General features: G+C 43.0%; 6 protein-coding genes and 1 long non-coding RNA gene across 16 annotated transcripts in view; 3 read left to right on the plus strand and 4 right to left on the minus strand.

Annotated features, from left to right (window-relative positions):
- Window positions 1-1,258: 1,258 nt before the first annotated feature.
- Window positions 1,259-3,549, minus strand: LOC143114550 (uncharacterized). Of its 2 annotated transcripts, XR_012984951.1 has the most exons (5): window positions 3,208-3,549; window positions 2,407-2,492; window positions 2,051-2,138; window positions 1,724-1,947; window positions 1,259-1,543 (listed from the first exon to the last, which is right to left on the minus strand). It is a non-coding gene; the product is annotated as an uncharacterized LOC143114550 (long non-coding RNA). The 2 variants fall into 2 exon arrangements; XR_012984950.1 differs by having other exon boundaries at window positions 1,259-1,947; window positions 3,208-3,540.
- A 30,637-nt stretch (window positions 3,550-34,186) lies between these two features.
- On the minus strand, window positions 34,187-69,586 carry ttc14 (tetratricopeptide repeat domain 14). 5 transcript variants are annotated; one of them, XM_076277930.1, is made up of 13 exons: window positions 69,496-69,586; window positions 41,338-41,509; window positions 41,104-41,231; window positions 40,800-40,999; window positions 40,613-40,697; window positions 39,643-39,772; window positions 39,369-39,530; window positions 39,203-39,274; window positions 38,956-39,075; window positions 38,392-38,514; window positions 36,527-36,644; window positions 35,817-35,923; window positions 34,187-35,509 (listed from the first exon to the last, which is right to left on the minus strand). In XM_076277930.1, exons 2-13 carry the CDS (start codon window positions 41,469-41,471, stop codon window positions 34,633-34,635), a joined length of 2,256 nt encoding a protein of 751 aa, XP_076134045.1. In that variant the 5' UTR covers window positions 41,472-41,509; window positions 69,496-69,586; the 3' UTR covers window positions 34,187-34,632. The 5 variants fall into 5 exon arrangements, 3 of the variants coding, with proteins under 3 accessions (XP_076134045.1, XP_076134044.1, XP_076134047.1); XM_076277929.1 differs by lacking the exon at window positions 69,496-69,586 and adding an exon at window positions 41,956-42,058; XM_076277932.1 differs by lacking the exon at window positions 69,496-69,586 and adding an exon at window positions 41,608-41,749.
- Window positions 46,572-57,299, plus strand: LOC143116664 (uncharacterized). Its single transcript, XM_076277928.1, has 4 exons — window positions 46,572-46,722; window positions 52,517-56,002; window positions 56,094-56,176; window positions 56,556-57,299. Exons 1-4 carry the CDS (start codon window positions 46,671-46,673, stop codon window positions 56,634-56,636), a joined length of 3,702 nt encoding a protein of 1,233 aa, XP_076134043.1. The 5' UTR covers window positions 46,572-46,670; the 3' UTR covers window positions 56,637-57,299.
- On the plus strand, window positions 69,068-71,251 carry LOC143116666 (uncharacterized). Of its 2 annotated transcripts, none has more exons than XM_076277934.1 (3): window positions 69,068-70,129; window positions 70,439-70,513; window positions 70,636-71,251. In XM_076277934.1, the coding sequence occupies exons 1-3, from the start codon at window positions 69,397-69,399 to the stop codon at window positions 70,722-70,724; spliced, it is 897 nt and encodes a 298-aa protein (XP_076134049.1). In that variant the 5' UTR covers window positions 69,068-69,396; the 3' UTR covers window positions 70,725-71,251. The 2 variants fall into 2 exon arrangements, with proteins under 2 accessions (XP_076134049.1, XP_076134048.1); XM_076277933.1 differs by having other exon boundaries at window positions 69,073-70,129; window positions 70,439-70,528.
- Window positions 71,252-71,704: 453 nt separating this feature from the next.
- psmd1 (proteasome 26S subunit, non-ATPase 1) lies at window positions 71,705-116,397 on the plus strand. Of its 2 annotated transcripts, none has more exons than XM_076277936.1 (25): window positions 71,705-71,863; window positions 72,785-72,828; window positions 72,936-73,009; window positions 73,114-73,283; window positions 73,368-73,576; window positions 73,774-73,917; window positions 74,110-74,336; window positions 74,455-74,512; window positions 75,042-75,173; window positions 75,696-75,784; window positions 75,899-75,977; window positions 76,067-76,240; window positions 76,331-76,442; window positions 77,180-77,376; window positions 77,958-78,053; window positions 78,807-78,871; window positions 99,669-99,783; window positions 103,097-103,213; window positions 104,972-105,074; window positions 107,634-107,803; window positions 108,938-109,030; window positions 110,501-110,593; window positions 112,076-112,246; window positions 114,927-115,091; window positions 116,198-116,397. In XM_076277936.1, the coding sequence occupies exons 1-24, from the start codon at window positions 71,848-71,850 to the stop codon at window positions 115,071-115,073; spliced, it is 2,895 nt and encodes a 964-aa protein (XP_076134051.1). In that variant the 5' UTR covers window positions 71,705-71,847; the 3' UTR covers window positions 115,074-115,091; window positions 116,198-116,397. The 2 variants fall into 2 exon arrangements, with proteins under 2 accessions (XP_076134051.1, XP_076134052.1); XM_076277937.1 differs by having other exon boundaries at window positions 75,045-75,173.
- htr2b (5-hydroxytryptamine (serotonin) receptor 2B, G protein-coupled) lies at window positions 81,529-87,904 on the minus strand. The gene is made up of 3 exons (XM_076277935.1): window positions 87,821-87,904; window positions 83,955-84,155; window positions 81,529-82,457 (listed from the first exon to the last, which is right to left on the minus strand). The coding sequence occupies exons 1-3, from the start codon at window positions 87,891-87,893 to the stop codon at window positions 81,529-81,531; spliced, it is 1,203 nt and encodes a 400-aa protein (XP_076134050.1). The 5' UTR covers window positions 87,894-87,904.
- An 11,708-nt stretch (window positions 116,398-128,105) lies between the features above and the next one.
- Window positions 128,106-144,179, minus strand: part of LOC143116669 (arf-GAP with coiled-coil, ANK repeat and PH domain-containing protein 2-like) — a 40,153-nt gene continuing 24,079 nt past the window's right edge. Inside the window, exons 10-24 of one of the 3 annotated variants that reach the window (XM_076277939.1) lie at window positions 140,826-140,938; window positions 140,454-140,505; window positions 139,743-139,843; window positions 139,145-139,250; window positions 138,619-138,827; window positions 138,105-138,174; window positions 137,383-137,477; window positions 136,838-137,034; window positions 134,999-135,025; window positions 134,797-134,889; window positions 134,259-134,476; window positions 133,799-133,908; window positions 132,953-133,063; window positions 132,526-132,587; window positions 128,106-129,786 (exon numbers count right to left, since the gene is read on the minus strand). In XM_076277939.1, the coding sequence (XP_076134054.1) occupies window positions 129,683-129,786; window positions 132,526-132,587; window positions 132,953-133,063; window positions 133,799-133,908; window positions 134,259-134,476; window positions 134,797-134,889; window positions 134,999-135,025; window positions 136,838-137,034; window positions 137,383-137,477; window positions 138,105-138,174; window positions 138,619-138,827; window positions 139,145-139,250; window positions 139,743-139,843; window positions 140,454-140,505; window positions 140,826-140,938 (1,668 nt within the window). In that variant the 3' untranslated portion in view covers window positions 128,106-129,682. Of the gene's footprint in view, window positions 129,787-132,525; window positions 132,588-132,952; window positions 133,064-133,798; window positions 133,909-134,258; window positions 134,480-134,796; window positions 134,890-134,998; window positions 135,026-136,837; window positions 137,035-137,382; window positions 137,478-138,104; window positions 138,175-138,618; window positions 138,828-139,144; window positions 139,251-139,742; window positions 139,844-140,453; window positions 140,506-140,825; window positions 140,939-144,179 lie in introns of all 3 variants that reach the window. The other 2 variants (XM_076277938.1, XM_076277940.1) reach the window with 2 other exon arrangements.

Below are 144,179 nucleotides of genomic sequence, written 5' to 3' on the forward strand. Positions count from 1 at the left end.
ATTTAATGAACATTTTGTGTAATAATTCAAGTTAATAAACTGAATATGGTGGTCCAAGAGCAGACCATGCACCGGTCCATGCATCAGGATGGCAGTCAGATACGAAGCACTGCACAATGTTGCTAACGTTAACGTTAACCGCTTTCACACACACGATATAAAATACACGATGGTAAATATAACATTCAATACCAAAACACTATTATTTACACGATTACTCCTGAAATAACTGCTATTAACTATATAAAAATCATTGTTTGGAGGAGAGGGTTCGCTGCTGTCGCCGGTTGGAAATGAATGATTTCGCGCTGGTTCGTGCTGCTTATATATTTTTCAGTGAGGCCCGGTGGTTTATGGGATGAGTAGTTCCTTCGCTCGGAAATGAAAATATGTACACAGTCTTGTACCTTTGACTTTTTTTGGACTTTCTATTCGTTTTTTGACTCGAAATGATATGTTGTATGCTTATGAGTTACGCCGTAGAATGAGAGAATTTGATGAGAGTGAGGCACTAACAGTTAAGAAAGTGGATGAGGGTTGTAAAACAAAGTGGAACTGGTCTTGGTTCCAGCAGGGATGGATTACTACATGGGCCTACCGGGGCCAGGGGGCCCTGAAGCCCAAGCCTTTGCATGGAATCATTGCCCCAATATCAACAAATCAGGATGTAGGCTATGAATCTGATTGAATTTAGTATTGGCCATCCCCAAAATGCACCAGAATACAGGAAATCACATTAGAAAAATTAAAAATGTTCTGGGGGAGGACCCCCAAACCCCCCCTCCCACATATATGGCAATAAGTGGGGGGCCCTTAATACATCTGGGCCCAGGGGCCCAAAAGTTCATAATCCGCCCACACTGAAAAAAAAAGTTCCTTGAATTTACATGATTTTAATGTGTACATCGGTCCCACATAATCAGAATGTGTCCAGCTGACACAATTTTTACACTTTTGTTCTAGTTAATCGTTTCTTGTAAAACCTACACATTGAAATCACATCGTATTACATAAAAAAATCATGTTGAATGAAGATAATACCTTCATATTTATGTAATACCAATGTATTGTGTAATGCAAAAGTAATTTTATCATGTCAATAGTAATAGATTGTAAAAGGTACTTCTAACTTCATTTATTAATGCTAAAGTTTTATGTCCCTATAGTAACAGAACAGTGTGTTTTAACTGTTTTTTTTTTTCTTTCTAGAATTGCAGACATCTGTTATACATCTTTTTACTGAAAAGAGTCAAGTCAGTTTAGTAGTCAATTTTTATTGAAAGCAACATGAAATACACAGTATTGTTTTTTATCCAGCAATTGACAAATGGAAAAAAGTGCAGCAAACATCACAGGGAAAGGAGAAAGATAGAGGAGTGAGAGAGGAAGAGGAGAGAGAGAAGTGAGAGAGGGAGAAGGGGAGAGAGGGAGAGAGAAGGGGGAAGAGAGAGAGGGAGAGAAGAGAAAGAAAGTGAAAGATCAGGCCTGAAGACTGATGGACCAGATTCAAAGATGACTGACCAAAAGGTGACATTTCTAGTTCCTAAAATAAAGATAATGAATAATTAATAATAATAAAAAACATCCACAAAAAGATTTCATGACCCGTGGTCACTCAGCCATTGATAGTCCTTTCAGGTTTCAACATAGTAAAAACAGTATTTCTTTTTCAAAAAATAAAAATGGAAAGTCATTCACTGAAACAGGTTGTTCTTTAACCAACCTTTGGAGTTTGCCTTCATCCAGCTCCATGAAGATTTTTTGCAATGCCTCAAAGGTGTATCTAAGCACGGGCAGGTACATGAGGTTATCAACTCCGACATCATCAGTGACCGCTAACGGCCATGTAGATCTGTCAAAAACTTTATTCCTTGGAGTACGACCCCAATGTCCTCATGTTCTCTCAGGACATAAACCTCAACAGTTGTCTTCAACTTCATCCATGACCTGAATTAGGCAGACAAATGCACATAACAGTAAGAAAATGAGACCCTCTAACAAAGCCCTATTGAGAAATGAATGTGAAAAATAGACATGTTCATGTACATACCACATATTCCTGCACAAAGTTTTCAGGATCTTCCCCCGTGTAGATACAGAGTCCCTTCAGGAGACACTCGGCCAGCATCTATATCACACTGAAATAAAAACATTATTGATTAGCACGTTAATCCAAGTTTCATTTAAGTCAGCCACTGTTGTAAACGACCATATGATAAAAAGAAACAAAAAGTTAGACGAATACAATAGATAGATACTTTATTCTTCCCGAGATCATCACAAATTTTAGGATGTGATGAATAATAGAATAATAATAGAACAATATGTGAAGAAGTATCAATATCAACATGATCAAAAATATTAGCCTCTGTAAGGTTTGCATGATTAAAACTCTGCATTACTCACATCAGTAATTTGCTTAATCATTGCTTGGAGACAGGAACTTGGATTGAAGTGGGACAATTGTGATTCTTTTGAAATTCCGTGTTGATCTGAAATAAGATTAGCAGGAAGAAAATTAGTTTCATACGACAGTGCCAGACAAAACATACGCATACTGCACCACACATCTGGCATAACAGGCATTTATTGGTGTATAAGACATTCATTTTATCAACAGTAAATTCATAAATAAATAAAAGATCAAACTTCAGTGACTTCAAACAGTAACATCACTACATCTTAGACTCAGTAACAAAAAAGTTGTATGCGTACACTGTACTGCCTGTTTTTTTGCCTGCACAAACAAATCAAAATATTTATATTTCATATTTTCATCATATGGGGAGACAACTTCCTAGGGCTAAACGTTTTTGGATGCTATAATGTAACTTTGCAAATGGCTTTTTGTCCACGTGGCTATGCTAGCTTGCTTTTAGGCAGCCATTTGCTGGCAACACACTTGGCGCACACAGGCTAACAGGCTTTTCACTCACATACAACTTATTATGCTTCAAACGTGATCAAATTAATGGACTGTACCAAACCAACCCCAATTTAGCTTTACTATGATTTATGTATTTTTCCAACCGCCCAACAGATGCAGCTAACTGGTTGGTTAGGCTAACGTTAACTTGGTAGAAAGAAACGGACCAAAAAATAATACAAAGACATCAAGGGTCAACTTTGCAACGCTGTAATACTGTAAGAAAACAGCTAGGAGATTTATTGTCTAATATAACATGATCATAAGGTTGATAAACTTACCCTTCAGTAGGCTAATTCGATTTGCCATTCTCTCTTCCACTTCAGTCACTGATGATAGATATCCAAACTTTAACGGTCAAACCATGCTTCAAAAACTTCTTCTTCTACTACTATGTATTTTTTTTAATGACACATTACAGCCACCTGCTGCTCTGGAGTATGTCTGAACTTAAAATTTTCACTTTCGATCAACACAAGAAAAATGTCTACATCCAGCATTCAAAATTATCTCTTGAAATCTACTTAATTAAAACACGTTTGCAAGCGGAATATAAAACAATCATGTTGCATATATCAAATTAATTTGTGTCAAATCAAAGACCCCCTATTTCCATTTTTTTCAGTGCATGGGTTACAGGTTGAAACGGAGATTGAGGTCAAGACAGCCAAACACAAATTCAAAATGTCAGACTTGAAATGAAAAATTTGAAAAAAAGGGACATGCCAAATTTTCCAGCATTGTCTCAGTGCCCTCTGGAAAAAAACAGCCATCACCCCAGTCCCTAAGAAGCCCTGTCCTGCAGAAAATAATGATTTTAGACCGATAGCTTTGACTTCAATAGTCATGAAATGTTTTGAGAAATATATGGTTTGTGTTTTAAAAACTCAGGTAGGCCAAAAACTCGACCCCTGGCAGTTTGCCTACAAATGCCACAGAAGCACAGGTGATGCTATAAGCAGCATCACCCACCTGGTCCTTAAACATCTTGAGGACACAAAGGCCTATGCACGTCTTCTTTTTATCGATTTTAGTTCAGCGTTTAATACAATACAGCCCTTTTTACTGCTAGAAACTCTGAAGGAAATGGGTGTCAGCCCCTTCATTATAAAATGGTACTACTCATTCTTAACAAATAGGATGCAGTATGTAAGAGTCAATAAAGAAGTCTCACAACTTAAGGCTATAAGCACAGGGGCCCCCCAGGGGTGTGTGAGTTCCCCAGTCCTCTTTACCATCTACACAAATGATTGTGTGAGTAAACACCCACATAACTACATTGTTACATTTTCAGATGACACTGCCATCTTGAGCCTATTATATAGGGATCAAGACACAGCATCTTACCATTCAGAAATCAAGCAGTTTGTAGATTGGTGTGATGCTCACCATCTAGTTGTGAATGTAAAGAAGACTGAGGAAATGATCTTTGACCCTAGAGCAGTTTCTGAATCAAGTCCAGTGTGCATCCATAACACTCCCATACGTCAGGTCTCTTCATATAAATACCTTGGTGTTTTTATGGACTGCTCACTCACATGGCATGTCCATATAGAAAGTCTCTGTTCTAAGCTCCAGCAGAGGATGTATTTTCTGAGAAGATTGAGGCTGTATGGTGTCAGTAGCAGGCTCTTGTTGTTATTTTTTCCAGATCATCTTAGAGAGTGTGATACAGCATGGCATGCAGACCTGGTATGGCAATCTGACAGTTCAGTTAAAGTCCAAGTTGGGGCGTCTGGTCAAAACTGCCCTGAAGATTGTAGGTCATCCAGACCAGGGCTACATGCAGGCACTCTATGAAAAGTCAGTCCTCAGGGAGGCACTGAAAATTGTAGAAGACCCCACACACATCCTGTACGAGGAGTTTGCCCTCCTACCCTCAGGTAGACGCTTTAGAGTACCAAACTGCAGATTAAATAAATACAAAAACTCCTTTATCCCAACTGCCATAAAGATGCTCAATGATAGGTAGCTGGCTACCTATATGTTATCCAGTGTGCAGTATTTTTTTGGTGTGGAGCTGTATGTGTAACTGTTGTGGAGCTGTGTGTGTAACTGTTGTGGAGCTGTATGTGTAACTGTTGTGGAGCTGTGTGTGTAACTGTTGTGGAGCTGTGTGTGTAACTGTTGTGGAGCTGTGTGTGTAACTGTTGTGGAGCTGTATGTGTAACTGTTGTTTTTTTTCTTTTTTTTTTCTTCTTTAATTGCCTATGTATGAGCTGTGTATGTGTGATGCAGTGATCGTGAAGCCCAAGACAAATTTCCCCTTGGGGACAATAAAGTATACTTTACTTACTTACTTAGTATTCTTTACTTTTAAGAATTTCCAAGGAACTGGGACAGTGTATTTTCATATAAAGAACATTTTTGTGTGAATAGGGTGAGCCCTGGATGGCAGAGGTGGTGGCAAAATGTAATTATATGATATTTCCTGCGGGGGCGTGGGCTTCGATAATCTCACTCCTTTTTGACCATACCTCTGTTTGCATCCCTGAATGGTGTCCGTAGCAGCACCAACAGCACCAGTGCGGACTTCGGCAGTGACAGTGATCCCTCACGACTGTTTCACTTAGATCAACATCATAATCATCATCATCATCAGTAGAAGAATAGGCTATGTAGTAGACCTAAGCTACAAGAGCTATCCAAATTTCTTTCTTCCGTGGAAGAATTCTTCGACTGGAAGAAGTTGGTTAATTTAGGCAATTTCTTTCTAAATTCTTCCTCCTCGCTTTTTCTTTTTCTTTTATCACTTCCACTCTGGAAACGTTTCATGGCTGCTGTCAATCGCTCAACTCCACACCTCACCAAGACCTCGTTCATAGCTAGTGCGCTATGGTGACAGAAAGCGGACCTGCAGTCATTTGATTTTATGATGAGTTTATGAGCAGTCATGAGGCAAAATATTTTTTCAATCTTTATTATGGATATTACAATATATTGTTTGGATGCGGTGATCATTTATTTAAAAAAAAAAAACGAAATACGATACGGGGATGACGAGGCCCCCTGGTGGCCGAGGCCCCAGGCAATTGCCTGACCATGCCTAATGGCAGGTCCGCCCCTGAATTTAGGCCTACAACGGGGTCACGTTGTATTAATTCGAGGGCTCAATTAAAGGAAAATGTGCTCACAAATTATCACGACCAGAAAAAATATCACTTAAAGTGAGCTCTCCCGGGCTCCGTAGTTACTCAGTCACCGAGTGGCTAAAAAATGTTAGGCCTAAGTTAGGCTACTAATATAATGACTTTCACCATATTTTTATTGCAGATCCCACAATACGAAGAAGCGTAGATGATCATACTATACAACTTGTAAGTTTATTTCCACAATGGAAAATGCACAAGTCTACTAATATACTGTTAGTGTATTGTTGGCTGATTTACCCTATCCAGGGCTGTGGAGGCTAAACGCAAGTAAACACAGTTTATCCACCTCTGAAATTTCAGAAATAGAGTTTATCCACCTCTCAAAAGAGTTTATAAACCAATTGCAACTTTTAACATTCAAAAATCACACTGTATTATCCACATTCATTCAATATGTACACTCACCAACACTCTAGAAGCTATTTAATACCACAGGTATGGTCATACACATTGGACAATTAACATCCACCATCATCAAACATGTTCTGAATGCCTTTTTTTTTAAATCCGATATTGCATGGCGCAGTCCACCTTACTGTGATCACAGAATTTATAGTTTACCCACCTCTTGTTTTACCACTACTTCCCTGACCCTATCTAATTCAACAATAGAATACCCTTTCCTTTTGTTCAAGGGTTTCAGATACGGATAATCATTCTTATGAAAAATGCAAACTGAAGAGTTATTGCAATAATCCAGTGGAGATAGTCTACTACAGAATGTGATAGACAGTCAGGGAGTAAAAAGGAACACGCCACCATTTAGGAAATTGGGTTATTCACTCCCTTAGAGTGAGATTACTGGGCAAAAGCATTTTGCCTACCAGGGCAGCTGCGGCCTATTGGTTATAGGGCTTCAGGCTTGTAGCCGAAGGGTTGCTGGTTCGATCCCCGACCAGTAGGAAAAATGTGGGCAGGGAAAATGGTTGAGCACTGCTCTCCCATGCCCACATCCACGGCTGAAGTGCCCTTGAGCAAGGCACCTAACCCCTCACTGCTCCCCGAGCGCCGCTGTTGCAGGCAGCTCATTGCTCCGGGTTAGTGCATGCTTCACCTCACTGTGTGTTCACTGTGTGCTGTTTGTGTTTCACTAATTCACGGATTGGGATAAATACAGAGACCAAATTTCCCTCACGGGATCAAAAGAGTATTATACTTAGTTAGCTTAGCATAGTGAATGGAATCCAATGTCATCCAGATAGCATGATGAGTAAAAGAAAAAAATAAATCCCTAATTACTTCTTGTGGCCTGTGTATGCACAACAAGTTGTTACAGCAGTGTCTTGCATGCACCGTCTTTGACCAATGTGCACACACACACACACACACACACAAACACTACCTACCTATTATTGCAGAAAAAGAGAGCAGTACTTTGCTAGTCTTTTTGCATTTGATTGCTTAGTCCACACAGTTGCACACATACACACACACACACACACACACACACACACGCACGCCAAAAGCTCTTGTTTCTCTCTCTGATCCTGAATTAATGCATTGATTACTTGATTCATGACACCTTACATTTAAATACTCATTGGGCGGTAAACTGGCCAAACTGACTATATTTGAACATGCATAGGTAAGACTATGCGGTAATACAACAAAACATGAACAAAAATGGCGTACTACTAAATTGGAAGTCTTCCGCCAAGCATGGAAAGATAGCCTTATCACCTACAAAAAAGCACTCAACGAGGCTAAGTCAACCTATTCCTTTGTGATCGAAGAAAACAAAAATAGTACAAAATTTCTCTTTACCACAATTTCCCGCCTGACGAAGAGCCACACTGAAGTAACCAAATCTATCCCTATATGCCTAAACAGTAATGACTTCATGAATTTTTTCAATGACAAAATTTAAACAATTACATATAAGATTAATAACCAATCAGTCTCACTAGATATTCGTACTCCATTGCTGAACGGTAGCGAAAACATAATTGAATCACAGATGAGACGAACAACTTTGAATTCATTTACACCGATCGACATATTAGACCTCATCATCATCAAAATCTACAACTAGTCTACTAGATCCTATCCCTATTCATCTTCTGAAATCTGCTCTCCCTTTCTTGGATAATGCTTTGCTCCAGATCATTAATAACTCACTGCTGTCAGGGCATGTACCACAGTCGTTTAAGTTATCTGTTATTAAGCCATCCCTCAAAAAAACCCTAACGGCCTGGCCAACTATAGGCCTATATCTAATCTTCCTTTTCTGTCAAAAATACTAGAAAAAATAGTGTCCAAACAAATTAGTGCCTTCTTACATATGAATAAAATCGAAGAATTATATCAGTCAGGTTTCAGAGCTCACCACAGTACTGAATAAGCCTTAGTTAAAGTTTTTAATGACCTCCTCATTGCTGCCGATAATGGACATTCTGGACATTTAGTCCTCCTGGACCTCAGTGCTGCCTTCGACACCATAGACCAGTGTTTCCCAAACTTTTTTTCAGGGGACCCATATTTTAAGAGTCATAAGCCATCGCGACCCAAGTCAATATGCATTATTCGTGAATCACAAAATAAAGGTGGAGTTGACCATTATTGAACATTATGATGACATTTTATTGTTATTTCATTTTATATATGATATTTTATTGTTATGAGTGATCATCAGGCCTCTCTGAACAATTAGTACTACTCAAGTTTTAAACAATGAAAAACAATGCAATTGAACCAGCAATATTAAAATAATAAGGTATCCAATAAGTAGCATACTTGGACATTAAAATGTAGGCTATATTTAAAATGTAACGTATGCTAGCCCATTTCTTTTTCTTCTCAATATTCAATTGAACCAGCAATATTGGAACAAAAAGATTACAAATACAAAACATGGCTTTAATAACCTGTCAACCTTGCTAATGGGATAGGTGGGCCTGTCTGCGTATTTGTAGTGCGTTCCAGTCCGGGGTGCAGGAGGAGAGCGCAACACGCATATCAGGCGCAGCATTCAGTCTATTTCTGTGCTTTGTTTTCATTTTTGTGAGCACAGAAAATCCCAATTCGCACATATATGTAGTAGTGAAAGGAATAAGCATAGACATATGGCCCTACTGAGGACAGGATATTCTGACGAAATGCTTATCCAGAATGATGATAAGGTCACAGATCCATAGCGTCTTTGCAGAGTGCGATCGCAGGTGAGCTGCAACAACTCAGTTTCTTCTGCAGGACTAAGCGTCAACTCAAGCAAAGACTCTGGACTCTCAAATTCGAAGGGGTTTTGGATCCACCTTTTATCATTCAGAATGTCATACCTCTCTGTTGGGAAATAGCGATCAAAATTCTCAATAAGCGCAGCGAGATGAGTCTGAATAAGAGCAGAGAGGTGTTTCACGTGTGTGGCCGCAACATCATGTTCTTCTACGTGCTGCAACACCGTGGGAAACATGTATAGACTTGGGTCTGGCCTTCTGAGTCGTGCAAGCCACAACTTCAAGGACTTTTGGAAAGCCTGAAAATTTTTCCAATTAAGGAAAACATTGTCGTGCTGTCCCTGTAATTTCAAGTTTAGTTCGTTGAGCGATGAAAAGATATCGGCCAGATAAGACAATTTGAGCAGCCAATCATCAGTGAATAATTCTGCAAGAGCGGACTTTTTCTGTGTGAGGAACGCATGGATTTCGTTTCTAAGTTCATAGAATCTGGTCAAAACTCGCCCTTTTGACAACCAGCGCACTTCAGTGTGAAACAACAAGTGCGTGTGTTCTGCTCCCATGTCGGTGCACAGTTGATCAAACAACCGGTTGTTAAGTGCGCTGGCCTTAATGAAGTATACAATGCGAATAACTTCGCTAAGTGGTTTGTCAAGGTCGGGGGGTATACCCTTGCATGCCAATGCCTGGCGGTGAAACAATGATTCCATGTCATTTCCTTGCCTGCTGCCTCCTTTATTCGTTTTACAACTCCGCTATTCTTGCCTGTCATATTTGCGGCCCCATCGCTCGTTATGCCCTCACAATTGCCCCAGTCAAGTCCACACTTAACCACATAGTCGTTCAAAACCCGAAATATCTGTTCTCCTGTAGTTCCCGTAGGGATATTCAAGCAACACAACATGTCCTCCATAAATTTATTTTCCCAGGCATACCTAACATAAACCAGCAAGGTTGCGCAATCTGAGACGTCAGTGCTCTCATCCAGCTGTATTGAGAAACACCCTGCTGCCTTTAGTCGGGTAACAAGCTGCTCCTCGAGGTTGTCTGCAATGTCATGTATTCTTTTAGCCTGGCGGGCCATCCTATATCATTGACATGTATAGTCTGGCATCGAATCATTCACCTCGCTTAATCCAAGGGGCGGGCAGAGAATTGTCTTTCAAACTGCCTAGGCATGCAATAGGCCAGCGCTACGACCATATCTGTATCCGGTCGGCAAAACGGTAAATACATCCTTCTTCGAAAGGAATGACTTAAGTGCATTGTGTTGATCTACTTTCAAAGAAAAGCACAAGTCCAACTCCTCCAAAGTTGACGGCAACGCCGATTCAAACAACCGCTCTTCGTTTGCCATAGCCACCTTCCTTGTTGTTCACCGTCGCAGGATGTCGTTATCCTGTTAAGCCCGCCTTAAGACTCTCTAACGAAATAGAGCGCTGTGATTGGCCGTCATCCACGGTGTTAAGCCAATAGAAATTCCTATGGTTCGATACTAGACGTACAAGCTGAGCAAATTAATTTGCCGCCGCTAGGGTGCGTCTAGATTTCTAGGCTAGTATTCTTTGTGAGACAGTGTTATTACTCATGGGGATGCATTTTAATTTTTCAGCAGACTTCTCGTCAATGACCGCGCTAACCATGTCAATTGCGGCAGGCAAAATTAATTTTTCAGCGATAGTGTGTGGCTGTTTCTCAATGGCCACACGGTAAGCAACCTGGTAAGAGGCGAGTTGGGCTTTGTCATTTAATGTGACATTTCTGCGGAGAACGTTTGCAGATGATTTAATCTCCTGTGCCTTTCTTTGAAAGAAATCTAATGGTTTGTCCACAAATTCGGGGTGCAGTGTTTCTAAATGTCTCTTAAGTTTAGTTGGCTTCAAACTCTCGTTCGCCAGTTTTTCACTGCAAATGACACACATTGGCCTTGCATCCTGGCTAGGACCAGCACAATGTACAAAGCCATAATTCAAAAAGTAGTCTTTGTACGGCCTTGCCGTTGTCGCTATTTTTATTTTCTTTGCAGGAGGCCGAGGCTCAGATCCCTGTGCTGCAGCGTTAATGCTAGCCTCATTTTCACATAGGCCTACACCCTCTGTATTTTCAACGCTAACACTAGTTGCAGATTCATTGCGGATTGGCACCTGACTTCCCTCGCTTTCCTGAAGTGCACTGACCTTTGCTGATTTATCATCATTACCCTTCTTTCTCGACAACCAAGCAAGCATTTCTCAACTTTATCTTAAACCTATCTGCAGGTAGCCTACACTCGTTCAGGGCTGGCAGATACGATTGGATTCGCCCAGAGCGGTGTATATATACGACTATGGATTCGCCGACTCACTAGCTCCCTCGTGTCAGAAAGGTATATTGCAGACCTACATCGTGACAAGGCGACCCAAAAAAAATCTCTTGCGACCCAACTGTGGGTCGCGACCCAGTCTTTGGGAAACAATGCCATAGACCATGACATACTACTTCACAGGCTTGAACATTTGATAGGCATTAAAGACTCAGCACTCGCTTGGTTTAGATCATACCTTTCTAACCACAGACAATTCGTACAAGTCCACAATAAACCGTCTATCCAGACTATGGTAAAATATGGGGTGCCTCAAGGCTCAGTACTAGGGCCCCTGTTATTTTCTCTCTATATGCTTCCCCTAGGCTCTGAAATTAGGAAACATGGCATTAAATTTCACTCTTATGCAGACGATACTGAGAGAAAGTGGAATAGAACATTATGTCCAATATTCCAATATGTGGTTTAATGTTCTGCATTTCTCATTAGTAGGTCACTTTGATACTAAAAGTCTGATTCTATGTAATGACTTTATGATATCTGTACTGTCCCTGTGTATATCTCTGTGTGACTGTGTTTAGAGATAAGCAGGAATATTATGACTTTGCAGTGTTTCACTGTTCTGCTAGGCTGCGTCAGTAGCTATCTGCTCCGGATTGCCAGGCTGCCACTAATCAGGGTCTGATTCAGTGTAGTCCACGTGAGATGGGATGACCAACGTCATCTCCCGTCAGCCTGGAAGGATACTTAAACTCTAACTATTTCCTTGTGTAGTTAGAGCAGCTGATGGATCTTTAGGTGAAGTCATGCTGTCTCTCCCTTGATGCGCATCATTGTAAAAAAACTCTATTCCTGATTTTTCATACTAATGGTCTGACTGGGTCTCTATTAAATCTATGGTATCAAATTACCATCAGAGTATGGAGGTCCTACCGAGATTGATAAGGATTATATTGATCAATTGAATTAAGGATTGTTCTTTTACCAAACTTACTGTGTGTGATCCCTCAGCCCGCTGGAAAGACACGCTCTCGGTAAGTAGTATGTTTTGTTCCTTTAAAGTGCTACAGTCCAGGCTGAGTGGTACGCTGCAGCAACGCTGGTCGGTCAGCTGTAAGCTATCAGGCTCGCTGGACAACAAGGGAGAGGGAGTTGAGCAAGATTACTGTTGTATGGGTGGTACGCTGCAGCAACGCTGGTCGTTCAGCTGTAAGCTATCAGGCCCTTGACAGAATTGGGCATTTGGCCCCGAAACAAGGAACAGATTGTGTGCGCACACGAAACCGATCTAAGTCAACGAATCTCCTGAGAGTTACAGATGTTTTGAGTACGGGTCTGGGCGAGAGATCACATTCACTGGGTTTGCCTAAATTGGACCATCTGTCAAATTTTGAGACCAGCAGGGGCGGACCTGGACACTTTAAGGCCCAAGGCAAAAGATCCCGAGGCCCCTCCCAGCCCCCTCCCACACACACACACACACACCACAACCCTAAAACTAAAACACACTTTTTTCTGTAATAATGGGACGCTGAGGCATACTCAAATACAACAAATATTTATTGCCATAGATGACAATCAAAAAACATTAGTAAAAACCTTTGAAAGTATTACAATTATGAATGGTCTATGTGTGTGTGTGTGAGAGAGAGAGAGGGAGAGAGTAGGGGTTTGGCGTCTCTGTGTGTGAATATACTCTATGTAGCTATGTAGCCTACTGTATGAGAGTCTGTCCGTGTAGGCTATGTGTAGAAGAGAGGGAGAGAGAGTGAGTGTGTGCGTGCGAACTAAATGAGGTGTTCGATCTTCCAAAAAGCCGACATCCAAAACAATCAACAGCGTCTGCACTGACCGAATAAACTAGCCATTTTCAGTTTTTTTTCTCCATTTTTCATGGTCATGTAATAATGTTTAACCGTGAATCTTCTGGGTGGTTTATCTGCATTTTTGGGGAATTCAAAGTTCTTAATTTGCACAGGGCCTTTTTTTAACGATTAATGATTTTTTAACGGGCTCTGCATCTCTTACGGTGTCTGGCCATAACGTAGGGTCGTCACTGATAACTGTAGCCTAGTAAGTATTGTGTTAGGGCTACTCACGTACTGGTTTCGTTTGCACCCAAAGCTTTTGCTACTGAAATGGTGTCCGTAGCAGCACCAACAGCACCAGTGCGGACTTCGGCAGTGACAGTGATCCCTCACGACTGTTTCACTTAGATCACTTCACTTCACTTAGATTTCTTTTATCACTTCCACTCTGGAAACGTTTCATGGCTGCTGTCAATTGCTCAACTCCACACCTCACCAAGACCTCGTTCATAGCTAGTTGCTGCTATGGTGACAGAAAGCGGACCTGCATTTGATTTTATGATGAGTTTATGAGCAGTCATGAGGCAAAATATTTTTTCAATCTTTATTATGGATTATTATATTAGAATATATTGTTTGGATGCGGTGATCATTTATTTAAAAAAAAAAACTAAATACGATACGGGGATTACCAGGCCCTACAGGCCCCCTGGTGGCCGAGGCCCCAGGCCCCTGGAGACCAGTCACTTTACGGTAACCAATCAGGAACATGAGTCAGTTTATGTCTCAAACATGTATGTCTATGTATGTTTCTGACCTATGGGTTATGTGTAAGTGTGCTTTGCAATTGTCTGCTACTCTCTGATACTAACATGTCTGAGTGTCAACCTGTCTCTGCTTGTACTACAATTTGGCATAGTTTGTTCGGAGCTGCAAAGCTATTTGAATCTAAGAAAACTTCCGCCTCATCTGCGTTGTTAAGGGAAAGTTAACTTACTTGGCAGCTTTGTCTGTCTGTGGCAGCCACACATGGTCAGCAGCATTAGTTGGGCCAAACTAAGATAAAGGTGGGGACGCCTATTCAAAACATCCCAGTGCTGCTAACATTGTGTGTCAGCCAATCAAATATACCACAAATAATTAGAAGAAAGAATCCGTCTAAAAGTATAGGATACATGTTATGTGTTGCAACTAAAGACTGAGTTCGTTTTGTCTTTGTCTTCTCTCCTGTCAGTCGACACGAGGCCTGAGTGAGTGTGTGTGTGTGTTGGCCAGCTAATATGCATGAAGGTCACATATCTGTTACAGACTGTAACTGAGAATACACATAAGAAAGATGCATCTGACTGTTAACTGTATTGAATTTTTTTTTTTTTTTTCTTCCTCTCAATAAGAGAATTATTTTTGAGTTTTTTGCTTGGGATTCAAACTTGTTTGATTTACTTAACTATACTCAACTAAACTAAAGCCAAGATTTTGTTAAGTGTTTCAAGTCTAATTCCTTCTCTCCTGTTGAGTTGTTCCTTTCCACAAAGGTAAAGGATATTCTGTGGTCACCATTGAGGGCACTCTTGCTGGTACGGTAAACACTAACACACTTAACCATAAGGTACAGATCTTCTCTGACTTAGCTGTGTGTGAGTGGTTGTTATCTCTGCACTTGAAGGTCAGGGAGCCAGTGTAAAGAGAGAGAGAGAGTGAACAAGAGAAAAGACATTTATTACACTTGAATTATGAAGTTAAATATCTAAGTTCGACCAATTTGAAGGTGTTGCTTGTCAGAGGATTTTAAAATGACGCTTTGATGTTGATAGCATACCATATTAATTCAGTCAAGAGTTACTTTTCTTAAGAGTGGCAACATGTTTTGTTTTGGTTTGTATTTGGTCAACATGCCTTAATTATTTTATTTTGTTTGTTTTACTGTCAATGCTAAAAGAGACATGTAATGCCCTTGTTTGATATTCTTGTTAGATTTAGAGTTTTGGAAAATGATGTGCCATTGAATTACAATTGTCATTGAATAATTTCTACAGTCCTAAGTGTTTGTTTTTCCTCTGGAACAAAATGGAGGGGGGTGATCTTTCAGTCCTGGTTCTGGGGATGAGTCTCTGGAAACACCCGTAAGGGAGCTGAACACGCAGCAACGGGTAAACCAGAGACTTACAAGCAGACCAGGGCTGTTGGGTTGCTACAGCCCATCTTATCTTTTTTTTTCCCCTGGTGAAGATATACTCAGAGAAGCCTGAGATTCCAATATATGGGAGATCTGCTCACAACAAGTAAGGTAACAAACCACCAACATTTGATTAAGTGACTACCCATTTGTAGTAGTCACGCTTGAGTTGTATGACTATGGGTGTAGTTACACTTGACTTATGTAGCCACTGAAGTATATAAGCACTCAGAATGCACTCTTAGAATGTAAAACTCTTTGTTTCAACCAGCTATGCTGGGTTGCAAAGATTCAATATAATTGGATGATTTTTGATCACTGGCTCCTGTCTCATCTTCTTGATTCCGAATTGATTTACCTAACAGAATTGCGAGAGGTCCTGGGATCCCAACATCTGGGGTCAGAACGAGCTGAAAAACCGTACACGGTGAGGTCTGGGACCTTGGATTTGGAATCCTGAAAGCCCTTGGTTGTCTGAAACAGCAAGGCAAGATGGCTGATCTTCTGACCCCCGGTGACGGGATCCTACTGAAAGGGAATTCTCCTGAGACGTCGGAGCGAGAACCAGTGATCAAGCAAAAAGGCGAACGTTCGGTGAGTAAAATAAGTAAAAAATAAATAAATAAAAATCTCCTCCGTAGGGAGTCAAGGCTATTTTGTAGAAGTAGTCCTATAATGAAAAGAAACCCAAAGCGAAGAGGCTCAGAGGTGATTCATCCTTAATAGAAAAACCTAGTTTTATTAGAGATCCTTTTGATATTTATAACAACCTCTACATAGTGCTTATTGGTGAGGGAAATAACAGTTTTGCATGTAATTTGTGATGATCTAAGTGTATATTTACATGGTTAGCCTCAAATTACATAGATTTAATCAATGACTAAAATGTCATAGGGTCGCAAACTCCTACATCATCCTCCAGCATTTTATATACATTTTGATATCTGATATCTCCACCTAGGAATATCTGTTTTAACTCAATTTAGTGAAGCTTTGCAGGGAAAATTAAATGCTGTGTGCTGTGCTATAAAGAGTGTTGGATGCCTGGACCAAAGCATCAAGGCCATCCTTGCTCTCCCCAATCCTCTACAAGTCACAGGAGCACATATGCGAGATGATGGGTATGTTAATTATATCAGATTACATATTCCAGTTTTGGTTTAGATTTTCCAGTTGTAAATTTAATGAAGGCCCCATAGAAAGTATCACCATTTTGCTTAAATACAGGCTAATTGTTTCTCCAAGCTTCCTGCTCCCCATGCTAATAGAACCTGACCCAAGTTATCCTGTTCCACGTGTAGGCCGGAAAAACACTGGAAGCCATGCGGACGCTATGTTCCTGCTTCAAGGTAGACACAGATGTGTTTTGACTGTTGATTGGCTAGATGTGTAGGCCTTCAGCCCTGCCAGGTCCTGCTTTGAGGCCACCAAACACTATGGTGAGCGACTGGCTGAATGGGCGACAGTGGAAGACATACAGGTTCTGAGGGCAGAGAAGGTTCTGGATAAAAAGGGGGAGAGGGGCACAAGTGGCAGAACTTTTAGCTTGGACGTATGTATTAAGCATTGCTCCACAATCTCGTGCTTCTGGCAGTGACAACACTGTCAAGAGTTAAAGCATATCAGTTAAATTCATACTTGGGGGCCAGTTTAGCAAAGTTGTAATCTTACCAACAGCAGTGAATTTATCAAATTGTTGATGCTATGACGCACTTAGCTCTAGGACACAGTGTTATAGGCGACAACATTTTAGCTAAGGGAATAATCTTGCAGCCTTGCTGCAGATCATAAGGGGGAGTCTGATTAAGAGTAGTCTGATAACATAGACAGCTAGCTCTTGCAGTGTATCAATTTATGATTAAAGATAGCTTTTCTTTCATGGAGGATGAGAGGTTGTTGATGTTGAGTTCACTACACTGAACTAATATTGAACTAATAGGTTCATATGTTTATTAACAACACACCCACTGCAGTTGTTATATTGGTATTATTATTTTTTTTTCTCATCATTGACATGGAAAAGGTTTTACAACTGTTTTACAGCTATGCAAACCAGTGTCAAGATGATAATATGGTATGATGACATACATACTAGACCATATCGTTTACAATTATTTTGGATACAGCAATACAATAAAATGAAATAAAACACAACTTTTCATTTGTTTCAGACGTTCAGAATATGTTCAGAATAAAGTTCTAATCAAGTTCTTTAAAACACGCCTTTAGGCCTGGTTTAAACAATGTGGAAAAAGATTAAGATAATTTAGTTTTGCTGTATGATAAACAATTCTTGATATGAGGCACACACAAAAAAAAGAGTATCCATGAAGATCATGATCATGTGAATTTATATTTTATTGCTAATTACTAATTTGGTGACTGACCATAGCAGTATTGCAATTGAAGTCTTTTTAATTATGTTAGCTGAAACTTAGGAAGCACTACTGGGGCCTTGGGCCCAGATATGTATATCTATGTGTTTTGTTTCAGGTGCAATCAGTGGTTAAAAAGGGGAGCCTTACAGACTCTATTTTTTTTCTTTTTCTTTTGTCTATTGTTTTTTTTTTTCTTCTTCCCCTTGAGCTGTGTTGTTATTGTATGTGGTATGTAAACTTTTCTTCACACCCTGTAAGAAATCAAGACAGTCAGGGCCACTTTTATACATGCAACCATGTTGTTTCATTTGATTAATTTCCTTTATTGGGTTCTATTTGAGAATTGTTGAGAGACATTTCTGATGTGTTTTGGTTTTATATTCAGCTTTGCCTAAGTATTATACACATGGTAAAGAGACACAATTACTGCATTACTCTCAGTTAATTAGTAGGCTCATTCTGATTCAATCAGAGGTGTGCTATTGTTTGGTGTTAAAGGCTTCAAGTCTTTTAAAGGGGGACTTGAGAGTATTTGATTCAGAACTTATTATTTTTATACATGTGATTTATCTCCTGATGCCTCTAAATCGGTTGATAATCTGAAACGGTGGTACACCAATGGGATTATCCCAACCTGATATAGAAATTATATAGATGAGTTTCTGAATAGTTTGACCAAATATATTCTTTTTGATTTACTGTGGTTGTTATTGTACACCAATCATGTGTAGCTATTTTTCATGACTTATGAAGAAATCAGTTAAATCATATATCTAGTCATGTACCTGCTTATTTGGATCTGACTAACTTTGATGAAACAATTGTTTCAAAAATATAATCATTTATATTTTGTACATTTTCCCAGTGGCAGTATTTGATGAAATGTTCCAGCCATAAAGGCTGAAAAAGGGGGACTGAGAGAAAGTGGAATAGAACATTATGTCCAATATTCCAATATGTGGTTTAATGTCCTGCATTTCTCATTAGTAGGTCACTTTGATACTAAAAGTCTGATTCTATGTAATGACTTTATGATATCTGTACTGTCCCTGTGTATATCTCTGTGTGACTGTGTTTAGAGATAAGCAGGAATATTATGACTTTGCAGTGTTTCACTGTTCTGCATGGCTGCGTCAGTAGCTATCTGCTCCGGATTGCCAGGCTACCACTAATCAGGGTCTGATTCAGTGTAGTCCACGTGAGATGGGATGACCAACGCCATCTCCCGTCAGCCTGGAAGGATACTTAAACTCTAACTATTTCCTTGTGTAGTTAGAGCAGCTGATGGATCTTTAGGTGAAGTCATGCTGTCTCTCCCTTGATGCGCATCATTGTAAATAAACTCTATTCCTGATTTTTCATACTAATGGTCTGACTGGGTCTCTATTAAATCTATGGTATCAAATACACAACTATACCTTTCCGCAAAACCTGACGAATTAACTCCGTTAGCCAAACTTGACACATGTATAAGAGATATAAAGACATGGATGACAAATAATTTCCTGCTTTTGAACTCCGATAAAACAGAAATCATGGTTGTAGGTCCTAAAAAGTTGAGGGATATCCTATCCTCATCACAGGCTACATTTACTGATCTTCGACTATCCTCATCCACAAGTGTTAAAAATGTAGGAGTTACAATTGACCAAGACCTATCACTAAGTAATCACATAAAACAGATTACCAAAACTTCATTCTATCACTTAAGGAACATTTTAAAGATAAGGAAGTCCTTATCCTTACCAGACGCTGAAAAATTAATCCATGCTTTTGTAACCTCAAGGATTGATTATTGCCACGCTCTGTATGCTGGCTGCAATAACACCTGAGCTTACAGCTTATACAAAATGCAGCTGCTCGCACACTCACTAGAACTAAAAAATATGAACATATTTCCCCTATCCTGGCATCTCTACATTGGCTGCCTGTTAAAAGTCGCATTGACTTCAAAGTATTACTTCTAACGTACAAAGCCATTAATGGCCAGGCACCAGAATATATTAAAGATCTCCTAGTCTCATATAACCCGCCCAGACCGTTACGATCACAGAATACTGGCCTTGTAATTCCAAGAATCTCAAAAACGACAGTAGGTGGCAGAGCTTTCAGCTATCGCGCACCCCTCCTCTGGAATAATCTACCCTCCTCAATTCGATCACCCTCCCTATTTTTAAGTCTAGACTTAAAACATACCTCTTTACTGCCTCCCATAGTTAGGTATGGTGCGGTGTGGAACTTCACCCATCTCGGGGATTTTGGAATGGACCACCCTGCTGAGTCCTCGTGTGACTGGCACCCCAGTCGCGCGTGAGATGGTGGTCACTGACCATACCTGCGCTGGTGTTGACTACTCCTCACCATGCCTTAGTTATGCTGCTATAGCATAGTGCTGTCATGGACTTCTCATGTGCCACGCCGTACAACCCCCTCCCCTCTCCTCTCTCCCCTACCCTCTTTCTCTCAACTCTCCCTCTCTTGCCCATTCTCACTATGATTTACTGTAACAATATATAGCACCACTGATCACTTCTTGACATTAACCACATTGATTTCAAGTAATACTAACCCATTCTACATCTCTCTTTCTTCTCCCTTACTGTACCTCACTTGTGAGGTATATCATCACCAGTGATCAACCATCCATGTGCCTGGCCCTCCTCTTACCCATCCCACCTGAAGTCCCATCCTTGACTGCTGTATTACTGTCCCCCTTCCTGGATTCCTGGCCCGTACAGCCCCAGCACCTGCCTATGACAACTCGGATTCTGGCCTGTCTGCTGACCCACCACTGGCCCCCTCACAACTTTCTTTCCTAGACAATTCCGACGCCGGACTTTTGCATTTTCTCTCACCAAATCATGATTATGCTTTATCATACCGGATACGTAATCATCCCACCTTTTGTAACTTTCACCTCAGGTGCTTTAAACACTATGTCCTATTCTCCACACCTGACTGTCATATGCATTTGTCATTGTTTATAGACCTTACTGTCCGTATTGACCCTAGGCAGATGGGTCAGGCCCTTGAGTCGTGGATCTGCTCGAGGTTTCTTCCTATATGTATCTCCAATTCTAGGGAGTTTTTCCTCGCCCCTGTTACCCATGGGCCTTCCTTCTTTCTTTCTTCCTTTTCTTTTCTCCCTCTTTTCTTTTTCTCTGATTGCTTACATTCTGTAAAGCGCCATGATACATAATGTTTTGGCGCTATATAAGCACAATCAATTGAAATTGAATTGAAATTGTAATAGAATTGCACTGGATCTCTTTAAGTCCACATTCTGTGTCTGTCAATAGGGGGTTAGTTTGTAACATTTGACAAGTTCAGTTGTGGCTTTTTGAGTCCGTCTCTGATACAGTATTTAAGCAATGAGATGTAACAGGCAAGTTAGCATAGTTGATTTGTTGACTTTTTTCAAATTTATGGCATGTCTCGTATGCAGAGAAAAGCTGCATGCTCTCAAACACTGTCCAATTCATTAATCAGTGTCAGTGTAGTGATGAAGGAATAGATTAAATAGACCAGAGCTGCCAAATTTGGCCTATACTCTATGTTTTTGGCCCACGGCCTGGTCAGAATTTCAATCTATGTCAACGTTCTACTTACCTCAAAGACTGGTTGCCGTTCACTATCTGGCCTAGCCTGACGAGCCAGACCCACATTAAAATGTAGGGTCTGGGCACTCACCGTTCGCAGTGCTCAGTCCGAGGGGCGGGATAATCAGTTGTCTTTCAAATTCCCTCTGCACGCAATAGGACAGCGGCAGCGCTATGAGTCCCATGCCTTTCCCACCAGCGGAGCTAGTTGGCTAGTTCAAACGTTTGCCAACTTAATAAAAGCTTAACTCGTGTCACACTGTTCGCCAACAGCAACATCCATCTTATTTGTTTTCAAGTAGCAGGGAATTCAAGCCAAACCGTTGCAACTCTGCCATCAATCATTATGTTAAGCCCACCTAACGACTCTATACACAATTTCATTGGCCTGATTGAGTTTCGATTTCTGGAGCTCACAAGCCAACGGAGAGTTGCTAGACTAGCCCTGGCAGCAAATGTAATTTAGGCTAGGGGCGCGTCTAGATTTCTAGGCTATATCTGGCCACAATTTAACATTGTTTTAGATGAGGCAATAGGGGGCGCTATTGAGCTTCTGTCAGTGCAGATCCATAGTCATGATGATGAAAAGAGTGAGGAGAAGCTAGTAGCTATTATTTCTTAATGTGTTCAACTTCAAATGTATTGTGTTGCACAAAAAGTTTTACAAAATATGGTTTCCATTTAAATATGTCTCCATTCCTTCAAAGATTTTGATTGCTTCAGATACACCATATATTTCTACTCCTTAAAACAGTTATGGATGTTTAATCATTTCATGATATGTACTGTAAATACAGTGCAAATTCTTTTCTTAAAAAATAGTCTACCTTTTAAAGAATGATAATTTTGCACAAATATGCAATTCAATTTAATGGTCCACAACTTGAACATTTAGTTTTGGCCCGCGGCCCTCAACCCTGATTAATTTTTGGCCCAGACAGATATGGAAGGTTTGCAAAGTGATTTCATGCTCCCTTTTTTCAAAATACAAAAATAAAATATTTTATTTTGATACATGGCATGTCTATCTTTTGTCGCTTAAAATTAGGGTATTTGATATTTTATTCTAAAATACATTTTGATGTATTTTTTCCCATCCCTGGCCTATACAATTATCAGCTAGCCTCAAGGTAAACCTTCCCTCCCTCAAAAATCATGTTCTCATCTGTCATATATTTGCAAACATTCAGTCACTGAGAGTCTCCCACAATTTCCCAAACATTTCTTGTGGCCAAACATTTCTTGTTGCCATGTTGGGTCCTGATGTCTTTGTTGTAGTAGAGCCTGCCTGATACCTTGCATTCACAGGCTGAATGTTGTGAAGGTTGTGTAGTCGGTAAACGTTGCTAAAGCACCTACATACTCTCCCTCAGCTGAAAAATATCAGTCAGTGTTGAGCTGCACCATAAACATTTCTCACAATAGAGAGGAAATATTTTAAAAAGAAGTGGTACAGGTTAAAATTCGTGTTTTCCCCTTGGGAAAATTATCCTTGTGGTGCTGTTGGTGGTTCAACCACACAGTGCCACCAAGTGGCAGTACAGGTAGTGATTAGTATGCAGTGATGGGTTAATGACCTGTTGGAAAGCTGCTAGGCTCTCTGGTCACTTGTGCATACCAAGGGGACTGTGTGGCATGTGAGGCATGAGATAAAGAGGCCGTATTGCATGGCACATATTTATTAAAAGACAGTTTGTACGTTTCTACATAAGTTTCAGTTTGTAACTTTCCACATGGTATCACAAATTATCCATCGAAAAGAGCAGAACACAAAGATCAGGCATTGAAGTACTGGGTATCGCCCATGTAAAATGTCATGGGCGTGATGCATCTCATACCACCAAGGCTAAAAATCCTTTCCTTTTGTTTAACCAAAATTGTCCTGATGAACAGGGTGTTTTGATAAAGTTTATTAGCTCAAATCAGCTATGGGTATAATAGAATCAACACTCAAAAAACATTCTGACAGTTACCAGCATGTTAACTTGAATGGCTATTTAAAAAAAACTGACATTGCACATTTAGTAGATTATTTTTTAAGTTATGCATGTGGACAAATAGTTGACCCAAAATATTTTTTTTCCAGCCAGATGTCAGTAAAAACTTAAGGTAAGAAGGGAAATACAAATATTAATTTTACTCAGATTCCCTAGCCTGGCGGGCCATTCTATATCATTGAAATGTATAGTCTGGAATCGAGCCATTCACCTCGCTTAATCCAAGGGGCGGGCAGAGAATTGTCTTTCAAACTGCCTAGGCATGCAATAGGCCAGCGCTACGACCATATCCGTATCTGGTCGGCAAAACGGCAAATACATCCTTCTTCGAAAGGAATGACTTAAGTGCATTGTGTTGCTCAACTTTCAAAGAAAAGCACAAGTCCAACTACTCCAAAGTTGACGCCAACGTCAATTCAAACAACCGCTATTCGTTCGCCATAGCCACCTTCCTTGTTGTTCACCGTCGCAGGACTGTCGTTATCCTGTTAAGCCAGCCTTAAGACTCTCTAACAAAATAGAGCGCTGTGATTGGATGACGTCCACGGTGTTAGCCAATAGAAATTCCTATGGTTTGCTACTAGACGTACAGGCTGAGCAAATTAATTTGCCGCCGTTAGGGTGCGTCTAGATTTCTAGGCTACAGATTCCCTGTATCTCAGCCTAAACACGATAATTCAGATGGACAATAGAACAGATAGATGTAAACAACTCTTGTACACATTTTATGAAAGTCAAGATATGGTGCCTCAATGTAAGAAAATGGAACATTTTGCAGTACCTCAATTTACAAGCATGCTTACATTGATGGCCCAGCAAGGGTCAAATAAATAAATCAGTTGACTTTCAAACCGTAAATGAACTATCCAAATTAAGACGCAAATAAGTAGGTCGACTTCTCAGCTATTTGTGAGTGATCCCAACATGCTTTAGGAGAAAATATATGAAGCACAGTACAGAAATGTTTCAAATACTGACAGTTTCAAACTCTTTAGTGACATCTTGTGGCAGGTCATAAATCAATGCAAAGCATTTTTACTGTTTCCCTCTGTGAATTTGTTGTCTCTAACATACCTACAGCATCATCCCAAATCCTCCAATATGAAGTCATTATCATGATCATTAATCCACAGGCCTATCAGTAAACAGACATATCATAAAGCATGCAATAACCTTTTCATTAAGCTGTATTTTCACTGAGAGTTTGTTGAAAGGAAATTCAATGGACTTAAGATACAAGAACATTCACATTAAAGGAGGGTCTTCAGTCCCACTGATCATACACTTAGATAGGATGACGTCTATATTGTGTAAAATCCCCGCAACACAGTGACACTGCAATTAGAGCTTTTTTTGATTGGCTATGAAAAAGGTGGACAATTTAAACAATTAAATATACAATACAATATATTTTATCATATAGACAAGTTTAAATAAAGAAATGTGTGTTTACTTTTTAATGTGCTGTGATGTCCCTGTATGTATGTATGTATGTAATGACTGTGATCATCTCTTACATGAACCTAATAATAATGCACTGGGCAGTGCAGCCAGATGTACAGATATGAGTGTCAGATCACAATGCATTTAATTCATCAATTTATTTATAAGCTGCATAAACAAAAAAACACAGAATGAAGAACATGTACTTGTGCAGACACAAACACATTAAAAGGATAACACTTAAGTACAAGAATTAGGTTTTCAACACATACCCAAGAATGTGTTGACAAACGCTTGTCTACTCTCACCAGGATATAAATAAATAAATAAAAATCCCCTAATCAAATGAATAAGCAGGCAAGCCAGTGAAAATGTTTAACCAGGTTCACGGCCCATTACCATATAAGCAGTTATGGCCTTGCTGATAGTCCAGCTTCACTTTCAGACTTAAACCAGTTTACGAATTCCATTATGCTAAACCCGAGCACCAGTGCCAATGATGAATGATTATGAAATACATAATCTCCCATGGTACCATCATTGCAATGTGACAGGAACATTTCATTCATCCTATCCAATTTTCCCCTTATTTAAGAAAGAAAATTACTGGCTTGGTAATCAGATATATAGCATGGCTGTTCCCTGAGTTAAGCCAACTTCCATTAGGCTTTCATCTTCTGCCATGTTTAGGTAAATATGAAAATATAACGACGCTTATACAAACACACACACACTCACACACTAAGACATTCATTTCAAAGAGTGCCCATAGTTTTGACATCTACTCCATATTTAACCTCCCATGTTCAACATGGTGGGAAATGTCTGATCAGGAAAATGTCCATTTCAAATGGTGCGTTAGGCTCTGATGCTGCTTATCTGTTGCAACCTCAAACTGAGCTCTGGACATCACAGGCAGCAAATATTAAAGCAAAGTGAAAGTATCCTTAACAACAATATGGTGGAAAAGAATGTTATGTGTTTGTATGCTCTAAAATACACTGCCCCTCCATACAGAAAATAATGCATTAGTAGTTTTATAAATTGTCTATTACATCCAATGTTCTAATGCAAAGAACCTTCAAGCAAAAAACTGAATGGAGGAAGAGCATTTTGTGGTAAAGGGACACTCATCCTGATCTGTTCATTCTCGAGTCTGAAAAGTTTTGCTTAAAAATATGTGTTTTTACTCGCTGATGATTTTGATATTGTAGCAGCCAGACACAAGTAGAGCCAAAATCTATTAGTTTGGTCTCCATGCATGTCCAATTTTACTCCAATCTGGGATGCATTTGTAGGTATAATTGAAAATTAGCTGTACATCTTTTTTTTGGAGGGGGAGCATAATTTATCATGCCTCATTGTTCCCGCGTGACACTTTAGCCCTCACTCTAACGAGCTAGCGGAGCTGGGGGTTGAGCTGTGGAGAGCAATTCTGCTGTACTGATGCATTTTCGCTGCTTTGTTGCTAATTGTGGCCTCCTCGCTATTGAACTGGGAGGCGAGTAAAAGAGCGTGCTGGCTCGATGCTGGGCTGCTGCCTGGGCTGCTCCAGCTATTATCAAAGATACTCTTGATCTTTTCAAAAGCAGGAAATAGATTTTTTTCTGCCCTCAACAGAAAAAAAGTAATTTGCAATGCGTCCATTAGTTCTTCATTAAAGCAAGATTAAATTGCACTGCAAATCACATCTGCCTTTCGATGATTAAAGGGTGGCATTTTAGGGGCCAAAACTAATTACTAGTCAAAATGAATGAGAGTGTAAAAACAGGCATGTTTTTACATTAGATAGTGTGGCTTGTAATTAGATTCAAGCTAATTCCACTATTCCCTCTCCTTTAATGAGATGAGACTGTCTTCGTCTTTTCCTTCTTTTTTTAAGGGCTGTTCTAGCAGCACCAAATGTATAATTTTTGATAATAGTCTGAGTTTATTTTAATGAAATTTCAGAGTTACCTGCCACAAGAGACAATCCCATCGAGTGGTGAATTATGGCACAAATGGAAAATAGAGGGAAGTGGTTCTGAGGTGATTGAGGCAGACAGGGTAGGTTTATGTAAAAAAGATCCTGTTGCCTTTCTGTTTTCTTGCCTCTCTGAAGAACTTCTGAGGGTTCTGACAACAGTGAATGGTCATGCACTCATCTCAAGCTTGGAAACTGTCAGGATGTGATGAAACCTCAGCAGTCATCAGCATCTCTACTCCACTGTATTTAGTCATTTGTTCAAAGACAATATCACAATCTTGCTGAAATTACTTAAACCACTGGTTAAACAACAAATAATCTATAATTCAGTGAATGGATAACAAGGTGATTCATAGAAATGTTACATGAAAGACTGCAGTTCCCTATATGTGACTAAAAGTGAACATTTACACTTTGTTTGGACCTCTTAGCGATCTTTAAAAATATTAAGAGGCATTTAAAATCTGTAAGTGTAATGTAGTGTCCTTGTACGTCCAAGTAAACCAATTCCTTAATGCCTCTCGGTATATGATTTAGACTGAAAGTACCCTTCTGATTACTGTGTGGAAAATGGTTGACTCCCCAGAATTTATCACACCATGCATTTCCAACAAGCCTAGAACTCCTCTCCTAGCAGAAAAAAATATATGCAGTAGCACTAATTTTTCAGGTAGAGAATCTTGCCATTTCTGCTGAACCAAGAATTTGAACCACAGACCAGTCGTTCCAGAAATTCAAACCTCATAACATGTCAGCCAAAGCTTATACTAAGCTTGTTAGTAGTTTTGATGTCGTATGTGATATGAATACAGCATTACCATAAATCAGCAGAATTAACTATGATCTTCAACTGCACATTTAAAACTGGACCAGAAGAGCTTGCAATGTGCTGCACTGAATATTATGATAACACACTGTAATAAATGTTTATAATCTACTTATGTTCTGGGTTCAAATACATTTTATACTAATGCTTTCTCCCATTAAAAAGTGTTCAACAGCCCAGTTCCAGTAAGGCTCCGAAACATGTGCATTTAACGGTGAACATGAAAGCATGTTTTTGGTGACTTGTGCAAACATAGTGTACACATGCTCAATGTCCAAAGTAGGTAAACAAAAACAGTGTATATTCATAGTCAGATATTCAGAGTGGAATTGAAATTCCTCTTTACCATGGTTATTGCTCTTTATGATAATTAAAATTAAGTTGATTACAAGGCCTAATATCAGATGAAATAAATCCGGTCTATATCAATACTACAGTTCAACTACTACTATTACTACTATTGAAACCACAATAGCCACCGCAACTAACAATAGTTAATTCATTTCTGTAGTGATAATAGAAACAAATTGTCCAGTGGAATTATTGAAGTCCCTTGGAGGCAGCATTATATTCTTACTGAAGAGAAACGCTTAACTGTCTGACTTCATTGTTGGCATGTGCAGAGGTGCAGTCAAGCAGACCTGAGATTAACAGCCCCTTTGTGATAAACTCCCCATCCAAATCTGCTGGGTGTCTTTCATCTGGGGGGTGTACCATTTAAATAAAATACTTATACCACAATAGCATGCTAAGTTCCGTAGCAGACTTGGATACCCACTCTTCAAAACACATGACAAAATAAAATGCATGTCAAGCATGCTGAATGAGTTGAGTGCTGTATAGAAGGGAGAGATCATCCCAGTTATTGCCTGCGGTGGACAGGACTTGTTTGTGTGTTTGTGAAGTGGTCATAATACTGTCTGAATGGCTACACGTTTGCATCAGATTTTTTTTTTTTGTTGCCTCCAACAATGTGACCGCCCCTGTGATAATCCAGAAAAAGAGTGTATTCTGACAAACCCATGCCCCCAAACACTACCCCACCCTCCACCTAATGAGCTGTTTTTAAATGAAAATGTTAAAATATCTTACGTTTGAAAGGCTGAACATTTGGAGATGGCTGCCTCATGGTTTAACTGTACGCCTCAGATCTCATCTGCAAAAGGAATTGTAATGTCACTTATGTCTGGCTTTAAAACCAAATGAGTCTGTGCCATAATAAGATGCTTCCCAGAATTATGTTCCGTTTGCAGAAAATTACTAGGGCTGGTACTTATCTAGGAATTTTAGTCATGCATAAGCAAATGTCATACATTATTTGGTTACATTCCATCAGTACGAGAAATAACATTGTGCAAATTCTATGCATGTTAATGATAAATAGAAATCCACCTCCTTTAGATAAAATGAGTTTAATTTTCCGTTGCCCAGTGCCTGGTTGCCCTTTCATAAATTACTTATGCACAGCTATTATTAAAATAGGGGGAGAAGCAAATTACAAAGTCTTTATATCTCTCCTCTGGATTTAGCAAGGCAAGACTGTAGCCAACTGTAGTCAGCATTTTTTCCCCCATGGAAATTCTGCTCCCTTGAAAATGTCCCTCCACATCTTGTATTTCTATGACTGCTGTTGTGGAGGCTGTGACCCTGTGTTTACTAAATTAACCCAGATCTTTTGTAGTTTACAAGTGTAATGGAATTTGCAGAGTTTCCATGGGTGCATTCAAAAGCATTTGTTGCTGAATTGGAGTGTTCCTTTGCTTCGCAATTTGTCCCTCCTGCTGTGGCTGCGATTGAGGGAATACAATAACAAAAAAAACTTAGCATATAAATATGAATCTGAAGGTTCTCTGATTATTCTCTCATGTGTGCTGATGAGGGTGGTCTAAGTTTATACACAAACACTTGGAAATGGGAACAAATTTACATATGCTGCACAGGAATAGCAACATGCATAATTATTAAGTCATGTGTGCCAGTCTATCATCTTGACGTGCATCATGTACCTAAGGCTGTAGAAGGTGTCTCACATTAGACCTGATTGATGCAGAACAATCAATTAAGGGCATTTGTTCTGTATATTGCTCTTTGATAATCATATTGTAATTTAAGAGGGAATACATATGACTAAAGCCCACAATCATGCGGTCTCAGGATTGACAAAACAGATGCCGAGGTGTTATTTATGTGGTTAAGATCTTGAGCCGAACAAGCATTCTGATCAATGAACTACAGCTCCCTGAGATATTGCCTTTAACCATTTCTCAAGACAAAAACACACTTTTCACAGGTTGAACTTCTTGAAAGCATGCAACTGACAAATGTCCTCCGTTAGTTTCACAGCAGTTGAGACTAATGTATTCTTTTGACAGAAGGCACAAGGACCCCCCCAGCCTAATTATCCAGGAATTTAAAGGCTCTCGCCCAATTTAACTTTTCATTTCCCCATCCAACATCCACAAAGTCATGGTCCGAGAATCCACTGTTACCCCTCGTATAAGCTCCGAGATGTCGCTTGCGCCAGCGTGAATTCTGAATGTCTCATCTCGGTCAGCACGTTCCTCTCTGATTATTCCACCGAAGAATGACCTCATACAAACCAAATTTCCTCTCTGAAAAGGCCTACTAGTTTTTCCATCACGTGTCCAATGAAAGGGAAGTGATTCCCTTCTCAAGAATCTGCTATTTCATCAAACATAGTTATGTCTAAATCTTTACCCAGAACAGTGAAAGCCCTGAGATCCATTCAAGGACTACAGGTCCTTCATAGCAGTGAAATTATACCATTGAAATAATGGAATTTCAGCTGAATAATAATGTGTAATAATATAATATTTATATATATACACACACACATACAATCACACACACATATACAGACATATAAGATAGAATGAGTAAGGAAAAGGGGGAATTATTCCAAGACAAAAAATCTTGGACAAGATTAAAATAATTCATACAGTCGGCCTATGATAGTGAAAAACTTTAGTGAGAAAAAACATGCTAAGTCTTGGGACATCACAAGGAACCTTTGGGCGGTATCCACTTAGAAACGCAACAGTGTAGGTTGTGTGAGTGCAGAAGGGGCCCTGCATTATGGGCTCCGATGCCTTGCCATGCATTACGGCTCCGTGCAGCACTGAATACGCCTGTTCTGATGTGACTCTCTGAAAGGCTCTTTGTGTTGGCTCGGCGAGGAGATGAACCCGAGTTCATTGCCATGTGTACACATCTCCCGCAGCTGAAGTGGCCCTGGGGAGAGAAGGCTTTTACCATCCCATCCGCTCAGGGTCGGGACAATGTGGACGCTAGATGAAATTCCATTTTAATTTGTGCCAATCCCTTCACTCGGAACAATGACCTCTCATAAGCGCCATGCATTCTCTCCCGCTATACAGACACTCGGCATAGCCATGGCTTTGTGAGTTCAAGGAAAGTAGATTTGATCCCCAACAAATGCTTATGGGCTGCTATGATTTACACTTAATTAAAGTACGCTGTATGTGTGTTTACATTAAAACTGTAGCTGACTGGAATGTGTGTCAAGTTGGACTGAGAAGAATCAGCCACAGCATGCTTAATTATAATAGCATTTACAACTAGATTTTAAAATATTTCTGTTTATTGACTACAACATGACAACAACACAATGTTTGTCTGTTTTAGTGTTCAATAGTTCAACAGTTGCATGTCCAAAGAAGACAAAAGAGCAGGAATAGCCTACTGATACATGACCAAAAACACAAATTGGAATCATATTTAGGCCAGTGTTTGTTTGTTTGCTTAGGGGCCACAATGTCTGATGTGTGGCTTGACATATCGCCTTAATGCAGCACTGCCCTCTAATGGATGACATGCCAAGTACAGTTCATCTCAGTAGCCCCAGGCTTTCTGGATGGCTTTGTAGTTTGTACTACCACTAGTATTCACACTCCCAGTGTAAACTAATGTGTAATACAGTCAAACGGAATGTTATGTCATTCGTGCTTCTTAAAATTATTCAGATATGCATTCATAAAGAATCTCACTGAGAATTCACACCCGACCAGTTCAGATTTCAACCAAAAGAGCTGTGCTCTGTGCTGTGAAGAGGGGTATCTTTAAAAAGGTTAAGTTAAATAAAAAAACAAGCTCTATTCACCAGCTTGTGGAAACATGAATTAAAACATATTAGGTCAGGCAACATCTCAGAAAAATGGTGACTAAAAATCCACATCAAATTAATGTGACTTTTTGAATGATGGGAATGCAGTGCACCCCACCAGAAATTTAACGTAATGATGGACATATATGCAGAAGCTAAGCTAATAAGCCAGTGGGAAGACAGACGTCAGCACACACTTCCCAAGGGAGCATAAAGACTTCTTATTCAATTACAGCTGGTGCTGGAGAGAGACTCTAAAGTATGCCATGGTGACATGCTTGCAGTTAGAGTAAGGCAAAGCAAGGTTATTCATGCTTTACATAAATACAAGCAAAGAATACATACTTGTAAATAAAGAATAGCATAAAAGGGCAACAGCTTAAAATAATGTAAAAATTAACATCAGTGCAACTGATTACCACCTGCATTTAATCAATTAGCAGAAAGCATCGCAGAGTTTGATGTTAAGTCTAAATCGGACACTGACAATCATTGGGGCATTTTTGAGGTAATCTGGAAGTTGGTTCCGAAGCTGCTTCACCACGTTTAGTTCTGACAGTGGGAATATTTCTCCTGTGAACTGAGGGGTGGTGCACTGCTGAAGTATGTAGGTCCCAATCCATTTAGTGATTTATAAACAAGCAGCAGCGCTTTAAAGTCAGTTCTGACTTACTGGACACCAGTGCAGGGACTTAAAGAAGGCCTGTGAAAAGCCCATTACAGTAATCAGCCCTGTTGCAGATAAATGCATGCATTTTTCTAAATCATGTTTTGACACAAGACCTCTGAGCTTGGCAATGTTTTAGAGGTGGTTAAAAGCTAATTTAGTTATTGGTTTCATGTGGCTGTTGAAGTTTAGATCACTGTCAATTAAGATATATGTTTAACATCTTTGGCTTTAAGCCCTATTGTGCCAAGTCTTATTTTTAGAAAATTTTGATTCCTTGTTCAATTGAATACATTGACAAAGAATGGGACCCCAAAGATTGACCCCTGAAAAACACAGCAGGTACAGGACATTGCTGTTGAGGTACAGTTGCAGATGACAACAAAGACCCTTATGATTTAAGCCAATTGATAACTATACCTGTGAATCCAATCCAATGATGTAGTCAGTGTAGTAATATGTTGTGTCTTCCGCAGTATTGAGGTGCATGCCATTTAAAACCTTAAAACCTGTTTTAGTGCTGTGATCGACACGGAATCCTGATTACTTTGTAATCAAAGTAGCCATTTCAGGTTGAAGAGGTGGTTAGTTGATTAAAGATAATTTTCAATAATTCTGTCAATAAATGTTAGATTGGATATGGGCCTGTAATTGTTTAGCATCCAGATTGTTCTTATTGAATAGGGGCTTTACGGTAGCGGTTTTTCTAGGGAGAAAGTGTACTGGACAGCAATGATACATTTACAATGTGAAGCACGTCTGCAGCTAAGGTGAAGAACATATATTTTTGGAAAAGGTAGGCTGTGTATGTCTGAGCCTATGGAAGAGTTGTGATTCTGTGCTGTTTTTTCCACAAGAATTTCATCTTGTATGAGGCCTGAGACTGAGGCTTGTATGAGACTGACAAAAGATTAGTGCAATGGCAAGATTGGACCATGCCAATGTTGATGCACATCATTTATGAAAGATATATTATAAAGCATCTATTTTCCGACATGGCTGCAAAGACAATATATGCATAAAATGCATAAAATGACAGACTTAAACCGTAGCGTGTTACCTTGTGATCCTAAGGAAACATGAAAAACATGTTTCTTTACAGTAGTCTCCAGAATTATTGACACCTCTGCTAAAATTGACTAAAAACCGGTATACAAAATAATCTGTTGGTGATTTATTGTAATTTCACAATGAAAAAAAATAGGAAAAATCCAACCTTGAAGGGAAGCAAATTTATTTTGAGAAAAAGGAAACTCAGGTTACTGTATATGTTGGTTTCTCAAGAGTTCTCAGGAGGAGCTTGTGAGAAAAGACAAAGGGATTTTTGTGCATGCCTACGGCTAGATTACCTTCACGACCTGAATGTTACTCTACAACCACTGACGGGAATTTCTTCCTTCCCGGTTAGGTTATCATTCAATCAACGAACTTGACAGCTGACATCACATAGTTCCAATCCTCCTGCAGGTCTTAGATCAGAACTCATTTTACAAGATTACTAACAAGGCCATTTCTGCAACATAAAAACCGAACCGCAACCGAAAAGGACAGCAACATTCAGTTTTCAAATAATTTGTCACTGTAATTGGTCTAATATAATAATAGTAATAAAATAATTCCACACAGATGTGGCGAGACTGAGATAGTTGATTTATTGATACGAACATGTATATCTTGTACTGTTTATATCACAACACATAAGTTTCCAGCTGTCAGATGATAAAGCTGCACTTGGCACATTTTAAGCAGTTTATGTGGATGAGTGTGTATATGTTTCCAGAAACGGAAAATACAAGCTAACAAACAATACATACCATTGATGATGATCATATGAAAGACCGAACTAGATCAAAAAAAGACACAATTTCATTGAAACAACTTACAAACTCAGTTTAACAGTCACGTCACAGATTATTTTAAGGCATTGTGCTTTGCATTTAAAGATGTTTTCCTGTCAATCCTGACACTGAGAACATAAGCTGAAGAGCTTTAACCCACTACATCCCCAATGTAGGTTCCCTTTTCCCTTAAGACTTATGATTCCACAGCTGACAACATCAATGCAAACACAGCATTCATTTTTTGTGTTTCAGACCTTTCTCTTTTTCAAACCGGGCGATCCGATTGAAAATGTCCTGCAAGTTAGAGGGCAGCTCTTTCTTTGGGCCTCCCTCGGAGCTTCTCCTACCATTCTGGGAGGAATCCTCATGCCTCTTGGAATCTCTAGCGTGACCTTCTGATCGCCTTCCGTCCCTTTTCTCTACCTTCTCGGAGTGGTGGCTCGGGACATTGGCATACCTGTGGCCCTGCTGGTCAGATTTGCGGGAATACTCTGAACTGGTCGAGGAGGAGGAATGCCTCCTGGTACCACTGCGTGCGGGCTCCTGTGCGCTGCTGGACCCTGCCTCCGACTTTGTGTAGTGGACGGAGGGCCCTTTCTCGCGGCCGTTGACGTCGTGGTCTTTCGACCCCAATCGCCTATCGCTACGGGGCTCCCTCGCCTTGGTGGGCATGGCGGGGCCGCATTCGAAAAGGTCATCCTCAAACCTACCTCTGCTGTCATCCAGAGCGTCCACGATGGATGTGGAACCCAAGGAAAGGGACCTCTTAGCCTTGGCCTGGGAGGACTCGTCATCAAACAGCCCGGACACCGGGTGCTTCAGGTTCATGAAGGAGGCGGAGGTGTTGGCAGGTTCTGGGTACCACTCCTCCTCCTCCTCCTCCTCCTCCTCTTTTCCTCTCTCCTCCTCGTCGGAGAAACGTCCATGCCGTGAGGACGAGGTCCTCCGGTGGCGCTTTTTGTCGCTGTGAGATGAGCGCCGGTGCTTCCGTTTCTTTTTCTTGGATTTCCTTCGAGCGGAGGAAGATGAGGAAGAGGATGCAGAGCTCGAGGAAGAGGAGCTGGAAGACATTGACGAAGAGGAAGAAGACCGCTTTCTTTTACGTTTCATCCTAGAGAAAGAAAGTTACCCGATGTCATTTCTTGATGTAACTGCAACAACGACTTTAAAGATTTGTCTTTTTTTGATTGTGTTCCAGCACAGGAGCAGAACTCCAAGAAGAGATGGCAGCTCACCAAGTACCACAGGACGTAAATGCCCGATTAGATGAGGATAATATAAATCAATCAATAAGTAAAACATTCATCAGAATTCCTGTAGTTATGCTCTCTGGCTTTAGAAGTGTAGAAATACGGCATTCCAATTAGTCCATTCAACTACACTGGACTATTGCAACGCCCATATTTGTGTGAGTTTACCTTTTCTCCTCTTTTAAGATCTTACGCAATTTTTCTGCACTTGTCTCCACATTCTTAGTCTTTTCCAGCTCCTTTGCTGCCTCCTCTTCTTTCAGTTTAAGCGATTTCTTTAAAGCAGTCAATTATTACGGGAATATTGCAGCCATTTTCCAGCATTTTCAATCGCACATACATTTTATATTGGCACACACAGGAGAGTCGAAAGACATGCATTTAAAAGGACATTGGTTAAAAAAACATGGTTATTTCATTGTGAAAGTGATTGAATTTAGCACAGGTCAAGACAAGTATATTGAGGATATGTGAAAAAGGATATTTGCACAGAAAAACAAATTACAATCATTACACATAAGGAAGACGTTTGCAATCATTACACAAAAAAAGAAGAGACAGTTACCACAGGAAGGCACAAGAGTCAGTCAGCACACAAACCAGGGAACAAGTCGGTGTCGTCAGAGTTGTTGTCCAGAGACGGTAGTCATTGCGACCAGGCAGTCAGGGGGCAAGGTCCCATATCAAAGAGGCACATACACAAAAACAATACTTCATCAGTACTACTGGACACCTTATGCAGCCTTACCACAATGATCATAATGCCTACGTGCTAATGGCTCTAAAACTGATTAACACAGCAAATGTATTAGAGGTGGAGTTTAAATAACTAGCAGACTCTCTTGTTGCTCTGGACTCCCTAATATACTCTGGCTCACCTGGATGCGCATCTGGAGCTTGCGTAAGGCTTCGGTAGCATCCTGGAAGTGCTCGTCCAGCGTCAAAGCCTTCTTGTACAGCCCCTCTGCAGTGACCAGTTTCTCCTCTTCCTCCAGTCTAGTACAGAAAAGCACAGCCAATAGACTACGTGCACGACATGCTCTCTGTGCACTGGTTTGTTTCAGGTGGAGGCAGGTGTGTTTGAACCTGCGGCTATTGTTAATGTAATTAGTGTCTACACGGACCCGGTTGGGTGTTGCACTGGGGAGTCAGCACGTTACGATAAAGAAGGATTTATGCGTGTGTTAAAATTTTTATTATTAGGCAAACAGAATATTCAGAGTTGGAGTGATGATGTAAGGAGCAGAATATAACAGAAGATGTCATTACAACACAGTTAACATTCCACCGGAAATACATGAGCGTACAGGAAAAGCCTTTTGTGCACCTAGTCTATCGTACCAGTGTTTTGCAAATATGGTCAGTGAGTCTGCATACAGATCTGTTTTGCTGTAAATGTCGCTCTGATCGGCCAGTCTGTATTTTTAGCAAAGGATACAAACGCTATTATACTAGACTGTGACTAGGCCTGTCACGATAACAAATTTTGCTTGACGATAAATTGTCTCAGAAATTATTGCGATAAGCGATAATATTGTCGTTCTGAGAATTTTCCTCGGGAAGAGGTTGTGTTTTTTTTCCCCAACTGGGAAAACTGCAGCGGATGATTGTGTTTTAGATGCATATGCATGTTTGTTGTGTTGCCGCTTTTAATTGCGACTGTTTTCCAACAAATGCGACACACCGACTCGTACACGTTCAGTGGTTCACCACGGGCATTCGGTTTAAATCCGAAATGCTCCCACACTGCAGCTGTCGCGTTTGGCTTAGAAACCAATTCCATATTTTTTGTCTCCGCAACTAGCTTTCTCTCTGCTTAGTGCCTACCGGTATACTTCTCACGCGGCTCTTTAGCTGCACTGTGTGGTAGGCTACGCCAGTAGTTCCGCCTCCCCACACACCATGCGACTGACAAGTGACTGACATGAGGGTTCACTCATGGTTACTCTAAGGACCCGAGAGGGAGAGAGAGACGAGGAAAACAAACAAGCATGCAAATGGCATTTATCGTGGCCAGAAAAATTATCGAGCTAATTTTAATTATCATGCGATTAATTGATTTATTGAATATCGCGACAGGCCTAACTGTGACATCAGTGCACAATGCATCACTGTAAATGTAAATCAGGTTTCTCTTGCGTATACAAGTAATTTGGTCTCTGCATTTATCCCATCTGTGAATTTGTGAACACACAGTGAGGTGAAGCACACACTAACCCGGATCACTGGACTGCACTTCAGACAACAAGGTAGCCTCAAGTAGCTTACAATCTTACAGAAATATCCCTGCATATAGGCTAAGTGTAACTTCTAGTATGGAGCAGGCATAAATCGTTAAGTCAAACTAGTATATATGGTAAGGACTTTTCTAATAAACATGGTAATAATTAGCAGATTGCTATGGAATGGCCTTGAGTTAAATAGGCTAGTCAGCAGAAAGGTTGACTGTCAAAGTTGAGTTATTGACATTCTTATTCTGTGACAACTTCATAAGGTGAGGAGAGGTGTTTCTTGAAGTTGTATGCATTTTTGGACAGTATATCTAAAGAGGCTTTTTCAACTTATCAATATAACTCTATGGAATTCTAAAACTTTGAAGCTCAATATCTCAGAACTACTTAGAACGCAGATAGAACCTTATAATTCTAAAGGGGCCGATATGGCATGTGGTAGCAGTAGGTCCTGTTTGACTGGTTATGTACTGCACATCATGGAGTCAGATTCCAGTTCAACCTGTACTTACTGGCCTCCGCGTTCTACCAGAGTCTGGCAGAGGTACTTCTTCGCATTCCTGTGTGTCGGGCAGCTTTCCAGGGCTACTTCAAAGTCACTGATGGCCTTCACCAAACTCCCTTTAGTTGCATACCTAAGAACAAAAGCACCACCCATCACTATCACACTACCACATGATAATCCCAGTCATGATAATAATGATTATGATAATACATTGTGCCTTGGAGAAGAGGCAATATGTAAACCATATGTACCCAGTACTTAAAAGGTGAAGAACACTTACTGATGCAAAAAAAAGTATCTCGATTTCACAGACTACAAATTGTTTGTCCAATACAACCAAACATATGTTTTACATTTGCAGACGATAAAACTTGAATATGATATGATAAGAGATCCCTTGATAAAGGGACCAACCAGCAGTGAGATTCATTATTCAACACACCAGTAAGAGCAGATTTAAATGGTCAAGAATGCTTGGTGCATTTGGGTATGAAGAGACAATTAAAAAAAACTAATTAAACAATGTTGCTGTATGAGGCCAACAGATACATTCTTTAGCTCAGATACCTACAGTGCACCCCTGGCCACCAGAGCTTCCACATTGTTGGTATCTATTTCCAGAGCTTTGTTGTACTCATTCATTGCCTCAACATGGCGGCCAGATTTGAAGTGATCAACCCCGGCCTTTACGCTGGAGGGAAAAAAAATGGATTAATTCAGAGGAAATTCTCCAAAGCTGAGTAAATTAAGTGAAATGAATATGCAAATTAGGTCAAACAAAACTATTGGTTTAAGATGTCAAAAGAATATTTACAAACCATTTAAGAGCCCATGATGCAGACTGCTTCTTTCTAATGTTTACTGCAAAATCCTCCTCTTGGAAATGTTTGCTGAGGAGAATACACATGAAAAGTGCAGTCATGGTTTGGATCTGTGTGGATCTGGAAAACACCTGTTGACTGTGGAGAAGATAAACCCTCTTACCTCTGTAGTCCCCTCATCATTGAACAACACTTTGTCTCACGACTCAAGACTCCCAGCTTTGCGAGAAGAACATCCACGTTGGACGGGTTAGAAAACCCAAGGGAGCTTTCCAAGACTCTCTCATACGTTTCCGTACCATCACTGGCAACCCTCTCACCACGGCTGGATTAATGACATGCAAAACATCAGAACTGCTGTTTCAGTATTTCTCAGTTCAGCACATAGGACTTAAGCTACATATCCAAATAAGCAAGATATTAGCGGTCTATCTTACCAGTAGTGAATGGGAAGATCCTCTCGTGAAATAACACCAAGTTTAAGACTGCTGTGTCTTGGAGCAAGAGATGAGGGGTGCAGTGAGACTGTTAATTTCCCATGGTACCGGTCGACATCTTTCAGTCCAGCTAAAATGTTGCAACAATCAACACAAACATTGCTGAATATGATAGCAAGCATTGACACATAACATTTTCAGTGACCTGTATGCAATAAGTTAAGTGTTCGAGTTAGGTGGGAGCCAGTGGGAGCTGAGCTCCCATAGAGTGAGGACTGGCTCCCAATAAAGCAGTTACCTCAAATATCTGTGGGGGTCTCTGAAAATGCAGCAGTATAATATTTTAATTACATTACATTTTAATTTCCCTTTCACATATGGAGTAATATTGACGATAAAGATAAATAGCTTGACATGACGAGTAATAAGAGTAGCCTAAACGAACGTGTATAGGCCTAAAGCATCGTGAATGCAGCATGGCTGCACTTCACCACCTATAAGTGCAAACTATCAATTTGAGAGCTCAGTTGATCCGTTGATCCAAAGATTTCCATTCATTCATTTTTTAAAATTTAGATAGAGAATTTAAATAAACTTGAAGATGACTGGCTACCATGCCACCCAAACAGAAGCCACTTATAATGACGTCATGCTCAGACTTGACACGCTTCGGTTTTACTACCAAAACGCAAAAAATAGCTCCAGATAACGGCATAGCACCACAGATGCCTGACAGCTCTACTGTGACTGTAGCGGTAGATCAGTGTAAGTATGCATACAGTGTGTGTGTTTGTGTGTGTGTGTGTTTTAATGTGTGCGCGCACGCACAAGTGTTACACATAGCCTAACATAGCAGTCACGAAAGGCTTAATTGTAGACTATTTACTTGCACATCCATAGTTTTTTTTTGGAGACCCCCACAGAGATGAAACCATAACTCAAACCCTGAATAAGTTCATCTCAAACACACCTCTTATCAAATCTCCAACTTGATAATAAGAAAGAGGATCATCATGGTTCCCATTGGATGGGACATCTCTTATGGGACATAGGGCCTGCGGAGTTAAATGAAGTGAAATCTGTTATGAGCGACATATAGGAGAAAACCTGCTAGGATTTAACACAAACCATATCCCCAACAAGCCAAATAAACCTACAGTTAGCTCCAGGTCCTCAATGTCCCTCTCAATTTCACTGTAAGTACATATTAAGGTGACAAAGAACCCAAAGTCTCTGATGGAGTTGATTCGTCCAATTATGACATCTCCACGTTCTACATCCCTGAAAAATAGGTCCCTCCTTTCCTCAAAGGAAACCTCCATAAACTGTTCCAGAGGGGGCATGATGGCATAGGGTTCTGTAAATAAAGAACAGTGACATTAAACACACAGGCAATATGATCTAATTTACAATGAAGGGGAAATGATTATGTGGGTTACAGAACAGTAACAGGAGTCTTACCACAAGATGCATCCTGCCAGTCATCTTCCACTGGCACTGCTGACTTCCACAAAGGGGAAAATAACAAGTCTGCTTTCCTTGAAATAAACTGTTCAACGATGGTAGACCTGCTTGCATCTGCAACTTGTCTGAAAAATGAGTGATGGTGAGATACATTCTTAAAAGTCATGACCAAGCTAAGTTTACAATGGATATTTTAATTCATTTTTTTAAATTAATCTCTTCACCACATACCTTTCACAGACTGCTTTAGAGAGGTCAGATGCAATAGCAGTAAAGTCAGGGTTTTCATTTTGTTCACATGTTAAAAGGGACAGTAAACTTTCTCCATGGTAGGATAGAGACTGTCTCAACAAGTCTCTGTCCATGGTCAATCAGCTTTCCGTGTGGCTGATCTTAACATATTCTGCGAGACATAGCACACGATAAGTGACACGATAAGCAAACAGCAACATTATTATAAGCAAGCCACCAAGGACAATGGGTATGCTAACTTTATGTTACCGTTAAGGTTCATTCTTGTTATCTGGATCAACATAGCTTCTAAATCGAGTACCTAACCGAGTTACTTCCTCGCTATTGTCTTTGCAATCGATGTCAGTGTCAAATCTGGCGTGGTTACATCAATTCTGCGTAATGAAATATGTATATGTAACGTTAACGTTAACATTAGGTTCCCCAGAAGTTCAAATTTAGTTAACATTAGCCAATCTTGCTAGCCACTAGCAGCTACGCAAACATCAACTAGTTAATTTGCCAGTATGATCTGCATGCAATATAAGCTCAACACAAAGACAATACTATATTCGTAAAGTGTCTTTCTTTTGGAAATTAGTTTGTGCCATTGCTTACAGGTTTAAATCCGTTCTTATTACATTACGGACTGTGATCTTGGATCTTTACTGTTCAGTTTGTTGCGCGGAGTAGCGGAAGTGGTGTAATGCGTTACAGTTTTTTGGGTTCTGGTGGAAACATGAAACCGGCGTCGCAATCCAAAGACTAGGCCTACTCAACCACCAATTTATGTTCTTCAGCAATTAATGACATTCAGTTCCATACAACTTTAGGAAATTAACTTAATTGCATGTAATCATACAAACATTGGTAAAAACATGTATTTATCCTTAAAGCTATTGTTGGGAAGTTACCTTGATATTTCAAATAGCCTATGCTTATTTGGAATTCTGGTCCAGACCAGGTCAAATGACCAATTGATGGTCAAAGTTCCTCATATTCTCTCTGAGCTGGGAAATAGTAGGGGGCACAGGACGGCCTATGTGGGTTTCAAATGTTAATTTTTGGAGAGTGGTTGGACTGTCTTCTGGGGTCATTGAACATGAAGAAAATGATGTCTCCATTTTCCCCCACCTGTTTCAACCCTATTTTTCTAATACAGTTACACAATAATTAACACGCAATTAACACAATAAATTTCACCTAAATCACTGGCTATATTGAATGAAGTTCACAAAACAGTTATTTTCAGGTATGATTGTAGCCTATTCATTTGTACATATGTTTCAGAATACAGAATATCCTTTTTTTAATGTATTTTGTCACATAAGGCTTAAAATGAAACATTAGATTTGTGAAAATAATAATAATAATTCTACTTTTCAGGTGATTTCATTTCTGCAATTTTGCAGTTTTTTGACATGTCCCTTTTTTGCATTTGTGTGTATATGACTTGTTGCTTTGACTTGAAACTAGGCTTCATTATGTTCTGGCTCAAAGCAGAACATCTCTGTGGACAAGTTGAGCGCACTGTCTCTGGTCTAATGCTTGATGTTGGTCTTTCCACTACCCAGCGCATAAAGGCGCACAAAGGCATACGCTTTGTGGATATGGCGTTCAGCGTCATAAGTGTTCAATTCAAATTTCCATGTTTTTTTCATCTGAGCAGCAATGGCATCAGCAGTATAAGCAGTATAAGCACTCTCAAATAACTTTTGGATGTCATCATTAGTTTTCTTTGACATCACTTTGTCTATGGCAGCATCACACACACTGGACAAACATACATCTGGGTCATAACGTTGCTTTGATTATGAACATGATTATGCTCTTGATGGCTTTTGATACTGAAGTAGATGTTGTGGACTTCTCTTGCTTTCAGGCTGAAGCAAGGCTGACAAACTCAATATCTGATGCAAACATTATGTTCTTGCTTTTCAAATGCGTTACCCTCGTCATATCTCTTTTTACCACATTGAACATTCACGTTTCACGTTGAAAGTGGCATCATGAAGGCGCTCTTCTGACAGAAGAAGTGAACGAGTTTCACTAGATGGACTTGACACAGTTGTAGGTGTTGGTGCAGGTTCATAAGATGGTCTACCATGTCTTTTCTGAAGACACTGAGTCCTACCTGCTCACATGCTTTCTGGTAGTGAATCTGCACCAAATTTTATGTGTATGATTGACCTGGCATTCTCTGGGGGTATGCCAAGTTTCGTAGAATTTCATCCATGGGGGGGGTCTAAAAAAATGTAGGTTATGTGTACATTTAGTGGCTGTACACTCATTGGCCTGTAGATGGCGGTGCACACATATACACATGCACACACACACACAGGTACGCACATACTATCGGTATTAGAATGGCCGATACATAATTACAAATTTAGTAGCATTAAAAGAAAGCCAAATATTCATCATCATCATCCTGGCTGCATTTCCAGTATTGGCGATAAGTAGTCGTTTGTCCACTAGATGGCGCATAGTTGCAGTGAGACGTAATTTTGTTGGAAGTTAAAAGTGGGTTGGAAAAACAATAGACGCTTCCTACAAGGACTGTAGTTTACCGCAGAGAACGTCTAATAAGGATAGGACGATGTTCACATGAAATGTAATTCCCATTTCTTCTTGAAGCCGAAATAAATCTGAGAATGTTTATCGGACATGCTTGGTTTTTACTGCAGGTACGTTAATCTTATAATATCAATAAGGACCTAGGTACAATAATGTTACCGTTAGCTTTGGTTGAGTGATGGAGGCCAATTTGAGTGCATTGTAGAAAACTATAAATGCGGATATACCAAGCAAATTGATAGCAGCACTGTAATTGTATCTTTCGACTGTCATTTGTTGCACGTGCTACAAAAATCATTCTGTGCAATGGAAGATTTACCAACGTTACACCGGTCTGATACAGTTTTGCCTATACATGCGTGAGACTGAGACGCCTGTTTATTTGTTTGAAGTGCGTGCAGGGTGTGAGAGGGGAATCGATGTGCTTTGATTCCAGTTTGGTAATTGTAGTCTGTGAGATTAAAAAGCACGTGTGTGTGAAGTATCCAAACAATGACACCTTCATTTCATTATGGCTGCTTTAGCAACACACCTTAAGCTACTGTGTAGTGGGTCCCATTTAGAAGTGGCTACTTCATTCGCGCTTTCCTTGACTCATGGAGCTGCGTGAATTTTATTACAACTTTTCGCACGATATGGCAGTTTAAGTCCGCTTGATACTTTCAAGAGTGGGGGATGGAGTAAAAGATGGAGACAAATTGATTAGTGTGATTTAAGGATGCGGAAAGGATGTACAGGACTGAGCGGCGGTCATATTTTGTACCGCTATGCGGTACATCTAGTTTTCTTTACACTCATATAGAAGGCCTACAGACATCAGCTGATGCTGGCTCTGCTCTTTGTTCCTTTCAAATGGGTGTCTAAAGCAGCTGGTTGAGCAGGCTACTCAAGTGCACTAATGAATTTATTAGTTTAATGAATTGATTAGAATTGATAGGTATTATTTTTTGACTATTTTGAGCATTTTAGACTTAATTTCTTGCTAAAGAGATCAACCATCACCCTAATAATTGTTTTATAATGTTATATTGTGTATGTGGACCCCTTTGGCACACTACCTTGTAGAATATATCTGCTTTTTGGCACCAAACCTATGCTACAATACCAGAAATGTGAGGTTTATGGACAACACCAATACCAAATTTGACCTTTTTTGAATTTGACCTTTGATTAGGGTCACTAAAACCTTCAAGAAAACCTGCTTTAAAAATGTGATGATAACAGACATTGTAAATATGAGTAGGCCTACAGATTGCTGTATCAGGAAATTAAGTTTGTGGTCCAGTATTATTTATCGGCATGTGCCATCAGGAAGTACATGATCCTGGCATGAGGGCATGCTTGTGAATGTGTATGGTAGGTAGATTTTACGGTGTAAACATTTTTCAATCCCTCCTCTAGTGGCATACTTCCTGATGCCACATGCCAATTTAACTCATTATTGCACAAACATAACTATACTGTGATGGACTGGAGCCAGCAGCAGTATTGCCTGATGTACACAGTTAAGGATTACCACCATATTATCAAACATGTCACACAATGACAGTACACCTACTCAGCGAGACCTAAAATAAACCTATTATTGCTTCATAGCGCATTGCAGAACACATAACGTATCGCCAGTAATATGTTCTATGAATGCAGTATTTTTATTTTGTCACTGTAAAAGCAGGACTACATTTAGGATAATGAACTCCTGCATGTGGCTAGGATGCTGACCCCCAAGCATACACCACTTAATAGGACCATAACATGTGTCTGGACATTGTGTTTGTCATTATTTAGAAACTGTACTTCTTTAATGAGTTTAATGAGTTATCTATTTATTTTTGAATGAAAGGTACTAGGATGTAGGAAAAACTGATTCATATTTAGGAGCCAGGAAAATAATTCACTCTCTGGGGAATGGCATTGTCTTAAAGAATTCACTCCTCAACAGGTTAAATTCAGCTCAAGTCTTTAGTCAATTGTAAGTCAATCTAATTCTTACTTGCAGCAACATGTGCATAAAGCAGTAGCACAAACATTTGAACTGATCATAAGTGAGAACTCACTAAGATGATAAATGTAAGAATGAATAGTTGATAGTGTCTTCACTGTAAATCGCTTATGATCACAGAGACGTATGCCTTCTGTTTTCAGTCTCATCTCATACCAAGGTGTTGAATTTCAGGCCATTGGCAAAGTGCAACATGGCATGAATTCCATCAACATACACTTCTTAGCAAGGCTAAGGCAGAAAGCCCTCTTAATGAATGTGTCTAAATAATCATTTTAAAAAAACGAAATTCCCTATACTTCTGCATTATTCTCTTTGCTTGAAAATATCAATCATTTTTCATTTTTTAGTTTTTTTTCCCCTCTTTCCATTAAGGTCAATTTCAATGATTTGTAACTGATAGAGCTGTGAAATGTGTATAATTTGATGGGTCCTGAATAAGATAACTTAGAGAATGAATATAATAACTTTTTGAAATTACAATTTGTCGGTGACACCAGTTAGTCAATCACAGCTTTAAATTCAGTGTAGACAAACACTACTGCTACTCGAAAGTTGATACTTACAGAACCAGCTTTGTAACATTCTGCAGCACCTTTTGTTTTCACAGAACAGAACAGAAAAGGATGTTAACATAGTAACGCCTTCTCACAAAGGTACTGTACACAAATCAATGCAGTCATACTGAGTTACGAGTTTGGAGTAGAAGAAAGCTGATTGATTCAGGCTGACACGTATTAATATCATAAGCAAAATGTTTCGATTTATGTTTCTGTTCTACTTGTTCGCATCACCTGGTTCATCCTGTAAGTGTTACAAACTAAAACTTTTTTATTGCTGTGCTGGCTTTCATTCAGTAGATCTCTCATTATTGGGGACAGCATTCTAACATTGTGGAGGATAGGTTGTGTTAAAAGATATATTGTGTTTGACACCCATGTTTGGCTAAACTGGTCATGATCATTTAACAAGCATATTGTGTTTGAATTACATCGTATTTTTATTATGCTCTTAAGTATAAGGATATATACTCTTTTGATCCTGTGAGAGAAATTTGGTCTCTTCATTTATCCCAATCCGTGAATTAGTGAAACACACACAGCACATAGTGAACACACGGTGAAGCACACACTAGCCTGGTGCAGTGAGCTGCCTGCTACAGCGGCGCTCGGGGAGCAGTGAGGGGTTAGGTGCCTTGCTCAAGGGCACTTCAGCCGTGGATGTGATGTGGGCATGGGAGAGCAGTGCTCAACCACTTCCCCCTCCCACATTTTCCCTACTGGTGTTGATGATTATCCTGATGACTTTTAGGCTAGATAAAACCATCACTGAATTGAGTGGTACGCAGGCCCGGGGTGGGTAATCGGGAGAATCGGGAGAATTCCCGGTGGGCCGCTTCACTTTTGGGCCGGTCGAGGAAAAAAATATTGACATTTGTCACGTTAGTCTAACTTCTCTTAAAGTAGGCTACACGTTCCTCATTCTGTGCATGGCACCGTTGCCTCTGCATGGGTTGTAGCCTACCGTGTGAGGGAGTTCTCCCCTCCCAAAAAGAGTTGGTTGGGTCCATTTAGCCCGTCTTTTCCAAAAAAGTTTTCTCAGATACGGATAGCCGGGCCGGCCCTACAGTACAGTAGCCATAAGCGTCAGGGATGGTAGAAAGAGGCCAGGAGGGACTGAAACGGCCAGGTAGATGCTGCTAAATGTGCCAAGCTTCTAGATTAGGCCTACAGACAAAAGGTAAAGAGAGATAGCTATAGGCAATGATTATTAGCAGTTATTGGGCTAATATTGGACGTTTGTAACGTTGTCAAGCTATTTGCAAGCAACATATTACATTTCTTAAAATATTAGCCTTTTGTATCCGATTCATAGACTTTGCAGTATGCAAATATTAATAACAAAACTGAAGTTTGATCTGTGTAGGCCTATGCGGTAAAAATTGTAGCCTCTGGGCAGCAGATCAGCAGTCGACCACTGAAAATGATGAGCCCGAAATTAGTGATAAGGAGGCCATGACTACAGGGACAAGTAGAGAGGATAAATTAAATTTATTTAATGTAAGAAAGAGCCAAATATGTATGCTACATGATGAACCTATATGCCTTGTTTGCTTAAAAGAGGGTGTAGTAAAGGAGTAGGCTAAATCACCAAACAACAATATAGCCTACCCATGCAAAAAACATGTAGCCTAAACATTAGTTCAGCGTCTTTGTGGAAGCGTGGGATAGGCTACATTTCAAAGGCTTTCTTTCTTTCTGTCTTTCTTTCTGTTTTTGTTAACTTGTGGAATAGTGGAATATTTTTGTTAACTTCTCAGTTGAAGTGAATTAATATAACCTTTACACATTTGTTGAACCATGGTACTAATAAAAACTACAGGATAGTAAGAGCTGAAATGTTGCTTCATTTATCCAATTTCCACCACTATGGAAAACGTGGGCCGGTCTTGCCTGAAACTCCCGGGCTGAAAAGTGGCCCCACTCCGGCCCTGGTGGTACGGTCTGAATGCTTCCATCTGCCCGATGGCAGGAGGGTGAAGAGGCTGTGATTGGGATGCCTGGGATCGGAGGGGATCGGCTTAGCCTTCTTTCTGTAGCACTGGCTCTAAAGGTCCTGGATGGTTGGCAGTGCGAGTAATTAAACTTACTCGTGCAGTGCCCGTTCAAACATGCTATTCCTGTAGAACAGTGTTTCTCAAAGTGTGGTCCGGGGACCACTAGTGGTCCGCAAGCTATCCCAAGTGGTCCGCGAGCAGACATGGTCAAATATAATATAGATGAGTTGTTTGCAATATTGAACCAACTTGTATGTAAATTCAAACAGCAACATGCCTATGCAAGCTACGCCAGTTTAAATCATATGAATCCTTTGACACAATAAGCAAGGTGAGTAGGCCTATTATAATCATATGAATCCTTTGACACAATAAGCAAGGTGAGTAGGCCTATTATAATCATATGAATCCTTTGACACAATAAGCAAGGTGAGTAGGCCTATTATAATATACTGCTGAAGTATGTCTACTCTTCTTTTTTAGCTACAGTAGGTGGTCCGTGAGGTTTTTTTTATTGGTTAAGTGGTCCTTGGTCTGAAAAAGTTTGAGAAACACTGCTGTAGAAAACCCGTAGCCCAATTACATGCCTGCAGGTATGCCTGCTTTAAAGATAGGATGATAGGGAAAAACATCATTCCAGCTAAGCATTCAGAAATGAATACTGCATATTATATTACAGTAATTTCCAGTGTTTTATGCAAGTTAAAAAAAACAAAACCATATTAATACTTTTTGACCATCAACAATCGTTTATCGCCTGTAACTCTGTGATAAAAGGGCATAACAGGAAGAGATTTGGCTGACAGATGGAGATTAACATGCTATTTTGTCCAAATGATGTCTGTCTATCACCATTGCACTCAGAGAAAACTGGAATGTTTCATTTGTCCCCCGTTTCAATCGTCCCAAACAAAATCAACCGAAGCATGCTCAGGTGACGTGCGAGACGAGGCACTGTCGCTCATCTGTCCATCATTGTACATGGCCCAAGCAATTTGATTCAAACAGCTCTCAGGCATATAAGAGTCTGTAAAACTGATGCAGGGACCTATAACTAAAATTGGTGCCCTGGTCTGTTAAGATATGGTACTTTCACCCTAGAAACAGATAGCTGGCTATCTGTCTAGCGTTGGTGTTTGTCAGTGGAAAAGCTTTAAGGTATCTTATGGCATAATCACAGATCACTCATCTGTGGCCTGCTCTGCTTTTCTCTATTGGGCCAACCATGTCCATAGCAATAGGGGAGGGATGAAGGATACAGGGCCGTAGTTGTGATATACCTTGTGGGGGACATGCCCCCCGCCCCCCATATTCAGCTATGCTTAAAATGTCCCCCCAATATAAAGACATAAATTGTTATACTACAATAGCATTTCATTCACTGATGTCCAAATAATCACTAACTAAACTTGTCAGTGGTTAACTAGAATATATTCTATACATAACTATCCAACAGCCCATCACATAAAGTTAGGATCAGTTTAGCTTCCCATCAATTGTTAATGGGACATTTACTGTAATGTTGTAACACCGTACTAGCACTTCATTACAGCAAGGACATGGTCGAAATTGTAACACAAACATCTATTGTCATTTTGCGCTAGAAATATAATTATGGAGAGAAATAATATTTGGCTAAATGTGTCATAATTGCATGAAAATGAAACAAACATTTTTTTTTGTGAAAGCGGGTTGGTATGCAACTGTTATCAATCAACTATTGCTATTGATGCTATCATAAGTTATCTGAAAAGTTGTCACACTGCACTGTGAACAGGGCCTACATGAGATTAGTAAATCTGTCTTGATTTGCCACTCAGATCAGAAATGGTTTGTTGACTATTCCTGAACACCATACAAGAAAGTAGTTGTAGTTGTAAGAAAGTTATAGTAATTGTAGTTGTAAGAAAGTTATAAGAAAGTAGAAAGTTGGCCTACTGGCCTGAGATGTTAACTGACATTTAAGGCAAGTCTTGCAGTTGTCAAAACCTGTCCAGTGTCTTTTGATGCCCCAAGTGACCAGCTCTGCACACTGTGCTCCATCTTCAAAACAGTGCTCCTTACAGAGTGTGGAACCAACTGCTCACCTTCCTCACTGATGCGAAACAGCTGTCCTCAATGTGACACTCTCCCTATCCTTGTATCCTTGCATGTATCTTTTTGTGTGTTTTCATTAGTGTGTGTGTGTGTGTGCATGCATAGTGTACAGCAGTGGTTCTTAAACTTTTTGTCTGGCGACCCCACAAAAAAGTATGGCGAGGTCTGGCGACCCCACTTTCCCCAAACCCATTCTAAGTCCTTACTCAAATACCCCCCTCAAACGTTAACAACTAAATCAAGCAAAAACTAGAAAGCAAAGTCATTTGTTTTATTTACTCCATATGAACAAGAACCGAGAAAACCAAACAATCACGATTAAACAAGTGTAGGCTGCCGCCATATCAGATCAGAGCGATATGTGCGTAGCGCGCGCACACACACATACACATGCAGCATTAGGCCTACAACGTTACATTAATTATATTTATGGCGATAACAATAACAATATATTTTTATTTCCCTTTTCTGGTTTACTATCTTTAACAATTTCAATGGGAAGGGTGGGCATGCTTCCGTGAACATAGCAAGTTAATTCTAGGAGGAATGCTGCATACGGCGACACGGAAATGTTCCTCCACGGTGCTGAGCCGACATCTGTATTTTGAGAAGTCGTTTCATTTTGACAGGTTTTAAGCTCTCATTCGCCAGAACATCGCCGCAAATCACACATTGTGGGTGGTCGAGGTTATCTTTAACTTGGCAAGTGAATGCATATTTCAGAAATTCTTTCTGATAAAGCCGACGCGCCGTTTGTTCTTTTTTATTCTCACCGGCCTGTAGACTTGTCCCATCTGAGGATCACGGAGGAGTAGACACACTGGTAGATGGCACTTCCGAGCTTTTGTTTAATTTTTTAAGCAGCCACCTGTCCATTTTGGCTAGTAGGCTATCTATGTCTTTTGTTTTGTTTTACTTAAAATAGCGGGAACAAGTTGAGTTTGCATAGTGGGAGCAGATAGTTATATTGTTTCTATCAGCGGACCAGTAGCCCATAGGCTGAACCAGATCTCGTTGAAAGACGAAAACATTTCTCTCTCTTCTCTTAACTGCGTGTAAATAAGAAAAAGGCAGAAAAGGCCAATATTATTTTCCTTTGTTTCACCTAATAATAATTTCAGACTGAATACAGAAAATAATTGGCGACCCCACGGAAGTTTTTGGCGACCCCTAGTTTAAGAATCACTGGTGTACAGTCACTAAATGTACACATATATTAATTTATTGTATGGTCCCCATGAACGGAATTCCTGGAGGTCAATATACAAAAAAAATGTATCATCCTGGCCCTACGCTTCTCGAGATATTCACAGAAAACTGTGTCCGGCCATCTACAGGCCATTTGGTGTACAGTCACTAAACACATAAATTAATTTATTGTATGGCACCCCATGAATGGAATTCCATGAAACTTGGCATGCATTCAGAGGGTGTCACAATGATCCTACACTTTCAATTTCATGCAGTTTTGACCATGTCAGTCAGAGATACCTGAGATACATGAGTGGTTATGGGATGGGTTGACATGGCCCCATAAGACCAACATACAAAAAAAGTGGTCCTCCTAGACTCTATGGTTCTCGAGATATTCACAGAAAACTGTGTCCGCCCTACTCTCCTTTCGGGGGGTCCAGTCTGGCATGGGGGGGGTCACGGATCAAAACAAAAAACAATGGATTCCGTGTCATCCTTGTGGGGCTACATGCCCACCAAGTTTCGTGCAGCCCGCTCTTTCAGTGTCCCGGGAATCATTGACACAAAATTACTTCGACGGTCATAAGAAACAGAGTGTACACATTGTTATCCTTATTTGGTTTACCAAACTTCTTTGAGTACTTCTGTGTAAAATAAAAAAGTGTGAAATGGAGGGGTAATGAATTCTGCCATGATATTGTCCCTGCATCGGTTTCCCATTTGTATCTAACTAATACACTTTTCCTTGACAGCATCCACCACTACCACTAACCCAAATGAATCTACTACCGGAGCTATAGGAACTGCACAACCACAACCCATAACACAACAATTCCCATCCAATGCCACCAACACAGCTGAATCCACTACTGAAGCTACAGAATCTACAACAACTCTGGGGATGACTACATCAACCACCTCTCCTACCACTACATCAACCACCTCTCCTACCACTACTGAAGTTGCAGAATCTATAACAACTCTGGGGATGACTACATCAACCACCTCTCCTACCACTGCTGAAGTTACAGAATCTACAACAACTCTGGGGATGACTACATCAACCACCTCTCCTACCACTACAGCAACCACCTCTCCTACCACTACTGAAGTTACAGAATCTACAACAACTCTGGGGATGACTACATCAACCACCTCTCCTACCACTGCTGAAGTTACAGAATCTACAACAACTCTGGGGATGACTACATCAACCACCTCTCCTACCACTACATCAACCACCTCTCCTACCACTACTGAAGTTACAGAATCTACAACAACTCTGGGGATGACTACATCAACCACCTCTCCTACCACTGCTGAAGTTACAGAATCTACAACAACTCTGGGGATGACTACATCAACCACCTCTCCTACCACTACATCAACCACCTCTCCTACCACTACTGAAGTTACAGAATCTACAACAACTCTGGGGATGACTACATCAACCACCTCTCCTACCACTGCTGAAGTTACAGAATCTACAACAACTCTGGGGATGACTACATCAACCACCTCTCCTACCACTACATCAACCACCTCTCCTACCACTACTGAAGTTACAGAATCTACAACAACTCTGGGGATGACTACATCAACCACCTCTCCTACCACTACATCAACCACCTCTCCTACCACTACTGAAGTTACAGAATCTACAACAACTCTGGGGATGACTACATCAACCACCTCTCCTACCACTACATCAACCACCTCTCCTACCACTACTGAAGTTACAGAATCTACAACAACTCTGGGGATGACTACATCAACCACCTCTCCTACCACTACATCAACCACCTCTCCTACCACTACTGAAGTTACAGAATCTACAACAACTCTGGGGATGACTACATCAACCACCTCTCCTACCACTGCTGAAGTTACAGAATCTACAACAACACTAGGGATGACTACATCAACCAACCCTCCTACCAGTACAAGTACAACTGCTGAAACAACATCAACCACCCTCTTAACAACTACACCTACTACATCAACCACCCCTCCTACCAGTACAAGTACAACTACTGAAACAACATCAACCACCCTCTTAACAACTACACCTGCTACATCAACCACCCCTCCTACCAGTACAAGTACAACTGCTCAAACAACATCAACCACCCTCTTAACAACTATACCTGCTACATCAACCACCCCTCCTACCAGTACAAGTACAACTGCTGAAACAACATCAACCACCCTCTTAACAACTATACCTGCTACATCAACCACCCCTCCTACCAGTACAAGTACAACTGCTGAAACAACATCAACCACCCTCTTAACAACTACACCTGCTACATCAACCACCCCTCCTACCAGTACCAGTACAGCTGCCCAAACAACATCAACCACCCTCTTAACAACTACACTTACTACATCAACCACTCCTCCTACCAGTACAAGTACAACTGCTCAAATGACATCAACCACCCTCTTAACAACTACACCTACTACATTAACCACCCCTCCTACCAGTACAAGTACAACTGCTGAAACACCAACTACCTATCCTACCACTAATACACCTGTTACATCAACCACCCCTCCTACCAGTACCAGTACAACTGCTCAAATGACATTAACCACCGTCTTAACAATTGCACCTACTACATCAACCACCCCTCCTACCAGTACAAGTACAACTGCTCAAACAACATCAACCACCCTCTTAACAACTACACCTGCTACATCAACCACCCCTCCTACCAGTACAAGTACAACTGCTGAAACAACATCAACCACCCTCTTAACAACTACACCTGCTACATCAACCATCCCTCCTACCAGTACCAGTACAGCTGCCCAAACAACATCAACCACCCTCTCAACAACTACACCTACTACATCAACCACTCCTCCTACCAGTACAAGTACAACTGCTGAAACAACATCAACCACCCTCTTAACAACTACACCTGTTACATCAACCACCCCTCCTACCAGTACAAGTACAACTGCTCAAACAACATCAACCACCCCTCCGACCAGTACCAGTGCAACTGCTCAAATGATATCAACCACCCTCTTAACAACTACACCTACTACATCAACCACCCCTCCTACCAGTACAAGTACAACTGCTGAAACAACATCAACTACCCTCTTAACAACTACACCTGCTACATCAACCACCCCTCCTACCAGTACAAGTACAACTGCTCAAACAACATCAACCACCCTCTTAACAACTACACCTGCTACATCAACCACCCCTCCTACCAGTACAAGTACAACTGCTGAAACAACATCAACCACCCTCTTAACAACTACACCTACTACATCAACCACCCCTCCTACCAGTACAAGTACAACTGCTGAAACAACATCAACCACCCTCTTAACAACTACACCTGCTACATCAACCACCCCTCCTACCAGTACAAGTACAACTGCTGAAACAACATCAACCACCCTCTTAACAACTACACCTGCTACATCAACCATCCCTCCTACCAGTACCAGTACAGCTGCCCAAACAACATCAACCACCCTCTCAACAACTACACCTACTACATCAACCACTCCTCCTACCAGTACCAGTACAACTGCTCAAATGACATCAACCACCCTCTTAACAACTACACCTACTACATCAACCACCCCTCCTACCAGTACAAGTACAACTGCTGAAACAACATCAACCACCCTCTTAACAACTACACCTACTACATCAACCACCCCTCCTACCAGTACAAGTACAACTGCTGAAACAACATCAACCACCCTCTTAACAACTACACCTGTTACATCAACCACCCCTCCTACCAGTACAAGTACAACTGCTCAAACAACATCAACCACCCCTCCTACCAGTACCAGTGCAACTGCTCAAATGATATCAACCACCCTCTTAACAACTACACCTACTACATCAACCACCCCTCCTACCAGTACAAGTACAACTGCTCAAACAACATCAACCACCCTCTTAACAACTACACCTGCTACATCAACCACCCCTCCTACCAGTACAAGTACAACTGCTGAAACAACATCAACCACCCTCTTAACAACTACACCTGCTACATCAACCATCCCTCCTACCAGTACCAGTACAGCTGCCCAAACAACATCAACCACCCTCTTAACAACTACACCTGCTACATCAACTACCCATTCTACCAGTACAAGTACACCTAAACCAACTACATCAACCGACACAACTACATCTGTGCAAATCACACCAGAGAAATCTACACTAAGCCCCTCCACTGCACTTCCTCAGAGTATGACTGCACATGCAAACATAATACAGCCATTCATTTCTTACAGTTCTGATGAAGAAAATATAAAGTGTCCTCTTTCTGCTTTCAACAGATTTAACATCTGTCTTCGGAAATCTCATGTTAACTTCTGTGGTTGAACTTAACAATGACACAGCTATAATAGTAATGGAACAGGTGATAACTTCAGTATTCTAAATTCTTTGTTTTTCAATATACCAAATATTATATAAATCTAATGCGACTATTCATATGTGGAAATACATTGATACATAACAATTTTAAATATAAAATTATAATAAATTCAAAATATTTTTTTTTATATATATATTTTAAAAAAAATACATGGAAATAATCATTGCACACCTCCTGTAATGTAACATTATGATGTAAAAATCAATTTTGGTATGACTGCGCTATTTGTATAATGTGTCATAGTATCCATTTTGTCTTTATCTGTTTAATGTAGACTTTGAAGTGTAGAAGTTGTTATTCTGAAGTTAATCCAAAATGTTCATTTGTTCTGTAATAGTAATACATTTCTTCTTTTTTTCAGTTTGAAAAGTACCTTCAGACACAGAACATCACTGTGAAGATTAAAGTGAAACATGTGGAGCAAGTTGGGGGCAATGAGTAGGCTAGGCTAGTTGATAAGGACAGTCAATCAGAGTTTTTCTTGAAGAGCTGAATGACCTGTTATCTGTGACTTGCATTGAGTATAATGTCTTATCATATATATAGCAGGGGATGTGAACTTCCATAGATATTGCAGAGAATAATTTTACCAAGGATTTCCTTACTCTTTTTGACACTGGCGAGTCACGCTGCTTTTCATAATTTTATGTAATGTTTAGTTCAGTGTATGTATGTGCTTGGCTAATTGAACTAATTCACAGTTTATAGATGCTATCTTCATTCTTATAGTCTTTGTCTATAATTTTTCAGCTATCATGTTTCCTCATCTATACACATGTTTGCTAAGCATAGACATTATTTTTAATAGTTTTGTCCATATCGGGATACTATTTGTCTATTGTGGCTGATTGGCCTGCCTTTAAATCTGTGACAGAATTCTCCAGGTGGCCAGAAGGGCTTCCTGGTTGGTCTGTTTAATGACAACATGATGTGCACAGTTCACAATCTTTGTCCCATGGACGTTTATTTTTATTATTATTATTATTGTTATTATTATTTGTTAATTTGCTTGTTAATGCCTTGATGTCTGTGTGTGGAGCACTTTGGGTTGCACTCTGTGCATAAAAAATACGCTATATAAATAAAACACTTCAGCCTCACTCAGCATACAGGAGCCTCACTCAGCGTACAGGTGCAAACTCCCTCGGCCACACATCTCTAAGGGCCTTAACATCTCACCAACTGGCCCTCTCAGATTTGTGGGTGTTTTCTGATGTATCCATGTCCCCATGGCTCAAAACTAGACGGAGTATTAGGGCCACACATGAAGAAAAAAAATATTTTTGCCATGGCGAGATTAAACTCGACATGTTGACTTTAAAGTCGACATTAAACTCGACATTTCGAGAATAAAGTTGAAATGTCATATCGAATTTAATCTCGACGTATCGACTTTAAAGTCGACATGCCGACATTAAACTCGAAATACAGTTTAAAACATATACAGTTTAAGCTATGTAGCCTACACTAACACACAATATGTGACATGAATAATAGGCCTACTTCAAATAGGTGTTCAGATAGATTTCTAGATTGCAGATATTCAGATATTGCGTCTTCTGTTAACTCATTGCCATCATCGTGAAGCGCTGTATCTCGCGGTTACCATGCACTATTATATAGCTAGAATAATACATGTTTCCAATGATATAATGTTTCTATAGTAGGCTACAAAATGTTATTTCACTCTGTTTTACGTGGGTAAGGCCACCGCACATCCAAATAACTGCCCTTCATGACCCACAGGCCGTCACTCTCCATAGGTTAACATGGCAAAACTCATTTTTCTAAAACTGCTTTTCCATGTCTCACCTATACATATAGGATAGGATAGGATATACATATATAAACACAGATATGTATAAGTATATAGGCCTATACTCTTTTGATCCCGTGAGGGAATATGTGTGCATTTAGAATGCATGGGGTTGCCTGGTCGGGAGGACAGCTTCATTCGTCCCTCCATAGACATTCAGCAATAGGCTGTTTTGCATCCATTACAAACAAACATGCAATGTGAAAGTCTGGGATTGGGGAGAGCACTTAGTATACCTAGTCTAGTGCATAAGCATGAAGTTGAACCTTTAGATGAAAAACACTCTTTAATAATAGGCAATAAATAAATAAACGGCTAATGATGTTTACTTTTGACCATCGCATTTATCGCCTGTAACTCCGTGATAACAAGAAAGTAGGCCTATTTGGCTGAGCAACGGAGGTTAATATGTTCTATGTTTTGTCTACATGATGTAGGCCTATGTCTAATCATTGTTGCACTCGAAGAAAACTGCAATGTTTCATTCGTCCTCCCTTTCAATCGTCCCGAGCGGTCATTGTCTCTCCAAACTAACCTTATTCTCAAAATGTTGAGTTTAATGTCGACACGTCGAGATTAAAGTAGACATGATATTTCAACTTTATTCTCAAAATGTCGAGTTTAATGTAAAAATATTTGTGTGGCCCTAATACTCCGTCGTACAAAACAGATATAGGCTAGGAGAGGAAAGCAGATCATCAATCATTCTAGTGCTCTTTTTGAGCAGGCCCTCTCACTGACCTCGATCTGAGGGCATGAACATGGGGGCTCATGAACATGCCCCCATCAGGGATGGGCAACTTTGATGATAAAGGGCCACAAGGGTCGCTGTCAGAGGGCCAGATGTGGCGCGCACATCATCCACCACTGGGATATCAGGAATCAGGAGTATTAAATATACTACAGTATGTCTGTACGGTGATGGTAATTTTGATACCATATATTTAATAGAGACCCAGTCAGACCAATAGTATGAAAAATCAGGAACAGAGTTTATTTACAATGATGCGCATCAAGGGAGAGACAGCATGACTTCACCTAAAGATCTATCAGCTGCTCAAACTAGACAAGGAAATAGTAGAGTTTAAGTATCCTTCCAGGCTGACGTGAGATGGCGTTGGTCATCCCATCTCACGTGGACTACACTGAATCAGACCCTGATTAGTGGCAGCCGGAGCAGATAGCTACTGACGCAGCCATGCAGAACAGTGAAACACTGCAAAGTCATAATATTCCCGCTTATCTCTAAATACATAGTCACATACAGATATACACAGGGACAGTACAGATATCATACAGTCATTACATAGAATCATACTTTTAGTATCAAAGTGACCCACTAATGAGAAATGCAGAACATTAAACCACATATTGGAATATTGGGCATAATGTTCTATTCCACTTCAACGGTTTATTAAACCCACATGCATCAATTTAATATTTTCTATACTCAAATGCATTTTTAATATTGCTTCTATTCACCAATGAACTTGAAATAAACTAAACATTATTACAACATTCACAATAAACCTTTTTTCCACTATAATGGGTAGTAGTGACTATTGTAAAAAATTTCCATGACCATTCGGGAAATAAAAAAATGGGCATTGAAAAAACAGGGCTAACTACAACCACTCAAGCAAGTAGTAATGGAAAAAGCTATTAACTCAATAAACACCATGCTGCTTGTAAATATATTTGTATTAATGTCTTTAGGCAAGTTAATTTTAAACTCCTACAACAAAATTCCCTAATTTTCCATGACTTTGCCCCACAAATATAATTCCCTGACGTTCTATATCTGGAATAGACTTGCTGATGATATTCCTGAAATTCCATGACCCGTGGGAACCCTGCTTTACTTTGAGGTCGGCTACGACAGCGGTTCTAGCAGCTCCGATGTAGCCTACTTTTAGTTATCTTCGTGCATTGTAGTGGTGATTTAAGCTGAAATCTTTTGTTTTAAGCATAGCCTACTAAACACAAGTTGACTTTGAATTCTGTGATAAGATCAGCTATTTCCCACCTTGTCTGAAATGTAGGATTCTGAGTTTTCTTTATAAACCGCTCTCTCTGTATCTCTTCCTACCTGGCTGTAGTGAAGAAATCTCGACTCTGTTGGATTTTTTATATAGGAAGCGCCCCTATCGGTGGACCGTATCATTACAATAAGGATCGGGTTCAGATGTGGTAAAAACTTAGATGACATCATCATTTATATAATGCATAATTAAGACTGGGACTACCGTAAAACTCCAAATAATAGCCCGGGCTTTTATTTTCCCAAATCACCAAACTGCACCGGCTAGTATTAGAGACAGGCGTCTATATGAGACAGGCCTTTAATTCCCTTTACACAAAACTTTTCCTCTGCAAAGATGGAAAATATTATCGAATTAATTATTTCAAACAAACAATGTCTACCTATATGACTAGGCTATCTGATGACAATTACGGATCATCATGTTGAGATGTTGTTCATTGAGTGAGATACAGTAAGATCCAAATAGCGGGATAGCCAGAACAGATGAAACACGTTTTAATCAAACGTAATTTACAAAGAGATCGTATCACACTGAAAGCTCATATTTTGTCAATAGCAAATAGCCTATATCAGTCCTTTGCAGGGCCGGAGTGGGGCCACTTTTCAGCCCGGGAGTTTCAGGCCCAAGACCGGCCCACGTTTTCCATAGTGGTGGAAATTGGATAAATGAAGCAACATTTCAGCTCTTACTATCCTGTAGTTTTTATTAGTACCATGGTTCAACAAATGTGTAAAGGTTATATTAATTCACTTCAACTGAGAAGTTAACAAAAATATTCAACTATTCCACAAGTTAACAAAAACAGAAAGAAAGACAGAAAGAAAGAAAGCCTTTGAAATGTAGCCTATCCCACGCTTCCACAAAGACGCATATTGAACTAATGTTTAGGCTACATGTTTTTTGCATGGGTAGGCTATACTGTTGTTTGGTGATTTAGCCTACTCCTTTACTACACCCTCTTTTAAGCAAACAAGGCATATAGGTTCATCATGTAGCATACATATTTGGCTCTTTCTTACATTAAATAAATTTAATTTATCCTCTCTACTTGTCCCTGTAGTCATGGCCTCCTTATCACTAATTTCGGGCTCATCATTTTCAGTGGTCGACTGGTTGATCTGCTGCTCAGAGGCTACAATTTTTACCGCATAGGCCTACACAGATCAAACTTCAGTTTTGTTATTAATATTTGCATACTGCAAAGTCTATGAATCGGATACAAAAGGCTAATATTTTAAGAAATGTAATATGTTGCTTGCAAATAGCTTGACAACGTTACAAACGTCCAATATTAGCCCAATAACTGCTAATAATCATTGCCTATAGCTATCTCTCTTTACCTTTTGTCTGTAGGCCTAATCTAGAAGCTTGGCACATTTAGCAGCATCTACCTGGCCGTTTCAGTCCCTCCTGGCCTCTTTCTACCATCCCTGACGCTTATGGCTACTGTAGGCTACTGTAGGGCCGGCCCGGCTATCCGTATCTGAGAAAACTTTTTTGGAAAAGACGGGCTAAATGGACCCAACCAACTCTTTTTGGGAGGGGAGAACTCCCTCACACGGTAGGCTACAACCCATGCAGAGGCAACGGTGCCATGCACAGAATGAGGAACGTGTAGCCTACTTTAAGAGAAGTTAGACTAACGTGACAAATGTCAATATTTTTTCCTCGACCGGCCCAAAAGTGAAGCGGCCCACCGGGAATTCTCCCGATTCTCCCGATTACCCACCCCGGGCCTGGTCCTTTGTCAAATACAGTTGCATCATCAGCCCTGACCAAAACCGTTCAGGAATTATTTGTGCAAAAGTGGAACGTGCGTAATGTTTCATTCTTCCTCCTTTGGCACGAATGAAACAGCATGAGAGACAATGAACCATATAATTTCTCCCGTAGGCCTATTGTATTTGCCAAATTTGACAACAGTCTACATTTCAAATCATAGCCTACTTCCAGGCGCTGGGAACATATTTTTGACCAGGGGTGGAATAATACAATAATCATGGATGTCCGACGATTTCTCTCCCAGCTTCGAATTTAGCCAGCTAAATACGCCATTTCAGCGCCGTGTATGAGTAGGTCTAAGAGTGAGAAGTTTTATAATGCCCTGGGCAGCCACATTCCACTGCAACTATGCGCAGCACTTGCCACTCCGACTCATCAATAAAAACTGCACGCGCACACACCAGACCCATTAGAAGCGCACTTGACTTTACATCATTAACCTATTTCAGTATATAGCCAGAAAATGTCCGTAGACGGGCTCTAATATAGCCTATTCTAGTCTAAGGTAAATTCCCTTTCTGGCTTCTTTCTCTTTATCGCCATGGCAGTAGGCTACGCATTTAGAGTAAAGAATAACGTTCGCGAACCCTTCTGGTTTTGTTGCCAGCATAAAAACAAGCTTACCATCGGCCTATCCGCAAATTTTAAACACAAGGGATGAATTGAACGATGACGAAGTCGGACATATTCATGGGTTTTTTTATCAGGTCCCTTTACACAGGTTTATTAATCAAGCACCATGCAGTCTGCATTCATAATCAAGGTGCATGATTGTATACTGTGGAAAGGGACCTGATGAAACCCATGAATAGGCATAGTTCATATTGAAAAAACGTTTTACAATTTGGAACTCTAGATTTTCCCCACCGCAGTCTTTTAATGCCATCTAATCATAACGTGCGCAGTCTGCACCACACATAAGCCCAAATCACACCAAAGATTCGCGACGAGATGAGCTGCAACATTCTAAACCAGCAACTTGATGCAACATTCTAAAACCTTGCAACTCTGACCAGACATGGTGAATGGTTTGCGACGGCTTGCAACGACGTGCAGCATCTAATTACCATTTACATCTAAACACCGCTGTAACCTCCTTTCTGTAACGCTTTCGTGTCATTGCTAATCTTTGGTGTGAATTGGGCTTTAAAAAGACGATCTGACGGGTTTTAAATGCAACCTGAAACTAAAAAACAGACCAGCTACTGGAGACCGGCCTTTAACCCAAACCTTTAGCCACGCCAGGCGTTTAAAAGGACTCGGCTCAAATGACATCAACTACCCTACTACCAGAGTTTCCGCTAGAAAAAAATGGTGCCGGTCAAAGTGACCGGCAGAGGTTTCGTTTTCCGGACACTTTGATGATATGCCGGTCAAATATCCTATTATCCCTTCTTAATTAGTCAAACTGAGGAAAACTGGAGACAGGCTATGTAGCTTAAAGAATTACATAATCTGTATAGAATGCAACATGTTCATTAGACTAACCTAAACATGCCTAACAAGATCTAGCCAGTATCTTTTCATGGACAGCAAGAGTCCGATTCGTTCGTTGTTTTAAAAAGGCTACATTGTTTGTTGCTGCTACCCACGTTATCTCAGTGACTGTTTAACTTGCACAGACTTGCACAAGAATGAGCGCTCACACCACTACCCCCCAATGCTATGCCTCTTTATTTTATAACAATAAATTAAGAAATGTTTCCTATTCTGGGAAATGTTTAGTTTCTTTTTCTTTCGGCAGCGGTTCAACGATACCGTTTAATTGTGCCAGAAATTATCCGCGGACCAGTAATCGCCTCGTCGAGGAGGCCCTAACCCTGCAGATCATAGACAGAGAACGCATAAACCTACTGTATGCTTTGGGTAAAGAACACTTTGCATGTCCAATGTACACGGAGAATGACAGTGTCTTGGAGCGGCCGCACCCCCCGCAACTCCACTTCCAATGTCACTGATTCCGACAGATACGCCCGACACTTCTGCTTTTTATCTGGTGGTGGTGGAGTTGACCGGACATCTGAGGCTTCAGACGTTACCAATGTATCATCATCCTCTGAAAAAACGTTTAAGACTAGTCTGCCTGGGCCTGGCCATGTTTGAACCGCCTCTCATTTGTTCGTTGTTTAACATGGACGTTTTAAGCGTGCGCTTCCTATTTGAAATGCAGCATAGGTTATGCGTGTTGTTTAATAACGTTCAAACGGTAGAGCCTGTTCATTTAAAAACATAGCCAGAGGACGTATAATATAGGTTTAGGCCTACATATTAAGGCTTATTCTCAAATTCAGATTGCGTTAGGGGACGGGATTATTAGCCAATTTCAATCGGACAATTTGACCGGAGAGATTTCATTTTGTCGGACATTTCATTTTTTTTCCGGCCAATGTCCGGTAATTACCGGACAACGGAAACCCTGCCTACTACATCAACCACCCCTCCTACCAGTAGGCCTACACCTGAAGTTTTACGGTAGGCTACTATCACTTGGGGGTCAAATGTGAGAAAACACATGGTAAAGAGGGTATTTTGCCTAATTTTTGGGTGCTGATTCTAAATATCATATTTACTTAGCTGATTTTTTAGTTTTAAACCTGCTAATTAGCCTAGCATTTGCGGCCTAAAACTGGCTTCCATAGGCGACATAGAATAGGTGAATAGGGTGAAAAATGTAACTCCTTGATATTCTTATGAAACGTTACTTGATTATTTATGTAGAGACAATATTTTTTTGCATTACAAGTTTTCTGAAAATATATGTTTATGGATGTAATTTAACAATATCTCATTAATTATGCACTAATTTGCATACAACTCAATTACAAAAAAAGAGACATCTAAATATTGGATAGTTAATATTGAATGTAGTCAGGTTCAGGTTTGCCTTCAGAACTTTTTCTGGATTCAGAGCCTTAAAAGAACGACTTGTTCAAGCGCTTATGCCGATTACATAGGCTAGTCCTTTTATCTTAGAGACGGATGCAAGCCATGCAGGATTGGGGGCAGTTCTGTGACAGGAGAAGGATGGGTTACGGCGACCAATAGCCTTTGCTAGCCGGGGCTTGCGGCCAAAATGAGAGGAACATGTCAAATTATAGTGTCATAAAACTCAAACTCCTTGCAGTCAAGTGGGCAATCAAGGGCAACAAGTTCACTGTGTACACTGACAACAATCCCCTCACTGTAAATTTTAACAAGTTGACTTTACTTAGAAATTGTGTGCAAACTCATGCCTTGAAAAAATTAAGTTCAATGAACTTAGTAATGGTAAATTAGTGCAGCTTAATTGTTCTGAGTAAGCAATACTTAATAAACTTACATTTTTAAGTGAATACAACTTGTTTATTTTAAGTAAATTATACTTAATTAGCTCATGTTTTTTAAATAAATGCAGCTTGTTTTTTCTGAGTAAATAATACTTAATTAGCTCACATTTTTAAGTGAGCACTAGTACTACTGACTTGTTTTCTGGTTCAGTTCACAAATTGAAAATTACTATACAAGTAGCGTATGTGTACATCTATGTAAAAAACCTAGCTAAAAGAATGGAATGAGAAGGTTGGTTTAGATGAATCACAGCATTCACAGGGACAGTCCACCGACTGATTGGGTGGTGCAACATCAAGAGTACCTGACTTCTGTCTATGCTATAGTGCTAGGAGACACTTAGAAGAGGCTGCGGCATATCGTAGGCATGGTGGTCCTGACACCGTACCCATATTACCACCTGGCACTCTAGTCTTTTTCTAGTGGGCGGTGTAGTGGTTAAGGAGCTGGGCTAGCGTGCAGTAGCCTGAAAGTTGTCAGTTCAATTCCCGGCTTCCACTGTTATGCCCTTGAGCAAGGCACTTAACCCCAAGTTGCTCCGGGGACAATGTGATCCCTTGTAATATAGCTGACATACAGTATGTAAGTGACTTTGGTCAAGAAGTGTCTGCTAAATGTAATGTACATGTACACTGAACCATTTTTACGGTCGCCACAAAATCCAGGATACATGGGTGTCCACCAAGTATGAAATTGTGGAGTGTCTGGATGGAATTGGCACACACTATAAGATCAGGCTGTATGGGGAGGAGGGCCCCCTTAAGACCATGCATTGCTCCGAGCTTAAACCTGTTCCCTCCAGTCAAGATTCATCCAGCCCACCAGCACTGGCTGCTCCACAGCCTCATGGGGGTATCGGGAGGGAGGCCTCGGTAACCCTGCAGTTGGAGACCCGTTGAGGGTAGCCATAGTCCACACCAGGAATAGTGCTTAGCATCACAGTGACCAAGATGGTGTTAATTTTAGCCTTGACCAACTGTCCCAGGCTCATTTGGAGGGCGTACCAGATTAAAGAGAGCAATGCACATGGTTTAGTGTCTGACCAATGTTTTCCCTTGAGTTATTTGCAGGGTTTCCGTTGTCCGGTAATCACCGGACATTGGCCGGAAAAAAAATGAAATGTCCGACAAAATTAAATCTCTCCGGTCAAATTGTCCGATTGAATTTGGCTAATAATCCCGTCCCCCTAACGCAATCTGAATTTGAGAATAAGCCTTACAATGTAAGCCTATATTAAAGCAATACGTCCTCTGGCTATGTTTTTAAATGTACAGGCTCTACCGTTTGAAAGCTATTAAACATCACGCATAGCCTATGCTGTATTTCAAATATTTCATTAGGAAACATTTCAAATAGGAAGCGCACACTTAAAGGGACACCAGGCAACGTTTTCGTGTTAATGAATCATCTTCGTAAATCGGTATATGGTTAAATGACTCATTACGGGGCGAATGAAGGCTCTCTCGCCCGCCCCTACTGCCTGTAGGAAGAATATCCCACTTGCAAGTTCGGTGTATCCTACCCGCCGACCGAAGCAGGATCAGTTTACAGCACAGAGGCAGGCTAACGAAATGCTAGAGATTGTTGCAAACATGTGTATAATGGCAGAGCCGGCGAAGAAGCAGCGAAAACCCTTGACGGAAGACGCAAAGAAAAGGAAAAGAGCTTCAGACCGAGCGAGGGGGAGTTTCGTAGAGAAAAAGCATCAGACTTGCCTGGTGTCCCTTTAAAACGTCCATGTTAAACAACGAACAAATGAGTGAGGCGGTTCAAACATGGCCAGGCCCAGGCAGACTAGCCTTAAACGTTTTTTCAGAGGCCAGACGCGATGGATGATGATAAATTGGTAACGTCTGAAGCCTCAGATGTCCAGTCAACTCCACCACCACCAGATAAAAAGCAGAAGTGTCGGGCGTATCTATATCGGAATCATGACGTTGGAAGTGGAGTTGCGGGGTTGCGGCCGCTCCAAGACACTGTCATTCTCCGTGTACACTGGACATGCAACTGTGCTCAAAGCAAACAGTAGGCCTATGCTTTCTCTGTTTATGATCTGCAGGGTTAGGGCCTCCTCGACAAGGAGATTGCTGGTCCGCGGATAATTTCCGGCACAATTAAACGGTAAAGAAAGAAAAGCAAACTAAACATTTCCCAGAATAGGAAACATTTCTTAATTTATTGTTATCAAATAAAGAGGCATAGCCTTAGGGGGTAGTGGTGTGAGTGCTTATTCTTGTGTGTGCGCATCTGTGCAAGTTAAACAGTGGAACCACTGGAGATAACGTATAGCAGCAACAAACAACGTAGCCTATGACACCTAGTGGTGTACTGTGTTGCCTGTACTATTATAGATTATTTCCAAGACAAATTTCTCTTAAGGTAGACAATAGAATGACATGGCAGGTCAAGGAAAGCATTAAGAAAAGCAAAGATTAAGAAATAATTTTTGACATAGGCAACAAGGGAGGAAGTGTTTTTACACTTTTCAGACACGCAAAGTTTGAAAACTATGGATATTGTTTTAGAACCAACAACCTTTCTACATTATCTGCGGGTTTTGTGTTGGAAATGGAATTAATTGTCAAAAAATTAGAAGAAAATGAAATGAAAATCACTTTTCGGACTATAATCGCTAAGAAGCAGCGAAAACCCTTGACGGAAGACGCAAAGAAAAGGAAAAGAGCTTCAGACCGAGCGAGGGGGAGTTTCGTAGAGAAAAAGCATCAGACTTGCCTGGTGTCCCTTTAAAACATACAGATAAAAACACTAAAGATGGATCATGAAAATTTGAAGACAAAAAATCTTGTTCCTTAGACTCTATATTAGCAAAATATGCAGAAAAATCCATTTTTACATGAAAATCTAGCAGGAGCCTATTTTCCAAACACAGCGTAGCCTACTGTACTAGAGGGCCAGTTGCCCATCCCTGCCCGTCCCTTCCCAGAGTGTAGCACAACCACAGCTGTTGGCTGCAGCATCTTGAAATAGGAAAAACCGATTGAATTCTCCTTTAACATGATAGGACTACATGATCACAAACTTACAGCTTAAAGTCAAGTCACTTAATTTATATAGCACATTTATAACGACAGGAGTTAACCCAAAATTCTTTACATCTGAAGCAGTTAAAGATTGACAATACAGAAATACATTCGAGGGGCAAGGATATACTTAGTGGTCCTGCACATGACAGGGATAAGAAAAACCTGCAACAATTAATCAGTAATTTGGCCTATCTTATTTTCTGAGAACATAAATTTCAGGTTTCTGGCAAACAAATTTGCTGGAAGGTCATATTTTCACAGGCAAATTAGGTTTCTGACAAACAGTCGGGTTAACTTTTGGCAATGTTGCAGCAAATTTGCAGCAATGTCATATGCAAATTAGGTGTCACCAGAAGTTCACTGGCAAATCACAGGCGAACACATTTGCCACTAGTGGCAACAGTACATTGGCAAACTTGTTGTTGCCAGAACTTTGCTGGAAGTTTGCCTCTTGCGGCCAACATTGGCAAACTTCTGTGCCTCTAGCGGCCAACATTGGCAAATTTCTGGCAATATTTTCTAATGAACTCATTTGTTTCCCACAAATGCAAATCTGCCACAAACATTTACCACAAACATGGCCAAACCAACCAAGGAGACACAGAATTAAGTGCATCTGCATCAAAGTAATGTCATTATTACTCTTTGAAGTTGTAATCAGAAATCGTTTTTTTAGTTTTAATCAGAAAGTTAAGAATAGCCTAATTTAAATGACACGTGGCCCTAGACTATTGGGCAGGTTCTTTTTCACGAGTGAAAATTCAACATCTGAGGCCAAAATAACTTAAGGAAGAGAAAGTCTGGTTCATAAGGACCTAGACTATCCGTTCTAGTCTAAGAAGTCAACTATTGTGAAGGCTCTTCCATGCTACTCATGTAGCCTATGAAAAGTTAACTATTGGCACTAAGTTACATTTTATGTGATGGTCACTCACCTATTAGCTAAACTGACCAATTGGAGGCTGTTCCTTACTTCCACCCTCAAAGCCCCACAGTCCATTGCAACAACATAGTGCCAGACTTTAGCTTAGCGAGCTTAATTTACTAAAGCTCCCGCACGCGCCATGGGATATAACCCTTCGCTAGCATTGCTGAAAGAACACTACCGCAAGTGCATTATTTAATTTTGGTATGATACGGGGACAAAGCCAAAACTAATCGACCGTGTTTCAAATAAATCGGTTAGTCATGGCCGCACCAGGGGCTGGACAAGGTGACGAGCAAGAAAAGCTTGAAGATGAATTTCAACAAACGATACGCCGTATAGGTGGCAAGGAGAAGATTTACCTGATTGGAGAGGTCTGTAAAAATGACGGCAATCAAAGCACTTCATTGCAGACGTTGGTTGATGAAATGTTCAGCGACAGTAAACATAATCCTAGCTCTGTAAACACGACTTTGAATGACAACACACGTCCTGAAAACCAGACCAATACATTGAACGACGTGGCAGATATCAAAGACATTTTACCCATTCAAGACAAGGCAGGTATGGATGTTTCAGCCATGGACGGAAATGAACCTGGAGTTAATGGTGACATTCACAGGACGATTAGGTCGAGCAGAAATGCTACAGCAGCCGCCAGATTAATTGACTCTGCCATGATAATATTTATTTTCAAGCACGAATACATCAGCAGCAATTGTAATCACATCTGCATCAAGGAAATTATGAAGGACGTGAAAGCCCGGACGAAACATTCTCCAAACTTTCCTGCTGTGATTGGTTTGGTCCACTCCGTAGATGAGACTAGGGGGTCACTTCAGTCTGTTCAAGTTTTGGAACGTTTACTGCACTCAGTGTATCGAAAACATTCCAGTGACACCGTATGGGCTGGTCTATACATTCCAAACACTGTGGAAAAAATTATATCTATCAAGAGACATGTCAGCAAAGCTGTCCACTCGTCTCTTTCTCCAGGTTGAGTAATATTCTAGAATAATTATGTTATGTTTATCCAGGAAAAACGGACTCTTGTTGCCTATAGTGTAAATTGTATCGCTGAACAGCAACATTCAATGAATGGAATCTTTACAGACAACATCAAAGAAGGCTATACTGTGATAAAAAGGTCAAATGATTGTCAGGAGATGAAGAAGTTTGAATGCATTAATAGCACCACTATACCCTACATTGGAAATCATATCATAAGAATGCATTTATGCAGCTATAGGCTAGGCTATTTATGCTGTATGGTAAATTGTTTCGTATTTTCCACTAATGTTCCAGATAATGTGAGAACAAACAACCGTCTCTGGTCACTGAAATGTTTGTCTCGGAGGAGGCAACGAAGACAACCCAGAGGTAGCTGCATATCTCGTATGTAGTTCGCATGGACATGCAAGTAATTAATTCAAAGAACATAGGCTATGGCATACAAGTGGGCAGTGTTGCAGTGACATGGATGATTCTCTCTATCCTTGTAGGTTCCGTGGAAACTGTTGAAGGTATCCCACTAAAGTCAAGAGGACATCAAGGAGATTTTTCCAATGGAATTAGTTCATCTGAGTCATGATCTAACTAGATCTCATCTCACTTGAAATGATCTAAAATAGGCTATATCTCATCTCACTTGAAATGATCTAATATAGGCTATAGCTCATCTCACTTGAAATGATCTAATATAGGCTATATCTCGTCTCACTTGGAGTAATTTGTTTCAGTGGCACTTCTGGCACTTTGTAATATAGTGTGGCTCGCCTATGGCAAATACATTAATACATTGTAACCATACATTATGAGAACTGGGATCTGGGAATGTCAAATGTAAAAATTCTTATGTTTATTTTAGGTGACTGATCACAAGTAGGCCTCGCCCTATGCTTTAGCAATTTGTTCAGTATTGCTGTCGATGGGTTGTAAATGCATGTCGTGATATGCCACAATGATGCATGTTGCGATAATTTTAAGTTATAGGCTACTGTATGTTAATTACATTAGACATAGCTTTTACTATTACTTTTTGAAAATATTCTGTTATAATTTTGGATAGCACCACTTGTCTTACTCTCACGAAAATTAAACACGTCTCCTTTTACCAGATTAAGTGTGTTTGTTTTGTTGTTGTTGTTGGTATTATTAAACCATAAAGGTATATAATGCAAGGCTTGACTGAAGAACACAGACTAAAGATTTCACGAGTTAAGCAAAACTCGCAGAGGATGATTATAAATATATTCTGTCTCTGACATACACAAAATCCGACCATATAGGCTACCTACACAACGCATGATTGGAGAAGAGCAGAATAATAATAATAATAATAATAATCTTTATTTATATAGCACTTTTCAAAACAAAGTTATAATAGGCATGAATGAATGTGTGAAAATGATGGCACGTGGTTAAAAACAAAATATGTTTAAAATAGTTTATGTTTCAATTATTTAGTAGGAAATTACGTTTTCAAATGAAACTACGAAATTTGTTTATCGTTATTCTAGTCAGGCACGTTTTGGGCAAGCAGCTGAGATCGAAAGGGTCCTGACAAAAGAAAAGCTCATTGTGATACAAGTTGCAGTGAACGTTTGCCCCTTTGGTTTAACGGGGTTTACAATTGAAGAAATATAGTCGAGACTCGTTGTTTTTTAGATTCAATTTAGTGAGTGCAGATTGGGCAGGTGAATAAGGAGCACAATATGATCACCTCTGCCGGTAAGCACAAATCTTCTTTAGGTCAGAAATGCAGTTGATATAGCTGAGTCACTAGCCAGCCTTCAAAGTTGCTATCCTAGCTAAGATAACGTTAGACAACTAACTGTGGAGATTTAAAATGATGTATGAATTCCCTCTGTAAAAGTCTGAAGTTTGTAATAATAGCTTTTCAGGCTGTAAATGTGAATTAACATCTACAACGTCACATCTCCAACGTTAGGTTATCACTTTATCAGGCAAGCAAAGCGCCTGCTTGGTAGCTAGGTAGCATAGTATCATCTGTAGATTAGCATAAGCCATCTTTTGGCATAGAGACCGAAGGTAACTAGCTAGCTAGCCAACGATGACTGACATTTTACCGGTAGCTAACATAGCTAGTTATCAAATATTTGTTGGTGTCAGCGTATGGGTCTGAACCGCAATGATCTCAATTATGACTAAACATTGTTTTTAGACGTATATGTGGTGAATATTTCAGGTAACAAGTGAATTTGCTCTGTAATTTAGTGGGGGTTAGACCGCTAACGTTTATGTTAGTCCTTTTGCTTACGTTAACTTATGTTATGATAGATATGTTAGATAGCTAATGTTACAGGCTTCTCAACATTTTTGTTGTTCTTATTATTATACGATAACAGTAACGGGAAATGGTAGTGGTGGACCGTTTTTGTTGACTTCTATTTGAGCTTTTTATGGTTGGGTAACGTTAGGTCAGCTATTTGGAGTGTAACGTTAACGTTAACAATAAGATATCGTGCTAATGTTTTATGTCGATTGATGTAGCCTAGATTAACGTTGCATGTAGGTGTTATGCAAGGCATTTATCTTGATACTTGATGGGTATCTAGCTAACGTGACCCGATGTTATTGCTGTTTGTCGCTGTTTACAGCCGTGATCTGAGTCATTTGTTTTCTCTAAAGCTGGAATCATATCCCTCCTGGATGAGGACGAGCCGAAGCTGAAGGTAAACATGTGCGGCCTAAACACTGAACACTTTAGATCAGGAGACTGGCAGACTATCTCGAAAGTGGTGTACTGAAAAAACTTATTCTGACATAATTATGTCCACAGGAATTTGCTCTTCATAAACTGAATGCCATTGTCAATGACTTCTGGGCTGAGATCTCAGAATCTGTTGATAAGATGTAAGTGATGATTGACTGATGTCTCTTTACACTGTTTTCATCCCAGTATGAACCCTTAATATTTACTGTGTCAAATTGTAGTAAAGAATCTTTTTCCTGTCCAGTGAGGTTTTGTATGAAGATGAGACATTCCGGAGTAGGGAGTTTGCAGCTCTTGTTGCCTCCAAAGTTTTTTATCATCTTGGAGCCTTTGAAGAATCCCTGAACTACGCCCTTGGTGCTGGTGACCTTTTCAATGTGACAGATGACTCGGAATATGTTGAGACCATTATTGGTGAGCATTAAAAGTAAAAGTTGAGCTACTTTGTTGGATAAGCTACAAATTATTCTTGACATGTTTTTCAAATTTTGTCTTCAGCTAAATGCATTGATCACTATACCAAATTGCGTGTGGAAAATGCTGAGCTGCCAGAGGATGAGGAGAAGAAGACCATTGATCCCCGTTTGGAGGGCATTGTTAATAAGATGTTCCAGAGGTGCCTGGATGACCACAAGTACAAGCAGGCCATTGGCATTGCTCTGGAGACACGGCGCTTGGACATCTTCGAGAAAACCATCTTGGAATCGGTATGTAGTTGAGGACATTTATGTGTTATTTAACTTGGTATTTTAAAATGTTAAGCAACTGAAATGTTCTCTCAGTATTGCCTGCTTGTAATGTTGTTATACTTGAAAACAGTAAGAATACTGTCTCATAAGACCAGCATATATGATGTGTTTTTTTTATGTGATCAGAATAATAATATCCTTTCCATTGTGTTTAGAATGATGTAGGGGGACTCCTTGCCTACAGTCTGAAGATCTGCATGTCACTGATGCAGAATAAGAAATTCCGGAATGAGGTCCTCAGAGTTCTTGTGAAACTCTACATGAACCTGGAGAAGCCTGACTTTATCAATGTCTGCCAGGTAACCACTGACCACTAACCAAAACCTATTGTTTGTTCCTTTCTGACCACAATGGTGAAAAGGCCTTTTATGTACCATGGTCCTCAACATGTGTGGCATATTTTTCCTTTCCTATTTCCATTGGGTTTTTATACATCTATGCAAGGCTCGATCCACTTACCGGTATGTATATTGTGTCCTGTTTTTGTCCAGTGCTTGATTTTCCTGGATGACCCACAAGCAGTGAGTGACATCCTGGAGAAGCTAGTGAAGGAGGACAACCTGCTGATGGCCTACCAGATCTGCTTTGATCTGTATGAGAGCGCCAGCCAACAGTTCCTCTCGTCAGTCATTCAGAACCTGCGCACAGTCGGCACGCCAATCCCTGCTGTGCCTGGCTCCACCAACACGGGCACCGTGCCCACACCAGAAAAGGACAGGTGAGGAAGAATGGCATTTGAGAACTACTTGTACCTTTCGCTCCACATGTAACCTGGATTATCGTTAACCTCGTACAAAAGAGGATGTTCTTATCTTTTTTTATTACAAATATTGTAGTGATGCCATGGAGACTGAAGACAAAGTTGGAAGCTCACCTGCGGGAAAGGCTGACTTGGTGAGAGTACATTCCTATTGTGTCTTGGAATCGTAAACAGATATTCATAATCTAAAGACATTTTATATTCTATCAAAAAAGCCAGGTTAATGCAACACAATGAAAAAATTGACCACAAAAAAAATGATATTTCTGAATACAAAGCAAGTAGTTTATGTATCCTCTTCAAAATGAATTTTGATGGCACATGGTCAGATAAACAGATAAACACCTGTCATTCCCACTAGCCGACCAGGCTACGCACTCTGTTGTTCCGTGGTCCGGGTCGGAAACCCTGTGAAAATGTAAGGAAAGCTTTCATAGCAAGATGCTGCTAAACATCAGCTGTTAGAGTGCTCTAGCAAGGACAGCTGTTAGAGTGCTCTAGCAAGCTTTTCTCAGCGCTGCTGTTGGTGCTCGCAAGGTTTATGCCCGCCTTTTAGGTAGTTAGTTTGCTAGTTTTAGATCAAGACCCTTTACTACTGCTTTAAAGTTATTATGTCGAATTGACATTTTGGATATTGTCACCAATTGCTTTTTATTTGTTTAGCAGAAAGATGAACCAAAAGACCAGAACTCCAAAATGATTAAGATACTGAGCGGAGAAATGGCAATCGAATTGCATCTCCAGTTCCTTATTCGAAATAACAATACGGACTTGATGATTCTGAAAAACACAAAGGTAAGATGGTTGAATGGGGCAGATGCTTTGTTTATTTCACCAAAGGGCTGAATAGAAAGTGGGATTTGAAAATGATCAGATTGTTGCACTTGTAATAAATCCAGTTCAGATGCTATACAATTTAAAGTAGTTTAAAAATAGAATTTGACTACTAGGATGCAGAATTATCAATATGCCTTATTACTTCATTAAGTCTGCCATCCTGATGGCTGAGGTAGATGTAAACGCATTGAAAGGAGTCAGACTAGTATCTGATAATGAAAATGAGCAGAGATATTTGGTGGACGGGGGCCAGGCTATGGAGACATACCACCACAATGTGATAATTCTAGTTCTTAATATTTAGAATTGCAGGTAAAAAAGTATGTTGATTGTATTAAATCGCCCTGGCCTGGTGGGAATTACACTGTGGACACAACCTGCCAAAAACACACACTTTCTTTCATAGTATTGGTTGGTGCCTTGGATGCATTTTTAAGCCCCCTCAACTAAGTTGTCCTTCATGTTTGTTTTGTGTGTCAGGATGCTGTTCGAAATTCAGTGTGTCACACAGCAACGGTCATAGCCAACTCCTTCATGCATACAGGAACCACAAGTGACCAGTTTCTAAGGTAGGGTCCTTTATATTTGGTCTTATGAAAGTAACCAAGACTAAGTTTACTTTACACTTTACACACAGAAAGAGTCATAAAATGTTAATGTATTTTTAAAAACATTTTGAACAGAGAGAATTTGGAGTGGCTCGCAAGGGCGACCAACTGGGCCAAATTTACAGCCACAGCCAGCCTTGGTGTCATCCACAAGGTCAACCTTTATGTCTCAACAAAGTTTTCTTAGTGCAGTGATGAGGGAATGTTTTAAAATTTTAAATTGTCACCTCTGTTAATGTGCAGGGCCATGAAAAAGAAGCATTGCAGTTGATGGCCACATACCTGCCCAAGGACACCTCGCCTGGCTCGGCCTATCAGGAAGGTGGTGGTTTGTACGCCTTGGGTCTCATTCATGCCAACCATGGAGGGGACATCATTGACTATCTCCTCAGTCAGCTCAAGAATGCCAGCAACGATGTAAGTGTCAAAGAGCCGTCATTTATGTTGTTGGAAATCACATTTCCAGATTATGTTGAACCCATTGGATTGATCTGGTTTCCTCCACAGATTGTGCGCCATGGTGGTGCCCTGGGCCTTGGCTTAGCAGCCCTTGGCACAGCACGACAGGATGTTTATGATCTTCTGAAGTCAAACCTGTATCAAGATGACGCAGTTACAGGTGGGTGGATCACAATAGCACTGCTGTTCCAAGCTACAAGGCAACTGTCTTACTCAGGAACACTGAAGAACAGACTGCCGTAGAACCATAAATGGTCCATGGCAGATAGAGCGCCGAGTCTCATTAATCCCGAGCCATTTTTCCCCTCATTATCATCTCAACTCGGATGTGATAAAATGTCTATAGCGGATCTGTATATAAACACCATCTAGCTGATGTTTAGAGAAGCATCTTCCTGAGGAGAGACTTGGTAGCTCATTTGCTAACATAGTTAATCACTTGCATATGCCAGTCTCTGAAAGCTTACCCATTCCTCAGTGGCGGCCCAGGTTTATGTCCTCGTTGGCTCCCGATGCCCAATAAATGCCGGCGTTTATCATGTTGGGCCCTGTGTTTGGTCCTGAGCAGAGCGGTGTCTTGGGACAGTGCCTGATGGAAGCTGACCAGTAATTAGTGACTCGGCTCATCCTCTTTTATCTGCTCTGCTCTGCTGTGTCTGCAAGAGAAGACAGTTGTCATAACAAAGCCCCAACAATGCTTCATATCTTCAGTCCCCACTTCAGTCTGCATTTGTTTGTTTTTTCTCTCTCTTCTTTCTTTTCCTGTCTTGATTTCTGTGTCTCTGTTCCTGTCTTCCTCCTGGCACGTGTATGTGACCTGCCTTTCCTCTGGATGCGTCTTCCTGTTTGTGTGTGTGTGTGTTTGTGCTCAACTGTTTCACGTGTGCATCTGTACAGGAGAGGCTGCTGGTCTGGGTCTGGGCTTGGTGATGCTGGGCTCGAAGTCGGCCCAGGCCATCGAGGACATGGTAGGCTACGCCCAGGAGACCCAGCACGAGAAGATTCTGCGCGGGCTGGCCGTGGGGATCGCCATGGTCATGTACGGCAGGATGGAGGAAGCTGACGCGCTCATCGAAAGCCTCTGCAGAGACAAGGTACCACACGCCCTAAGTGGTTTCCAGGGTGGGATGCTACCCTGTTTTCCTGCTGTGCACTGACTGAACTGTTGTACTTGTACATCATGACAACACGTATCGTATCGCCCAAGAGATTATAGTGTAGTGTGGTATAGCTTTGTCTGTCTTTTCATGTGCCTCATCTGTAGTGTTTCTTTTGTCTATCTAATATTTAATTGCTATTAATTGTACTGGCTCTGTGTACTTGACCTTTGGCTTACCTGTTATTTTATGCCGCTGTAGATTCTGTTAGACCCCAGTATTCAGACCTGTGTACATTTGGAGACTGTATCATTAACATGGCTGGTTTTAAGGCCCCCCATCCAGACATGCAGTCCCAGACACATGCAACACAGAACACTGAGTCATTTATTTGGCTGAACATCTCCTGTACTGTTCATTATATAGGCTGGATACACACACACACACACACACACAGACACACACACACACAGACACACACAGACACAGACTGTAGACTCTGTGTGACAGAGTGTACAGGGCACCCACACTTTGCAGACGGCACCCTGATGTTCTGTTCTCTGTCTCTGTGGCTCCAGGACCCCATCCTAAGACGCTCGGGAATGTACACAGTGGCCATGGCCTACTGCGGCTCCGGGAACAACAAGGCCATCCGACGCCTGCTCCACGTGGCTGTAAGCCCCCTTTCTTGCTCTCCTGTAATCTTGTACTGTATGTGGAGTGCTTAATGCGCTATATAAATAAAAGTCACGTGAGTTGACTTGTATCAGCCAGAATCAGACAAAATAGACAAACACTGATGTATTACCATCACAATGCCAAATGTGAGCCATGATATCATTTCAGTATTTCTTTTTCACAAGGCCAGTACATTGAAGTTGTGTCTCTTTCCATTTACATTACATTTATTCATGTAGCAGATGCTTTTATCCAAAGCAACTTTCATATGTCAATTATATTAGTTATATTCTTCCCAGAGCAACTCAGGGTTAAGTGCCTTGTTCGGTGGAAGCGGGGCTACAACATGCTATCCCAGTTCCTTAGCTACTACACTATGTAGATTGCTGACTGCCAATTATTATTATGCACATCTTTCTTAAAATTAATTTCAGGAAGAGTCTACAGATAGATCACAGTACAACCACACTCCCATTAAATATGTCCCATCAAATATAATGCTTTGAATTATTCTATCCTTCTGAGAAATATTACTATTTCTAGAAATAGTAGAAAATAACTTACTAGAAATACTATTTGGTGCAAGTGTTCAACGAGGTCACCTGGGGAACCGGGTTCGAATCTGACCCACAGTCATTTTCCGATCCCACTCCATCTCCTTCCCACTTGTTTCCTGTCACTCTTCACTGTCCTGTCTGAATAAAGGCAAAAAGCCTCAAAATATGCTTAGATTGTTTTGCATTTTTTAGGTCAGTGACGTAAATGATGATGTGAGGAGAGCAGCGGTTGAGTCCATTGGCTTCATCTTGTTTAGGTAAGTGTCATCGTGTTCTTGACTCACTCTTGCTCTTGTCCTGCACTTCTTCCTGTAGCCACTAGAGGTCATGTTTTGCTAAGCATCTTAAAATGTCAGGCTGTGAAAACTTTGCTAGTTTGTCTGACAGTCTGCATATGTGCACAAAGAAGACATTCCTTCCATTCTTTTCGAATATTTTCCAAATGTGTTTATGAAGATCTGAATGACTGTTGACCACTAAATAAGCGTTGTAAGGTATTTCTTTCGCACTGCTGTCTATTCCTTCCCGCCTTCATGTTGAAAACATCCAAAAACAAACATACATTATTCCTTCCCGCCTTTATGTTAAAAACATTCAAAAACAAACATACATTATTTGCAATTACTGGAAATGGCTTCCCTCTGCTCCTAGTACGGATAGCTAGTTTTGTGGTGTGTATTGTTGAGATACTATTCTTATACAGGTTCTTTCTGAGTTGACTTTGTGCTTTATTGTCTGCCATTGTGTGCCAGATGTATTGTGGTGTTTGCCCTCAAAACAGGTTGAACTTTGTATTGTAGACCTAAAACCCTATGTTGTGAGTTACAGTGATTGAATGGTGAATTGCCCTAATTAGGCCGAGTAAGAGTCTGAAAGAGATCTGTGTGTGTGTGTGTGTGTGTGTGTGTGTGTGTGTGTGTGTGTGTGTTTTTTTTGGGGAGTAATCCTTGTGTATTGAAAGAGGCTTGCTTGCTTGCTTGCTTGTTTTTTATGTGCATTTATTTTGAAAATATATTTCAGCACGGTGAGTGTAGACCATTTTAATTATCATTAGTCAAAACACTGTCAATAAATGACTTCCTAATTGAGATTGTTTATATTAACAAGCGGAAATGGTTTCATGCACAAGCTGTAAATTTCATTTTTATGTTGCTCGGAAATGACTACAGCTTCTGTGTTTTTATGGATGACCACTTCTTTTTATTTTTGTAAAAAAAAAAAGGTTAAATGCGTAATTTTTTTTGAAAGTCAATATTTCATACGAATTACTAACATTTGTGTTTTATCTTGGCTGGGATATGGTAAACTGCTGTCTGTGTCCGTTAAACTTTGTTTTTCTAAGAATGAGTTTAGTATGTGAAATTGAAGAGCAGTGGCAAAGGTCATTACGACTCAATTCTCGAAGTACCATAATAAGTCCTCCTCCTTTTTTCATCCCTTTTATATTTAATTTGCTCACGAAGCTCCATTTCTCTCTCCCTGACATGAATTTACCCATCAGGCAGTTCTGCTCTGTGTAACCGTGCTTGGGGCCAAGCAGAGGAACTGGGTGGACTATTTTAAGCCCAAAAAAGGCTATGTGATATTCCCGTGATCAATTGGCTGCAAGATAAACGTTGTGTAAATCCTTCCTGTGTTTAGAGAGCCTCCTGAACTGCCACAATTCAGAGGTGTTCTTCAGTCGCACTTTCCGACAAATAGAAAAGCAGTACCCAACGGAGCAATATACCTTGTGTGAAAGTTCCAAAGGTTTCAGTGATTTCCATCTCCCAAATTTCCTCTGCTCTTCTCCCCAGCAGATTTACCAGCCTTAATTAACATTTATGTGGCCAAAAAGAGAATTCTTAAATTTGCAATGAGGCATATGGTATTGTAGTTCATCGACCCCTGAATATTAAAGTTCTTTGTCACTTGTATCAGACACAATAGGCGCTGGCAGAATGCGATTAAGCTCTGTTTTTCCCCCTTAATTCATCTGCCCAATCCGTGTGTCTTTCTGATGGATTTTACTTGGGATGCATTCGTGAAAGGCGATTAATCACAGAAAGACTGGTTGAGATTTTATTACTAGCTATAGCCATTATGGGGTCATGCACAAATCCGATGATGGATGTTTGAGGTGTTTTTGGTTACCTACATTCAGATAGCTTTACAATGACTTATGATTCTAGCTTTTACACATTGTTGCAACAGTAGAGGAATGAAAATCTTGTCTGAGGTGTAGTATTTTTCTCACTGTTGTATTCATGGCAGTTCATTATGAAAACTTAAATAAACAGTCATTAATACTAGATACATCTGTGTTATGGCAAACCCAGCTTTGCATATTTTTAAAGGTTGTTCTCTATGAATCCTGAAATGTTTCTGTCTCTAACCTTTATTTATTTTATTTGGCAAGGACACCAAAGTCTGCCCACATATTTCTTTGTCTCACTTAGCATGTACAATCATTGGTTGGCATTTTTTCTCCAAACATAAAAAATCTGACTCTAAAGGCAAAGTAAAAATCTTTTGCTTATTTGGCACAAAAAAGCATAGTCTTTCATCTTTTCAATAAAATCAGGTGACATTCAAGAACAGTAAGTCATGTGTACATAGAAGGCTCAAAAGATAATCCATGCTGTGTTTGATTGACTTCTACTGACTGTCAACATTGAATCTCCCTTATGCCCTTAGAGCAAGCAAGTTGGGTTAGAATAGAAGATGAACTGAATGTCCACACTACTTTTTAATTCCACCAACTGCTGGCATCCACAATTGGGTCCTGATTCAGCCCCTTCAACTCATTAGGCTTTATATTGCTAGATCAATGCTTCCACCTATTAGAAGAGCTTTGTTGCCAGTAATGTTCTTAGAAAGCCACAATATTAACTGACTTTCCCTTGTTGTATCTAGTGACATCCAGTTCAAAAGGTCACACATAGCTAACATTTTCATCCGGCTTGCAGTCATCATTCTCTGTGAGCAGTAAAGTGTCCAGCAACACGCTGGTAGAGGACTGGATTGGTGCTGCTCTCCTTCGCAGAGGGCTCTGATAGTTCACTGGGCTGATGCCATTCTTCATACCATGCTTCATAAAGAGCTTTGAGTTCTCAGCCACGGAGGAACGAAAGGAAATACGAGTCAGGGTCTTTTGCTGCACTTTCGGGGGCCTGGGCCCTCCACTGTAGTTACAGGTGATGTAGCGGGCAAACGCCTCGCGAAAGTTCTTGTTGAAAAGTGTGTAAACCAGAGGGTTAACTCCAGAGGAAACGTAGCCAATCCACTCGAAGATGCCCATGAGCCGACCCACCACCTTAATGTCACAGCTCTTGCAGAGTACTGCTGTTACATTTGTGATAAAGAAAGGACACCACATGACGACAAACAGAAGAAAGACTATCCCCAACACCTTTGATGCCCGTTGCTCATTGCTGATGTTCTGCATGGACTTTTTACCCATGGTTGACAGTCTGCGCATAGGGATGTCCTGACCCATGAAGGGGTTGGGGGGGCTACCAGTTCGTTCTCTTTTGACCCCCTCTAGCATTGCTAGTTTGGCGGAGTCTGATGGAGAAGAGTTGGGTTGTTCACGCTGGCACACTGTGGAGATGGTGGGCCTGGAGTAGCGCTGTGTCACCCGTGACCTGAGCAAGTAGGCCTTTTTGCGTAAGGCCTGGATAGTCAGCAGGTATATGACCATCATTACGGTGAGTGGTATGAAGAAAGCTGCCAGCGATCCAAACATGATGAAGTCATAGAAACTGTCCTGCTTGAGCAGACAAGTGTGGTTTTGGTTGAAGGTGATGTTGTTTGGGTGATGGAAGCTTCTCAGGCCCTTGATTGGAATCGGTATGGCAATTCCTGTAGAAGTAAGAACACAATTGGTCATATAATGAAGCTCTCTGAACAAAGTCTTGAAGAGTTTTGAAAGTGTACTTTTTGCTCTTAATCCCTGGCACAGATGGAGTTCAAATAGGTCTTCTCTGTTTGATATTTAGACATACTTTTAAAGGACTAGAGGGAAATGATGGAATAGTAGCTCAGTTGTGGTGGTAGGTTTGCAGAATTAACTTGAATGCAACAGTTTTTAACAAATTAGCGCAGCGTGATTATGATGCTAAGCACAATTTAGTACAACCTGGAAAATCATTGTGTGGTGGTCAATGTTGATATTGTGGTGGGCCGCCACAAATAAGTCAATGTATGGGAAACACTGGTAGCTCCCTTCATTTACTACTCAACCCCTCATGTACTACCTCTCAAGTCCGCACAGGATCCATTAGTCTTTTACAGACCAAGAGACTTGCATTGCTCTGAACAGCCGTCATTACTTTTAATCTACTGTCGTCTACCTTTTAGCTTGGCAAAACCAGCACAGGCTAAAAAAGCAGAGGATTGCCGACACTGTGTGCCTCGAGCCTGAGAGCACGGGGCCTGCCTTTGGAGGGGCGTTGTCTGAGTCCGCCAGGATGTCTTAGCCAAGGCGCTGCACCACGGCCGACTCGCTCCAAACAGCTCAGCCAAGGGGAATTGTCTGGGCTAGATGTTAACGAGCATGGTTCACGAGGTGTTTAATTTAGTTTTTCTCCTCTAAAAGCCACTGTGTAACTGAGACAGGAATCATTAAAAGGAAATCATTGCACTTATGTAAACATGGGTTCACTGGTCAGTCAGCGGCAGTCCAGTTTCAAAGACAAGGGGATGTTGAAGAAATGCTTGACGCAGATAGTTTTGGTGAGAAATAATGGGAAAACACATTAATCAGAAAGGAGTAAACAAAGACTGGACAGATTTGATATGCACAACGCACAATGAACTCCACCAAATGATCCCTAGTGGTATTGGTTTACATTTATTTGAATCGGGGACAAATTGATTTTCTGTTTGAGATTATTTCTGTACACTCATAACTCTCTGAAGTCTCCCGAGTATGACTGTTGAATGTCTCCCTGTTTTACGGTCCCTGACCTGTGAGGGAACATGGCAAACGTTCACAGGCTGTTCCCAGCCTTCTCTCGGCAGCGTCTCCTGCTGCACAGCCTGGGGCTGTTGGCTCCTGCTCCTCTGGTGTGGCATGTGTCCTGTTGCTTCTTTAAATGTCAGGTTTAATGTGTTGCGCATGGTTTCGCAAATGTGTTCGTATAAAACAGTTGCCCATGTGCCTGAACTTTTTAAAGAAGATTCAGGTTATATAGACTGTTTTTTTGAGGATAAATGTCCCAGCCATTACCAAACGCGACACCCCGAGGAGAAGGTACGTCGTAAATAGGCCAACGATGGGGCTGAGAGCAGACGTTAGTCAGTCCTACAGACATTAGTCACCTGTAGAGGGAGGGGGCTCCCATCACACATGCTTACCGATCGATATGAACCATACAACTGCAATCTTTGCCATGGCCTTGGCCCGGGACTTGTACTGGCTGTGCTGGATGGGCCTCTTGATGGCTATGTACCGGTCTAGGGAGATGGCACAGAGGTGCATGATGGAGGCAGTGGAGAAGAGCACATCCAAGAAGAGCCAAATAGGACACAGGAACTCGGGAAGTGGCCAGTCAGAGTCTGGAGCATAAAGAGCAGAAAGCATTTATTCATACGGGAACATATGGGATGTTGTTGCTAATGTAAAATGGAACTTCACTGTAACAAAAAAATATTCTACTATGATGCAGTTTGGGATAGTTAAGCAACATTTTATTTCATATTATTTCTTTAGTTCAGTATATTGTCCATCAAAATAATTAACCTAGAGGTGATATAGTTGAACTTGTATTTGTTTTTGTTGGTCATCCAACCAAACTGAAGATGCCACAACAAACAAAAAAATAATTTGCTTCAGTTTTTCCTTTTTTTTATGTGTTAAAAAAACACAGAAATGTGCAATAGTCATAAGTTTAGATCTTTTGCAGTTTACAGTCTACATTGAGAATTGGAGCAGCCCATGCTATTGGCTCAAGAATGAGATTGAAGAGTGAAAATGGTTCTGATGATTAGAAGCCCATTTGTCTCTGAGTGGGCCAGCATCTCCAAGGACTCTTGCAGTGACTAAGAGCTCACACTACTCCTGATTTGGATATGCGGTCATTGTAGCATTGTTTATTTTGGGGTCCAAACAGCACATTGCCAGCTAATTGAGTTGGACTTTGTCCCATTTAAAATTAATTTGGTTAAAGATGCCGTCATTTGAAGCCTTTTCCAAAATGTAATTTAAATATAGTATTTAAGGGGTTTAGTCCCATGAAATGTCACAGGTCAAATGTTTTCTTAGACCATGGTGACATTGCCCACTAAGATTTGTAAATATGAAGGGCTATTGTTTATTCAGGGAAATTGACTGGGCTTTAAGCTTTTGGCTTGCAGTTTCTGTCTGTACATATCCTATAAAACAGCAGTGCCAATAAAGAAGATGTGGAGGTCATTCATTTGTTTCTGGAATTGTTTTTGTCTGCTTGAGACAAATGAGGTTTTGGTGGTTGATAAACATCTTTTGGCTTAGTTTAATTCAAATAGAAGATTTGAGGTTTCAGTTTGCAAACTAGCATTTTTGTATGGGAGGATGTGCTTGGGATACTTATTTGTTTAAATATTAGTTTATTAATAACATGTTTAATTGCAACCCTTTGTGGCAAGCAGTGTTTCTGTTCTGTGGATTTGGCAAAGGTTTGTTTATGCACAATTATAAAACACAGTATAAACACTGGCTGATACTTAAACTAAAACACTGGCTGATACTTTCTTGTTATTATCAATATGGTCTGTTGTTTTTTCCATTGTGGTTGTAGTTATTTTAGGTCTCTGTGAAGCTTAGATGTTCCTTGACCTGAGTCACAATGATGTTAGTTGACTGTATTTGGGAATGATGAAGTCAGACTTGCAGTATTTAGGCTGTACATATTTTATCAGATCTGCAGCAAATTGACTGAAATTCCTTAGGTCCTTTGTAGCCATGTTTTGTTTTTAAATTTGACAAGAGGCTGCAATTTCTGTAATGGGGTCCTTCAGGAGCTCACAAGCATTTAATCTCTTATGTCCTCGTGTTTATCTTGTGGCCCTCTCTCTGGCAAATTTGAGTTTCAGCCCATTTCATTCCAGCAAATTAAGTGATCTATCTCTTATGTATCTTATGCCTGTGGAAGTGCAAACTGCTTCAACATGTGTGTGTAAGGTACTGTTCCCAGATCTGTTCTGGAGCTCTGTCAGCTGTACAGTTTTTTTTTATAAGAGAGCTTTCAGTACCAAAATGGCTTGTGTCTCATTCCTGTCTGGGACACCCCTTATACGTGTTTTTTCACGATCGCCATTTTTTCCCCTGAAATGGAGAATCGCAACAGATGTTTTCTGCCAAGGCGTAAATACTCTGGCGTAAATATTTCTCACCCCTTTAAAGATAAACACCTATGTGGTCTGGGTGTGTAAGCCGGCTCCCATGTTTCCATCCACTGCATGTTCTCTTCTATGAAAAAGTAAGGGTGGGGCTGGGGGGACAAGGCTTCAAAAGCTTTGTCTAGTTTCGGCTGTAATCGTGGAGCATTTAGTTTTGATGGCTTTACCATTGCAAATTGTTCAAGGTGATGCATCTGCTCACCTGCTCCACAGATGTGAAAATCCTTGACCCCCAGCTTTACATCAACAAATTTACATTTACATCAACATTACTTCACTTTCAGAGAATATTCTATGTAAGCAATGCACTTAAAATACTGTATTATCAGGGCCATGGGTTTAACTCACGGCAGCATTGTTTAATATACACTGTACTGGTTCATTTTGCTTGTAGATGACTGACTGTTCTTTGTGCTCAGATTGACAGTAGTGTATTTATCTTCGTTGACTGGTGAGGTGATTTAAAGCACACATAGTCCCCATCTTGCTGTAATCTTCTCCAGTTGCAGATGTTTTCGCGCACCCACGCCACAAGCCACTAAGTACACTTGTTGTAGTCACTCGACTTGTGCACAATTCTGCTTGGTGACCTGTGTGAAGCACTACAGTCTTGTTTATGTCTGTTTAGGCTCCCTTGACCACCCCCCCCCCCCCCCCAGGTCCCTTCTGTCTAACATCTTGGTACAGTGCAGTGACCTACAGTCCCCTCCACCACCCCATCCTGAAACTATTCCAAAGGGCCTCTCGTGTGCTCCGCTGCTTTTCATGTAGCCTCTTTTTCATCTCCGCATTGCACAAGCTTCTTTGTGAGCTGTGAGGTCGATGTCCTACCAGATAAGGACATGCGTGTCGTATTTGTTGTTTCTGCCATCTCCCTTCCTTCTTTCAACAACGGCTGGCTTGAAAGTGAGATGGATTGATTTGAGGCAGTAACCCTCCCCCTTCTCAGTATTTTCCCCTTTGCGTCCACTTGAGTAGCAGCACATGGTTCCTATACTGATAGCATTGTCTATCTGACATCTGTCTGACCACTCCTGTGCGTGATTGAGGTGAAACACATGCCATGCCATTGGAGCTTGACTGCTCTAACTGATGAGAAGTAATGGACCTGCTGGATCCCAACAGCACAACAGAAGCATCGGCAGAGATGCTTTTCGGTTCCGCAGTTTTAGAACCACAGCTGCATGCACACATGGCTTTGCTTTTTGTAGTGTTTCGGAGGCTAGAGTCTGATCTGATCTCCATCTCACTGTAAGCGTGCCTGAGTTCCCCGGTTGGATGGAGAGATGTTTATGTGAGGATTTATCAGGCAGCGCACGAAGGACAGGGTCAGCAACTTGCAGATTCACTGCACCAGTTTAATTACACCCTCAGCTTGGGTGTGTGTGTGTGTATGTGTGTAGCACTATTTTATTTATTTATTTATGATTTGGTCAGCAATGCTGTTTGGATTTTCTGACACTCATGGAGTTCTTTTTTTTTTTTATAAACTATTTTCTTTTCTAAATTACATAGAATGTTAATTTATTTCAGACACAGAAGGCGCTTGAAAGTTGCCTGTTTTAATTATTTGAGGGCCTTGTGAGACCATTCTCTTTAATACATAAAGAATCTCGGCGTAACTGGCAGTTTTTGTATAGCAGTTTGGCTCAAATACAACAGCAGCACCAACAAATGGACACAATAGAATAGAACAAGACGGCAGGCAAACGCAACAGTGCAGCTAGCAGCGGGCAGAGTGAGTCCATAATACTCCTTACTGATAGATTACTAACTCTGACCGTGCACATCAGTCGCCTAAGGAGTGCGGAGACAGTGGGAAGGGGGACTGGGTGGTCACTTACTGAAGAGCACGCTCAGCAGGGCCAGAGGCATCACCAGGAGGCCCACCAGCAGGTCCGCCACGGCCAGCGACATCAGGAAGTAGTTAGTAGCGTTCTGCAGCTTCCTCTCCAGCGACACGGCCATTATGACCAGGATGTTGCCCCCGATGGTGGGAATGATGACCAGCAGGATGAGTAGGGAGGCCCAGCGCAGGGGCAGGGGGTCCTCTCCGTCACCCGTCTCCACCAGGGAGGCGTTAGAGTCCAGGGGGTCGGTGGTGTTGGGCAGCAGCAGCAGGGATACCTGATCTCTCTGGGACATGGCGCAGGGCAAAGGGCTCGTGCTGGCTGACCGGGCTGTGAGTGGAAGAGGGAGAGAAGGCACTCTGCTCTGGAGGTCCCCGCAGGCTTTGCCAGCATGTTCACAGGGCTCCCTCAGGACGGGCAGGGGGTGGGGGCCAGCAACAGGAGGGAGGTGTGCGGTGGCAGCAACAGCTCACAAGTGACCCCCCTCTTTCCCATCAGCTGTATAACGTCACCCTCGTTTGGGGAAGAGGAGATTGGTGTTGTCTGTGCTCTTGTCCTGCTACTTTAGATTGTTGTAGTAATCCATTAGCCACGGCTTGTGTCTTCAGTTATGGTGGTTGCTGGCCCTTAAGTACTGCGTCATGCTGTTTGGTATGGTGCAGTCCCCATCCGGTTTGCGTTGCGCAAAGAATTAGTGGTCCTCCTGAGAGGTGTAAAGAGGGATGCATAAAAAAAAAATTCTGTTATCGTCACTCTTGCAACCTTCCATTCTCCCACATGTGACTGCACATTTTCCTCAACTGCCATTTCTATAAAGAGGAGTGACATTTATTGTAACAAACGATATCTGACTTTCCTGTTTGCTCATTTGTATTCGGTCCAGACCATAGAGAAGCAATTAACCTAGGAAGTGACCATGAGCTGTTACCAGTTCTGGCTGAGTGTGTTGTGTTGTAGATTTTGTAAATTTTATATTTTACTGATATGAATTTATGCTTTGGTAAGTGTGCCCTCCTGAAAGTTAGCAGATTTTCATGAACTAACCTAATACTTTAGCCTTTATTTGTATTATTATGAAATTCAAGCTCAAATTAGTGTATTTGAAAATATAAGGGTTTTTGAAAATGTTTATCCTTCTCCTTTGAGTCAAAAAGACTCATAATTATCCGTTATATTTAATTACCTGTTTCTTTACAAATATCTTAACCCTCACAATATCCCCCCCCTAGCCTAGATTAAGTCCTTTACCCAAATAATTTGCTCTAAAGTAAATGTGGAAAAGTGTAGAACTGAAATTAAGAATTTTTTTTCAGTACCAACCTTAAATGTGAACTTCACACAGATTCCAATAATTTTCTGAAACGCATTAGATTAATTTAGCTGTCAATCTTATAACAGTTGATTTGAAGCAGAGATTGTACTTAATTGTCGCCTTCGTTGTTTGAAATCTGCATGCATTTGTAATTATCTAGATTTATACATTTTCAACCCATTAAATTGTCCTAACTGTTCTAAATCACTATAAATGTCTTTTAAATTTCAATTCAAGTGCCATTTTGAAGGCACTTGAATTGAAATTTACTTCAGTTCCTTTGTTCTTACCTGCTATCGTATCCAGTCCTTTTACCCTTTTAAGCGATTGTTCCGTGTGTCAGATATGTTCTCGGCCATGATTCAGCAGCGTGTGTGGAAGGTCTTCATGTGTCAAACATTTATGTGTTTGCACTGACCCACTATCCGTAAGGTAGATGTCAGTGGCCCTTGCTTGCTCTTAATTTTGTGTCGTCTGTTAAATTTCTGGCAAAAAAGACAGGAGGGAAAAAAAGAGAAGAAAACATCACCGTAGTCCTGACAAGTTGTCTGGCTGTGAGGTGTTAAAAATTAAAATCCCAAATATCTCTCTTCTCACTTCACTGTTTTCCTTGCCGAAGAATTTCCTTTGTCCCGGCAAATTGGAAGAATCCCCAGTCCGGCTCCGCATCACCTAGCATGATCACAGGTTCAAAACTTTCAGACGCTCGCTCTCTCCCTCTCCCTCTCCCTCATGTTCCTCTCATACTCCCTCTCATGCTCCCTCGCTCTCCTCTCACGCTCGGTTCTGATTGGCTCACTGCTCGACTCGTCTCTGGCTCGTGTCTTCCTCTCCCCCCTCCCCCATGTGCTGGTGAGCTGTTCTGCGAGTCGGGCCGGAGGAAAACAGATGAATGTGTCTGTGCTGGACGTGTGCCAGTGGTTCTGGGAGGTCATTTCCTCCAGCACAGCGGCCCTACTGTTTATGTTTGTCACTCTGGAGTCCAGAGCTCTGCTCTGCATGGGGGCAAGTGGAAGATGGACGCTGCTGTCCATGGGGGAGGAAGGGCGAGCAGGATCCTGGTGCTCGCTCAATGGGTACATTCTGACGTTACTGGAGCTAACGTCAGTGTGTCGCTTCAACAAGGTTCATCCAAAATGAAAAGATTTGTCTCGAGTTCTTAGGATTATAAATATTTATGCTGCAAGAAATGTTAATGAAAGTGTGAAATGAAGCGTCATTGGAAGCGCCGAGAGCCAACTGCTGATTGGACCATAACCCATGTGTGCTGTTTTTAGTCCACACCCATTTTTGCATAATATCTGCAGGGATTGCTTCCTCCTCTGTCTGGGTGTTTAACCTTCAGAATAATATGGTGTTCCCTGTTCGCTGTGTTCCCTGCGGTTTGTTTGGTAGTTGGTGGTCCCTAATGATCCTTAAATCTAAATAGAGCTCCCCTAAAAGAACTTCAGTTGTTTCACATATATAGTGTTCTCCCGCCAACCCACCCATGCCTCTCCAGAAGGTAGCCCAGACCCCAGGACTTGCACCTGGTCTCATAGGACCTCCTACCAATGACTTTTATGCTTGAACACAATGCTAATTCACCACAGGTGTCTACGTCTTTTTGTGAATGCTGGGTGTCTGGCTTTGTCTGCAGGATGGTCTGGTCTGTCCATCAAAATCCAGAGAAAGCAGCACCCCCATCCTCCCCAGCTGTTAGCGTTTGCTCCTAACTGTCGACATCTTTTTTAAATGAACTTGTGACCACCCCACCCGCTTCTCCTCCCACCATCCCACCGTAGTCCCTACCGTGCCAACAGTGAAAAATTGCCTTTTAATTACCCTGAGACCCAAAGGTTATCTGCCAGCTCCGTTTGCTCTTAGAACTCCGATGTGAGTGTTTGCCAGCGTGCCCCCCTATGTGTTGGCACAGCATGGTCTGTCTGTGTTTAAGACACATCTGCTCTCCACCCCTCTGCTCTGCATACAGCCATGTGCCTGCCACTTCAAAACATTGGTTCAAATACATTAAAATTCGGGTCAAGCACTGACTCAGATTTTCCAGCTTAACTTACTAATATTTTGTAACCCCACTCGTGCTGTGCTGAAGCCAAGCAGCCGCTCTGCTGGATCCGCACAGCTTACCCCAAGGTCCACGAATGGTCCTAATGTCTGTTGGCACTGAAAGTCGTATGTAAAATTTGGTGTCTGCACAATATTTCCATCTTTTAGACCTAGTCAATATCTAAAGTCAATTACTTTTTCCCTCTTGTCTTTAGCATTCCATTTAGAATTTGACTCCCAAACCATAATTTGTCTTCCATAGAAATTATCCTGTCCCATAATATGCCGTTCTTTAAAACCTTGCTCAGTTTCATTTCTGTTTGGTATGCAAATCACACCTGGCCACTAATGGTTTGGTTCTTGTCCAGTGTCGTGTCAGCCACACCTGGCACGGAGGATCCGTTTGGTCCCAGCTCACAGCACTCTGTTGTGTGTCAGCTTTCTTGTGTTTATGGAAGTTAAGCAGAGGACTGAAACGGTGTGAACCAAAACAGTGTTCACCATTTTCTTTCCCTCCTTTTTTTGGCCTCTCACTGAGATGAACCAGATATGCTTGGAGGTAGATGCCATGTATGAAAGTTGTCCATCTTAAGAGTTTGCTTATCGTGTTAACGACAAGAGGCTGGCATCTGAATAGTACTGAACAAGGAGTGTTGATGTTTTAAAAGGGCTCTATGGAGGTATTTATTCTCCTGAACTGCTTTTCACTGCACCTTTGTCTCAAAAGATGGATTATCATCTATCCTATCTTGATGGACCCTAATTAAATGAGGTGATGCATGTTCTCTTCTTGAGCCAAATTAGCCAGGTAGTTGACATGATTAGATTGAATGAGATGCCTGTATATCTTTATTGTGCTTGTTTTGTCATCCTGCAAGAGAAGCTCGATAGTAAACCTTTGTTTTACACACTGATGATGGATGAGAAGGGAACGTAGCCATAGTAACTGGAACATGTCTATAACATTTGATAAATGTCTGTTTTATATTTTGTGCTTACCTTAATATGAAACCGTAGATAGTCGTAGAGAGGCAAAGTCTCTGTTTTTGGCAAATTTAAGGTGTGGCATGGAACAACCCAATTCGAAAGTGAAGAGGTTTGGAGACTTGTCAAGTCTTGTAAGAATGTGGCCATTTTTCATGAGGGAGAAAGACCGTTTTGACCCAATATTTGTTATTTATTCAATACTCAACTAAGTCTTTCAGATCTTTTAGAAGGGGAACTAAAATGAGCTTGCTGATTGCTGATAAAATGTTTTGAAAAATATTTTTTTTTATAACTTTCTGAAAATCATAGCTTTATATTAGCTTTATACCCTTGCATTGTAGACCCGTTCTTTTTGCTAGAAGTGCCATTACAAAGCTGCACCAATGAGCTTCCTGATTCTAGGTTTACTAAGGCAAAACAAATGACCAAGTGTTGCAGATTCCTGCCACAAAATGTATTCTGAAACCTCAGTTCATGCATTCATACCAAACTGAACTGGTTTGCACAGCCTTTGCATGTGTGTTTGTGTCAGCTGTCCTAATCACCCAAACTGAAATTTTTCACCCTGCATTTCAGAGACTGGAACAGAGTCTACATCCACATTGTTCCATTTTTGGAGTTGAAAACTAAAACCATGTTCGTCCATACTTTGACGGTATTCAGCTATGTACAAAAAACACTTTGTTTCCAAAACCCTCAAGTTGGAAATTCTGCCTTAGAGAAAGCCCTGTCCTAAATATGATTCCAGGCTGCCTCTTTCTCCTTTCATAATTTGTCAGGTCAAACTAAAAATATTGTTGTCGTCATCATGATCAGAATAGCAGCCTTAATCCTCTATAGGGGCTGTTGAAAGGTGATCCCGATCTCTCTGTGATTGCCCTTTCTGATCAATTAACGCTGCAGGCCAGTGTCGAGATGAGCCCCTAAACCCTCAGCGGCTGGTCTGCATTAAATTCACTAAAAGGGGCCCCTACAAAAAAGCAGCAAGCCCGGATCACCAAACTCCAGAATATGGCTTAGGTTTTTTTTATTTTGAGGAGGCACTCTCGCTTGTTCGTTTATTGACACTGGTACTGTACATTAGGCCTTGGAGTTAGTGCCGTCTCTCCACTTTCAGCTGAGGTATTACTGTCGCAATTTTACCCAAAGTCTCTGAAATCCCTCTTAGTCTGACAGGGTGTGTTTGCATTGGGGAGGTTTACTGGAACTTTAATTGGGTGTTAAAGGAATTATCCGGAGTAAAATGCACTTTTGCAGCTTTTTACAAAAAAAACAACATAGTCCAGTATTTCTTTCGAAATTGAAATGAAGTTGTATGGACTGGACTATGTTTTTTAAAAAAAAAAACGGCGACGAAATTGTGAATTTCCAGAGCGTGTTACTCCACACTTGGCAATCGACTCCTACGGACTTTTCCCTAAAGACGCCAGCTGCAGCAGCAACATTTCCGGAAAGGTACTGGCTTGATGAAATTCATTCTGGACTCTCTATCCGACCACAAAAAGACCTCGGGATACTTCGGTTTGGCTTTAGGGACCCTCTACTCACTACCACGTAAGTGTAATGTTGTTTGGAACTGTAGAAGAGGTATAAAAATAGCGTTTTGTAGCGGCGAAATGACTTGCCCTGGTCACTTCCAGGCTAACGAGTTTTGACTAGAGATGTCCGATAATATCGGCCCACCGATATTATCGGCCCGATATTAGCATAAAAATGTAATATCTGTTAATATCGTTATCGGATTTTTTTTGCCTTAAAACCGATAAAATAATGCTTGCGTTACACCCAAATAGTGCCTATGCGCTCCTGAAGCGTTTACCGGCGCACAGATGATGACCTCATCAAGCTGCGTCTTGAAGCATACAAACAAGCGTGGATGGCTGCAGTAACAAACTTGCTCGCTCTGTTTCAACGTCTGTGGTTTGGAATTGGCCATGGCCGTCGTAGCCCCTTGAGTTGGCCGTGACGCCCCTTTGAAAATCAGAGGTTTACAGGCCACGGTGGCCTTGGTGCCCCCTTCTTTAAATATTCTGCTTTGCGTCCTACTAATAGGATATATATACCTATGGCCAAATTACGCAGTGGAGAAAGTGACAGCGCAAGAAAGTGCGTCCAAATTAACCCATTCTTCTCAGTTGAACTACTCGCGAAGTAGCCTACTCATCACACAGACATGACAAGTATCACATGAAAGAGCTTTTTCTCAGCTTTTAAACGATGTTAGCCGCTAATTGCTGTGGTGAACGGTTCGCCAGAAAAGTAAATAATATCATTCAATCATAAATTCTACTGAAGGTTTTGCGTCCATCTCCCTACCCATTCATCTCGGTGGAATACTTCAGAACCCTTCGTTTAACATATGACAAACCATATATCAGAATAAACAGCAGACCTTACCGAACAGAAAGGTGTAAATCAGTCCCCTGTACAGTTAGCCGTTCCAGACTAATCCCGTTTTGAATTTGCAGTACATTTCAACATACATGGATGTCTCCAAATTTGGGATTTAAGTTTTACACTGTGTTTAAATTGTTCCACATTATTTCATAACAGGCCAAATACAAAACAAATATTACAAATGTCGCCTAGATATCGGTAAATCAGAGGACAGCTGACTGTAAGAGTTTGTGAAAGTAGCCTTAATGATCACAAAATGCTAAGCATGCATCTAGGCTATTTGAGTTTCTTAAAGCTGAGCTGTGCTTAAATTGTTCAATACATGATTTCATAACAGGCCAAATATAAAATAAATGTTAAATATAGCCTAGATATCTGAAAATATTAGATGATCAGATGATTTACAGTTATATGTAATATGTCATGTTTTATGTTTTTGTATACAGTGATGCAGGTCTACTGCAGTGAATACAACTTTGATCATTTTTATAGCCTACTACTGTATCGTTAACTTTGGCCTTGGTGCCCTGACATGTGGCCTTTGTGCCCCCCACCAAATATGCCCAACTGAAGGCCAAGTGGCCTTGCCCCTAAAATGGTGAAATTCCAAGCCTGATTGTGGGTATGGCCCGTTATGTACTTCACCTCAAGATTATCTCAGGGAGAGTGTAATCCAAACTGTTGTTTGAGACAATTAAAAAATAAAAAAATAAACATGGCACTTTTTCCCTAAATTAAGTTGAAGTATTTTTCTTATTTTGCACAGACAATGTTAACATTTGGAAAGCCTTGTTGCATTCAAGAATGCATCCAGTGGGGCATCACAATAACATTAAGCATGTTGTGTTAATTCCACAACAGGACATATGTGATGTTACCTAAATTAGTTTTGAGGAAAAATAACCCACATATCGACATCGGTATCGGCTGATATCGGAATCGAAATTTGAGAGTTGGACAATATCGGCATATCGGATATCGGCAAAAAAGCCAATATCGGACATCCCTAGTTTTGACTAAAAATGGTAAAATCGAACTTTCTCAAAACACATCCGAATGACATGATTTTGATGTCAACTCAACGTATGTACTCCCAATCATCCGTAAATTGTTCTAAATTGATCTAAAGTGCATTTTACTCCGGATAATTCCTGTGTGTGGACAAGCTTCTCATGAATAAGGCTGAGAATAAGGAAAGGGGAAAAAATGTTGGCACATCGGTTTGTGTAGGTCACACGTATGTATGTATGTATGTATGTATGTATGTATGTATGTATGTATGTGTATACAGATCATCTGCACTTCTGGATCGTGTCGTTATCACCTGGATTACAAGATTTTTGTATAGCATCATAGCTGCAACAAACGTTATTGCTTTTAAACATTTATTTTACTATATTTTTTCTTAAATAAAGCATTGCTTGAGTATCCCTTGAGTATAGAATATAGAATAGGCACACTAAAGATCCAACCATGGCTGATGGGTCCAAACTAGTCTGAAGATTGCTATCTGGAGTTGGCGTTATCAGGCCTGTGGATTGATGGCGTAATGGAATGAGTGTATCTCACTCACAGGCCTCTCTTGTGCATATCAGATTTACTTGAAAGCCCATATTAGTCTCATTCCCTGTGGGTGTTATTCCTCAACAAGTGAGGCCAGAAACCAGCAATGCTGAAATAAATCCCTAAGGGAATGCAAACAGCATGTAAAACAACCGCTAATCTTCTCAATCTTACTATTACTTTCAAGAGACAACCCAATTTGATTTGGGTATCACTCATTGCGTGTTTATTCTCCTGCTCTTCCCACTGCTCTGGGCAGAACAACCGTGTCTGAACTGAGTGTGAACGGCCTGCAGAGAGCAACTCTCACAATCTGTTTGAAGTCCTCTTCAGCTTTTTCCCCAGCTCCAATGTTGTCTGCATTTTGAGCTCTTCAACAAACACCAGCTGATCCTGTCTTGCAGCCATCAGCTGAAATCCATTGAATTTGAATGTTTGCGTGAGAGGAAGAGAAAACATTTGTTCTTCCTCTGGGCATTGGTAAATGATCTGAGAGTCTCCTCATAGCCGTTTCCATATTGGTGGGCAGTCTGGTTTCAAATGGACTCTGGGCGCCTTCTGTCCACCTAGAGTTCACAGCACTGGAGGAGAAGAGAGGAGATGATTGTACCAGCAGGCCACTGACACTAATGTAAAGGCAGACCCCATCAGGGCCTCCTCTCCCAAGTGCCTGATCCTCAAGTGCTCTTATCCCCCTGAAGCAGGCTATTATACATCTAAGATTGTATGGTTGGGAGAGGGCCCAACATGACCCCTACACACACACACACACACACACACACACACACACACACACACACACACACACACACACACACACACATATACGTACACAGTCACTTGTGCATAGACCCACACATTTTAACCACATAGACTACACATAATGCACATTGTGTGACAAACATACTTGGAGGCAGTCACACATTACCTAACTACCCACCGACATGCACTCTCCCTCCCACTCTCTCTCTTTCTCTCTCTCTCTCCCACACACACACACACACACACACACACACACACACACACACACACACACACACACACACACACACACACACACACATATACGTACACAGTCACTTGTGCATAGACCCACACATTTTAACCACATAGACTACACATAATGCACATTGTGTGACAAACATACTTGGAGGCAGTCACACATTACCTAACTACCCACCGACATGCACTCTCCCTCCCACTCTCTCTCTTTCTCTCTCTCTCTCCCACATACACACACACACACTCCCTCCGCATAATCCCCACCACTCCTGTTCCTCAGACACCAATCCCACCCTAGACCAGCGAGCTTTAGCGAGGTCTGGTGAGCTGTAATCACCTTGTGTAAATTGTTTAAAGAAAACCTTCCTGACACAGCTGCCTTGACTTGTGAGGGTTTGTCCAACTGAAGGAGAGGGCGAAAGAGGAGGTTTTTGGAGTGGGAGTTCAAAAGGACCATGTGAAGAGGCTCTACTGGAGCTTCTATTGTAGCCCTACAACAGCATGGCAGAGCCAGGAAAAGGTGATGACCACACTGGCATCAGTTTGTGATCCTTCTCTAAATGTGGGGCTACACCTTGCACAGCAAGGGTCAGAGTGAATGTTGGTACCAGCAAGAGCTGGAGAAGTTGGAGGGGGGAGACGTGGGGGTTTGCCAGCATGCCTCTTTTACTGCTGTGGGGCTCCAATGTTCCAGAGAGCCCTGTTCCTATTCCTCCCCCACCTCACTCTCGAGTGTCAAAGCCCTCTACCATATAACAATGCGTAATGTTCTGCTTTGGGTGCCAACCGATGATAAATTGCATGTTTCCAGTCGTCAGTGTTGGGCCTGGGTTGCCTGGTTTCAGAGATCATGTCCTCGCGTCTTCTGCTCCCGAAGCCCCCAACCCCCCTCCTCAGAAGGGGTGAAAGACGCGCCAAGAAAAACCCCCCCCCCCCCCCCCCCCCCCTTCATGCTGGGAGGGCAGCAGATCAGGCTGCAGGCAGCTCTAGGGAGCGAGGGGGGGGGGGGGTCCCCGCATGTTAATTTTGCAGGTCCTCATTTAGTCTGCGCAAGAAATGACAATTTCGATTTGACACAGAAAGCTCCCATTCAGACCCCATGCAATTACAGTGGCAGTCAAAGAGCTTGTCTTACTAAATAGGAAGGCACACAGTTTCGCTTTCACAACCTCCAACTTTGCCCACCCCCACCACTTCACACTAAAGGTATGAACTCCTGGAAAAGTGTCGAGTACATTAATCACTGGCCCACTTTTTAGACACATGGCAGTGGTCTAGCCCCCCTCCTCACCTAACACAATTAAAAAAAAAATTTTTTTTTTAAAAAATGGTACCCTTACACACTCAAACATATTGGCAGCGTGAGGCGTTCCAAAATTCAACAGCACAGCAGTTTAGCTGGTGTGACCTAAACATCCAGTATACCATCCATTTGTCGTGGCCTTTAGCTAAATCAGGGCACCCACTTCCCTTGATTATGGCTATGTAAGGTTTGAGATGCACATTCAGCATTGTACCATAGCTTTTTCAGACCTTTATGTACAAAAGCTGCTGAAATGCAGCCATATTCAATCCTTGCAGTTAATGTAAAAAGTCTGGACCTATACCCTATTAGATGCATTGGTCAGAGTATTTAGCCACTTCAGAGAGTAGCACATTGCAGCACACCTTGTATGCATGCTCTATACAACTACTGATGAGTATTAGTCAATAGTTTATTGGTATATTGGTTAGATATATTGGTATATTGAGTACATTGGTTTACAATATATTCAACATTCAAGCTACATGGCAAAGGAGACCGTAGGTAACTATAAATACTACTACAATGGATACTGTTACCAGGGGATGAGGGTGGAGAAGTTGAAGTGCTAGTCAGTGTGTGGTGGACTGTACTGATGGTAGAGGGAAAAGGAGGGTAAAGTGGAATTGTATGGTACATGGTTGCAGGTAGACTTTGGTCCTCAAGGCCCTCTTGTATAGATAGAGGGGAATGTTCTGGTAGCACTTGGCAGATCTTTCCACCAACGGGAACAGCAAATGAAAATGGTCTGGATTGCCCCTAATGTTGGAGCGCAGCGGTCTAGTGGACTAGCGGACATCCTATATCTATTATATGGTCCATACAGTATTTTGCCTGTTTGCCCAATTGGGTGCAATTGGATTCTTTCTTCCTGCTGTTGGTGAAGTCTTCCTTGTGAAGTCTGTTTACATACTGTAGAGGAAAGAAAAATAATCCCAAAATGGGTCCAACACTGGGGTAGAAACAATGTGCTTTGTTTTAGTCTTTTTCAGAGCCATTTGGATGTGTGAGCCCCTGGATATGCAGTTGCATTCTAACAAGTGACTGTCCCATTATCCCAGTTTCACTAAAATCACCTGTGTGTGTGTGTGTGTGTGTGTGTGTGTGTGTGTGTGTGTGTGTCTGTGTGTCTGTGTGTGTCTGTGTGTGTGTCTGTGTGTCTGTGTGTCTGTGTGTGTGTGTGTGTGTGTGTGTGTGTGTGTGTGTGTGTGTGTGTGTGTGTGTGTGTGCAGGACTCCAGATCAGTGCCCCAGCGTGGTGTCCTTGCTGTCGGAGAGCTACAACCCTCATGTGCGCTGCGGAGCGGCCATGGCCCTGGGGATCTGCTGTGCTGGCACAGGACTCAAGGTGAGGTCCCCCTTCCTTTTTATCCCACACCTCCTCACCCCTCTACTTCCTGCCCTTCACCTTTCATCTATTTCTTGTCTTCATGTCCCTCTTTCTCCACGACACTTTCCCCGGGTTTCTGGTGTTTATCTCTTCCTGCTAGCCCTCTCCCACTCCTCTTTTTGCCCCTCCATCTCCCCCTTTTCCATTCACTCTTCTCTCTCTTTCCTCATCTCATTTTTCTCTCTCCCTCTGATCAGCTCTCATGTGTTTGGAGAGTTTTGATTCATTACAGTCTCTTCAGGCTGTCCCCTCCAGCTCTTGCCCAATCAGTTCTAATGACAGATCGATGTGCAAGCAGGACTCAAACAGGAAATGGATATCTCTGGGCCCTTTGATGGCTACGACCCTGTGTGTGTGTGTGTGTGTGTGCCTGTGTGTGTGCGTGTGTGTGCCTGTGTGTGTGCGTGTGCCCAGTGCTCTGCTTATTTGGATGTGCCAGCTGTTGCATGGTTTGATTAGCAGACTGGCTGGCTGAGAATTATGAGTGCTGACTGAGATGGGTCGCAACGACAGATCAAACCAATTTCACAGCAACAATCCGAAATATCACTCTGAAAGACACGGGTAGTTCCTCTGTCTAATGGAGTGGAAGATGACACACTGTTCCCTTAAGAGCAAGTCAAAAGATGTCTGTATTCTGGTACATTTAATCCTTTGAGAGGTGCACTCTGACATTTAGGGAAGTGTTATCACTAGTCCCTGGAGTGGATTGCTACATAAGAACTACGCTGAATACATCATTTTCAGCACCATTTCTCCTCTAGAGCAACAGTGATTGATCTCTTGATGTTGGTGCACTCCCTGAAGTATGTATGTTTTTGTGTTTGTGCAGGGAGTGCATCCCTGAGGGATTCTTTAAGACTTCACATGAGGCTGTATCTGTGGGAGATCACACTAGGGCTTCGTCCACACCAGTGTCACAGTGTTTTCAGTGAGGCCACAGCGTCTCTGCCTGTGTTGCCTCACTGGAAACACACACACACACACTCACACAGAGGAACCGTCTGTCTCCTTGGCTGGATGACTTAATGAAGCGCTTGACTCTGGGCTCTGACTCTGGCTGGGCTCTCTGATGCCGCAAACCCAAGCTGAGCCACGGGCCATTTCACCTGGAGCCGGCACGTGCCCACCCGTCTCCACAAACTGGACCCGTCTGAGGGCTCAGAGTTGTGTGTGTCTCTCTGTCTGTCCCTGTATATGTGTGTGTGTGTGTGTATGAGGGAGAGTACTGCCACTACGACCGTGGATCCCTATTTGGGTCACGCACAGCCTAATGCGCCAGGTTCCATAATTTATACTCCTGGGGTTTCGGTTATTTTTATTGCAGGCATATTGTAGTCGCCCATGCTGTGCTGAGACATGGAGAAAGTGCAGAACCAAGCTGTTTGGAACCCCCCTATTTTACCTGGTGTCCAAGTAATTTTGCAAATGTAAACACCATTTGCTATTGGTCGTGTCTCTCTCTCTCTCTCTCTCTCTCTCTCTCTCTCTCTCTCTCTCTCTCTCTCTCTCTCTCTCTCTCTCTCTCTCTCTCTCTCTCTCTCTCTGCAATTTGTCAGGGAAATGGGTCGCCTTTCCGCACGCATGCAAATGTATAGCGTCAAGAGAGAAAATAAGTTGTGCCTTTCTCTTTCGAAGTCATTTCCGCACCTTCTAAACCTTTGGTTTGGGCTGACGTCTTGCAGCCCTGGAAGGTGTGTCCCCATCTGTCCATGGGCTCTGTGCACTAAGGCGGAGGCCTGCGCAGGAGCATGGCATTCTTCAGGGCGCTGCATAGATTAGTCTTGACGCTCAGTCTCCTCAGTTTAAGCAGACTCTCCAATCAAGCACAGGATGTGGTCAAGGCTCCCAGGCAGGCTCCACTCCCAAGTCGAAAATGTCACATCACCTCTGTGCTGGCAAGCCCAATGCAGCCATTCCATACCGTTTTCATTCTTATTATTCCGCTCCTCTTTGCCACCGTATTAAACCGATTCATTAGTCCTGTGGACAGTTTCATCTCAGGAGAGGGGGAAGAAGAGATGGAGAGACGTGGTGTTTTCGCACAAGCCTGCTGGATGGCAGGTTCGGCCTTGGGGCGAGGGTGGGCTGTGCCCAGAAACCCAATGGAGGGGAACAAATTGGCGTTGAGGTGTGAGCCGTGTAAATTGTTGGCCGAGAGCGGTTTGGTTTTGGTTTTGGTTTTCCACAGTGTTTGTGTCTGGCCCTGGCGTTGGTGTTGACGGGCACTGGGATTGATTCGTGCCACCCATTTCTTGGGCATATTGATTCGTGCCACCCATTTCTGTGCCAGCCCCTTGGCGAGGCCTTGCTGTTGGGCCACTTGCCTTGGTGAGGCCCCTGAAAGAATCGTTAGAGAGGAGAGGATTGGTTCCTGCTGAGAGAGCTGAGGCTCATCCAGTCAGCTGAAGGCAGTCTCCAGCCACTCCTCCGAAATCGCCCGATATGTATGTGTGGATGGATGTCCATCCGAGAAAAAGGAGGAAACCTTTTGAAAGTGAATTTCATCTCCAGTCTTGCTAATCCAGCAGCAATCATTTCTACTTTCCTTTTCTTTTTTCCTTCCCCTCTCTCTTTGCCCCCATCCTCCCTCCCTTCCTTGGTCTCTGTCTTTGTGTCGGTCTCCGCACCTCACCTAGCCGCCTACTCCAAACACGAGCCCTTCTCGCTGACCAGCCTGCCCGCTTGTTTAGAGCTCCAGCACGTGAAATGGGTCACAGGTGTTGCTGTTGATGAATGTGCACGGGCGTGCACGGTGCAAAATGATAAGTGTGTGGTTTTCAGTCCAAACACCGCAAGGAATGTCTGACGAACCTGCCTGCACGATCACCCACCACAATAGCGTCTTCATAAGAGCAGAGAGTTCAACTTAATTTCGCGGTGCCCCAGTTGTGATATAGCTTTGCCCTATTATATTCAGCCGCTGGCGCAGCTAGACACCGCTAATAGTATTGTCTACACGCCTGGCTGTCGCTGTCTGAATTGACTTTGAACTGTCTGAATTGAAATTGAGTTGATGTCTGTAAACATGATGATTGTCAGCTCCTGTTCTCCAGAGAAGAGCAAATCAGTACTTAACCATGGATGGGTTATTTACAAATTTCTTTTCATCATCTCTTGATGAAAAGAAATCACAAAAGTCATAAAAATGGGACGGAATATGATATTGCATTTGGTATAATAAGAGCCTCTCCCTAACCACTGCACATAAGCCTTGTCAGTATATGTACCGCATTTCTAAAGTATGCATGATTTGTTTTCCCACACACAGGAAGCCATAAACCTTCTGGAGCCCATGACCAACGACCCCGTGAATTACGTCAGACAGGGAGCCCTCATCGCCTCTGCCCTCATCATGATTCAACAGACCGAGGTCACTTGTCCGAAGGTGAGCGGCATACACAAACACAAGCCTTCTGTCCTAAATTAGGCAGGACACTCATCAAGTGTAGACGCTCCCTCTGGCATACACACTAGCAAAGTCATTGAGGTGATCTAATAAGGCATGAGCCTCAGGTAGAGCTATCTTCACTGCACCCTTGACACCTGCGTAGTCCAGTCAGAAATGGTGGATATTCTCTGCTCTGAAGTGGCAGAGAAGCTGAGACATGGATGGATTGCTGCAGGGTGGTGATGGCAGGTCAGGTAGGGACAGCAGTCAACACAAGGACCTTCACGTCCCCTCTGTTCACAAACTGCAGCACTGCCCTTTTAGTCTGTCCATACAAGCAGGCCACATGTCCCCTTCAATCAATTTGGTATTTACTTGTTTATTTACTCAGTAATGACATCTAGCAGTGATCCATGGCTCCACTCACTTTTTTTAAACCCAGATAGACCATTAATATCTCATTCTATTATCCACATATCCAGACTGGCACCCTTCTAAATCGGGTTAATGAATGGGTTTTTTTAGTGTTTAACGACACAGCATGCTCCACCCGTTCACTCCCATGTCCCAGCGTGGTGACGGATGGTGGCGGTTGCAGTAGTGGTGGCTGTGCCTCTCCACCGTGCTGCACTGTGCTGCACTGTGTCGCGTTCTGTATGCATCGGCGTGTCGGCGCGCTGATGAAAGCCATTAAGCTCCCAGACAGGGAGGTCAGGCACGATCAGCGGAACATTGAAATGCATTAGGCCCGTGATTGCTCCTTAAAATGGCTCGGCAGTGGCGCAGTGTTTGGGGGGAGCAGAACTTCATCCCTGAGTCACCCCCAATTAAAACTCCTCCACAAGTTTAGCTCCATGTGAGAGAGGGAATGAGAGGGGGGAAGATGATGGATGAAGTCTGTGTGTGTGTGCGTGTGCGTGTGCGTGTGTGTGTGTGTACACGTGTGTGTGTGTGTGTGAGACGGATGAAGGGAGAGTGAGACAGTGAGAGGGAGTTGAAAGCAGCTAACCGAATGAGCTTGATGAAGTTGCGACCCGGAGGGAGGGAGATGGGCTGGGCGAGGCTAGAGAGAGTGAGTTGGAAAGCAAAGCCAGAACAGAAAGGTGGAGTTGAGATGGAGAGGGTGGTGTACTGGCTAGTTAAGTGGAAGCAGTTCAAACTCGCATTTACTCTGTATGCGTTGGGATGGATGGTGAATATCTGAAAATGGTTTGTACAAAGAGCTGGCCAGTCTAGAAGGTCGCTCCAGAGATCAATCCGAAATGAGGGAAAAGGCAACAGCTTGTCATAGTGCACAGCAGCTTTCATCTGCCTGATGCAGAGAGAGTAAGTGCAGAATGCCCCAGACCAGCTGCAACAAACAGACTTGTCATGTTCCTCTGCCAAGCACAACACTGCAAGAACGCCGCCTCAGTGTTCTCAGCGATCAAATGGATACAAAGGCAAAACTGTTTTTATTCTCCCTTTTTTAATTTTATAAAAAGAAGACAGGAAATGTTTTAAGATGAAAACCAACTTTGTGTTGTTTAGTTCATAGATTTGTATTTTTATGCAAATTTGTGTTTTTGTCGTCCCCCCCCCCCCCCCACCTTTTTGTGTTTTTGTTGAAAAGCTATATTCAAAAAGGTTTTGATGCCATTTCAACTCTGTCTGCAGAATTACATTAATCATGTAGTGGCAACAATTTCACACCTATGAATTGGAGGAAAACACCTGACCAGACTTTGACCAGACTTTGATTCTCTCCTCCACCAGGTCGCTCAGTTCAGGCAGCTGTACTCCAAGGTCATCAACGACAAACACGACGACGTGATGGCCAAGTTCGGGGCCATCTTGGCCCAGGGCATCCTGGATGCAGGTGAGTGTTCCGGCTGTGCTCTCTTCTTGTTCCCTCTGTTGAGGATCTAGTTCCAACAGATATGGAGCGAGCTCCAAAGGTGTCACGCTGCGTTAGCTCGTGTGACGATAGCCACGTTGCTCAACCCCACCACCCTCTTTGTATGTTTGCGTGTGTATATACAATGTGCATGTGTGTGTTTATTCTTTGTGTGTGTGTGTGTGTGTGTGTGTGTGTGTGTATACACATGTGTATGTGTATGTGTGTGTGTGTGTGTGTGAGGTCCCAATGCGAGCTGCAGATCGTCACTTTGAGAGCTGGACGCGAGCGCAGATGTGTGTATGCATACCCTGAATGCAAGCGTGTGGCGAGACACGCTCTCTAATGCTAACAGTGGGCTTTGTGTGTGAGCCCCAGAGAAAGAGCAGGGCTGGCGTCGGGAGACTCCAAAAGGTCTGTGTGGAGAAGCCTGTCCAAATATAAGGCCAGGTGCTGCACACGTCCTAACAGCTTCAGAGAGCTGGGTGGGTATGGCAGGGTTGGCCTCATCAGCGAAATACTTGGGCTAACTTTGTTGTGCTGATTCATTAGATTAGTTTGAAACGAGTCCTATTGGTCTTTACGTTACTGTGTGTATGTGTGCACACATTTTTACAATGAACTCTCTTATTCCTTTGGATTTGGTGACACGGGAGTTAAATCTGCTGAAGGTTTGTGCTTTGGTGTGATGGTCCTTGTGTGTAAGTGAGAAAGAGATGAGGGGGGTGTGTGTGTGTGTGTTGTTATTGCAAGGTGAGTATGAGATTGGGCAGCGGGCTGTAGATGGCTTGCCAGGCCCTCTCTTGGCTCTTCTGCAGTAGTTGAGCAACCCCCCTAATGCCCTCCATGCATCATTGTCATGGCGACAGCAGGCAGGCCGGAACAGGCTCCTACTCTGGGCAGATGAGATCTCTGAGATAGATCAGCTCTCTGAGATCAGCACGCACAGCTCCTACACACACACACACACACACACACACACACACACCAGCCCTTCTCCTTATCCCAATCAACAGCGTATGTACGGGTGAAAAACATCACCAAGCTTGGGCCCCAACATAAACGCCATCCCCTGACATTTATGCGACCACACACCCACCTCTCACTCAGACGAGATGGAGCGATTGTTTTGTTTCTCAAGTTTCCCGTCATCTGCTAATGCTCCTGTGCGTGCCCCTGGTCTCAGGTGATCCACTCTCCCCCTCCTCCTCCTCCTCCTCCTCCTCCCCTCCATATCTCTTCCACATTCTGCTGCCTTTCACCCTTGGGCCAAACCATCTCCTATCAGCCTCCACATAGGGCCAGTTTCATTTTTAGATCAGTGCCCTCACCTCCTCCTGACCAGCTGGCAACTGCCCTTTGCGTCTCATCAACACCTCCATCATCAGCGTGTCTGTCCGTCTGGGCGTGTGTGTTGCTCTGTCCAGTGCCTTCTGATGAATGCGGCTGTTTTAAATCAGCCGCTGTGGAATCTCCTCACAGGGCCTGGCGTGAGTCTGCCTCGCCTCGCCGCGCGCTCACAAGGGGGACGCTTGGAAACAAGGCCGTTTGGTGGCGACTCTTCGGCGCGCAGCTCAGTGTTGTTGTTATGCGTTCTACTGTCATCTACGAGGTCGAGAAATTAGGGAGTTGCCAGTCGGCAGTCAAAATAAGGAATCGGATGACCTGCAGGTCGCCGTGACGATAAGCAACAACAGAAACAATATGGGGAAGGCGAGCGGGAGCAGGGAAATGTGAGAAGTCTGTGTTTCGGAGACAGAGGGAGTAGGTGTGCTATTGTTTGTTGAATCTGAACAACTCCCTCCTGTCCAGGCTTAAGTCTCCCTTTCATCAATAGCATGGCGGCCGCTTGCCTGTCTCCCCAGTGGCCTGTGAACTATCCTCCAGATATGCTCCAAAAAAAGAAGAGATGAGCCCCATGCTCTGCCCTTCCTCTGCCCTCCGCCCCGCCCCTCCCCTCCTCTCCACCTCTTTCCTTCCTCCTCTCATTACCTTCCTCTTCTCGCTCTTTTTTTCTCTGCCCCTGCGCTCTTTATCTTTTCTATCCCTCTATCTCTCCCCCTCTCTCTAACCCTCCCCAAGGGAGAGGAAGGGCTATTATTTCAGCGGTCCACCCTATCTCTGCACCCTGACCCCCACGTTGTAGATTAATTATGGCTGGACTCTGCACTCTGCCTCTGCCATCAGACCTCCCTGCCCACCCCCACATCCCCCTCGGCCATCTCTGCATTGTTTTAATCAAGACCCAGCCTCCAGTAATTGACTTTAATGCCATTAATATCAGGGATGACTAATAGAACATTCCTGAAGGCCTTTGTGTGTGATATGCAATTACAGCGCTCAAGGAAGGGCGACTAAGATGATGAAGGGGCCTGAAAAAACAAGGGAAGGTGGTGTCTCTCTTTCCTGTGTCTAATGGCTGTTGTTATGACATTGTCTTTCATTCCCTATTCTATCACTCTCTCTTCTCTCTCTCTCTCTCTCTCTCTCTCTCGCACGCTCTCTCTCTCTCTCTCTCCCCCTCTGCTTATCCTTCCGTAGGTGGCCGTAACATGTCCATCTCGCTGCAGTCGCGCACAGGTCACACACACATGCCATCTGTGGTGGGGCTGCTGGTCTTCACTCAGTTCTGGTTCTGGTTCCCGCTCTCCCACTTCCTGTCGCTGGCCTTCACCCCCACCGCCATCATCGGCCTCAACAAGGACCTGAAGGTAAACACTGCAGCGCACCAGCCTGCTCACATCACACCGGTCAGCTAAATCATCAGCCATGTGTTTATTTAGGAGGAGAGAAGGAGGGAGTCCAACTGTTAGAAAGACACTCCAGGTAGCTTCTAAACAGCAGGTTCAAACATGGTTCAAACAGGCAAGATTAAAATTGCACTTATTGTCTTCATTTAAGGGTATGAATGTAATTGTGTTATATGTTATTCTGACAGTAGAGTGTCTTTGTAGCACACACACGGACACACACTCTCTAATCATACTGCAGCCCAGCTGGCTCAGTGCTCCTCGTGCTTGTCTTCTGCAATGGGGGGGGGGGGGTGACATTGGAAACCAGTCATGCGGCCAGCTGGAACTAAAGGCCCTTGACACACACAGGCGCTGGGCAGTTGCGTGAGCAGAATTGTCATTGTCCGAGGTTCGGCTTGGTTATGATGGACTAACGCTAATGCAGGCCAGCCCAGTAAGGAGCCGCCACAATAATCCAGACCCCCCGGTCCACCTCCCCTTCACCCCCCTGGCAGAGTGCCAAAGCCTTTATCTTAGCCGCCACTATAGGGAGAGGGTGATCAATGTCTCATACCAGAGGCTTAATGAAATGGGGTCCTCTCCTCGCCATTCGCAAACAATAGTAACACACACACACACACACACATATTGAAACACCTGCTGCAGCCCCCTGCCAGCGGAGGTGTTTTTTTAAGACGGGCAGCCTTGGCCAGTGGCTGCCCCCGGAGCTGTGGCGTGTGCCAGCGGGCTCCTCTGCTGGCCGGCACAGACAGATGGTTTGGCTGCAGCGCGTCCTTCCTTTCCTCCGGCTCTCTTCCTGCGCTGCCACTCATGTCTTTCATGGCATTTGCTCAATGTCCTGCTTCCTCCAGATGCTTGAGAAGAAGCAGGCCGGATCATTTGGCCACATCCAAATTGTCATCTTTTTTCCGAAACTGGATGTAAAAATGGTCATAATAAAACCGAAAATAAAAGGGAATTTGTTAGGTATATATGTGTATGTTGCGTATACATATATTTGTTTTGACAAATCTCCCTTGATGTGAAAAGAATTGAATTGTTGAGTGGCAACTCTAATCTGACACTTCTGTCTTGTGTTTCCCTCTCCTGCAGATGCCCAAGGTGCAGTACAGGTCCAACTGCAAGCCCTCCACATTCGCCTACCCACCCGCGCTGGAGGTGCCCAAGGAGAAGGAGAAGGAGAAGGTGAGGCCCAGAGAACAAAGCCCACATCATCTCCAGTCTCACCCCACATCATCTCCCGTCTCACCCCACATCATCTCCAGTCTCACCCCACATCATCTCCAGTCTCACCCCACATCATCTCCCGTCTCACCCCACATCATCTCCCGTCTCACCCCACATCATCTCCAGTCTCACCCCACATCATCTCCAGTCTCACCCCACATCATCTCCCGTCTCACCCCACATCATCTCCCGTCTCACCCCACATCATCTCCAGTCTCACCCCACATCATCTCCAGTCTCACCCCACATCAACCCCACATCATCTCCAGTCTCACCCCACATCATCTCCAGTCTCACCCCACATCATCTCCAGTCTCACCCCACACCCCCACATCATCTCCCGTCTCACCCCACATCATCTCCCGTCTCACCCCACATCATCTCCCGTCTCACCCCACACCCCCACATCATCTCCAGTCTCACCCCACCCGCTCCTGCAGACTCTTCTCCTGTGTCAGAATGTTGTTTTTCCTTTGGAAAATGCTGGCCAAACTTTCCCACCACAAAAATTGGCCGATCTAATTCAAATAAACGGTGGATTTATTGTGAAACGGGCTGACGATTATGACTCACCTGTTTACCAACCCGTGAGCTTTAGACCTGTTGTGAGAGTGGTTGTTGAAAAATCCCCTTTCACAGGTGGAACCTCACAGTAAACACAGTGATATGACTCAGAGGGATCAAACGGGGCTGAAGCTTGAAATATCTTTTCAACACAAACACACAAAATGTTACTCAATCCCACAGCAGGATTTACAGCAATGTCGAGAAGCTGCGATTACTGAAAACAAGATTTAAATTAGCAATGTCAAAATTAGAAACCACCACTATTAGACACATGTACTCATTCAACCCCCCACACAAACGCACGCACACGCACACACACATGCACACGCACTCACACACACACACACACACACACACACACACTCTCTGACGAGCCCATTTAAAAAGGATATGCTCTTTTGTGATCAGCAAATAGCAGGGCTGTTATTTCCAGCAGGTGTTTGGCAGATCGAGGCCCGCAGCCGCACTGTCGGCCCACCTTGATGAGCGCGCGAGGGCTTTTGTGCGGGCCAGCTGCACAGAGCATGGCGCCAGCGCTGCCCTGAGCAGCCACTTAGCCCCATCTCCCGCTGGCACCGCGCGCCCTGGGAAACGCGCGCGCGCACACACACACACACACACACACACACACGCACGCCTGCCTGCCATAACCGCCCCGGCAGGAGCGCAGCATGCGGCCGCCTTCATCAGCAGGATTTATGTGGCCTTCAGTCACTCCTGACGTCTCCCTCTAACTCTCTCTCTCCCTCTCTCTCTCTCTCTCTCTCTCTCTCTCTCTCTCTCTCTCTCTCTCTCTCTCTCTCTCTCTCACTCTCTCTCTCTCTCTCTCTCTCTCTCTCTCACTCTCCCTCCATCGGCCAGGTCTCCACCGCTGTTCTCTCCATCACCGCCAAGGCCAAGAAGAAGGAGAAGGAAAAGGAGAAGAAGGAGAAGGAGGAGGAGAAGATGGAAGTGGTGAGTGTGTGCATCTGTGTGTGTGTGTGTGCTTCTGTGTGGGCGTGTGCGTCTGTGTGTGCGTCTGTGTGTGTGTGCGTCTGTGTGTGTGTGTGTGTGTGCGTCTGTGTGTGTGTGTGTGTGTGTGTGTCTGTGTGTGTGTGCGTGTGTCTGTGTGTGTGTGCGTCTGTGTGTGTGCGTCTGTGTGTGTGCGTGTGTGTGTGTGTGTGTGTGTGCCCAGACTCTGCCCATAAGCACAGACAGAAGCTGGACTCCTGCTGTTTGTCATGCAGTGTGCTAATGAGACCTCTGTGAAGTGGAGAGCCCAGACATGCATCCCGTAAGATGGTGTGTGTGTGTGTGTGTGTGTGTGTGTGTGTGTGTGTATGTGTATGCTGTGTGTATGTTGTGTGAGCGGCAGCAAACTAAAGCCTTCTTGCTGTAGTTGGGACGGGGCGATGGGGGTGGGGTAACACTTGGCCCTTTGAGGAAGGGGCTGAGGAGCAGGATTTAATGTGCTCATAGTTTGCAGGCTCTTCATGTTCCCTCTCAGCCCCAGTTACGAGACTGCAGGGAGCACTACAGCTTCCTCTCCCTCTTCTTCTCCACTCTCTCACTCTATCCTTTCCTCTCTTTCTTTTACAACATTCTTTTTGTCTTTCACCAGTCTCGATCAATCCCTCCCACTCGGTCGTATACCAGTAGTTCAAGCATGAAGGCCCAGCTATAGAGGAATATTACCACAGGTCTCTGCCCTCTCAAGTGCTGTCGACTCTATTACATTTTAATGTCAATTTGGGCTTTCATTGCCCTGGTCCTCACCAAAGGCCAGAGTTTCCAGAATCTTTCCTCCAAGAGAAGCTGTGTGTGTGTGTGTGTGTGTGTGTGTGTGTGTGTGTGTTGGAATGGAACTGAGGCGTTGAGGCATGGGTGATGTCAGCGGGTGAAACTGAGTCCCTAACCCTTCCACCAGCATACACCCCCAACTCCCCCACCCCACACACACATACAGTTGCACACTTGGCCGGGGCTTATCGCCAGGCCAGAGATTTATAGCAGCACACAACACCGGCATGGACCTGCGCATAAAGACAGGCCTAATCCACTGGACAAATAGATATTTTCTCAACCTTTTACTCAGCAGTCAAACGCCCCACATACACACACACACACAAACACACACACACACACACACAGTTTGCTGTCCAGCATGGCCCACTGGTATAGCATGGCTTTTCACTTCCCACTATAGCGCTAGATTCTGATTGGATACAGGTAGTATAAAAGCAAACTTAGATAAGAGTAATGTTTTTGATAGGTTTTTAAACTGTGCCTTATAGAAGCAAACGATTACGTGTCTTTTATGGCTCCTTTGATGATGACTGTACCAGTTAATCTGGACAATCTAACTCCGAAATCTATAAATCAGTTGCACAGTGAAGGCCTAGGGGCGAGTGCTTGTCCTCTCGTCATGTTTACATTCTTGACATTTTGTCTGCACAGGAGACGGATGGAGACAAAGAAAAGAGGGATGAGGAGAAGGAAAAAGAGAAAGAGAAGAAGAAGGAGCCCGAGCCCAACTTCCAGCTGCTGGAGAACCCGGCCCGAGTGATGCCGGCCCAGCTCAAAGTGCTGGCCATGCCCGAGACCTGCCGCTACCAGCCCTTCAAGCCTGTGAGTGCCCCCTCCTTCTATGTGGTTGGCTATTAACACTGCTGTAAGCAATGCTAATGCTAACGTCCTTGCTAATTTGTTTCCTATCAGATTATGGTCGGTATGCTTACATTTTCGGTTGTTAATTACCCAAAGCTTGTTTTGGTCAGAATATCCATTTGTGATGGCCATTATAAGTGGTTAACTGAAACGTATCATGGCAGCACATTACAGCACAGCAGTTTTCATCAGTTTGCATAGTTTGTTTTTCCCTGCCTTTAGTCCCATGTTTTTGGTCCCTCTGTGGTCACCTTGATCAGCAACAACAAACACCTGGTTCTGCTAAAGGGCCTTATAATTATCTGCTGAGCTGAGAGCGTGTGACTGGGAGGGAAGATTTGACTTCTACATGTACTAGCACTGCTCTTCCACAGGGCTGGAAATAGGATATTTCAAAGTGTATGCTGTACGAGAAAAGCAACTACTAAACCGCACATGCAGCCTTATGGCTATGGTGATGGTAAAGGTGGTAGTGAATTGTGGTGATTAGAGATGGATGCTAGAGATGGCCTAGGGCCAGAATACAGTCAAGTATGTTACTTCACTGTTACTGTATCGGAACACCCCCTATTACCACCATTGTGTCACTTAATATTAATTTCTATACAAACCAAGACTGCGGATTCCTAAAAAAACGCAAGCACCCACACCATTGGTGTATCTAAATTAGCTATGTACCAAAAATTACATTTTACCGTGACTCGGAAGAGCTGTAAACAGTGTTGTAAGGCTTCGTGTACAAATCCACTTGGAGCTCCAGTGGAATTTTGAATTGCGACGAGAATTCTCGGGCTAGCCGTTGATGTGCCATGTGAAAGGGTGGAAGTAGACATCCCACCAGGCCAGCACTAAACTCCAAGCGTGGTAAACAAAATTGGATATTTCAGGCCCCGGTTAGAACCAAACCAGATTTTGTTCAAATCTACACACCTAAGGCTACTGAAAAATGTAAGGTTAATTTATCAAATGTTATTTTGAAGTATGAAAAAATATCGTTGCTTTAGAATTTTCGAACGAAATGGGTGATAATTGGAGGTGTTACGATACTGTTCGCATCCAAAAATGTCCATTTGGGGATGACCGCGTCATCCTTAAGTTACAACAAACAAAAGAAGGCGCTTTGATAACAGCAGAGCTTTAGTTGAAGCAATATCGCAAGAGACCCATCCGCACAGTGGCTGATTGTCCCTGGGAGCCTATTTTCTGTTTATGTGTATTTAGTTAATTTCCCTTAGCCGGGCTGTATGTCAGTAAGGCGACCCAGCATGAACCCAAACCCCCCTCCTCTCCTAATGTGATTAGTAGCAGTGAAAAAAGCATCTTTGGCCCGCGATGTCTCTCGGCCGCATGCCCATGCTTAAATGCTCCCCATTTCCCTACAGTAAATAAATTCAGTTTTAGCATTGCCCACACTGGAACACAACCAGACCCCTTTTGGAGAGGAAGACGACCGTCCACTCGAACGTCCAGATAAACAGAGCCAAGTGTGTAACCATAGCCACGCGGTCACTCTGGAGAGGTCAGTGTGTGTGTTAATGGAGCCCATTAGCTTAGCTCAGCCTCAAAGCACTGTGCTTTTTAAGGGGCTTCTTCATTTCCGACGACTTATGCTGGGAAATTGTTTGGCTGCCAATGTTGATATGCAATCCGTGCAGTTTTTGGACAACTTGACCCAGCGTGTTTACCACTGCTGACAAATAACCATATTGACGAGCCTGTGACCATTGCCCCCTACAGTGTATGTTTTGGCTTGAGCTCCGTGTTCTTCCCTTTATGGGAGTGCGTGGTCTGCTGGCCGGAGAGAGGCGTTGGTCTAAACACTCGGAGGTGTGTGCCGACGGCTGTGATGGGGGAGGCATGATGGACGACGTGGCATGTGTTTCAAAGCGAGCGCCTGATGAAAGGCATGGGGCAGGCGGGTGTCCGGAGGAGGCAGGAGCGGCCAGCGCTGGACCGAGCGATGCCGTTTGTGTGTGTGCCAGGGCACAGGCCCATCCTGCCCCTCCCGCTGCCCGGCAGCAGAGCCAGCGCTCCGGGCCCCTCAGTTCTCTGACCCTGGCCGTCTCCTGCGCCCGCAGCAGGGTCAAGGGTCAAGGATAGAGCAGTGCCCCGGTCATCTGCTGCTGGACTGCCGGTCCCCACAGGTGGTGCGACTTTCTGCTCATGATGAGTGATGGCAGTGAAAATTATAAAGGGCCTCTAGCTCTGTCCACTCAGAAAGGTCAACAGACCTATAGGACGTGTGGTCAGACAGCTACCAGGACTGTGTGCTGTTTTTAATTAAAGTGGAAAGATTCCCACAAACACATTGACAGCTGTGTTAGAGACTGTAGGCATTTCAGAGTTCCCTGCACCACGCTGAGCTCAAAGGGACGTAGATGATCTCCCAGTGATGATCTAAGCCTTCCTACAGTAGTCTCTGACAGCTAATGTGGATTTGCTCCCTGAAACATGATTATTCATTATGTCAGTATGTTTGGTTTAAGTTGAATCTAGCCAACATGCCTTTGGTGGAGATGCTAACAACTAGGGTAGAGACACGGAAATTGGAGAAATGTTTATACGTGGTGTCCAGTTGTTACTTGTTGTCTGGTCCGGTCTGGGCTCCTGCCTCTAACATACTTGTGTTCTTCCCTGTCAGTTGCACACGGGCGGCATCATCATCCTGAAAGACACCAGTGAGGAAGAGGAGGAGCTAGTGGAGCCCGTCTCTGCCCACGGCCCCAAGATCGAGGAGGAAGAGCAGGAGCCCGAGGCCCCCGAGCCCTTTGAGTACATCGACGAGTGAGCACACTCCACCCACAAGGTACCCACACCTGCCTTCACACTCGGCCCCAGGCCCCCAGAGCCCCATACAACACACTCCATTAGTTTGGGAACTCCATGTCCCACAATCCATCTAAAAGCCCTTACTCAAGCAGCCAAAATTCCTGTTTTAATGTTAAGTGCTGGCTCCCAGAGCAGGACTTGTCAGCCACTCGCATATCTCAAAGTATACTGTGTTTAGGCCTTAGACATATGGCACACACAATTTAAAGTATGACACATTTTCTGCCTCTCCCCTCCATATTTGTTTTCTTGTCTTTTTTTCTCTGCCTTGCCACTTATGGCAGTGAATCCTTCCAAGCTGCCTGTGTGTGCCCTTAGATGGAGAATAGATAGCATTAGCGGAAGCTAGCACGCCTTTGTGTTGCTCCGCTTCAGCAGAACAAGGCCAAACCCCTCAATGCCAGTGGAATGTAAGCAATGTCAGGCAATGCTAATCACTCTGAACTTTTCCACGTAGCACTATAGGCCTTCGTTAGCCCGGTGGCTCTCAACAGCCCATGATATAGGACACAGCAGTGGCAGGCATTCACACTGGAATCTCTGTTCACTGTAGCCGTCTCACTGAGGAGAGATCTAAACACCAGTGCAGATCCATATGACGTGTGACTTATTTGATTAAAGGCACATGTTGGGATGCAGCAGAGGCCGGCACTGTGTAGCATATTTTTGGCCAGTGAGTTTCCAGTGGAGGCAGCACAAAGTCAAACAACAGTGTAGCTCAGCTTGTTCTCTGTTTGACACGTTCCTAGCGAGAAGTCAAAAACATTACCAGCAGGTGATGAGTGAATTTAAATATCCGGAATATTTCCTGTTGTGTATTTTGCCGTAACCCCCCCCCCCCCCCAGAATAGCTCCTTAAAATTCCTATCTTTGTACTTCTAAAAGCCAATGTGCTTATTCTCTCCCTCTCTCTCCCTCCCTCCCTGTCTCTCTGTCTCTCCCTCCCTCCCTCTCTCTGTCTCTCCCTCCCACTCTCTCTCTCTCTCTTTTCTCTTTGTGCGTGTGGGTTGTAACAAAGCTATGGTGGTTGTGGGGATGATTGTGGGTGCTGCCAGTAATGGATATTTCTCTGCTCTCTCACAGGTGGTGTTTGAATTCACGGCAGACCCTAGCATGAACCTTTCAGAGCACCCAGCTCCACCCCACCCCACCCTCGCCCATCTCCATGCCCTTTTTACATGTTCTTTTCGCTACCTGGCCTCGACAGAATGGGGAGGTTTAACGTTATCTTGTTTAATGGTTTCATTTTCTGTCAGTACAAGAAATAAAATATATCTCACAAATCAAGGCTCTGTGTGTGCTTGTTCACAAATAGATCGATTTGAACCTCGTGCTGTAGTATCAACAATACCCAAAGTTGCTTGGTCTCTTCTCATGAAAGTGTCAACTGATCATATCTGCCTATACTGGGTCTCATAGTAAATCAGTGGCTTGTCATCTGTGTGTTCATTAGAAATACGGTAGTTATGATTACTTGCAAATAAAATTACATGATGGATCGAAGTCATAATTGGCAGACAGTTTGTTTAGACACAACGGACAAATGTCTGGCACCCATTCCGTGCCCTGTGCGTGTAGAGAGAGCTGTGTGTTTGTAATTAGCTGTCCCTGGTGTTAATTTAATCCAAACGCAGCCTTTGTCTAATTAGCATCGGACTCTTTATGGTTCCTAGAACGCTCACGGAACAACGCAAATGACAAAACTCGTGCCATGCTGCGGTACTAATCACATTTGTTTGCTGAAGTGGAGTCCTACTAAGACCAAATTAAAAAGCCAGCTTTTATTAAGTAGGCAAGCTATTCATTAGCCTGTTGTTTCCCCCTCTAAAATATTATAAACTCTGATTAAGTTGATTAGCCCGAGGAATAGGTCATGCCAGTAAAGAAGAGCACATTTAACCAGGAACAAGTATACGTTCATGTGGCTCATCTTTCTGTTTACAGCAAGGAAGGAGATTATTGATGAAAAATTCTGTGGAAGGCAATCTGATCACCTTATGGCCAAGCACACCGAATACTTATGTTATGGCTAATGCTGTTAACGTTCACATTCTTTTGAGTTTTATTCACTTGTATGTAAAAAGGGGCAAAGAGTCTTCAAGAGGCCAAAAGGCCCGCAAGCTCTTTAGTGACGACATGAAAGATTTTCCACTGGATCTAGTGCAATTGAGCTCTTTTTGAGAACATCTTTTCATGTGCGCGATATAAGAACCAGCTGCTGCTGGCTAAATGAGAGGGCTCAACCACTTTGTTGTTTGGCCCGTCACAATAACGTAAGGATGAAGAATCAGTTTATGTAGCGCTAAAAAGAATGCCCAAAGTTATTGAAGCGTTTAAATGTGCATGATTTGTTCTCTCTGTTCAGTACACAACAGAAGGCTGGGTAATGAAGAATAATGGGCTCGAGCTTTTGGTGCTGTTGATGTTGGACGTTCTAAAGGACTGGCGAACATGCATATTTAGTTAGTGCCATACATCTCTCTGCACCTCCACCCCCTACCGGTGGGTAAGAAGAGCTGCGCGGCACCATTTACCTCACCGCAGTGCTGAAACTCACGGCATGAAATCACTCAAGGAAGAATCAAGAAGCTGCTCAACAGAAGTCATGATGTGGGGCGCCATGCTCGATTAGAATCAGTGGTGACCATTTCTACCCCGCTGGCACTGAAACTACCTTGAGTTTTGCTGTTCAACTCACTTTGTTGTGTAGGAGGGAGAAAAGAATAGTTTAGTGAGCCCCACACCTTACCCCCTCTCTCTTTCTTCTATGGCTGGTGAGTTGCTTCTGTGATGCTCACCATTCCCAAACTGACAGGAGGAAGCTTTTAGTCACATATTGAGACTTTCCTACTGTGTTTCCCATAAATGGAAAGGATTGCGCCAAAACATTAATTTACTGCATGCCTTTACAGTGTGGGTGGGATGCTGTGATCCATTTGGAGTTCGGAAAAATCTCACACTATTCCTGGAGCAACCTCATACATCATAGATATTTCCTTTTGAATTCTTTCTTTTAAATGGCATGCTGATATGGCCTTGTTAAAGTAGTCTGTTCTAAAGTCACATTTCCTTTCACACAAAGGATACCAGCAGACTAATGTGGTGCACTGGGCAGTTTCCACAGAAAGCCTTGCATGCAGCATGTGTGTTGTCGCTCTTGATCCATCTCTAATGTAATAGGCTACACGTGGAGAAAGAAGTAAGAAGACATTCAGGGATAGTGGCAGGTGCTGTGTATTCCTCTGTTGTACCCTGGAGTTTGATTAACTGTTTGTTGTCTCGTGCTGCTAACAGGTGGACCCCTCCCTTTCTTAGGGCTGGGCTACCTTTGGTCAGCTGGAGAATTGAGCAGATATTTGAAAGATAGCGGGGACCACAGCTGCTTGTCCTCATGCCTCCTGCAGTTCCTAAGATCTCAAATGTAAGGCAGTTCTGAGGAAACTGCTTGTCATTCTATGACATAAGAACTTCTAGCAAAGTGTGATTAAATTCTACCGAACAAATCAGGCTGAAAAAAAAAAAAGCTGAAAGAAGAGTAGGCCTACTAGATCATATGACCATTGCTGACCATTTGGAAGGCCTGATGCAATCTGCTGGGTCAGTCTTTTAAAGCTTTATAAGGCTATGTACAGGGTCGGCGCCAGAGAGCAAAGGGTGGGGGGGGGGTCATGAGCACTGACAGAGGGGAGGGGGGGGGAGTGCACCTCACCTCACCTCACTTTTATTAGTTATTTTGCCATATAATAAAGAGCATCCTTCGAGCCTTTTGGATAACTGAAACAATATGATCTGATCATGGGGGGAAATAGTGCAAGAACATAGCCGTCATAGCCAGTGTTTAATAGCACACAGCGTTTAATAGAATAGTGTAGCATAGGCAGGAGGAGGAGTACAGGAGCCTGGTGGAGGACTTTGTGCAATGGTGCAAACTCAATCATCTTCAACTTAACAGTTCAAAGACCAAGGAGATGGTGGTGGATTTCCGCAGGTCTAAGCCCACTCTGCTACCAGTCCACATTGATGGGGTCAATGTGGAGGTGGTTAGCACCTACAAGTATCTGGGTCTCCACCTGGACAATAAACTGGACTGGTCAGCCAACACTGATGCACTCTACAAGAAAGGGCAGAGCAGGCTGTACTTCCTGAGGAGGCTGCGGTCCTTCAATGTGTGCAGTAAGCTCCTCAGGATGTTCTACCAGTCTGTTGTTGCTAGCGTCCTCTTCTATGCAGTAGTATGCTGGGGAGGAAGCACAAGGAAGAAGGATGTGGGGCGAATTGACAGGCTGGTAAGGAAAGCTGGCTCTGTAGTGGGAGCTGAACTGGAGTGCATCACTTCACTATCTGACAAAAGGACCCTGAACAAACTGATCAACATCTTGGACAATGAGTGTCACCCACTCCACAGCACTATTGTTAAGCAGAAGAGCCTGATCAGCTGGAGACTTCGCTCACTGCCTTGCACAACTGACAGACTGAGAAAGTCATTTGTCCCCAGGGCAATTGAACTGTTCAATGCCTCACTTAAGGGAAGAGGAGAGATAGACTTTTCTGCATAGTCTGCCTGCCTCTTCACCCCCTCCATGTTTGGTACTGTCTGTCCACTAGCCACTTATACCACTGTCTTTATGCCTCACTGTTTGCGTGCTATATTAGCACATTAGCACATATGCATAACCCCCCCCCCCCCTCCATGCCACAGCAAACTGTGGCCACACTTATACATTTTCTTAATAGTTAAATATATAGATATATAGACTTTACTTTATTTCTGCATTGTTGCACTGTTGACTTACTCATTTGCACTGTCACCATGACCACTATCAGCATTGCACTACCACCATGACACTCATTCACACAGAGCACCTTAGAGCACCTTACCATACCTTACATGCACAGAGAATCACAGGCTTAGTCCCTGCCTCAGTCATTGCAAGCGCCTCTGATTTATTAATCACCACTATGTGGATACTGTTTTTAGAATTGATTTAGATTAAGTGTTAGTATAATTTGTATTTTTGTAAGTTGTATTTTAGTATATTTTTATATATTGTATTAAGTGTTAGTATATTTGTATTTTAGTATATTTAGCATATTCTTATCTTCTACTGTCCTTACTGCTTAGTTGTGTTTTTATATTATATACTTTAATTACTCTTTCTGCTGTTAAAGAATGTGTTTGTGTTGTATGTATGCTGCTGAGACCTTGAATTTCCCCTGGGGATCAATAAAGTATCTATCTATCTATCTATCTATCTATCTATCTAGGCTACAATACAAGTAGGCTATAACAGACTCACCACCAGCAGGCCTAGGCTTCACTGTGTCTTTCCATTCATTTCGAAATGTTCTTGTAAGATCCTGCTCAAAAGCAAATTGCACATACTGATAATATTGCAACATTGAATGTAGGCTATGTGAATAATGTGATCACTCAAAATGTTTTTTTTAAAGTAGCCTACAGAATGAATTCTAACACATTTACGAAGTGGCTAGGTAGATGCGCCAAATGTGATTAAAAGTTTAAGAGCGAACAGGACACTCGGCCTGGCTTTTAGTGTTTTGTGCTGCTGTTAGTCTACTGATTTTGAGTTTGGAGATGTAGGCTACTGTTTTGCAACTACAGGCTGTGAATGCCGACTCCACAACTGTCGCATTTCCCAGCCAGGTCCATGATAGGCTTTTTGTCACTGCATCCAAAAATGTCTCCCTCTGGATAAGACCCGAGATGTGTTGCACTCACTAAAGGGCGATTCCATCTCCCCTCTTAAAGTAGCCTATGACCCAAAGCACTATCCGTTGCTCAAGTTTATCATTAGGGACTGTACGATATTTACCGGGGGGAGGGCCTAAGATAATTTTTTAAGCCCTATGGGAAGGCCCAGGAGAAAATTTTTGGCCTGGGGGGAGGGCCGAGGAAAATTATTTTTTCCTGATCCATGATATTTTTTTCCCACTGATCAATGATCCGTTTTCGATATTTTAAAAGGTTTGTAGGCCAAAACATGATTCACGTCTCTTTGACAGAGTGGGCGAGTCCAAAAAGTCGCAACCCTACCTAAATCTCCCACAACTCCCCTCGTAAGCTTGCAGGTCACCCGCGGTTATGAGTCATAAACAAAATATTTTAATGATATTCGGGTCATTTGCGGGCGGGTCAGTTAAAATTAATTAAATATATATTTTCTACAAATAGGCCTACTTAAAATATCACGAGAAGGATAGCATCAGTAAAGCATCGATACAGTAAGTCAACAGTAAAGAAGCTGAAGACGCGAGTTAAAATAATAAAGACACCCCTTCAGGAAAAGGAAAAAATAGGAAATATTGGGAAAAGTTCTTAAAGAAGATGACAGTAGTACAAGTTATGGTCTATGTAGGCCTACTTTTTGCGAAGCCATTTAAAAGTATGACAGCCGAAACGGGCAGCCTGCAGGAATAAATCTTATGGCATAGACTACACAGCCATATCTACCGCTATGTATAGGTTCGCGCATGCATAAAAGTTATCTTAGTTCGTTGTGTTTGTGACTTTAAACAGTGGATGTGCTTTAGTAAAGCTTTGTGCTTCATTCAGCATTTGAAACCAGTTCTTACGCTAACGTTTTGACCAGCAATGTATCTCTCTTGCCTACCTTGCCTCCCCATTTCTATTTTCGAAAGAAGTATGTCCATGGACAAATCTTATCCTAGTGTTCTAATCCTTGGTGGTTGCGTGCGTGCTTGCGCTCTTATTCTTATTCTCTCTCCTGCACAAACATTATGTCCTGCATGCCTGCGTGTAGTTCTACTGCATACAGTTTCGCAAATAAATTCGTTTGTTTTACAGAAATGGACTACTGCATGCAGGCTTTAACCAAAAGCACACATTTTGTAAATAAGCCGGTCGGATCGCGGGTCGGGTATAATTTTGTCCTAATTAATATTCGCGGTCCGAGTTGCGGTCGGGTTGATTAAAATATCGGGCGACCGCGGGCCGCTTGTGACCAAACCCGCGCAACACTGGTTTGTAGCCCCGTTTTATTTGATTCACGTAGGGGGGAGGGCCTAGGAGAATTTTTTTGAGCCGGGGGGAGGCCCCTGGAAAAAAAAAATTGACAGGGGAGGGCCAGGCAGAACATTTTTAACCCGATCGTCTGGCGACCGCCCCCCGCTAAATATCGTACAGTCCCTTAGCACTCAGAGCTAGTGAGCGGAGCGGATTGAATTTTGTTGGAGCGCGGAACGCTTTTTAAATTAAACGCCGGAGCGGCCGCTCTGTTCCGCTCCAATTTCGCTTCGATACCGCTCACACCACGAGTGACTGAAACCACTAGATACTATAGTATAGTATAGTAACAATGTAGAGCAAGAACAATGTGGTGACATTGTTTCAGTGAGTAAAGATTCATTTTGGAATCTAAGATGACTCATTTTGCGGAAACGCTATGGAGAGAAAAGAAAAATGTGAGCAATTTGAATATGCTTCATATCAAGTAGAAGACTAAAGTAAAACTTGGATGCTAAACCTGTATTCTTTAGGCAATTAATCCCACTGATCCCTTTAGTTTTAGGCTTATGTGTATTGACGTTGCCAAGCTTGTTCGTTGTTGCACTATTCATTTTAAAATAAATGTTCTATGAGTGAAATATTGTCATTGCTCTTAGTTCTTTGGGATTAAGGTTTTCTATTTAAAGGAACCATATGTAAGATTGTGGCCAAAACGGGTACTACAATCACTTTCAAATTACTGTAGAGCGGTGTATCCCCTTCCCCTCTCCTCTGACTGGCAGAGTTGGCAACCGGATGACGAAACACTACTGACTTTGTGATTAGTAGATAGGTGGAGGGTGGCCATTAGGCCAAAACACAACATGACAACATCAACATCAGTTGAGGGCTGCAACTTCACTTTTTAAATGACAATATCCTGGCCAGACTACTGTTGTCAGTGATATAAGTATTTGAAATGAACATGATTTCTTAATGTCTAGTGACATATCAGGGCAATTTTATGATTAATTGAAATACATTTTTTACATACGGTTCCTTTAAGGTAACAATTCGGCTAGTACATTATTTCTCCCTCTTTTACATTGGAGCGAGCGTGGAGCGATTTCACTGGAGCGGTATGATTTTTAAGTGGAGTGGGGAGCGAAATTGATCGGAGCGACCCGACACGAATTTGAGCGGAGGAGCGGTCAGGTAAACAGCCACCTGAGCGAGGAGCCGGATATTCGCACTGCTCAGCTCCGCTCACTAGCTCTGTTAGCACGTGTCAGTTTGACCCTTTATTTACGGTTTCTGCTATTTAGATCAACAGCTCATGCATTCAGCTTGGGTGCTTGGGTCATCCTGCGGTCAGAAACGCGAAAAACCTTGTATTTTCCATTATCTTCCCAGATCTATCTTGACCTGTTACTGAAGTTCTTATGCAGTAGTGTCTAAAAGGGACCGTACCTATGTTCCCCGGGTCCTATGTTCCCCGCTTTGTATGGGACCGGGGAACATAGGACCCTTTTTGAAAACCCTAACCATAACCATAATCCTAACCCTAACCCCGAACGTGGGGAACATAGGGATAGCCCGGCCAAAAACCCTACTGGTCGAGATTTATGCTCATTTGGCGTTGCAGGAGTGGTGGTAAATGTATCGGTGGCACTCGCTGCAATGATGTCCGAGTGTGCAGAATCCCTCTTCATCCCGCAATTTGCGCACACAATCAACAGTAGTTGACACACGTGTCAGTCCGTGTCATGTTTCATTTTGAGTGTTCAACATCAGTGTTCAATATGGATTTAATTTCAATCATAGCCGTAATATGATGGGTATTATGATAGGGAGAGAACTCAGTTGGGGGGGCACACTGGCCTGTTTTGGGGGGCCTGCCAACCCCCCCACCCTTGACGCCGACGCTTGCTCAGTATACTGAGTGAAACTTAATGGTCGGTGGGATGGGCCGGTCAATGTAGACATGATCGCTATGATGTCACAGCTCTTGTGTTTCTTTAGGAGCTGTGGACACTTCCCTGGGCTCCCTCTCTCCCAATAAGGTCAACGCTGAGGCCCATAGATGGTCAAAAGCGTGTGTTTCTGGGTGAGGGCGGTCAGGGCACGGGGGCTGATGACCAGGGGCAGCATGGTCCAGCCGCACCAGCATGACCTCAGAGAGCTGTGAAGGGCAGCTGGGCTCCGGTCCCACGCGGCGCCTGGCCCGTCTGTCTGTCAGTGGCTCCCCGAGCGCACGCATACCTCGGGCGTTCTCTCCCGTGGAGTCACAGTCTGGAGCGCCGGTGACTAAGCAGCGATGACAGTCCGGACGGCGCGAGAGCGGCGCTTTCACTTTCGGTCAATCAGCGCACGCGCCGAAACTTGGCGGGTCAGCAGGAGTTCGGCCAGGCAACGGAGGTGGTCAAGACCCCCTGTTTGTTTGACTTAGGGGGGTAGTTAGTGAGTGACACACAGACGGTCGTTCGGACAGGCAAAAAGAGGGACTATTCAGTTTGTCCTTTATTTAGGTAAAGGACTTATTGTGTGTCTTGGCTCGCGTTGAGCGAACAGTGCCTTGGAAATACCCTGATAGCTCAGAACAAAGAGACACAAGCCCAAACGTTTGCTCCCTTGAGGAGTAACACTGACCAGAGTGTAACGTCATCTACGATGGCACTTTGCTTTTGGGAAATCTATCTCAGTGGCCATTCCCGCGTGGGGGCCTTTTCTCTGGACCACCCAGCGTCCTCCCTCTTCTCCTCAGTTTCGCCATATTGTCACCATGCTAAAGGATCAAAGACCACAAGCTTAGTGCCACAGTGATTTGTACGCATGCATTATTTTAGTGATTGGGTTCACTTCAAGCCCAGTGCGGCGATGTTGAAATTTCAATAGCGGAGTGAAGCCCGGCGTTGCGTAAGTGGTGGGAGAGAGGAAATTGTAGAGCGTTTATGTTAGGGATTAGGTGTGTTGATGAAAGCATCTTGGTGGGACAGGCTAACTAACACATCCACTCTGTTTTGGCAGGTGGTGGAGGGGACTGCACACCCTGATTGCCCCTCGCGTGGCGTGGGTGGCCTTTAGACACACGTGGGCATTACGGGGGGGGGGGCAGTACAGGGCAGCTGAGAGAGCAGTCTTGCACAGTGGTGCTGGTGTGAAGAGAGAGGGAGTGCCCGCTGGGAGGGTGAGATGTCGGGGGGCAACCTTGTTGCGAAACACCGGTGTCTGGAGGTGGAGAGTAATTAGGAATGTGTTCTGTTGAGGAAGACCAGAGGCTGGGAGCGCTCCCCCTCCTCAGCCAGGGCACGGTAGGCTGGCAGACGGACAGGAGGCCCCTGATGGATGCTCTGTTTGTCGCTGAAGCACCTGTTTGTTCTGCCTCGGGACAGGAAGAGAGCGCTGGCATGAGGACAACAGCAGTTTGGTCTATTTCTGCCCCCGTAGTCTGGAGTTTGTATAGTCAATGCTCGGAGGCGCCCCCACAAGTTAGGGTTTCTTTGTGATGCTTCCTCTCCCTATGACGTGTGTATGACTGTGAAGTACTCATTTCATATGAGGTGCTTATTTTCAGATTTGGAAAAAAAAATCTTTTTTCCACCATGGATGTCTGGTTAAATAAAAATTATAGTGAACTTTGAACCCCATTCTGCTGTGTTTGGCTGCCTCACAAGAGGCTAATGATTTGAAAGGTAACCCCTGAGAGTTTTTCCGTGACATTTGAGCCCTCCTGCCTGTTGAGCCAAGAGAGCGGGCCACCTCCCTCACAGCATGGGAGGTAGGGCTGACCGGCCCGACGGCCGCGCGTCTGGAAGAGGAGGAACAACAGTGATCCTTGGGCTCTCTCCAGTCAAACAGCTGGAGGCCAGACTCGCAAGCTCTGTTATGTACAGCTCGGCCGTTCACCCCACCCACCCCCACCTCACTAGCCGGCCAAGAGGCCGCCACGTCCACCACGTCCCTTCGGAAAAGCCTGACCGACCACTGGCTAGGCGCTGGGGTGTGGAGGACGAGCCCCCAGGGACCCCCAGCTCTTAAAAGTGTCTCCTCCTGTTAGCACAGGGGCCACGGGGGCCAACCCATTTCGGGGAAGCCGGGCTACACAAATAAACGATTAGCCCCTAGTAGAGTGAACAGAAAGAGAGAGGGAGGGAGGGAGAGCCGAGGTGAGTAAACGGACAGTACAGTATGGGTATGATACATGTCAACGTTATTTTCTTCCACCCCTCTCCACCAAGATTGAGAGTTGCGGTATGAAAGAATGCTGGCAACACTGTTTCTATTCATCCTCGCGTTCATTCATCATCGTCGTTTAGAAACTACGGCAGGACTGTTTGGATTCTCTGTGGTTGACACTCGCTGAATATGAAACGCCAGCCATTCTTTCTCTACACCAGAAATCTGCCGGTCAGTCCAGTTGGCGGTGTTGACGAAGAGTCGGAAAGGTGAGGAGGGGGCATGGGCTATTCCGCTAATGGAGGGTGGCGGCCACTGACCACAATGGCTTCAAGACACAAGGTGGTGGGCCAGAATCTGAACTCAATGACACTGTGATGTTCAGGCGTGTCACATTTATGAGACTCCACCATGGAAAGTTCCAACTAGATGTTTGTCTTTGGAAACTATAGCACGTGTATGAGGTCAGTGTTAAAGACAACAACTTCAGGCCTGTTGTACCATGACATGAGGCTGTAAGCAAAATGAAGGTATAGTTCATTTCAAGGTTAATGGGAAGGTTGCTTCAGTACAATCAATCACTGTAATAAGATGATAAATGGAGTCTTTTGTAAACACATGAAAGAGATATTATTATTAAGGCATATTATTATTAAGATGTATTCACCCAACCTTGGAGCCTCGGTGGGCATGGTAGTTCTGCTCCTGATCTAACCAGCAGAGCCGGGCCACAAGCCCTGGCCTAGATGAAGAGAGACTTGGCCCGGCTCATGGCAGACCCGGTGCTGTGCAGACGTTTGGACATGTGCTGGGTGACATTAATGGAGCTTGGCCTCTTGCTTTTGTTCACATAGCTCTTTTACGAAGGGGAAAGGTCTCCTGCCGCGGCCCTCCGCCGCCCAGCAGGGTACAGACCACAGACTTCCCCAAGTCGAGTCATCGTGCCCTGGCTGGCTGGCTGGCCTCAGTCTCCACTACAGACAGACGGGTAGACACAGACAGACAGACCGACCGCTCAGGCCTGCTTAGCTGCGTCTGGAAGCACTCACGACTCATGTGAATCCTCAGCAGCCTCTTTTGCTTTTTAGGAATGTGGGTTGTTTCTTCATATTATCGGCTAATGGGAAGTTAATGCACGTCTGTTTTCACATTAACTCAATTAGTTAGTTCAAATGTTCCAGTTTCATTAGTTAGTTCAAATGTTAAATGTTCCTTTTCAAACCATCTTGTTAATCCTTTTATAATGCCATGTATTACATTCTGCTTTCTGCATTAGGCCTGTTTGTCTTTAACGAGGCACTGACCCCATGACTTTGAGGTCCTACTATTCCCCTAGCTGAACCAGAGGGGCATACTCTCCAGGACTGGAAGCGCTGTTATTATAATTAGCTGTTATCTGCCATGTATAATGGATGAGTGGGACGGGATTCAAGATTTTAGCAGACCACTATCTTAATGCACATCCTGAGCAATTGGTAGCCAGTATGTCAAGCAGAGAGCGAAGTGACAGTGTAAGAAAGTGAGTCATGCGGGTAGCTTTCATATGACATAACTGTCAAGCACAATGTCTGGAGAAGCTCGCAGACGCTGTAGCACTGTTTACGCAACACTGTCTCCTTGTCAGAAGATTCCATATGCTTCATATTACGGCCAACTCGAATACCAAAACCAAGGAGTCCAAATTCTCAGAAGGGTTTGATAATATTCTTGTCCTGTTGAAAGGTTGGAATAAGGACAATAGGGCTCTGAGATCATAACTCAATTTGGGATAAGAGGAGCTCTTAGCCCACAGCCAGGATGACAAAAACAGACCACCTCTTAAATAAAACTTGCTCTCAACCATGGAGATTAATGCCAACAGAAAAAAATGCTTTTATAAAATCATACAGAAAATACAAGTCCAACATTCTGTGAGAATTTGTTCAGACTTAGATTTGCTATACACAATATTCCTTTTAAAAATGGCATGAATCATACACATAATTATGGAGTATGGGGTGGGGGCCTTCGGTACAAAACAAGATTAACAGACAAGTTGACAAAAAATAAAAATAAAAAAATCAACAAAAACAACTCAAAGACAAACAAGCTTATCTAAATGATTCAAGTACCACTATGTCTTCATTAAAAACAAAGCTATCTAAGGCATATAAGTTTATATGCTTCTGTACAACTGTACATGGCTCACATCCCATAGTCTGAAGAAGAGCGTGAGGATTCATGTTTGCCTACGTTCACACATTTGGAGGACATCTTAGAATATCACAGGACTTCACAAGAGATAGAAAGAGGCAGATTGACAGAGCAAGATAGAGATAGATAGGGAAGGATACATGATCTGCCCCGTCATATAGTGAGCTTCGGCTCAATAGGGGATTATAGAGGCTGCTGCTCAAACAGACCGTAAGTTAATATCTTATGAATACAGACACATACCGCATGAACAATTAAACTTGGTTGAAAAGGCCACTGCGATGACACTGCAGGGTGATGGAGTATGTATGTTGTGTGGCCACATGGATCAGTCTACATGTCTCGAGTCGAGTCCCATCGTATGTGAATCAGCAAGCTTGGACTAAATGCTATATTCTTTACCCATAAACCACTAGTAGAGTTTTTGCATAGAGACTGACTGAGGTGCATCACTCCAGGTTTGACAACTCTCTCAAGTGCTGTCCAAGAATATGTTGTAGAATGTGACCAAATACAAATGTGTACCTGACTTGATGGTGATTGGCAGCTCTAGGTCATGATGTCTCAAAAATATTTGGATCCATCAGATATAATACTGAATGTCTCAATCATTTCATAGAGAGAGATGACAAAACACTATCAAACCCATGACGCACACTAAATTAAGAACTCAGACAGATGAGATCTTAAAAAAAACACTATTCACTTTCCCACTCTTTTTGATTGATGAACACCATATACTGAACTAATAGTAAAAAAAACACATCAATTTTATAATTTACTCACTGAAAATTATAAGCACCACACAACATTTGCTGATAAAATTGTGTTTTAAAAGAATGCAGAAAACCTATGGTCTTTGTCATTAAGAATATGGACATAATATATTGAAATGTGTGATGTGGAATAGAAAGACACCCAACTATGCTGGTCTCACTGAAATGTACTCTTTAAGACAGTCTTTGCAGATAAAACATCCTGAAGTCCTTGAAAAAAAAAAAAAGGTACAAAATAATTTATTAAGCTTGTCCAGGGCCATCAGCAGTCCTCACTGGGTTCAAGCGATGGACACCCCGAACGGCCAGGAGCCCAGCTCTCTGAAGATTCCAGAAGGGTCTAAAAGACGGGGCACCTGTCCTGTCTCCTCAACTCCTTCTGCTCCCACGACTCCCTCCCTCTCTTCCTCTCTTCCTCCTTCCCTCCCTCTCTCTCTCTTTTTCTCTCTCTCTTCCTCATTGCCTCGGAGAGTCATATGGTTGGAATCGGTTCAACTTGTCGGGATCGTTTGATGCCATCTGGGTGAAGTCTTGGAAAATGTCCTGGTAGGTTTCATCTCCTGTGGAGAGAGCGAGAGGAAGATGAACTCTGACTGCAACAACAGCTGGGCACAGACACAATCTAAACACTCCACACATGCAGTTTGTTTTTTTCCCTTTAGAATTAGTTTGCAAATGTGGCAAAAAGGCACATGTAAAGGAGCAAATGAGCTTTTGCTTTGGATAAACAGACACTCACAACCACTGACATATGCAGCTGTTTCATTTTCCCCTCTTCAAATGATTCCAGAAGCCTCTTAACAACACACACACACACACACACACACACAATCTCCACTAACTGTACTTCATATCATCAGGCTTTACTTTGATTGCATGGTCAGACACAAATAGACACACACACACACACACACAAACTACAAGCAGGTGAAAGGCATGCCACAGATGGAGGAAAAAGAGAGTTTAGAGCCATACCTTGTTTTTTGTTTTTTTAAAGTGCAGCTCAACAGAGAATAGCAGCGTAAGGCAGGAAGGGAGGAGAGGAGAGAAGAAGAGAAGTGACAGAGGTGTTTATGCAGAAACCACACTCCTGCCAGAGCCATGTAAATGTTGTGCAGTGTGCTGTACGACTGCCCAACACGTGACCTCCATGACTCCACACCAGACCTCTCCAGCAGGCTGCCCAAACTGCCATGTGAACGTTCGAACACAATCACACACACACCCCTCATCGCCGCCACAACTACATAAACAGCATACAGCATTCGAGTCAAATAAAACAACTGATCTAAGAGTTTTTAAAGTGCGTGGTTTAGACAAGAAATGAAGTTGCGGTGATTGTAGCAGACTGAGAAAGATTGAAATTGATTTAAAACAACTGGCTGTATCCACGGTCAATTTCTAACATGCTAAACTAACATTATCTTGATTTGCTAAATTATACTGAGGTTTTTATTTTTCAGACCAACTATTTAAAAAAACCCTCATTCCTGATAATGCTATCAATACAAAATTTCTATATCCAAACCTGTTTATCACCATAAAAACTGCACATAGACTTTCTCTTCCACATAGCCCATCTTTGGACATTTGTTAGTGTCTTTGCTGAAGTGCTAATATTTTGGTTGCCACAGGACACCACTGTGCACAAAGTACACCAATCCAGTACTTCCCTGCTCTCCACTCCGCTACAGTCCAAGGGAAAAGTCCAATCCAAACCATGAAAGAAAGAAAGAAAAGTAAATAAAAGCAAAGACAAAAAAGTAAATAAATTGGGAGCAAAAGAATTCAAACATGCCAATAAAGCCCCTAATCAGCAGAGTGAACCTGGATGGACATCACATCACACAGCAGACAGAGGGGACCCACCGACTCCCTTTCCTCTATTGCCTCCTACTGGCCAATAAGCGCATCACAGTAGACATTCTTTCTCTAAAGCTAGTATCACCCTGACTCCACAAAACACCCCACCTGATACCAACTCATTTGTTTCTTGGTGCAAAACTGAGCAAACTCCAGCGACCTCCACTGGCCAGATCTGGTCCAGATCTAAAAACCTGACTGTTCCCTTCAGCTTCCCCCCACCCCGGGCCCCGGCCAGCACACAGGCTCTGTGAGAGGACTGGGCCGCTTTGATTGACATATCTTCATCTAACTGAAGCATCTTTCTCTCTTTCGTATGCAAGCATCTTCAAATGGCATCCTTGATATGGGCAAATGCTTTCTGTTTTGCACACAGATGAAATCAATTTGAGTATTCTAATGGTAAGGCACAGTGCGCACACACAATATAGAAAATATTTGAGATAATAGAGTTTTGTTTACAGTCTAACGCCTAACATGTAAGCCAAAGTTTCCCGCTATAAAATATTTTTCATCAGTTTAAGTCACTTGGCCACACACTGACTAGGCCAAGGGTTAGTGCTGTTATATAATGCATAGATATACTTTGCTACCAATAGATATGTACTAAATATATATGTATACTGCCTATGGAATGCCATCTGTGGGTGCCTGAATACACTGGCACCCAGTCTTGTGCAAAGTGTTTCATAACACAGACACTCTTACTAGCCTGTAGTTCTAGTAATGTAGACATAGATGTTTATAAATAGTCAATGACGCAGCCACAGATGGCTATTATATAGTCATAGAATATCAGTGGTGGATAAAAAATTAATACCAGTTTTTAAAAATGACTTTCTCCTTTAAAATAATCTGTGCAAAGACCAGTAAGACATGGCTACATTTTTACAGTACATGAAAGTAAAAACCATCATGCAGGTAAAAAACAGATGAGCTTTAGGCTCACAATGTTGCCAGCACAAATGTGTACAACGTGATGCACATTATAATGAATAGGAATGTACAAAACTACCCTCCCTCCCTAGACATCACCAAATCACACCGAGACATTTAGCCAAAATAATGACACCATACGCTTGAGCTAATAGCACAACAACGCTAAAATGACCAGTAAACTCAAGTGATGCATAAATCTGCTTGCACCTATATTCTTTAAGCTTGCCCAGTCTTTAGAAAAATAAACAAATACATAAATAAACTCTGGGCTATTGCACATAACATCTCGGCCTGAAGCGTGCTGGCGGCTTGGTGGCTGGTTTGTGTGATTGATTGTGTGTGTGTGTGTGTGTGTATATATATACACTGTATGTGGCTTTGTGTAATGTGGGAACAGTACTGCAGGGGGTGCTATAACTCCCCCAGCTGCAGGCTTATAAACTCCTGCATGCATTTTCTGTACTGCATCTCAGTGGGGCTGTCACTGGCATATTGACCTGACTGACTGTAGGGGCCCTCCGCCTCCCGCATCTCATCATTCATCTTGGCCAGCCGCAACCTGGAGGGAGGGAGAGAGAGAGGGAAAAGGAGAGGGAGAGAGAGAGAGGGAAAAGGAGAGGGAGAGAGAGAGGGAAAAGGACAGGGAGAGAAAGAAATTAAGAACATGAAAGAAGAGAAGGTGGGAGGGAAAGATTGAAAAGAAAGAAAGAGAGAGATTGATTACATGACATTGCATCAGGAATTCATTCATTTTCACAGCCAAATCTGGCTAAAGCAGATCCCTTACTGTGGGTTTCCAGAACAGTCAGCACAGTGACTATACCAAACTGTAGCATGGCAAATGCAGGCTGCAGTGCTGTGGGGTCAGTCATGTGATTGCATGGGGGAAATCTGATGTCTATTGTTAGGAGTCTGCAGACTTACAGCGTCACAATGTCAGCGTTGGCTGCCTCCACAGCAATGGTCAAGGGCGTTTTGTCGTCAATGTCTGTCGCATTCTGATTGGCTCCTCTTTTCAGGAATAAACACACTTGTCTGGGGAGAGCAGAAAAGAGGTCTCACATTACACACACAAAACACACACACACGGTCAACAGCTTCAACGCAACACAAACCCTTTCCACAAACATACAGTAACAATCCACAGTATTCAGGATAATGTCAACTCACAAGGGAATGTTCTTGGTTTATACCAATCACTCAAAGTCCAGGATTTCAAACAACAAATAAAACATAGTGGCTGCATCAAGGCATGTCCGAATCACATATTGGTATACAATGCTACTTACTTACTTTACTTTATTCTTTATTCCGGACACAAAAAAACGGTCCATAGCACAATACAAAACATAGCAAAAGACAGACAAGACACGACACATACTATAAAATAACTACAACAGTCAGAGTTCCACAATACACAAAGAGTGTTCAGATATCAGCATGTAAACTAAGAGGCCAGTGGTTCCACAGTCTCGTGAAGTGAACCTAAGCACACTCATTGCAGGGTTCACTAGCGTTGCAACTATGCTGTAGAATAGAACGGCGTTCTGTGTTGCTATCTTGCTAGGCCGTCCGAAATGAAGTTCATAGCTGGTACCTGCTACAGCAAGTGACTCGTTAGACCGCTGAAGGCAGCGAGGCAGCAGGCAGTTGCCTTCTGTTTCAGACAGACCCAATGTCTCATACAGTGATGACTAGTAGTGTCAAACCCATTTCAAATCATGTGCCCACTAAGGCCACGCAAGAGTCCAGTCTGCTGGGGCCTCTTACCCGGTGTGTCCCAGGATGGTGGCGTGGTGGAGGGGTCCTCTCCCGTGCACGTCCTGCTGGTTCACACTGGCACCATTCTGGAGCAGGAACTCACAAGCCACCAGAGAGCCCTGCAGCAGAGATCAGGACATTCAGATTATCTATAAAGGAACACCTTAAAGATGCCACTACCAAATACCAAATGCATATCCCTAGTAGGCCTACAGTATATAGCTGATCACCACATACAGTACAATGTTCTGACATTCTGGCAACACATTATACAGCACTGCCCACATTAGATTATTTTCAACTATGCTTGTGATTCAACTCAGTGGAAGTACACAGAAATAGTATCTCAGAATTATTGTAATCATTATTATGTCATGGATGTCACGGACACACACACACACACACACACACACACACACACACACACACACACACACACACACACAGGCTGGCATTGTTGCATGCTCACCCCCTGCACGGCCATGATGAGCGGCGTCCTCTTGTCGTCCTCGGCGCTGATCCAGTTGACCTGGGCCCCGTGGGCGAGGGCCTGGGCCATGTCTGGCAGGCTGCGGGCGTAGGAGGCCCAGTAGAGCTGCATGCCGGGCGAGTACTCCTTGGGCTCGGAGAACAGCACCTGCTCCTTACACGCCGACGCCACGCACATCGCCGCCTCCGCCTCAACCGCTTCTGACAACAGCAGGGAAACATCACCGTCACACCCAGGAGCAGTGGCCAGTAGCACAGCGGTCAAATGTGAGCGGGACGACTACAACAAGTCCAGTCTCATGCCGTATAGTTGTGTGCTTAACTGCACTGACAAGTAGGACACTCCATGTTACATCAACCAATCATGAACAAAATTATATATACACAACATTTCAAAATAGCTTTATAAAACCAACTCCGTAGCACCAGAAACAAATTGGGAACTTAAATATAGTCCATATCTTTTCACATAAAACAGTCCTTATAAGTAATTAATGCAATAGAATAGTTGGGGCTACCTGTGTCATTCAGGCTGTTGGTTGAGGCGGTGTTGGCCAGCATCTCTCTGCTTCCGTCAGCACTGTTCTGGATGCCACTGTCCTCGCTCTTTACTGGAAAACACACACAAACACACCCTCCTTCATCACTGTCTGCCACACAGAAGCTATATACGCACACACACACACACACACATACAAACACGCATACACACGCACTCACTTTTCTGGCCGGCCAAGGCAGCACCAGCTGTTTGGAGCATAAAAACTGAAATTAGAAGCAGACCATTCCTTTCCCCCCTCAGGATGTGACTGGATGAATCATATGACAATAAAAGGAGAAAACACAAGGGAATGGATGGACCAGACCCAACGGAACAGAGGAGCAGCAACCACCAACACCTGAGGAGAGCACACAGTGCATGTGAGATGGGAGCCCACGTGACAAGAGAAGAGGAGAGGAGAGAGGAGAGGAGAGGAGGAGAGAAGAGAAGAGAAGAGAAGAGAAGAGAAGAGAAGAGATCAGAAGAGAAGAGGAGAGGAGAGGAGAGAAGAGAAGAGATCAGAAGAGAAGAGGAGAGGAGAGAAGAGAAGAGAAGAGAAGAGAAGAGAAGAGAAGAGAAGAGATCAGAAGAGATCAGAAGAGAAGAGGAGAGGAGAGGAGAGAAGAGAAGAGAAGAGAAGAGAAGAGAAGAGAAGAGAAGAGGAGAGAAGAGAAGAGATCAGAAGAGAAGAGGAGAGGAGAGGAGAGAAGAGAAGAGAAGAGAAGAGAAGAGATCAGAAGAGAAGAGGAGAGAAGAGAAGAGAAGAGAAGAGAAGAGATCAGAAGAGATCAGAAGAGAAGAGGAGAGGAGAGGAGAGAAGAGAAGAGAAGAGAAGAGAAGAGAAGAGAAGAGAAGAGAAGAGAAGAAGAGAGAAGAGAAGAGAAGAGAAGAGAAGAGAAGAGAAGAGATCAGAAGAGAAGAGGAGAGGAGAGGAGAGAAGAGAAGAGAAGAGAAGAGAAGAGAAGAGAAGAGAAGAGAAGAGAAGAGATCAGAAGAGAAGAGGAGAGGAGAGAAGAGAAGAGAAGAGAAGAGAAGAGAAGAGAAGAGATCAGAAGAGATCAGAAGAGAAGAGGAGAGAAGAGAAGAGAAGAGAAGAGAAGAGAAGAGAAGAGAAGAGAAGAGAAGAGAAGAGAAGAGAAGATGGCACAGCCCACTATGAGGATGCAAACACCACATGGTCAAAGGTGTTCACACTGTGGAGGAAGGTTGAGGATACTGTAGTGAACCATGCACACAAACACACACACACACACACACACACACACACACACACACACACACACACACACACACACACACACACACACACACACACACACACACACACACACACACACACACACACACAGGTGGGCCGGTGACAGATGGGGATGAGGTGGGGTGTGCGCTGGCGATGGGAGTGGACAGGTCAGGCCTCTACTTACTACTGCGCAGTTTTGAGGAGGTATCAAAGTAGGAGAAGAGCGAGTCTAACTCGTCTGCGCCAAAGAGCGACTCGCGACGCACCTCCTCAAGGCCGGCCGCTGCTACGCAAAGGTCAAGAGGGCAAAGGGCACAGACAGCAAGGAAGCAGGGAGGAGTGGGGTGGGGTGGGGTGGGGGTGGGGGCAGGGCCAGGAGGAGGAGGTTAGTCCAGAAGCACAGCGCCGGACGCAGGTCAAGCAAAAACAGTGAGACAGACGAGGGGTCGGAAGCCAAGGGAGACGAGAAAAAGACAAACAGAGAGCCTGTTAGAATTCCACCTGCGAGAAGACAAGGGGCCATCGCACAGAGAGGAGCTCATTCACAAAGCTGACACAGAGACAGTGATGGAGAGAGAGAGAGAGAGAGAGAGAGAGAGAGGGAGGGAGAGAGATAGAGGGAGGGAGAGAGAGAGGAAGAGAAAGCAAAAGGTAGAGAGAGTAGAGAGTGCAAACAGTGCAGAAACACTTCCTGGTGCTCTCTCCAACACAGGTCTCCTCTCCCAGTGAGACCAAGTAACACAACGAGAGTGGCGATATGCGAGGAGGGAGGTCTCACCTGACGCCCCGGACGCGGGCCTCTGTTTGGGGGTGGGGGGCGGCGCTCGCGGGGGGGCCAGCTCAGAGCTGCTGCTGCTCAGACGCTTCTCCTGCTTGCTCAGGCTCACCACCTTCAGCTTCAGCTCGTCGTCCGACGGACACCGCACAAACCGCCGGTCCACGTACTTGGCCTTGATGTACGCTTCCACCTCATGCCTGCAGGGGGCACCAGAGATGTCTATTACAGTTGTGTCTGATCTCACAGCCAAATGAAAACAACTGCACAGCGTTCTCCTACATGAAGCAGAAGAACACATAGAAGGCCACTGTGCGAGGACTATGATCCCATCACATTTCAAACCACTGATAAAGCAAATGAGGAAGAGGGTCTCCCCAGACTCACATTATCTCTTAATGACTGTCTGGCCTGTCAGTGTTAATGAGGAAATCTCATGCAGAAAAATTCATGTTGACTGGCTGTAGTGTTTGGGTTTGTGTGTGTTGCTTTCTACGGTGGCCAGAGTGGGACACTGCTAGAGGGGGTCTAGAGGGGCTGGACAGTACCTGGGGTCTCCAGGGTGCGGTTTCCTGGCTCCCAACTCCTCTCGCCGAGCCTCATAGATCTGATTGATGACTCCGTTCCCCAATTCACACATCAACTGCGGCGCGCGCGCACACACACACACACACACACACACACACACACACACACACACACACCAATATCAGTCATCTGAAAAAGCTGTTACCACAGTTGAGTTTAAATAAGAGCAGTGGAGTTCTGCTGACAAAAGCAGCTGCTTGCACTGTGAATGACCCCTACCCTTAGCACTAACATCACCTTGATTACTTTCAAGGGCTCATGGAAATGCCTGTGATCTTGAGTTACATTGTAAAGGACGAGAGCGAGCAGCCACAGGTAATTTAATGGGAATATTAATGATCCTCAGACACAAGGGACAGAATCCTCCTAAGCTTTACCAAGTGCCCTTGTGCACAGGACAGCTCTGGGGAAATTGTAATGAGCCAATAGTGTGTGTGTGTCTGTGTGTGTGTCTGTGTGTGTGTCTGTGTGTGTGTCTGTGTGTGTGTCTGTGTGTGTGTGTGTTGCTTGATTTAGAAGGCTCTCTGAGGGATTGGGCTGACTGGATGGACAGATTCATGGACAGGTGCATGGAAAGCGATTCTCTCTCCCTCCTCCATCCCATCTGTCATTCCTGCGCTCCTTTTCCTCCCTACATCTCTTCCTCCATCCCTCCCTCCCTCCCTCCATCCCGTCTCCTCACCTTCAGTAGCTCTGGCTCCCATGAGTCCAGGGTGAGGGATCTGACCTTGGAGAAGTGCACTCCCAGACTCCTAAAGGGAGGAGAGGGAGAGAGAGGGAGAGAGAGAGAGAGAGAGAGAGAGAGAGAGAGAGAGAGAGAGAGAGGAAAGAAAGGCCATCAGAGGCTTGCTCAAACAAGAATGCCGTCTTCTCAAGGTTACCATCACTAGATGACACATACAGTACACCTGATCCAACAGCATTCCGCATCATTAAATGTGTTCAGCTGGTGTCTGAAGTCTGAAGTGGATTCACTAAATGGAATCAGTGACGGAGCTGCTGGCACAGCAGTGTATGGTTGGGTTTATTTTGGGACTCGGAGATCAAAATGGCTTAAGACACAGCAGGGGACAGTTGGAAATATCAAAATATAGAGAGCCCATCTGCTTTCCTGTGACTAGAACACACACACACACACAAACTCCCACAAACACACATGATACACCTCTCTATCTATCTCACACACACACACACACCTGTGTATGCCGGAGCACTGTATGCAGAGCGTGATGCCCAGGTTGATGCTGGCCCAGCGGGGGTCAGGCTGGCCGCAGTCGCAGCAGGCCGTGTTCCCGGCGATGGCCATGACCTTCTGCAGAGCGCTGTCCCCCTTCAGGCTCTTCTCCCGTGGCTCGCCGCTCGAGTCCAGGCTGCCCGTAGACGTGGACGACTTCCTGTCCAACTTCTGCGACAACGCCAAGAGAGAGGACAACAAAACACACACACACACACACACACACACACACACACACACACACACACACACACACACACACACACACACACACACACACACACACACACACACACACACACACACACACACACACACACACACACACACACACACACACGCCAGCAGATCAACCAACCAGAATGATGGAAACATCCATTACCCAGCCATCATTTATACTATGAGCATACTGTCCCAAATGCCATTATTCATTTCCATTTTTAAATTGTGGTCGAGTGATCATGACTAATTGCTTTCCTCTCTCTCACCTCTCCGTCATCTCCCTTCTCCCTGAAGGCTGTGGCGATGCTATTCTGGACGGCTTTGATCCAGGCTTGCCGCAGTTTCTCAGAGTCCGCCTGCATCATGCAGCTCCTGGGAGACAAGTGGAAATCAGTCAGAGTGTCGTCGGAGCGACGGAGCCCTTACTGTACCTGGTGACCTCCCCCGCTTCAGTGCCCACTGTGCAGAAAGAACTCTTTTGTTTGCGGCTATAACTTCAGAGGACCGCTTCAGGCAGAAAGGCAACCCTAAACCTGAAGCCATAAGTGCCAGCATGCAAAGACATATGTACTTTTAATCAATTATATATATATTTTTAATAAATAACAGAATTAACAAATTCACATGTTTACTCTGCTCAATCCCTCCAGACTATAAAGACACACAGTAGGCCATGCTTCTCTGATACCTGGGGAGCTGAAGTAAGGTGAACTGAACTGAGCTGAAAGTAACAGAATGAGGAAGTGGTACTCCTGCTGTGGTTGGAGGAACAGGTGTGGTCATTACTGCTCTGTGGTGGCTACTGTGGTGGTTTCTGACCTCATGACTCTCCTAAAGAAATGCCCCTTTTGAACTGTGACTCACTTAGTGGGGGACACCACCTCAAAGCAGAAGCGCCGCTCGATGTCCTCGCAGTGCTTCACCGTGCACAGCCTCAGGTCCTCCACCACCACCGTGGGGTTGTCCTGGCAAACGCAAAAGCACACCAACGGTCAACCGCCGAAAAGACAAGGTTCACACAACCAAATGTATGAAGTGGCTCCATAGCATTTAAGACCACTTTGAAATTTGAGTACAAGATCTGATATGTACACAGTATAAAGTACAAAGTTTATTATAAATGTTTTTTGCAGTTGTACTCCATAAAAGAGCCTTAATATATGGCTGTGATTTATCTGAATTCAATAGTAAGCTGTCAGCAGGACACACAGTGCTGCCATAACATCATATCACTGATTAAGGACCATTCTTCCTCTTAGTATACTATATAGTATATATTTTTTTTACTATATATATATATATATATTTTCATTTGCCAGAAATGCATCCACAACAGAACAGCCAGCCTTTCCCCAAACCCAGACCCAGTCTCTTGCAGAGCTGGAGCCCTGTGGGACTCCCTCCTGGTGCTGCTATTCATGGAATGTTAACTTCACCGTTAACTGTTACCAAAAAAGAAAAAAGCTGAAAAACTACTCTTGGGTGTCTCCTTCCATTAAATATGCAGGGGGAATATTTTAGTTGGATCTGCACATCTATATTTTACTTTGGACAGCAATAACAAGTCTGACCTACCTTAAATTTCTTCTGGTACACTAGCTGATTGTTTTGAATCGAGAACCATCGCCTGAAAGAGAGGAAGAGTAAGTCAGTGAGGCAAACTTCCCGGAATATCTTTCAATTGGTGACACATATAGAGCATAACAGTATTACAGGACAGTTTCCACCTCTATTATAAATTGTGAGCTACCACAGACTGTCTCCCATTGGTGTATAAAGCTTCAACTGACTGTTACATCTGAATTTACCACTATAAATACTATGAGGTACATTGAACAAATGTGTTTTTTCCCCAGTCCTTTCGGTCTTGGCTTTCACACAGTAAGTCATCACACACATCTTTACTGGAATCCTGTGTATGAAGCTAGTTAGCCTTTTGTTGCTCACCTGTTCCATGTTTTGAAGGCATTACTGGCCCTCTTGAACAGATAGCCCTCCATAGCGATTCCATTCTCGGCATCCACATTGTACTCCAGTTTGGTGTCGTCATTCGAAAAGTCCTACGAGTCACAAGCAGAAGGAGTCATAAGAGATGGCCCACCAGCACGACAGCCTAGCAGAGCCAACAGCACAGAGCTCACAATGGCATGGCATGGATTCCAATACCTAACAGGCCAAACATACCTTCTCTAATGTGTACAATGTATTGCATGTCAACTCGTATCCAGTAAATGACTGGATATAAATACAAGAGGAAGACAACAAATAAATAGTTTTCAGGGGATCTTGCACACGGATTAGCATCTTATATACACAGTTCATTCTGGTGTGATTCTTTCCTTGAGTAAAACACACTTCCTTGTAAAACTATAAACTTCACAATCCAACCATGACGTTGTAATTCCTGCAAATCCTCCTAATTGTAGTCTAGTCCCTAATCCTGAACTTGTGGCCAGGAAGAGGTGATGAGTAAGACTAGGTCCCCTTATAGCTCGTCTTGAGCAATCTTGACCGTAAGTAAACCAATAAAAGTGGTCCAAACCAATGTCTGAGTGGCAGAGCATGTTTTAACAGTCCAGTACACACTATGAGTGTACAGCTTCTCTCAGTGGTAGTGACAGGCACTTATTTAGAATGGATGGATCATACTTAATCAGTCAACTTCCCATACATGGATTAAGCTTTCTTTTCCAATGGAGATTTTAGACTGGAATGTTCTTCTAGACTAGGACTAGGTTAAACCGCCCTTATGTGTCTAAAGTACAGCCAGAGAGATCGATGAGGAGAGAGATGAAGATGCAGGGTAGATGGATGGAGGCGTTTCTACACCATGGGTAGCCATGGGTAACTGCTGCCCGTGCCAGGCATGTGTGGGCAGCCCAGCAGTGACTTGGGCCAGTGAATGAAACAGAACCCAGGCCCTGATGGACATTCTGGCCACGCACCAGACTTCCCTGCCCGCATCACTTCCTGTGGGTGTGGGCTGAAGCTGGCCAGTACCAGTCTATGGCGCCTGCCTACAGATAGATCTGAAAGCTTCCCTGAGATGCTGCTTCATGGCACGTGTGGGCCGGCGTGCTGCGATGGCAACTCCACCAACACCTGATCCTACGCTTGGGTGAGCTCATTCTCTCCCTCGACATGTTTCCACACACCTCTCCGGCTCCTGTTTTATAGACACCCGACACCGGGGTTGCAGAGTCTCAGCTTACGCCCCCCCCCCCCACCCCCCCGAAAAACGTGCCGTGGTGGTGTCAGGTCCTTGGTGCCCGGCACCGGTTCCAGCTGGTTAGCTCACTGAAAGGGATCTGAGCACACACGTCCCTTTGGCTCCTGGCTGGAGCTGGTATTTCGGTATTTGAGCGCAGGCTATGGTGCTGGAGAGTCGTATGGCAGCAGTGACCCATCATGCAGTGGCCGTCACAGACCTTCACACATGACTCTGGCATTGTGTTCACCTAATGAAACATCAATAATGCGGCGGATACCTATGAAAGAGAGCATCCAGAGAAAATAAAGAGGCTTCACTTCCTACAGCCACAGTTTCAATTCCTCTACTGTACAATACTGCGCGTGTCTGGCTATCAATAAACAGCCATGCCAAATGAGTCAGGGCCTCCTTTTGAACCCACCAAAAACACTACGCATCTGATCATACTCAAAAGAAGAAAATAATGTATGGTCACTGGATAAAGTTTGATGTTTGACAGCTAGATGTAAATGTAATGCATTTAAATAGATTAAATAGATAAATCTTGAAGGACAATTGAATTTGAGGCAAACTGTTGTATGGAGAGTGGCATGCGCAGGTCAGATGGGCTGTGTTTGTGTTGGCCTGTGGCCTCAGGCTGCACTAAGCCCGTACTTACAGCGCTGGCATGGCCAGGCTGCCTGGAGGATTGGGTTTCTGGCTTCCTGTAACCGGAGAGCGTGCCACTGCCTGGACACCAGCTCTCAGCAGCTCCTCCGCACCATGACACATTTTCCCTGGCTGCCCGAGCCCCGGTTTATTTTGGGGGGGCGACAGAATGTGGGCTATGGGCAGTTGGACGCGACCAAAGCCGGGGCTGCTGGTGCCAGTTGTGGAGGCGGCGCAGCCAGCAGCCGAGGACTTTCCCATAAGGCCATGCGACCGCTGCGTCCTTAACCACCTCCTCTTGCCTTGGTTCCTCCCAGCCATGCAGAATGGGATTAGCTAGGGTCATAAGGGATCGAGCGTGGAATCAAGAGTGCATGTAGCTCTTGGGCCTCAGCATTCCTGTTCCATGGTGAAGTGGTTGCAACAACCTATTCTTTTTGGTAAGCACCGTCCGCAAGACACATCTGCCACTAGACGTGGTGTGGATGGCAGAGGATCACATACAAGAGCTACGCAACGGAGAGAGAAACTCAGCCCCGGCAGTGTTTGGTTGCACGCACGACCCGTGAATGAGTTGTGCATGGGAGCGACCAGACATAACAAGCAAACACAAGTGTGCAGAACTAACTTTCTGGCCATGATGCACACCAGCCTGCCCCAACCACTCATGTCATGTGACATCGTACCACAGGAGGTGACGATAATGGTGGTGGATGCTGTCAGAAACAACCAGACACAAATGGCAATGCTGCTCAGTAAACAACACAGGGATGCAACAGACGGGCACGGCCATGTCAGGGAGAGGCGATGAGTGAGTGAGAGAGAGAGAGAGAGAGAGAGAGAGAGAGAGAGAGAGAGAGAGAGAGAGATGGCGGGCGGAAGGGAGGATAGCACCACTTCAGTACGTACGGTAGTGGACCTCCATGCGCAAAAGACGCGGCCGTCAACCGAGTCATCCTCTGACACACCCTGTGGGTCACAGCACAAGACGGGCAGCCCTCAGTCAGGCGCCGACGCATACAAACACAAAAACACACACAAACACACACACACACACACACACACACACTCTCCCTTCTGCATACTAATGCAGATAATAAAACACTCCCTCTGTCCACTACACAAAAGACAAAACCTTCTCTGCCTGGTACACACACACACACAATCTCTGTCTGTTTATCTCTAGATGTAGTTCTCCAGCCTCCAGCTGCATTGTACAGAGTCTCTATGCCATTTCACATTAAACACACTGAATAACAGAGACGATAATAGAGCTGCCTGTGCCTGTCTCTCTGTCTCACATATCTCTATATGAAAACACTGTCTGTAGCAAATGCTCACACTCACATACTCCTGCATACCCCCATGCCAGTGCAGTTTCCATCCTAAATACACACAGTCAGAAAACCCCACATGCCAACATCACCACTAAAATACTCACT

This window comes from Alosa pseudoharengus, unplaced genomic scaffold (assembly GCF_046254945.1).
Source record: "Alosa pseudoharengus isolate Yale_2024_CS ecotype anadromous, Long Island Sound unplaced genomic scaffold, YU_APseudo_1.1 YU_APseudo_1.1_scf_11, whole genome shotgun sequence".
Taxonomy (NCBI): domain Eukaryota; kingdom Metazoa; phylum Chordata; class Actinopteri; order Clupeiformes; family Clupeidae; genus Alosa; species Alosa pseudoharengus.

Coding starts and splice junctions, on each gene's coding strand:
- ttc14 (XM_076277930.1), bottom strand. CDS start 41,471: ATGGACAGAGACTTGTTGAGACAGTCTCTATCCTACCATGGAGAAAGT. Junction 39,531..39,642: donor GATCTTCCCATTCACTACTG/GTAAGATAGACC, acceptor TCATTAATCCAG/CCGTGGTGAGAGGGTTGCCA. Junction 36,645..38,391: donor CTGGTAGAACGCGGAGGCCA/GTAAGTACAGGT, acceptor TTTCTGTACTAG/ACTGGAGGAAGAGGAGAAAC.
- LOC143116664 (XM_076277928.1), top strand. CDS start 46,671: ATGTTTCGATTTATGTTTCTGTTCTACTTGTTCGCATCACCTGGTTCA. Junction 56,003..56,093: donor CTCCACTGCACTTCCTCAGA/GTATGACTGCAC, acceptor TGCTTTCAACAG/ATTTAACATCTGTCTTCGGA. Junction 56,177..56,555: donor CTATAATAGTAATGGAACAG/GTGATAACTTCA, acceptor TCTTTTTTTCAG/TTTGAAAAGTACCTTCAGAC.
- LOC143116666 (XM_076277933.1), top strand. CDS start 69,397: ATGGCCGCACCAGGGGCTGGACAAGGTGACGAGCAAGAAAAGCTTGAA. Junction 70,130..70,438: donor CCACTCGTCTCTTTCTCCAG/GTTGAGTAATAT, acceptor CTAATGTTCCAG/ATAATGTGAGAACAAACAAC. Junction 70,529..70,635: donor CAGAGGTAGCTGCATATCTC/GTATGTAGTTCG, acceptor CTATCCTTGTAG/GTTCCGTGGAAACTGTTGAA.
- psmd1 (XM_076277936.1), top strand. Junction 77,377..77,957: donor AAAGCCTCTGCAGAGACAAG/GTACCACACGCC, acceptor CTGTGGCTCCAG/GACCCCATCCTAAGACGCTC. Junction 103,214..104,971: donor CCGAGGTCACTTGTCCGAAG/GTGAGCGGCATA, acceptor CTCCTCCACCAG/GTCGCTCAGTTCAGGCAGCT.
- htr2b (XM_076277935.1), bottom strand. CDS start 87,893: ATGTCGCTGGCCGTGGCGGACCTGCTGGTGGGCCTCCTGGTGATGCCT. Junction 84,156..87,820: donor CCTGCTGAGCGTGCTCTTCA/GTAAGTGACCAC, acceptor TTTATGCTCCAG/ACTCTGACTGGCCACTTCCC. Junction 82,458..83,954: donor TGTATGGTTCATATCGATCG/GTAAGCATGTGT, acceptor TTACTTCTACAG/GAATTGCCATACCGATTCCA.